Source organism: Phragmites australis, chromosome 13 (assembly GCF_958298935.1).
Source record: "Phragmites australis chromosome 13, lpPhrAust1.1, whole genome shotgun sequence".
Taxonomy (NCBI): Eukaryota; Viridiplantae; Streptophyta; class Magnoliopsida; order Poales; family Poaceae; genus Phragmites; species Phragmites australis.
In genome coordinates this window covers 17,496,621-17,614,627 of record NC_084933.1, presented here as the reverse complement: position 1 = coordinate 17,614,627, position 118,007 = coordinate 17,496,621, and the positions used below count along the sequence as shown (strand labels likewise).

Below are 118,007 nucleotides of genomic sequence, written 5' to 3'. Positions count from 1 at the left end.
ATTTAGCCACAAGAAACAGGTGCTTAGATTGGATAAGATTCTCCAAACCGCCCCTTTATGATGGCACGAGGATTGTTGGGAGCCACAGATTCAACTGTGCATGAGTGGGGTGCATGACACGGAGCCAAAAATTGGAGCTTAGGTCAACTCCAATCAAACCCTATCTGATTTGCTATCTATTTTTTAAACATGTATCAAAAATAGTCTCCAACCGATTCGTTACTGAGGTCGTTATTTTTTAGCCTCCTCATCCCCGCAGCTTCGATCGCCATATCTCATGAAAGACGCATCCTCGCTACCGAGCAATTGCCACCACAAAATCCTCCTTCACGCCATCGTCCGACAGGTTCGTTTCCATCTCATCTTTTTTCTTTTTCCTGATTTGTCGTAGTTGATTTGAGGTAGGCTCACCGGATCCGCTCAGACTTGCCAGATCTGAGGGGAAGAGTCGTACCGGAAGGGGAGTTCGCCGGCCATTGCGCTCGCGCCGCACTTGGTCCCACACTCGCACACCGTCGCCCTTGCGCTCGCGCCGCAGTCCTCCCTGCGCTCGGCCACCCACGTCGCTAGACCGCCCACGCTCGCCCGGTCGCTAGCTTTCTCTATCCATCTCGGTCTGAACACATGCACCAGCTAGCTTTCTCCGTCCGGCTCGGTCCGAAAGTACGCATACAAATCTGATCTGTTCCAATCGGCGTGATTTTACGGACCAATCTGAACGTTCACGTAGCGGATGACGAGTCGAACAAACCATCTATTTTTGCCGAGAGAGCGAGTCAAACAGACTAGAATTATGTATATCTAGAATTGAACATTGTTGTATGTGCTGTGAAATTTTAGTCACCTAGGATGAAGCTTATTTTTGCTTCGTGTTTATATAGAGGTAAAAAATATAGCCGTTGGAATATAGTCGTTGGAAATATAGTCGTTAGAAATATATCCGTTGAAAATATATAGAGTTGGAAATATAGCCGTTGAAAATAACACCGTTTAAATATGAAATGATTATTTGTTAGTTATAAGATATTAATAAAATAAATGTAAGTAGATTATAGAAATGCAAATTTAGATAATTAATTGAAACGTGCTAAAAAGTAAGTAAGAAGTAAATCTGGATAGAGAATTCTCTATTAAGGATTAGAGAATAAACTTAGGAAATGAGTTGGAGTTACTCTTAGAGAAGACGATGTGCTGTGCCCGCTAGTTCAGTATACATCAGCATGGCTATTGAATGCTACCTTTCTCCTCACATGGCTGCATGGCTGTTTACGGATATATAAGTAGGTATTTAATGGATAGTTCTACATTATAATTTAGTATATTTTTTAAATTAGTTTAGTTAGGTGAGAATGAATCTATAGTTTTTTTTTTAATTTTAGATCCATCCAGTGACTAAAAAAACAAAGTATGGTTGGAGTTAAAGACATAATTTTTTTAGGTGCATTATTATAGAAAGAGTCATCCATACCCTATTATCATTATCAGGTCATAAGCTCAGCCAACCTATAAAAAGCCGAGCCATAAAAAACCAATAGTAATAATCATTATCATTATCGATTCTTGTCATGAAATGGCACTGATACATCATTGCGATCGTAAAAAAACGACAGTGATAATAAACTTATCACTGTCAGTTCTTATTACAAGCCATCATTGATATATCATTGTTGTTTCGTAACATACACCGACAACGATACCAGCACATAAAAAGTTATGCCATTAATAACCAATTATGATAGTCGATTAGATTTATGAACCGTCAAATATAGCCCATTGCCGCACGGCTTCTAGCCCCAACCTGCTCGACTTCTCCCGAAAGCTTTTAAATTTAACTCTCTGGCCTATCGCTCAGCTCCTAGCCCTCGCTCCCACATTCTCTCTCTCTCTCTCTCTCTCTCTCTCTCTCTCTCTCTTCCGCCCTCTCCCCTCTACCGCCATCGCTGCTGCCACGATGGACCCAATTCCACCACCATCTTCGTCTCTAGCCATTCGACGCTCCCCCGTGCCACGGCCACCATCTCCTGCCACACCACCCACCCCGCTTCTTCGTCCGACAATGAAGCTCTAGCGCCTCTGGAGAGCTCGGATGAGGCACAATCATCGAACTCTAGATCGACAAGGTACCCCTCCGATGACGAAGTTTGAGACTTCTTTATCGATGAGCCAAAGCCGAAGAGGCATTGGAGCTTGAATGAAGAGGTGGAGGAGGAGGAGGAGGAGGAGGGCGTTGGCGCCGATGACTACTTCATCGTTGTGGCCGATCTCAACTGGTCGCGGCAGGCACGCGCGACAGGTGTAGCTAGTGGTTCTTTTGTGACGACGGTGAACCAAAAGTTTTAAGGTTCTTTTGCACGTGTGTGACCACGTCGTTTATTTTGGTGTACAATGATTTAATTAATTTTTAGTGTGGTTTAAACCAGTGATTCTGGAGATTAGTAATATAAAGCTCGGATAAATTATTACTTGCATGCTTCAATTTCAAATTTTTTTCGGGATTCCGACAGTGATAAGGTATATCAATCGATATATTGGAGCCAAAGTTACACATTTCAAATTACGCATCGTGGCTCCAACCGGCAGTGATAATAAATATCAGTGTCGGTTCTTGAGCTGGTAGCACTTAATCACTACCGATTTAAAAACCGATAGTAATGCAATTTTTAAACCGGTATTGATAACCATTTATGTAGTGGTGGGAATAACATGGGGCAAAATCTAAGTATAAAAGTGTGTTTTACTGTCCTTAGAGATACATGAGTACCACAAAAACTATACCTTTGTACGCATTGAAATTGGGTCTAGATACCAAAATTTAGTACATCCTCTGAGTATAATTCTTAATACCTTCTAAGACTACCCTCAACCATATTCTCTTCATTTCATTCCCTTCCCGATTCCCTTCCCTATTCTCATTCCCTTTATTTACTCGTATCTCCAACAGCTTCCCTTCGAGGGGAATCGTGAAGGGAACGGAGAGAGAATCCCGTCCTGAAGGGAATGATCCTGAAAATTCCGTCGTGAAAGGAACCGTGAAGTGAAACTGTTGGAGCGCTGAAGGGAACGGAAATCCCTTCACGACGGGAATCTCCCCCGCGAAGGGAAGCTGTTGGGTTCAGTCTAAGAGCGTCTCCAATAATCCACGTTAGCTAGTTAATGCGAGGAGAAAGAAAAACTAACTATTAATGTGTAGTCAATCTATAGCGTAATCCAAAATGCATGTAAACTTTTAATATCTATTACAATTACATGTAGATCCATATTAAATTAAGAGGAAACAATATAGTTAGTTTATTAGAGGAGCTATGATGATATGAACAATGTTTATAACTAATGTTTGACTATATCGTTGAAGAACGGTAAAAAAGACAGCAAAAACTGAAAGTGCAAAATATGATGACAAAGTGAAGGATAAGTGATTCCTTTAGTAGCGAAAGTTAAAATTTTAAATCCACCCTCTTCTTTCTTTTATGCTTTGATGAAATAGCTGTCACCTCTTCCTTCAATTTGTTACGACACCCCCCGTTTGCTAACAAGATCTAACAGCAGATTTTCGGCAGGAACCAACACTAGGAATACGTGGACCACACACATCCGTCCACGTGCCTCCGCGTAGCCGTCCACGCACACATGCATGCACCGCCGGGGAGCCGCGGATCGAGATGGAGCAGCGCGCCGGGCGGAGGATGGGCGCCGCGCCCCGCGGCCGCGGCATGGGCCTCTCCCCCCCTCTCGTCGGCCAGAGGCCACCGGCCACCGCGCGAAACGCTTCCCTGGCTCCCCCACAGCGCATCTTTGACCGGAACGGGAACGCGCATCAGCACGCGACGCAGCAGACGCTAGCCCATGCGTGTTGGTTCCCAGCTCCGGAGGGCCCCCTGGCTTGGATCGGCGGACGCGGGCGGGCGCGCGTCGGTGACGGTGACGCGGGCGGGCTCTCGCCAAGTGCACGACGGTGCAGGTGGCGTATGAGTTGACCTCCTCGGTGTGGACTTTCCTTGGGAGATTCCCACGCCACAGGCCGGCCTGGCATGGCGCACTCTCACGCACGCATGCGCACCCGGCCGCGCCTTTTGCCCTGCATCGTTGCATATGGCCTCCATCGCCCTTTCCGTCTGCCTCTTGTACTAGTTTAGTAGTAGTAGTACACCGGCGCTCCAGCTCTTCAGTCAAGTGCTGTGTACGTTAAAAGATTGTGCAGCAGACGGATGGCCGTTTGCGGCGATGCAATGGCAGGGCAGTCGGTGTTGTCGAGGAGGATGGCTGATCGACTCACGTGGCTCCGCAAGCGATCCAGAGGACTCGGTCGGCTTTAGACTTGTGTGTAGTCTTCGGACGGCACGGTGAGGATGCATCAGCAAATCGGTCGTGCCTGCGCCAGACAGAGGAGCCTGGCGGCCGGTGATGGTAAGAGTGGGCAAAGGCAAAGTGCACGCAGACCCTGCAAATTAACCACTCATCGTCGTGTTGCGAAAGGGAGACAGATCTTGTATCAGGTCAGTCCTGCCTGTGGAATTCAGATTTTGTTGACCCCCCGATACAGTGTGCTTGGCTCATATGAGAGAACCGTTGCCTGAATCTTTTTTCTTTTTTCACCGTCGCCTGAATCTGAGTAGCGGACCGTACTCATCGGAGGTGCAATTTCTCCTAATTTCTCCTAAATGGAAGAGTGCATGAACCAGTCCATGGTCAACAGGATGGACCATCTGTTGCGGACAATGCAATTTGGTTGGCATGTAACGTAAATTGTGGCGAATATGCATGTCACTAAACAAAAATAGCTACGGGCAATAACTAAACGGACTTGCGAGATTTCGGTTTCCTGAAAACTAAATGTGGTTGCATGCAAAGCAATCGGGTCCATTGATCTCGTGTGACGACTGGCTCCGACCACCCAAGTGCCACGTGCACTTTGGTTTCGTCATATGGCCTTCCAATGAGCTTGCTATCTGGGTCATTTATTTATTTGCCACCCAATCTATCATCTATCTCTATTATCTTAATATTTTAGGAGAAAAATAAACCACTATATTCGCTCTCAAACTCACAAAATTACCACATTAATCTAAAAAAATCTAGACCACTCATTTTTATAAATATCCAACGGTCTATATTTAACTAAAGAGTCCTTATCAAATACGATTAATAATTAGATAATTTCAGAATTAAAAGATATAAAAAATTAGCAGTTCGATGTCTACACGGATTGGAAAGCAAAATATCTAAATAAAGAGTCCAAATAAAATAAAGAATAATAATAATTAAAATTAGGATTAGAATAAAAAAGAATGATCTGTATTGAAAATAATCTTAGAAAAAAAATCAAATACCTAAATAAAGAGTCAATGTAAAATACAATTAATCAATAGCTAAAATCTATAATAAAAAAGAATGAAAACATTTCAAAAAATCTTACTAATATAATATATTAAGAAGAATCGTGTAGCTCAAGGTTATCACATAAAGCAGATAGTAGACAAGTCAAAACACACAGACAAGTCAAACATTTTCTAATTTTGGTTGATCTATCTACACTTGATGTACGATTTGGATGTTGATCAAAACATATATGAATCGAATCAATACATATATACAATTCAGGTACAAGTTTAGAGCATAATTTTTTTTTCTCTTCTACTAGCATAATATTGAGGGTCGTTGTTAAGGACCCCCGACAATCCCATGGCTTCGCTGGCCTATGCCCATGGGCCCACACCACCCGAAGGCTGCTTTCTAACTTTCAGACTTCGGAGTAACTACCTCTCGAAGCCATGCCTCCCGAAGCCTCCATCTCCCAGAGCCATACCTCCCGAAGCCTCCATCCCCCGGAGCCACGCCTCCCCCTGGAGCCCACATCTCCGGGGCTCGGGCAGACTTCCCGAAGGCTACGGGGTGGGCCATCAGGCCCCAAGAAAGATCTGTCAGGAGAGGAACACCGGTCATCATTTGCCTGCAAGGAAGTGATTAGCATTAATTAACTAAGCTAGTGGGCGCCGTCCCGACACCCCATTACAATGGTGGTTATCCTGACACCCTTGACATCACCGTGTCGGGCCACAATTGGCGATCGGCTCACCCCTTTGGGTACCGGCACCCCCAACAATTATCATGATAGATATCTATCTCCTATGCAGGGTAAAAAGTAGCTATTCAGGATAAGGTCATGTAACTCAACCTTATCCTAGATATTTTACACATAGCGGTAACTTGCACACTAAGCTACGCCCAACTCTATAAATAAGGGACCATGTTTGTCTGAGCAGGAGGACAGGCTCAACACAGCATGGAGAAGCATAATCACAAAGTTTTCCTATGATACTCCCCCTAGCCCAGTCCACATCTTTACGATCAATATATTCGTGGTGTTCCTTCCTCTCAAACTTTATCTCCAAGTTTAAGTCTCCTCCTTAGAAGAAACTCTCGCCGTATTTGCTAGGGCAAGACCATCTGTTGCTCCAACACATATTTTTTTTATATCTTCTTCTAATTTTATACGTTTTTTTAACTAAATGACACCAACCTCATAAAAAAGCTAAAGAGACTAATTTTTAATCAAAGATTATCGTGACAAAATATTGCAACAAGGCTAGCCACGCTATTAACGTGGGCCACCTTGCTAGTTATATTATTATTTGAAAGGAAAGGGAGTCACCACATTTGCTCTCAAGCCCACAAAATTAACACATTAATCTGATAAAGAAAATATTCTAGACCACTCATTGTTACGAACGTCTAAAGATCTAGATTTAATCAAAGAGTCCATGTAAAATACAATAAATAAATTGTTAAATTAAAAAACCGAAGAGTTCATATCAAATACGATTAATAAATAGCTAAATTTAAATTTTAAAATTATAAAAAATTAGCAATTTGATTTATGTATGGTTTGGAAAACAAAATATCTAGCTAAAGAGTACAAATAAAAAAATAAATAATAATTGAAATTAGGGTTACAATAGAAAAAAGAAGGATCAATATCAAATATAGTCTTAAAAAATCAAATTATTATAAAAATAAAATACCTAAATAAAGAGTCGATGTAAAATACAATTAATCAATAGCTAAAATTCATAATAAAAATAATGAAAACAATTCAAAATTATTACTAAGATAATAGATTAAGAAGCACTGTGTAGCTAAAGGTTGTCGCATCAAGCAGGCAGTAAGCAAGGCACAACACGCAGGAAAGATAAACCTATTCTGATTTTAATTAGGCTGCCTATACCTGATGCATTATTTTGGTACTTGATCAAAATATATATGAATCGAACTAATATATGTACACGATTCGAGTATAAGTTTGATTTATAAATAATTTTATCTTTCACTAACATAATTTTTACCTCTTCTTCTAATTTTATTTATTTTGTAACTAAGTGACACTAACCTCATAAAAAAAAGCTAAAAGACTAATTTTTAATAAAATGTTACTACGACAAAATATTATAGTGAGACTAGCTACACTATTAGCGTGTACCACCTTGCTAGTTGTCATTAAATACGAGTGCAATTCTTCTTCTACCACCGGGTTTGTGAATTCCACAATTTCATGCCACTATGGACAATTTGCCCTTTTTTCTTCCTTCTCTCACCCATTGTCTTCTCTAGCTTTGGTTTGTGCTCTTGTCAGCCTACGCATGTTTGAGGATCTCAAGCATCAAACCGTGACACAACCATCATCGTCGTAGAACCCCACCCGGCCCATTGCCACTATTGCGGCCCTCTGCCTTCCAGCTTGATGTGATGGACAAGAGACAACTAGGCGGCGAGTGCCAAGTAAGATGAGGAAATAGTCGGTGGAGCGGGGTGGGTCTGAGCAACATTGTGGGCCTGCATGGGATGACGAGTGGCGGTGGCGGGTGATGAGCAAAGTGCCAGGCAACGGGGGAGGAGCATGGGCTGTCCGTGCGGAGGAGGAGCAACGAGTGCGCCTTGATCTCCAAAGAGGTGCGGCAGTGGAGGTATGACTGCATGAGGGACAAGAGGGGCAAACGAGTCATTTTATACCCAGACTGGTACACGAATTGGAGACAATGACAAATAATAGATTGCATATTGATGGACTAACAAGGCGACTAGAGGGGGGGGGGGGGTGAAAAGGCGCCTTATCAAATTTCTCGCGAATTGGATAACCTTTCCAAATTTTCACCCAACACACATCTCTTCTAACTTTGGACAAGATCACATGTTTATATAGGAACTATTGACCCTACGATCCATGCTATGAAAGCTTTGATGCAAATCAAAAGCACACACTTGAAAGAAACAACTCAAATGAGACACAAAACTCAGTTCCAGTGGTCTGACCAAGCTTCTTAGCGGTTGTTCATGCTAGTTACATGCACAATATAAATACCGCAAGCACACGAATCAATTATAGCTTTTCATACAGAGTATTCTAAGATTATCGTATCCACAAAGATCAGAAAGCAAACTATTCAGGATTTTACTTTAAATTATCAAACTAATTTTATTCATGGAATCAATTGCATATGAGGTTGTAGTTATTGATGGTTGAATAGGTATAAACAACTAAAGAACAAAGAACAGATAGATATCCAAACTTTAATTAGATAAACATTAAGTATCATCTTGGTAGCAAATAGTTATGATTCATATTATAAAAATATCAAAGTATTACATATGATCACCCTATTTAAATCCGTTAATTCCCTTTGATTAATGCCTTAATCAGCCATGGCGGTGTCCCTCCTAGGGTGACACTTAAGAAGTTTAATCTAGCTCGTAGCTTTTAGCTAAATACGAGCTTGAGAGTGATCAGTGTGTGGCCATGATATATCTAGCTCAGCTCATACCTTAATTGCCATGCTATTTTTACTAATCAATCTAATCACCACGATTACATTTACCAGCTAGTTGTTTGAACACGTTATAGACGACGGATAAAGAACACGAATGATAATCAGGACCAAATGTGAATACAAGATTGTAGATCTTCGATATAAAAGTTTAATAATATTTCATAAAGTATAATATACAATCACCATCATGGTATATCTTCATTTGCGGATCTAGAGCCAAGATTTAGAGGGGCACAATTTCTTCATCCTTCTCCTTCATCTCCTCTTTTTTCTCTTTTTCTTCATCCCCCCTCCTCCACCTCTTCTCTTTTTCTTTCTCTTCTATACCCAAAAATTGTAGGGGAGGAGGGGCTCTCAAGTGTTCCCGGAGGGTAGGGGGCTGAAGCCCTTAGCCCTCGGTGGATCTACCTCTGCATATCTTGATGGCGACAGATCTGGCTCTGAACCACGATCTAATTAGAATCTCACAGGCTAATTAGATCGTCTAAACTAATCTAGATAACTAATGTTAAAGATGAAGACGTTTCATTGAGATTGACACTCGACTTAGATTTTTGAATGACGAAAACGTAGAGGGAAGACTTCTATTTATAGCCTTGGAGTCAGCCGCCGCTAGGAGGTGAAAAGCCTTAAGGTGTCGTGCGTCACATGTGGGTGGTGTGGTGAGGTACTAACACTCCTCTTTTTGTGAGTTTCATCAAAGTAGTAGATCGATTGTCTTCTTTTTAGAAGGTATTTAGGACTGTCTAGTGGTTCTGATACATATAGATTTTTAAATAGACTTATGAAGATAAATACAAATATTACACAAATCTTTAATGGTATCGGACGGTATGGTTTACCTTCAGAAGCCGGTTTTGCACTCGGATTGGAATGACCGGCTGAACCGGCCGATTTGATGGAAATCTGGAGAACGTAATGATTTTGTTTAGGACATCAAAACCCCTCCTTTCATCACTATTCTGCTTGGTGTATAGGGGTAGAACCGGAAAGTTGCAGAACGGACTTGGGGTTTCACCCTGTTCTACCGCCGCCGGGCCCGCCACAATTTGTTGTGCAATCAACGGCGACCTCATCGCCGGGCGCCGGCGACGGGACACAACCAGCCAGGCCCCATCCAGCCGTAATCTTCTCTGTCGAGACGCTTCCCACCTCCTCCTCTTCCCCGCCCTCCGCTGGGACTGCACCGGCGTGGAGTGGAGATCCGTTTGGACTTGGATCGGTTTCTCCATTTCTTGGTAAGTAACCCTATCCTGCCTGGGAGGATTGTTCTAAGAGTTCGTTCGTTAAATCCAATTCTTTCCTTCTCTCCATTCAGTTATTCGCGGGTTTGTTTGCTGCGTAGTAACCTGCTTATCTAATCGAATCTATCCATCCATGGATTTAATAGGCTCTTCTTCCTAGCGCGCAAGATCGATCTACCCGAGGTGCTGGGCGTGCCGAACGCGAGCTCCCGTTCACGGAGGGATGGATAAGCTGGTGCAGTTCGGGAGGAAGGCGTGGTTCGTGGTGCGGGTGATGTCCGGCTACGAGGAGAGGAGGATCCGATCGTACAGGCTGCAGTTGCAGAAGCGCCTCGAGATGGCAAGTATTTTCGCCACGAAATTTCAAGGATAATGTAGTAGTACCCACTGTCCTATTTAATTGTGTAGAACCAACATTTGCTTGTAAACGTAACAAATTTAGCCTTCTAAGTCTGGCATGATAAATCTTCTAGTTGTCTTCTCTTGTTGGAAATAGGATAAAGTTAACCACATATGTACTTTTGTCTTGCTTTCAGTGGAGGTTCCGTGGTGGAATTTCCATTTGCTGTTCAGGTGAAGATGTGACCTTCTCGTTTAGCTGATTTGCATGGTTGTGGATGAAAACACCTTAATATTACAGAAAATAGTGTTGTGTTTATTGTTTAAAATTTCACTTTGCTAATTTAGTGTGAAACTGAAACCCGCAATACACTGCCATCACGGTTTTTTATTGATTGCTCGTGTGGGGAAATAGTAGCTACATGTGTTTGCTTCCAAAATCTGCTTTTTGGTCAAAATGATTGATCGAAAGAGGTACCCCATGTATTCCAACCTTTATTTAATTATCACTGTCGAGGATAACTGATTGTTACATCACATCCATTTAGAAATGATTGTTATTGCCATATCTTCCCTACATGATAATTGATCTTTAGTTGACAGAGTTAGTTACTCTTACGCAGAATTCTGCAAAATACTCTCTAGTGTAGCTTCATGATGTGGTAGAGGTAACCCAGCCCGTTAACTTCCAACACATTTGTTGTTATACGATGTACTTTTATAGGGAAATCATGTGGTTTTCTCTTTGGTCATGCTGTTACAATGGAGTATCTTGCAGATTGCACTGGTCTAAAGTCGAAATGCTCCGTGTTATAAAGCGTGGTTTGACTGACGATCTCCTTTATTTTGTGCAATGATGCTCTTTGAACAATGAGTATTCTTCACACCTTTTTTTTTCATTTGCATCAACTCTTGAACACTTTTTTATTACCATGTCCTGAATATGGAAAATATTTGGATTATTTAGTGGTTTAACTCATTAATTGCCATGGTGATGCATGTATTTTACCACCTGTCCGCTTGGACTGTCTTGTAGTGAGGTTTAATGTATCACGGTTCTCAGATTATTCGTGTTGTTACTGTTACTTATGTTGGCATTTTAGCAACATAAATATTGAGCGGACAAATATGTGAGTTGCTTAGTCTCTTCATACCAATGATAATATACCATTACGTGAAGAAATATTGCTATGTATGATACTGTGGTTAGAATGTTACCTATTAGCAACACCTTTATGTTATGCAAATCAGTTTCAAAACTATTTCACTTGCAATGGAAGGAAAGTGGTATTCTAGAGCATACTAATTAGGTATGGGTAAGAGATTGAGCTGTTCTGTGAGAGAGGTAAGAGAGGAAAGGGTTAAATTGTTTGTTGAAGGTACAAAAAAGCTTGCTTTCCCATCTAGCAAATATCCGGTATGGCCAAGTGCTGTGCTCACTTCTAATTTTAGCATAGAAATTACAAATCCCTCAGTCCTCACATATCGGTAAACCAGTTTAATCTCTTTGAATTTACTATCATTCATTCAGGCCCAAGCTAGGAAGGAAGAGCTGCAGAAACAACCAGAACAAGTTATCTTATCAGAGGTTCGTCAAGTGGTTCAGCAGATGCAAGCTCTCAATCAGCATCTTGAAGAAGCTGTAAGTTTATGCCACAAAAAATTTATAGTCAATGCTTGCCTGGGAAATGTATACTGCATTTTGCAAAAACTATTAGTTTCTGAACAAATGTACAGCAGTGAGAGACAAGTGGACAAAGATTGATCATCACGCTGTTGGCATGCGGAAAACAATGCAATTACATGCTTGATTAATGCGAAACATGTTGAATATATTCTGAAAAGCCCAAATAGATTGATTATTTGATTCAGGTTTCTGGTGCAGTTTCATGGGAATGCTAGCAAATGGCAATAAGACTGATGCTTCCTGTAATATGCCCATCCATTTGCATTTTGCAATAACTTGCTAACTTGATTTCCATTGTAATTTTCAGGAAACTGCTATTGATGAATATTTCAAACCAATTGACAAGAATGCTAAGATCATGACAGATATGCAGTTGGAGAAAGAAGAAAAGCAAATGAAGGAGATGGCAAAAGTTATGCAAGAGCAAATAAAAATGCAAAGAGAAATCGCAATGAAAAGAGCTGAGGCCACTAGCATAGAGTCAAACGATGCTCAAATGGGTGAAAAAGTGGCTGAAAGCTCTCCAAAACAAGAAGTTGTAAAATAGACACTTGCCAATGTTGCTCTTCTTTTGGGAAGGTATTGTGGGTGCACATTCTCTTTGCATATGTTCTTATTGGCTAGGTAATAAGTATACTTACTTACAATGAGACAATCACCAATTTTGTGCCTCTTAGAGGCTATTGTTTTTCTCTACGGATAACTATTGGGTTATACCTTTCCTTTTTAAGTTTTTTTTTTTTTAACCTGGGAAGCTTTGTTTGGCGCGATGATGGCCTATGGGATGGAAAATTGTGTTCTGCGTATATCCCAAATTTGCCTTCGAGTGGAACAACCTTTACTTCAGCGACATTGTATCTGTATATCGAGAGGTGCTGTATCAGTTCATTTTTCAGAAGAGAAGGGGATGAATTCTGCAACCTTCTGATTCTAGGTGTCCAGTGATTAAGATTTGCATATGAATGTGATGCAATTTGTTTATTGAGATCGAAATTTGTTCAGTATCCGAAATTCCGCTAGATGCCTGCAGCCACATTACTCGTTGAAGAGGTGGCGTGGATATATTAAAATAAACAGCCACAAGGACCTAGCGAGCATCGCATCCGCAATAACAGCATGCAACTACAAACGGAAAGAGTTATGCTGAGCAAGGGACGGTCGAGTAAATTCAGGTGCCCTCCCAGGTGTGTGTCTATGCATAGCAAAGCTGTAGCTATCTCGTTGAATAATCGGAGCCTCATTTTATTGTACGAAGGTGCTCACAACCTAGCAGAAAGAGCCGCTTGAGTCTTAGGACATTTACTACCATAGTTTCGAGGTCAAGTACATTGATAGCAGCACTTCTTGAGAGGTCTGACTCCACAAGATTGGGCATCCACGCACAAACAAATTCTCTAACTGCGTGCAGTCTTGTAGGGAGGTTTTGATATCCCTATTATCTTCATCAGACTGAGGCTTTGGCTGAGAACTTTCTAGAGGTAGCTTAAAAGATGATGTCTGGCTTTTATCCATCAAAGCTAAATGATCTTATTGAGGAGGGAAGCCTGCCAGGCACAACAACATTCTCTAGCCCATCACAGCCATCAAGAATAAGCACCTCAAGGCTCCTCACCATTGGTAAGCTTGTTGGTATGTTTTCATGTCCTTGTTGCCAGACAAATCAAGTATTTTCAGCTTTGTATTATCTATAAATGAGTTGCTACTATCAGTTAATGTCTCTGCCGGATGTGAAGGTTTGGTTATTCGGAGCCTTTGAAGGTAAGGCAGTCTTCTTGTAGTCTACTTGTGTACTACTGAGAACTAGCAGTTGAACATATTTTCAGCCTACATCGGAAGTTTCGATCCTCACAATCAGAACATCCAATCTATTCAAAATGATAGATTTGAACTTCATTTTCCAATCCAAACCTGATAAAAATAACACATCGGAACATCTGATGTAAATAGATCGGAACATCCAATCCAAGAATTATTTAGAAACCGACCCTAATCGGAATATCTGATCCAACCATCAGAACTTCTGATGTTAGATTTTAATTCAAGACCGAGAACCCTATGGTTAAGAAAATTAGAGGTTCCAATCCACATCAGGCCTTCTGATGAAAACATCAGAACATCCGATGTTAAAACAAATTCCAACCCAAGAACTCTATATTATGAAATTTTAGACTATCCGACCACATTGGAACATCCGATATCTATGTCGGAACTTCCAACTTGACAGAGAAAGCTTCGACTCGGTGACCATGTGTGAACTTTGTATCGCACTCTAAACTGAGTGTAGATCTTTTTGCACACTAAGTTCATGACCAACCTACTGTGTTACGCCCCGCATAATAGTACGGTGGTCCTATACTCAATTTCAAAACCAATAGAGTACTTTAAAGAGTAAAACTGTTCGCCGTCTTCTTTCTTCAATTTTTAAGGGTCACCAACGTCATGTCGCTTATATCAATATGGCTTTCACCTATTCAAATACTCTCATTGAATACATTAGTCCCTTAATCGTTTATCGTCAATCATCAAAACCCACATAGGGGTCTAGATGCACATTCATCTAATTATTATATAAAGCTTCTAAGTGGCCCAAATCAACGGTCCTTGAGTCTACAAAATTATTATACTCCCTCCGTCCATCTCTAGAAGGTGTATTTTGACTTGAAAAAGTTTTCGAGAGTGTATTTTGACCATCAATTTCTTTTATGATATGTTATTAATTGCTACAAAATTAGCATCGTATTAAAAATATTTTGAAATACGAATCTATTGATGCAACCTTTGTACTCTAAACATACATATAGTTTGACTAATTGTTAGTCAAAGTTTACAAAGTTTGACGTTTTCAAGTCAAAATACGCCTTATAAAGATGGACGGAGGGAGTACTATCTAGGTTCTTTTATTCTTCACCAATTTGATCCAATTACTCATACCATATACTTAAAATAAATTTGGATCATGAAACTTCAAGTTCATAATTACGCAACATCTAATCTACATGGAATTTCTACTAGAATGTTTAATTTCTATTGGAATATCTATTGCCAAATTCTAAGTTCCCCAAGTGCCCTTCTGCAAAAATTCTGAACCCTCACAAGTATAAGTGTTTATCCGCAAAATGCCTTACAGGGCTTTTTATTTCAATTGCCACTCAACTCCAACCCATTTTCAATTGGGCCGGTTCTCTATTGGGCCTATTTCAAATCAACCCACCTGAGCATAGCGTGCTAGCCAGTGTGAATATGGGAGCGGTACAGAGGTATTAGGCCAACACACTAACGAGAGTGGCTACAGATAGATAGCGACATGTAGAGATGCGGACTCAGCCGGAGGGGAGGTGGCTGAGACTTCAAGCTGGTCTTACGCGCACTGAGGAGCAGTTTAGGAAGGCTATGCCTATTAAATATTCCTTTTTTTTTTCACATTTTCTTATGCCTCTAATGCCCTAAAGACTGATTTATCTGGTAAAATGAGATGCCGATTGATAATCTATCTATCTATACCTATACTAATCATAGACTCTTAAGAAATTACCATATTAATCAGAGAAAAAGAAAACCATCTTGCCGTAAATCCATTGCGGGACCGAATTATAATGGTTCAGATCAAAAGATCTTCCCACTATGCCTCCTCTATATGCGATCTCCATGATTTCTCACGTTTAGGCCATATGCACGCTACAATGCAAATAGAGTTTGAAAACTACACGGCTGGCAAGAAGCAGATAAAACATGAAGCCATGAACGTATTGGACTCATGCCTGCATGTCCGGTTCTAGCCAGGCCAACAAATAGCTAAGTCCTTGTAGCACGTGCATATAAATTTTCATTGATGGCATGAAGCATGAGTTTCCATGAATACAGTACCAGGTTAAGTCACATCCGAATATCCAATGGGAGAAACATAAGGAGGCCAGTTCAAATATCCAACGGAAGAAAAGATATGTATGCTAATAAATTAGGTAAAAACTAATTTACGCCCATACGGGCGTTAATCACGCAGAGTCACCAGCCCATATGGTCCCACTGCACCACACTTTACATTAGAATCTAGCGCATCTGCCTGCTCGCTTGCTCTCGCAGATCCCTCCACAGATGCTCTCCTCTCGTTCCTCTCCCTCCCTCCTATCCATCCCCACATATTAGATGGGGATTTCTTCTCGTCAGATCTGAGCTCCTCCGCTTGGAATCAGCTCCTTGCCATTGGGATTGAGCTCCTCCGCTTGGAATCAGCTCCTCGACAGCGGCAGATTGTTGGCTCCATGTCGCCGAACATGAGATCGAGCCGCTACCCAAATCAAGATCATCTGCAAGGGGTCAAGGAGGGAATGACCTAGGCGAGCATGGTGGTATCATATTAGGATCCACGCCATCGAACTGAGGAGAGCACACAAGCTCGATGGTGCAGCCAGGCCAGGTATGGTGTTGGTCGGCAGGACTTGATTGACAGGGCATGAAGGGGTGAGTTTCCAAATTACCTACCGAATTGTGTAGATGTGTCTAGGAAAATGCAACAAAATGCTTCTAGTTTTTTAGTGATTTTGCTCACTAATTTTTGATTTAGAAAACTTGCTCACAAATTATACAAAAGTGCTCATATGTATACAACAACTTGCTTTTCCAAATTGTGTTGGTTTGCTTGCAGATGGACAACAATTTGCTCTCCAACTTTTCAACGATTTCTTTTCTTAGATTTGATTTTTACACAATTTTGCTCCCCACAAATGTTTTACTATAAAATATGAAACATAGTGGTCTAAGAAAGCGTTCGCTGATGATTTGCTTTTGAATTTATTCAAAATTGTTCATGTTATTTTGATGATTTGCCTATCATTTCTTGATGCAAATTGGAGTATTGAGACTAAATTTCATTTAGATTTTCCACATTTTTAGCACCGATGGATCGTTCACAACGTTAGCATGGTCCGATATAAAAAAGAATGTTGAAAAAATGGACGTTAAATATCTCAAAAATAGAAATGGGAGGTAGGTTCATACCAACTTAAATTAAACTAGTTAAGTGCTCGTGTGTTGCAACGGGAGTCAAAAAACTCACGAGATAATATAGTTGATTGAGTAAAGCTAATGCAAAATAACATCGCACAACCAATCGGTGGAAATATCAACTCCATCATGAAGGGCATATGCTTCAACAAAATATGCTTTCCCTATTGTATAGCGCAACATTACCTCACTACAAAATATAAATAGTAATTGAAGCCAATATTGAGAACCTCCATCTAAGGCAACCATTACAAAATAGAAGCTAACATTCAGCACAACCGTGCTAAAGTAAAGGCAATACTTGAAGCTAACACTGATCTACCATTTATTAAGAAAATTGTTATTGGGAGCCTATGCGGCCTCTATTAATTCTGTCAATTTTTCATTGCTTCAACGCCCGTGCATTGAAATGGATATTATCGATGATACCATAGGTCTTATACTCACTTTTATTTCTATTTCGAGTCCACAACTTATGAGTGGTTTGGGCACAGCACGTACCTACAGGCAGTGAAGTGCAAGCATCAAATATCATTCAGCCTTAAGTAGCAATTGCATCGTCACTCCCAGGAAAGCTTGGGTTCTTAGTTCTACTATATATAGGAAAGCACACATATATGACTCTTTCTAAGCCAAGAATTTCACAAGATGAGAATTATTAACATTTGTACTCTGTTCAAACAAGATTAAAATTGATGTAAGTACAAAATAAGTCTTCCATGGTTCATCATGGCATGGTAAAATGTACATACTGTCAAAGCATAGAATCAAACCTTTGGGTCCTCCTCGATCTGAAACTTTTTGTTTACTGTCATTACCACATCCTCTGTTTACTATCGGCGCGTCCGGAGACAAGAGAAGAAGTCGACTAGCATATATCATGTGACCGTTGTCCTGTATAATTTTCCTAGCGACAGTTACAAATTTAGATGTAGAAGAGTTAACTTCTAGCTTAACCTGATGGCAACCCTCGCAAAGTTAACTTCTAGCTTGGTCTCAAGGATGGCAACACGCTACCTTTGCACTACCCCGATTGCATTAACCTGATGGGAACAGAGGCTACTCCATGTCAAACAAATTTGTCTTGGCAGTAAAAATAAACACAAAATGAATAGATAATTGCCAAGCTACCGGGGAAATTTATGGTTCCAGTTGGGGCGATTCTACAGAACTTATTCCCTTGCTTCTCAGGGTCAATTCAAAGATATACATAATATAATTCATCGCACTACAATTTGCAATTGTGAATTCGATGATCATGGCATGTTGGCATGCATATCTAGATCATATGTCACGTGGAGAATCTAAGTAACACTTCATCTAATACTAATCCTGATTCTCCCCCTTCCCCCTCATTCCGGATCATTTGCAAGGATAAAACCAAAGGTCATGAGTCATCAATAAAACAAGAGAACCTTTACAGTACACCATGATATTAGATGATGGAGAGTATCATTGTTGTGATCCAACCGTCCATTTTAGTAGGTATTATTGTAATTATCTTGATACCCTTAGGGGTAATTACGTCATTGACTGACCGACGGAGGGTGGAAACCCTAATAAATGAAATGAACAGAATAAGTGAAAGCTTATCCGAAGAATAAACTAACATTTTGATCTTTCCTAATTAAACATATAATTTACAAGTTTATCATAGTTTTTTTCCCAATCCTGCCCTTATGATACCCATGATACTCTTTAATGATACCCATGATACTGATGGGCGATAGAGTATTATTGGACTAATCTAAGCCACCAGATGAAGAAAATAGACGGTATGCACTCATTTAGGTGTACTGTAAAAGTCCTCTAAAACAAAAGGTCATGCATGTGCGACCTTCTCATCGTGCTTTAGGAGCTTGTCGAGGGAACAAACGCAATCATCGCCACGAGGATTGGACAACAGCGCTGGTGCCCCAAAGACCCTCATCCACTCGCCGAGCAGGCAGATCCAATAGGCGACCATGGAGAGGCCATCGACCAAAGACAAAGTGGAGAAGCCAATGAAAATTTATGTGTCCGTGCATTGCAACGGGGACAGAATATTTTTCACATCACATGTGTCGCCATTAGCATAATTAGCCTGATGAAAGTTAGAAATTTAGATGTAAATACTTCCACAACCAAAATTATGAATCAACTTCCAATAGAAATCAATGAAAAACATTATTTGACAATCTAGATTCATATCTTTATAAATACCGGAAGGGAAGACTTTCTATATTGACATACAAAAGTTCAAAAGAAAATTCTAAGTATGCTCACAAACGATTAATAAGCTTTGGCGAAGAAAACAAATCAGAGTTGGTAGCTAATATTAGAATACCCTGTCCAGAAGTAAATCAGAAAATTCCTCGGGACATATATAAATATGATGTTCAAGTTTTCTGTGGCAACCCAAAAACAGCCAACCAAAAAAAATGATATCAACAAGCATGGAAGGCAGAATTATAGGCAGGGAGGGGAAATAATTGCGGTCCACATTAAGAAACTGTATTTGTTTAACATCGTAAAAGCTCCATATAATCAACCAATCTGCTACCAGTCCAACATTCGCAGGCACAACACAAAAATTTGGGCATTCCCATGCATGAGCGTCACTCAAACAATTCAGAAATATGCATATATTGATAGAAGCCAATTTCAGTCAGGGCAATGAAACAGTAAAGGAAACACATGTACATCGCAGCAATAAGAAAACAATTCAGAAAAAGTAATCCTACCTCCATATTTAGTTCAGTTTTTTTTTTATCTTCCAGAGAGATAGCATTATTCTTTCAAGCCAATTTTATGATCAACTTGTCAAGTTAATAGTACCAAGCTAGCAAAATATGCATGTTATATAGAACAACAGCGAGACACTAATTGGAAGACCCAAAGATAACAATTCATTATTCGTTGTGACCGGGCAACGCACAGCCAGTCCAACGCCGACTCAAATGTCGCCGAATCCTTTCCCAGAAAAACCACCAAAATATCATCAGCCAACAGCCAATTCAATCTCGCATTGACTGGGAAAACAAGAACTATAGTACAACATACATTTTTGTCCGTAATTTAGGTTACTGACCTTGCCTGTATTGTGTTAGCAGGAGCAGCTCGTACGCTGAGGTGAGCTCCACGGCAGAGGAGCAGAACCCGCAGCCAGCCGTCGAGTAGTTCGTCGCCCTCCACGCCGCGCTTTCCCCCACCACGGTGATCACCGACACGCTCCACAAGCCTGCCGCCTATGCGGCCTCGCCGGACCGCTCGACGGCCAGCAACGCCGGAACGGCGGCCTCCGGCACTGACGAGGAGGCCGTCGTCGTCGCGGCCGAGCTACGTCGTGGGTGAGCGCCGTGCTCACCTCCGATTTCTCTGCCTTCGGCCTCTACAACCTCAAGCCGGTCCTAGCCATGGTCTCCTCGCCGCTGGCCGTGGTCGTCATCGACGAGTCCGCGAATCCGGCGGCGGCTGTAGCCACGGGCCCACGGCTACGAGGTCGTCCCCGTCGCCAAAGTGGTGGATGTCCCCTGCGAAGGAGAAGCCGAGGACGGGCCTGGGTACTGCAGCGGCCGCAGCGGCACCGACGACGATGTCCGCGTTGCCTGGATGGTAGAGGGGAGGAGGCGTGGAGGAAAGGGGCGAGCTGGCGCCGCCCAGATGCTCCCGCAGCTGAAGCACGTCAATGGCTGGCTCGTCGAGATCGAGAGGCGAAGGAATAGCGTGATTAGGGGGATCGGGGTCGACGCGGCGAAGCGGACGTGAGAAACTTGGGGCAAGGCCCACCTAGTAGATCGGTGACCGGCATGGCCGCTCGGATCCGGCGGCCGACGGGGAGAGGGACGATCGAGGAGGGCCGGTGCAGCAAGGAGGGCAACAGGAGGAGGAGGAACGCTGGTTCTGATGGGGAAGGACGGCGTGGTGGCGGTGGTGGTGCGATGCGAGAGACGTAGATGAGGGGAGGAACGCTGCACGCACATGATCGGCGCAAGAGGCGGGTGGCTTGAGGAGGCTGGAGCAAACTGCGGGCGACGGCGCACGGGGAGCGAGCGGCGTGCAGGAGGAGAGGAGAGGAAGCGGGGGCGTGAGGGGTCAGGGGGGATCTGAGCGGGAGCAGGTGGTGTGCGTGGAGCGCGGTTGGGCGGCTGCGGGGGCAGGAGGGAAAGATGGACCACCTGTCAGCAACAGAGAGGGGAGAGCAGAACACGGATTTGGTTGAGCCCCGATTGCTGCGTATTTTTTAAGATAGTGAGGGGTGTACATACTAAACTACTGTAACATGTATGTATATTTTTAGTCGAGTCCAATAAATTAATACTTGGTTAGGTCCTATCCGAATATGGCATTGCTGTATATAGCCAGATTGCCTCCGATTCAACTTAAATTTTATTTTGAGAGAAAACAGATTGCACGATGCTATATCAACAATGGATAGAACCATGTAATACTCCCTCCGGTTTTAAATACTTTGTTTTGATCAAGAGCTAGTTAAATTTTTAAATTTTGACCGTCAATAGCTTGCAAAATATAGTTATAATATCTAATAAAAATATAATATAATATAATTATTTTTCAAGACAAATCTACACGTATGATTTTTATGTTTCCAAACTAAATATTTTAAAAGCTATTGACAGTCAAAATTTTAAAAGTTTGACCGAATCTTGGTCAAAGCGTCAAGTATTTAAAACCGGAGGAAATATGTTATATGATATTAGTATTATATATATATAATATAAATACATAAATAAATTCCATCCAAAATCCATACATATCCTCTCTTCATTTTAAAATAGGTGTCGTTTTAAAATACATGCAGCCAATCTTTAAAAACCTTGGTCACTAATACACGCAAAATCGTTACTAACATGGTTCAAAAATGTAAAGCGTATTTTATTTGGAAAAGTCATCAAAATTAATCTTTGATTGTTAATTTCTCTTATAATATGTTATCAATTGCTATAAAATCAATATCACATTTAAAGTACTTTAAAATATAAATCTATTAAAACAAATTTTGCATAGTAAACATGCATATAATTTAACTAATTATCAATCAAAACTTAAAAAGTTCAACTTTTTGAAACAGAATACGCATTCATTCTTGAATAGATAGACTAGGATTTAACACATGAAAAATACTTTCATATAATTATATATATATATTAATTACACTTTTTGCTAAGAATAACTATAAAACTTAATGGTCAAACATGTGTATTGGAAACTATGTTAATATCCTAAATGACGAGTAACAAATAACAGAGTTAATTTTAATTGGAGAGTACTCTAAGAGCACTCATGTTAAACCTTGATGAAAGTGTATAAAGTTCCACAGTAATTGGAAAAAAGAAAAAAAAACCCCAAAAAAGAAAACATAAAGCCATCCGTATAGGTTAAACCACTATTCTTAATGGTTTGAACAAATTTTAAACATCAAATAGCAATAGATCTACAATACTGCAAATTCCAGAAAATGACCCCATGTCAAATTTAGCTATAGAACTGATTTGAATTTGAATATCTACTTATATTTTTTAAAAATTGCATTAAAATATAGAAAAAGGTGTCATGCCAACCATAAGTATACATAGATGTCTGTTACCATTACTATTAATAAAGATGAAGAATTAGAAATCCGTAAAAATGAATCTTTGGAAAAGATAATGATTCAGTGTCTTATAGACTACTACAAATATAGAAATTTAATTTGTATAATAAGGTCTAATAGTTTGTGATTTTGCGGTACAAATTTCTTAAAGATTACGATTAAGGATACACTCAAATAATAAATTTATGAAAACATGATATTGTCACATTGCCATAGTTCAAAAAAGAAATAGATCAAATACATTCGTTCAGTAGGACAAAGTTGTAACAGACTGGATTGAAAGGATAGCAGATGTCACAAACATGTTAAAACTGATCTAATTCCTTGAATTTGACTAATTCTACAAATTATAATTTTTTCACAGAGTACGTAATTTCTGTGCTAATTTATAATAGTTTCGATTGAAGTACAATGTTTTAATAATCTAAGTATTAGCACTATAAATCACAAATTGGCAGATGCCTAGCACGGGTTCACGACTAGTTGTTCTTTAATTACTGAGTTGTTTATGACCAATTGTTCTTTTCCCGTGAAGTGTTTATGACCAACTACTTATTCTCTACTGTTTTGCCGCAGTCATCTTAGAAAGTTCCATTCTTCACTGTCAGATTCTAGTTAAGCAAAGTAAGTCGTTCGAGGATCGAAGTGTTTTTTATGACCACGATTGCAGCAAGGTCCAGCTTACATTTCTGAGGCTGTTTCCTGGCTTCCAGCAGTTCTGAATACGTACCTCTCTTGCAATTCGGCATGGACGAGCTCGTCTACAAGGACTATTCCAAATCTAGCGGCATACAGAAGAGGTGCCATTGCGTAGAATTGTGGTGAGGCGCCACACTGAAGTTCGGGAATAACATACGTAGCTATGACTAGCGGTTTATGTCTCAAGTCTAACTTATTTTTTTAGATAACGGATCAGTCTTTGTATCAATTAGGGATGCACACAGACGTTTTGTCTTTAAAATGTAGGCATCAGAATTTGAACTATTATGGTTGGAGTCATACAACCTAAACAACTCCACCACTGCACCAAAGGATATTGGATGGAATCATGGAACACCTAAACATGTCGCAAAAACCAACATTCAGAGTGAAATGTAGGGAGCAAGCGTATTTCGCTTATTATTACTCGCTGATTATTCAGCAATCAACTAGATACAAATGGTGTACTGAGTGCAAAGAAACTTGAAACTTATGTTCCAGCTCACAGTAGGTATATAGGTTCAGACGACGCAGACTTTTTCCGGCAAAGGATTCCACCAGGTTCAGACACATGAAAACAAAATTAAAACTGTATACGAATTCAAGCAAATGCAAAACTCAGAATTCCTCTGTGCGATGGCACTGGCAATCAGGAGCTTCAGGGTGAAAGCACAAGCTTAATTCTTAGGCTCGGTTTGTTTTAGCATTTGGTTGGTAGTCAAAAGCTAAAACAAATAGGATTATGAAAAACTAGTTTTTGAAAAACAGTTTTTTTTTTTTGATAAAATGAACTAAAAGCTAAGAAGCTAGCTGCGAGTAATTTTTCTCATTTTTGGTGTGTTAAGAACCTAAAAATTTCTCGTAAAAGCCCACATGCAAAAGTAAAAATCAGAAGCCAACTTTCAGAAAAATTCAACTTCCAGCAAAAACGTAAAAGCCACCACTCAAATAAACATACCCTTAATAGCACTTAGTAATCACTGTCGGCAATGCAATACCTCAACCACTTTTCCCAAGTGCAAGAATAAATCACACACCACAAACTTCATATATCGTAGCTTAATGGTTCACAAATCACAACAGCCGGCATCAGGCACACAACCAGCTGTCTCGTGGTTCATCAAACTTCAGCTGCCGCTTATCGGCTACTCCGTCTCCGACAGCATTGTAGACACTCGTCAAGCCACACAAATCAAACACACACACACACAAACACACATGCAGCAGGTGGGCAGGCAGGTCGCAGGCACACTCAGCTGCTGATTCCCTCCGCTTCAAATTCAACCGCAAGCCAGACACATCGGCCGGATCTGAGCGCGCGCAACACGCGTGCAGGCACAAACCAGGCCGAATTTTTATTCCAAAACACACAGCATGCGCAGGCCAACCCGGCCATCAACACAGGCCCGTGTAAGCACAACAAACTCACCAGAAGGCAGAAGCTGTGCCGGCAAGCAACCCAGAAGCTAGCTCCGGCTGGCAGCCACGCAGGCACACGACACAAAACGAACCGCAGCATCAATGAGTGGCAACGTCCGATCCATCTCAGATGTCGAACATGCCTCTCGATCCCTCGTCGCAGCAGATGCACAATTTAGGATTCACCTAGCCAGCAAATGGTGAGCAAATAAGTTAGCAGGCTTACAATTTACAAGAACACATGCGATCAGTAGCAGAACTACCAAAGATGGATGGGTGGATGGATTGTTTCATACGGAATGCACGTACCTGAGGACGGTGCCCCTGAGCAGGCGCCTCTTGTAGAAACGCGAGTGCACCGGCGGCTCGAAGAGGTCGGGGTGGTGGCCGGCGGCCGGCCCGTCCCACTCCAGCGCGTCCCACACGTCCTTCTCTAGCTCCACCGTCGGCCTCCTCGCGCCTGGCCCGCGGCCCTCCAAGGCCGGCAGCCGGCGCAGGCCGAAGCTGCCCCTGATCCTGATGGTCTCGAGCGCGGGCGCGAGCATCATCTTCCCCTCGCAGATCTGCTGCAGCTTCGGCAGGTTATGCAGGTGGATAGTGGTCAGCTTCGGGAACTGTACGCGGCGGATGGTTCTGGATGCAACGTAGTACTTGTCTAGTGCGAAGATGTGCATGAGGTCACCGCAGTGGATGATGTGGAGGGTCACCAAGTTGGGGAATGAGGCCTGGCACAGGGGCAGCACAAACTGGAGCCTTGGGCAGGAGCGCAGATGCAGGTGCTGCAGATTTTCGAAGGAAGAACTTTTATAACGCCACGGCTCTTTGCTCCAAATGCAGAGGGCCATTGTGAGGTCCGATGCCCATAAGGTCTCCAGCTTGGAGAGAGAGGAGTTGGCACAAGGGATGAAGACGGTTTCCATGTTGTGGCACCTCTCCACGCGGCACCACCTGAGGCTATACCAATCTTGTGCACGCATGCTAGCTCTGGTCAAGACATCGTGCACATGCAGCGATTGGACATGCCGTTCCATCACAGCACGTAAATTATCAGTACCATAATATGCGTCCAGCTCGTGCTCCCTGCCGAGGTTCCCATCACCAATCTCGACATGGCGATCAAACTGTTGAGTTGGGGGCAGCGGGAAGGCCTGCATCGGGATCAGGGCATCACCAACGACCTCCGTAAGGACATCGCCGTACTTGCCTGCTAGAGCAAGGTGGCGTTGATTAGTGGGTCCAACCATCTCCTCTTTGCTGGTTTCTTCGAGTTGAACAAATTCAGTATACACATTTGAAGATACTATGTGGATATTGAAACAGACATCATCTGGACGGCCTCCTTGAGTTTGTAACAGAGGACACAAGGACCTAACAAGCCTCGCGTCTCCAAGAATAGCATGCACCTGCAACTTGAAGGGTTTATGCTTGGCCAGGGGTGGCCGAGTACATCCAACTGTCTTCCAAGGTCGTGTGTCTATGCATATCAACTCTATCTCGTGCATTGAGTCCCATCTTATTGCACGAAGGTGTTGACAGCCCAATAGAAAGAGTCGCTTGAGCTTGGGGACATCCACCATCATAGTTACAAAATCAAGTATCTTTATTGGGGTTCCGGAGAGGTCCAGCTCCACGAGATTGGGCAGCCCACGCAAGAACAATTTCTCCAATTGCGAGCATCCTTGTAGGGATATCTCACTGGTTTTGACATTCTTCTTACTTGCATCGGAAGGAGGCTTCGGACGGGAACTTTCTAGAGGTAGCTCAATAGTAGATGTCCAATGGGACGCTGGTCCGTAGCCATCAAAGCTGAATGACCTTAAGGATGAAGGGAGCTTGTCAGGCATGGCAACTTTTTCTAGCCCATCGCAACCATCAAGAACAAGCACCTGAAGCTTGCTCGCCTTTGATAGGCTTGCTGGTAGACTCTCCATGTCGCTGTTGCCAGACAAATCAAGTATTTCTAGATTTGTCTTGTCCATGAATAAGTCGTTGATGGCTGTTGACGATGCTTCAGCATGATGCATAGGCTTGGTTATTCTGAGCCTCTGAAGGTAAGGTAGTCTTCTTTGCAATTGACTTGTGTGCTGCCAGCACCAAACTCCCTCCATATTTAGCTCCCTGAGGTTAGCCATGAGATCCATCTTTTCTTCATATAAGATCTCATCCCAATCTGTGTAGCGAATATCAAGCACCCGCACGCTATGCAGACATGTCCACCCCATACAATCCTCTCCTTCACTTGTGTTGTCGTCTCTGCAGTGGTCCAATGCAAGGAATCTTACTGTGTGGCAGTGGCGGAAAGGAGGTGATGTAAAACTAAAGGCACAACAAGATAGAATTAGCACGCTAAAGTTGCTGCAGTGCTTGAACAATCCATTTGGCAATCCTGGCTGGTTATTAGACATTTCAAATGCTATGAATAAAGATGACGCCCTTTCCAGTATAGTTTGCATGTCCTCCTGTAATATCATATTCTTCGAGGTAGTAATGGAAATCCAACGGTAAGGTCTCTTTTCAAAGATGCCATCATCTTTAACTACCAAAAACGGACTCTCTGGATCTTCCTTGAACTTTTCAAACACATCATCAAGCAGAGATGTATCGCAGTCCCAACTTATTTCTGGATGTAGTGCTTTACTAATCTCTCTCGCTCTTTCTCCCTGAACAAGATCATCACATATCCAGCACATAGAAGCATGAGCCACCCTATCAAATCCAGTGGTGTTGTGAAAACTATAATACACGAATAACTCGTGCAAACAACAATCTGTACAAGCATCCATGCTAGCAGCCTCTTCACGCAATAGTGCGTGAAACTCTGAATAGCTGATACCCGCCCTTGCTCCACTGCTAACATAAAAGTCAGTATGTCTTAGCATGTCGCGTAGCTCTGAATAGCGGGGATGAATGGTTAGGTACCCTTTTTTTTTTAATGTCCATAATATTTTGTGATCGCGATATTCAGTTGTAATACCAAATCTACTTACATCAACCTCATCATCACTTCCGTTAAGAAAAACCATAGAAAAGCTTCTGTACCCCAGGGTTTGTTCAATCACTATTGAGACACTTTGTATCAAATCCCTAGAGCGGGGGTCCTTTCCATTGAAGTCATCCTCCTCGTCCTGCTCGTCAAATATGGCCATGATTTTATGGCCAAGTTTTAGCTCCTTCGCAATTTTTCTCTGCATTTCCCTTTGGCTTTCCCACACTGAGCAGTCTATGAAAATCATTATGTCAAAGCTTTTTGGAGGATAGGCTTCCATAGATGTAAGTACTTGTGATACGGATCTAAGGACCGGTGCCGCCCCCAAACCATTCCAACCATCAAAATATATCACTTTGTCTTTCGTTGATTCCAGCACAGAAAGTATCCAGTCTCTGACTTGGTCAACGTCTGCTATAGGAAATACCTGAAGTGTGGGATAAGCGGTAAGCGAAGAGAGACAATGCTAATTTCTTGCGGCTTCAGTTAACTAGCTAGTTAGTTACTCAAAAAAAATTACTAATTAGTTAATCCAATACGAGCATGCTCTAATCAAACACATCTGTGGATGTATCAATGAATACCGGCAGGTATATATAAATAAATCATCTAGTATTGATGGGAGTTTCAAACCTTCTTTGGAATCAAAGCGCGAAGCTTAGGGTCACGTGAATTTACTACTCTAGCACGCTTACTGTAAGGACAAAATAGATGCAGTGTATCTCTCTAGCACGCTTACTGTACAACCGCATTTTTTTAATCATTTGTCCCTTTTTCAATTGACCAAACAAACTATAATAGACATGCATGCTAGTCACCATTGTAAAACCTGCTATGATCTATTCAAGAACATAGAGAAACAATAATTCAAGCATGGACATATATAAAACTTTTAGTCCGGAGACCTTTCTCTTTTTATCGATTTCAATGGTGCGAGAGCAAGTGGGTTTCCTTGTTTGAGGTGTGATGGGGAGGAACTTTCCCAAGTATTAGAAGTATGTGGATAAATCTGGGACCCACAGGTAATCTAAATTGCTTCTCTTTGCTCTCTCTCTCATTTATTTATTTTGTTCTAACACTATACCCCTGTAGATACTCTTTAATTTTTATCCAGTTGTGACAGACTTCGATTACATCTATCAATTTCTTTCTATGCCTTCCATCCCTATTCATAGTTTTTATCTCTTTTGTGTTGCACCTTAGCTTGGGCTATGTTAGCCCTTGCTGCAACCAATCTCACATGACTCAATGAATCCAGATTTTGGCTTGCTGATGCTCCGTTTGGCACAGCTCCAGATCCGAGATCCATTATGAATCTAAAATTTATATAATAAAATAAAGTGGTTTAAACATTTATTTTTTTGTCTAAAATAAAAACTAGATGACTCAACTAAATACCATTAATCCATCCACAATTTCAGATCCTGGATTTTTTAGCAAGGTATGACCAGCTTAAAAAATTCAGAATCTGAATTTCTGCCAAACGAAGCCTAAGTAGAAACCCTAGCTCTGGTTGTACCTCTGGTTTAAGCCCCTCTCTTTGGATTTTTTTGAAGAAGTTGGATTCCAGCTCTTAGACTGCATTCTTATTTGCTGCAATAGCATAAACAGGTGCTTTGGCCTACGTCGCAGTGCCCCAGATGTCGGATTTCGTCTATAAAGAACTATGAGTGTAGTCATATACATTTTTAAATTTGTAGTGGTTATAATAAATTATCAAAATATATATATTATAATGTTTTGTCAAAGTATAATTAATTTATTTAAATTAGAAATTTCCATAACTCTTGTCATGGAGTATTAATATATGATACAATGGACTATTATTGTAGTAGGTATGTGATTCATTAAGGAAACCTCTTTAATGATTGCTAAACCTTCATGCTAATCTCGTTGGTAACCTAGTTCAACCACGGTGGCATGTATGTATGTGTGGTCTGCATGGTTTAGAGATGGCAATTAGACCCGTAGATTCGGGTATCCGTGAGTTTTACAATTAATGGATCTACGTTCGAGTTCCATTTTCCAATAATGGGTCTGTCAGATCCAGTATCAAACGGGATCGGGTTAGATTCGGATTTCAATTTTCAGACAAGGATACTCACGGGTCGCCCAAAATAGTTGATTACAGCCCATTTCAAGACAGCCCAATAGGCCCAGTCGCCCATAAAAAAAAGCTCGGTGCCTCACGCCTCCAATCCAATCCCCATCCGCCGCCGAGCCTGCTCCCGAAGTCCCCTCCACCACGCCTCCTCCCCCAACCCCGTTGGCCCGCTCCTCCGTCTCTTGCGGTGCGCGCCATGAGCGCCACCATCCGCGCCTCGCCCAACGCCCTCCCGTGCCCCTGTGAGTGGGACGGTGGGTTGGAGAAGACGGCCTCCCACACGTCGCCAAACACCGCGGGAGGGAGACGAGACTGCCGACTGCGCGAGATCGCGGGAGATGGAGCCGAGAGGAGCAGTCTGCAGATCCAGCACCCTCCTACTCCTCGCTACCATCCTTGCAGCAGCCGGCTCCTCCGCATCCACCATCGGAAACAAGTATACCGCCTGCAAGGCCATTGCTGTAAGTTCCTTCTTCTAGTCTTCTTCTATCCTTTTCTCCTCTCCTCCTCTCCTCCTCTCTTGAATTCGTAGGGGTATGCATGTATAATCATTCTTGGAGCAATCTGCTGTGTGCTGAAGTTGTTTCGCATCGGCAAGCGGAAGAAATTACCTACCAAGGTTCGATCTTTACTGCTCCTTGTGAAGCTATATTGGGATGTGCTTTGATCTGTTGTAACACCTGACGGGTCCCCGCCGGGTTCGGTTGTGGGGCACATTTTAACCCGATTAGTAATTCAGGTACGGATCGGGTTTTGAATTTTGGGTTGGACGGGTTTTGGCTGAACCCGTACCCGACCTGACCCATTTCCATCCCTAGCATGGTTGCATGCGTGATGTATGTATACTTTAGAAGCAGATAGAGGGGTACTTTGGGTTCTTTTTTTATAATGACAGAGTTGGGTAATTTAGAAAAAAAATATTTAGGGGTACTTTGGGTTAATTTTTTCATAATAGCAGAGGTGGGTAATTTAGAAGTAGATATATGGGTACTCTGGGTTAATTTTTTCATAATGGTAGATGTGGGTAATTTAGAAGCAGATTTAGAGGGTGCTTTGGGTTATTAATTGCATAGGTGAGTAATTTAGAAGCATATTAGATTCAATGGTTGTTGTTGTCATTGATGATCGAGTCTACCAAATCGATGGTTATATTTTGCTTTTGTTGCGTTCCTAGATTTCGCTCTTTTTCTATCACATATCATCTGAGGATTAACATGGTGTATGCGAAAGGAACCTCCAATTCTTCGAGGACTCTTCTCTTTTCTTGATTCCTACTCAATTACATTGTCCACACCTACGACATCGGTCGATTTCACAACACTCCCCCTTGGACACTTAACAACATCATACCTATGTCTCGTTAAAAACTGCTTTCGTAAAATAGTGGAAAAACGATAAGAAGAAAAGAGTGCATTTCTCATGTATCTTTCCATTGCACATGTTGTCTAATTAAAAATCTCGTGTTAAGAAAACCAATGGGATAAAACTCAACCAAGAGAAAAAGAGTACATCATATAATCCCTTCTAATTGAATTGTGACTGTCACAATTGGTTAACCTTGATCATGCGAATCATAGTGGTCAAATGGACTATTTCGTGTAAAACTTTCGTTGAAGTTCCAAACGACTTTGTCGCTCCCTTGAACCTTGGAGCAATAGGAATTTGAGTTTGAACGTGTCAGATCTCCCTTATGCTAAGACTTAAAGTCTCTAGCATGAGAATCGAAGTATGATATCGCTCTCCCGAAGACAACAATCATTGAAGTCTTAGTTTCGTTCCATTGCATCATATGTATCCTCTGAATAGATGCTAGCAAGGATTGCAAATATCACAAGTCCTATTATGCTCACAGCTCAGTGTCCGTACTGAAAATGTGAGTATGCATAATCTTATGAGCTATATCCATTTTCATCTTTAACCCTTTTAACATTACCGCTTATTGATATTGTGCAATACAAGCTCACACTATCCTCCTATATGACTTATGTAAGTTTGATGAAATCAAAATCAAAATACCATTCTTTCTCTTAAAGGTGAAAGATCATTTCCTATAGGTTATCATTGCATGAATATTGCTCACTCCCGTACCTACTCCGTCTCCAAGACACCGCCTGCATCTAGATCCACCGTGATCTGAGCCAGCCGGATCCGATGGAATCTGGCCGGTACTTCCTCGACGTTGCCTCAGCCATACGCTTCTTTCTTGATTCTGTATTTCTGTCGATTGACGTCCTTCCTCCTCCTTGATGCCGCATCTCACCCATGCATGGCCGCTCGACGCCTGCTTGTTGCATTTAGACATGATGTTTCCTCCTGATTCGTGGTCACCCTCTCTCGCATCGGTGCCGCTTATTCTAGCGTCTCCTCCTCCGCCTCCGCCTGCGTCCTCCAGAGGGATGCAAGCCACCGTTAGCCAAATCCAGTGGAATTGAGCCGTGGTCCTTCTCCGACGCAACCTCTTCTCCTTGCCCCTATCTACTTCTCCTTGCCCCTATCGTTGGTTCTTCCTCCTCCTTGACATGGCGTTTTTTCCATAGCCGTCGGGCTCACAGCCTTCTTTCGGTCTCACGGCCATCTAGACCATATTTGCGTTGGTGAGTCCGCGCATTGCCTCGAGGTTGTGTTAGTATAGATTCCAATGTTGCCTAGGCATATATGTATGTATATGAGATAGATTCCATCTTTAAAATGCTAATGTTGTCGTGTTGGCGCAGGAGAGATTCTACGTTTAGGACACGTCTAGATAGTAATGCTATAGTTAAGATCTAACCGTTATAACTTGGGTCTATGAAAATCAACAGTGCCGTTCTTTTCTTTTTCTCATTTAGGCCTTTGAGAGCGTAGAAGATGGCTCCTTTTAACTTCGTTATACTAGCATAATAGATGTACTTTGTTTGTGGTAAGAGTGGCTTGTCGGAAGGGTTATTGCTTGTGAGGATTTGCATGCATACAACCTTTTTGATTGAATGTTTCTGAGGCTTATTTGTTTTCCCCTTTCCATGAAACAAATTTGTGTCAGAAGGCAATCTTGAATTGGGTTCCATGGTGTCTCGGCTTAAGGGAACGTGTCTGCTTGGAGGCCTCTGGACTGCAGGAGCATGGGTGCCTATGCTTAGATGCTTACCAGGTATGCATTTCTCACAGGTAGTTTCCTTTTCTATTTTACCTCCTTTTAGATCTACTAATGCAAGTCAAATGACTGTCATTTGTACAAAAGAACTCCACAAGTGAAGTAAAATATCTTTCCCATTTCAACTTTGTATTGGCTTGTCACAAACTCGGATGATGTTATGTGGATTAGAGTAATCACCTGTAACGTGGAACCATGCCGAACGTTGTCCCTGTTCCGGGAACGTGGGAATAATCTGGTTCCCCGCCTTGTCAAAATATTTCGCAAGTAGTGTACCATGTTCCTCGATCCCGTTCCTTGACTCCATCGACCCGGGAATTATGTGACATAAAGCATGACCGTATAGTAATGTACATGGGCTTTCAATTTAGAGTTCTTATTAAGTTATCTAAGAGATTGTGATGAATAATTCACATACCTATCCTATGTCTCTGGAGTTCTTTTGGAACAATGTTTTGTTTTTTAATTCCTATAACCATGCTGACTGTGTTAAAGGAAGTGATCGCTAGAATAGTTTTTTTATAGTTGGAAACTGAACAAATCTCATTTGCTGCTGTCGTGTCACTTTTCACAGTAACGATTGAGAGTCTGATATTGAAAAATTTAACTACGTTTCAGACTTAAAAAGTTTATAATTGTTGCACGATCTTCGTAATGTCTTCCTCCATGTCACAAAGTACAACATGTTTGATACAACTTGCACAGATGATGCATTAGTCTGCTCCAAAAGATTGTCTGAGATCCACCTTCGTTACAAGCAAGATTAAAAGATAATGTCGATGAAGATTTGGTGGTCATTTTAGAGTCAAGGTAAGAGACCTAGATGATGACAATATTGTTCGACTTAAATGACCTTTTGAGACAACTGTTTAATTTTAGCTTGCAATTTAGATTCCCTGCCTCTTGAACTAATATGACTTTTAAATTATTGTCCCTTAAGTCTGGTATAAATTGATTGGTCTTTTTGTTTTATAGTATCTTCACACTGTATTGCTTAGAGTACCACAAGAACCATTGTTATTGATCACACTTGTTTTTGCATAGCAGTGGCTGTTTTCTTATTTTGTAATGTTCCCCAATTCTCGATGGGGATTTGCAGGTCATTTTTTAGTTAACAGACCTAGATGATGGCAAGACTGTTGAGCTGAAATGGCCTTTTCAGACAACTGAATACTTTCAGTTTGCCTCTTGAACTAGCATCCCTCTCAAATTATAGTTTCATTATTTAGGTGTATACTATTTCTTGGCCAGTCAGGGTTCGGTGATCCCCTTCTTTAAGACACAGCCAAGGGGGTGTCATCTCCCTGTAGTCAGTTTTTTTTCTCTACAGAATATTTCACGTGTTTCTTTGAAATTTGGTCTGCTCTTTGTTCAGTGAACTCGCACTGCTGAGTTGTTGGTACCAACTTCGAAGTGAAGAAAGAAAACTATTGTTTAATGTTTAAAATATCCTAAAGAAAGAAAACTATTGCTTAATGTTTATAATATCCTAAGTTAAATGTAAGCTGTAAATCGATAGTTTACAGCATGGGTCAATGCAGTCCAAAAGGAACAGGGAAGACATGCTGCAGGGATCCTTGTATATTTGTGGTCCAACATATGGACGGAGAGAAACAGGAGAATTTTGAAAGGGAAGGAGCTCGATGTGCTACAGGTGGCGTTCAAGGTCAAGGAGGACATCGCGCAGAGGTGCAGGGCGTTCATGGAAGCTTTGGAAGAAGACCAGGAAGAAGCGTCTTCAAGACATGCTGTGTTTCAGGCGTTTGGCGCAAGAAGGATGCAAGGAGCACACCTGTGCCCCAGTTGACGTGATCAGTGCCGTCTAATCTTTGGGCTTTTTAACACCCCCGTTTTTTAGCCCCTGGTGTTTAGGCAGAACCCAGATGCTCTTGTTTATCTGGTATATGACTCTGTTTTTCTATCTTCTAATTAAAGCACAGGCAGCGCTCCTGTCACTTTTCCGTCAAAAAAAAAAAAAAGCTCACGCACTCATATAAGCTCCGTTTCCGTACATCACTAGAAAATTGCAAATTTCATATTTTATGATCATAGGCTCACAGCTAATTATTTGCTACCTTTGATTTTCATCATTTTTCATAGTATTTCTCAGAATTTAGAAGCATGACAGTTTACACTTCAGAAATCTGTTCTCAAAAGTTGTAGTGAAGAGAAGAAGAAATTGCTTAGCAGTAACTTATGAATTATTTGCCGATCTCATGCAACAGAAGATGGTTGCCCTAATTGTCATTTTTTCATACAGAAAAGGCGTTTTTACTGTCATCTTTCAAACAGAGAGTGCGAATAGTACTACGTTATCAAAACTTATTAAACAGGTAGCAATTGCGGAACAATCTATGAGAAGACTTAATCAGGTGCATTAAACAGATATATTTCTTCGCACGACTAAACGGGCTAGCAGGGGCGACAAAGCCGCGCCCTACTTCTAGTGTATTTCCTATAATACATGCGTACGGTGGAAAACTAGCCCGGAACTTAGTGAAGATTGATGCTATGTGATTATGAATTTCATAAGGCGAAAAGCGCGCGTTGCACGTACGCGTTAACTTAGTGTATCTGTGGTTTAGGCAATTGTTTTATAAGAAATCGTGGTTCCATAGCAGACATGCAACGTTCTGTGAAAAGTTTCGGTTCGTGTTGCAACATTACCAAATTTGTTTTACTAGACCACGCGCGCAGGCTTACTAGTAGTGGGAGGCAGTGCAGGAGCATCGTACGTACCAAAGTGCGCGTCACCATGGCGACTGATGAGATTCCTCTGTTGTAGAAGACCAACAAACAGAAGGCGCAGCAGCTGATTATCTATCTGACTCATTAATCAATCCAGCCGGCTCCTGCATCTGCATGCACACGGCATTAATCTGTCAGTACTTGGCTTGTGCTTCAACATTTTTAGCGAGTAGCACGCAGTACGCTAGTATTTTCACAGCAGAGGAGCACCAGCTATTCGAAGAAGGGCACAGCAAAGCGGTCTATATACTCCTAACCCATCATTCCACACTAGCACGCTCGCCCTCGAATCAATTGGAAACAGGAAATAAAATGCGATCGAGATGTAGGAGAGCAGTGTGGTAAGTGGTGTCACGGCTCCTTCCTTGCTTGTTTTCTGCATGTAGATCGGCTCGCCGGGTGCTTTGCTTCTCGCCGCCCTTGTCTCTTTCCTTTTCCAAAGCAAGAAATCCGCGAGCTCCCTTTGCTTTTCCGCAAAGATGGTTCCCAGGAAAGAGTTGTTCTTGAGGATCGAGACGCCCAATGGCGAGGCCTTCCTCCAGTACCGCCTCCCGTCGCCGGCGGCGATGACGTGGTGCATGTATATATGCACACGTACGTGCAGCGGAGCAAGCGCGGGCGGGGCCTCGCTGCGCGCCTCCACGCCGCCGCCGCCGCCCACGCGCGGGGCCGCGGGATGCACGTCGTCCTCACGGTTCATAACTCAACCCAGCGTTTCTAAACATGTCACCGGAGCCAGCACTTCATGTACAGAATAAGCATAGTTCATGTATGGCTAGTTGTTACTCGGTGATTATTCAGCAATCAAGTAACTATATGTAAAGGCTGTACTGAACAATGTGAAATAAGTCACTTCTTTCCTCCCTTTGCAACAGAAGAGTAAATAGATCCAACAAATGTTTCAGCTCACAAGTACATGGATTCAGATGAAACATCGCTTTCGGGCAAAGGATTCCACAAGGTTCACATAATCACAGACATGGAAAAGAAAACCATATCTCAAATACTAGGAAGTCTGAAATTGCTACGTGCACATATCATCACGTACTAGAAAGTCTGTTGTGAGTTTGCTACGTGCAACCGAAGATTTACACCAAGGATAATATTGAGCAACCGAGCAACGCAAATTTACATGTTCCTTCATGCCGATTTGTTTTATCCCATATTCGCATGGTGATTTCTATTGATTTTGAAGAAGAGTTACATATTTGGTAGTGTGTCAAATACTCTATTATGCAGTTGATTGCTGATCATGCATTCTTATTCCATCGATGGTATGTTTCATTGCTTCTTGGTGGTATTATTGGTGCTATTATATTTAGGTCGTTCAACACGTTGCTGGGATATACTAGTTTGAAGAGACATTATGATAATATTTTATTAGATCGTTTTGAGTAAATTATTATGGATGTTTCACCAATATCGTTCATAGCTTGATAGTTTCTAAATAGTCTTTAGAATTTGTTATTTGCAAGTGAATGTTTTGCTATGAATTGAGTTCAAGGTGGAGGATCTTGAGTGAAAAAAGAGTTTTTTTTTCTAGTAGATACTATAGCATTTGGTATTGCAGATGCAATATGTGTTTGTTATCTTTGCTTATTCAAAGAGGTCTTGTACAAAGTATGTTGTATAGATACTACAACATTTGGTACTATATTAAGTATGTTCTTGTTGTTTTAGAGACAGAGATGTTCACTAGTGATTGCATAGAGATGGATACGCCCACTCGTGACTACAGAGGTATATTGCAGATGTTTTATATTTTGTTAATTACATATTATACCTTCATCTGGACTATTGTTTGAAAGGAGCAGTTAACAACCATGTCATGAGATTCAGATTCTTTATGACCATCAGTTTGGTCTATATGATGGCCACACATGCAATTTGCTCTTGCAAGAGTGTTGTTTGCTGAGTTTTGTATTCTAGGTAGAGCATATATGATTTTTTTTAGCACCACATGTGATATTTTGGCTTATGCCTTTTGATGATTGAGTGTTGTTCCGGTTTAGATAACAAGATTAGCTGGAGAGACTCAGACTTTTACTGGGGTTATGAATTAGCGAAGACCTGGATTGTTCATCTGTTTTGTTGATAGCTGTGCGTTGAGATCTACTGGTTATTTGCTCAATTTAGTTTCATATGAAGTGTTTTTTTACCGAACAGGAGGGGCACGTCCCTACTGAATTTTTTTATTCATATAAAGTGTTTGAAGACTCAAGTGATCATAATCATTGTTTAGGTCTCTGGGGTTTTAGGGACAATTTCTTTACAAACATATTTATAGAGATTTTGAGTCAAGAGGAGATTTATGAGATATTATGCTTAAAATTACCGATAGAGTCCTAGTCAGATACGTCCAACTAACGCCTATGAATACGAGACATTTTTGTAACTTATACATTAGCTATTATAATACAGATTTGTCTCTCGTAATTTTTTACTTCCGTATTGAAGGGTTTTCCACGTTAAATCTGGTGTGCACAGATCCAAATTGCCAACACCAGCTAATCCAATAATGCGAATGCATGCTCTGATAGGGTGTATGAACGAACAAATACCGGCACATATATACACCAGCTAGTAGTGCACCGGTTTTTGAAAACTTCTTTCAATGAAAAGTACCAATACTTACCCATTTTCCCATGACGAAATCCTCTGTTGTAGAAGCCCAATAAACAGAAAAGACGCGCACGAATGCCGGGATCTAACCCATCAATCCGATGATTCAATACCTCTCGCCAGCTCCTGCGGCCGCAGAAACCATTTAACTGTCAGTACCAAGCTTGCGCTTCAGCATTGTTAACGAGTAGCAGGAAGGGAGGAAACACAGGAGAGGATCGAACCCGAGCACCCACCTGTTCTTCTGCCTGAGGACAGGGGAGAACGGAAGGAACAGCAAACCAATTCTTCTGGTACGCAGCGCGAGCCCCCAAAATCAATTGGAAGCCAGAAATGCGGTCGAGACGTTGGAGAGTAGCGTAAAAACTGTGGTCTGGCACCACAGCAGCTATCCTCCTCTCTCTTTCACACACACACACAAATACGCAGGGTTCCTTGCTTGTTGCCTTCCTCCATGTGTATCGGCTGGGTGCTTTGCTTCTCACCGGCCTTCAATCTTTTTCCAAAGCAAGAGATTCCCCAGCGCGCTTTGCTTTTCTCAAAGATGGGTTAGCACTTAGCAGTAGGTGTAATTGCGTTAAAGACAATCATGCATGGCCCGGTAAAGAGTAGCAAGCAGCACTTTTGACTTTTCTTTTCCTGAGATGAGCTCTCTCGACTTCGTTTAAGGAGATTGACCATCTTTTCTTTCTTTTCGAGTGAAAGAGACTGGTAATCTTTGGGCAGTGAAGTAGCAGTACAGTACAGGACCTATAGAATTGGGACCTATCTAAAAATTACACAGGCATACTTTAGAATTATGACATCACACATACTTTTAGTAAAAAAATGACTAAACATGAGAATTTTATTCTATTTTTGTACTTTTTTACCTCTAAACTTACAACACTTATATATGACCCACTTCAATATGTGGCAAAAATCAAGGGAAACAATTGATAAAAATCCACATGTTCGTTTGTTCTTAAATGCAGTTATGTAAGCAGCTTTGTGAAATATTATAAGAAAATTAGAATGAATTCACGACCAATTTAGGAAACAGGTTAAGACAATTCAGATCGGATGTTTAACAAAAATTGTGAATAAATTAGAACAATTCAAAGACAGTATCAGATCTAGCTGCTACATATTTTCAATAGAAAAATAAGAACAATTTTGCTGCAAACAAATTTCAAAAAAGCAATTTGGTTCAAATTTGTAAGTAATGTTGTATACTTTCAGGAGAAAAATATATATACATACTATAAGACTAAAGCATACACGTACAGTTTTTATATTTTACCAAAAATTGAGTTCATCTCCTTCCTTGCGTGTAAATCAGCCCATTCCAATCTCCAGTGCATACAGGCCTAGCCCAGTTTGTCCTTCACGATTTCTGGGCCATTGAGGTTTGGTTGGGCCAAGCCCGTCAGCCGCCTTCTCTCATCTTGGCCACTGAGTCCGAGAGCAGCAGAATCGCCGCGCACACTGCACAGCACAGGCTGAGCGATGGCGAAGCGGGGCGGCGGCGGCGGCGGCACGGACGACCGGGAGGAGGCCCCGCCCGAGACGGAGATCATCGTGTGGAGGGAGGAGGCGCAGAGGTTCGAGACGCCCGACGGCGAGGCCTTCCTCCAGTACCGCCTCCCGTCGCCGGCGGTGATGGACGTGGTGCACACGTACGTGCCGCGGAGCAAGCGCGGGCGGGGCCTCGCCGCGCGCCTCTGCGACGCCGCCTTCGCCCACGCGCGGGGCCGCGGCATGCGCGTCGTCCCCACCTGCTCCTACGTCTCCGTACGCTGCCCGTCCCCCTGTTCAGTTCAGCTCTTCCCTTCTCTGCTCTCCCGTCCCCTCTGCCTGTTCCTCGCTCCATTGATGCCTTCCTTCTTTGGGGGAGAGGTCGCGGCGATCGATCAGTGGAACTAGCCTCTTGACTCAACAACAGCGAAAGGGAAGATCGATTGATGATTGATGTCCTAATGGATTAGTTCATCTGGCAAAATGAGATCTCAGTTGGCAAATGCTCATTCTAATCAAGCAAATCCAATCATTCTAGGTTGAATTGCAGCTTATCTAGCTCCTCTGACACTGTCCACTGCGCTGCAGGACACGTACCTCCCTCGATATCCGGCGTGGAACGAGCTCGTGTACAACAAGGACCAGGACCCCAATCCCAATCCCAATCCCAGCAGCATGTAGAAGCACCTGCTCAAGTCAGTCGATGGTGCCAGCTACGACCACTCCAAATGCAAATGTATTTGGCATTCCACCTCACATGACGCTAGTGAATAAATTATTTCTCCAATGGAAAGTTTCTGCCACATCTTAAAATATGTGCACACATTCATATTTTAATTGGTCTATATTTATTTGCTTGCTTCATTCAACACATCAACATGGACATTGAGCACCCCCAATGTATTTCTTAGCTTGTTTTTTATTAGATATTGTGTCTAGCTTATCTCTACTATATTTTAAAAACACGTAGTGCTTACTTCACACGGTCTTCCTCTTCACGTCCTGCCTCTTCACATCTTAGCCACATCATAAAAAATATTATATGATATGATCATTTAATGCCTAAGAAATAAGCTAAGGTAAAATATTGGGATTGACCTACTCCACTAAATAACCAGACATCCAGCTGATCGAAGTGCGTCTGAACTGTGATTCCATGGTGTGCCTCTTAGAAGCCCTTGATGGCAAATGATACACTTGGCGCCCCTTGTATATTTCAGAAATGTATATGTATCACATTCTGCAAATGACTGCATCAATCGACCACATCATAGCTATGACTGGCGGTTCATGTATCAACTCTGCACTTCCAGTGCTCACAATTTATGAATTTAAAGCTGTGTTGGTTGGAACACCTAAATGCATCGCCCAAGCCAGCGATTGGAGGGAAATGCACGGAGAAAGCATATTTTATTATTACTCGTTGATTATTCAACAATCAAGTAACCAGATGCAAAGGTTTTACTGACCAATCCGAAAATACATATTTCATTATTAGCCGAGACCACATAACGTTATCCAGATTATGGAGTTTACAACAATAGACTATGTTTACTTATATAGTACAGACTCTACAATACTGCAGGTGGGTGGTTCCGCTCGTTTCGGCCTGCCCCGTTTTCAAGTATCAACAAACATAGCGTATTATTATATTTCATACAACAACAGTAAAGCATCCATAATAAGAAATGAAACAAGTCTTTGTATTTACATATTGCTCCAACATAAGTTTAGCCTGGGAATGAAATCACAGATAATCTCAATCATCACAATCTTAGCCTGCAATAGGATCATCAATCATCTCCATTCTCCATCGTGTTCATCATCATGAGGAGCTCACCCAGGGACAAAGTAGTCCATCTTCTCCACCGGGAGGTTTAGCACCGAAGTATCAGCCTGAACAAATTACGCAGAGTGCTCGGTCAATCATACTATGTATAATATGATTGCGATTATAAATTAGAGTGCAAGGTACAGCAGGCCCCTTCTTATCACAATGAAATAGCACAACTTGTACTTAGCCGTCGATCAAATGCCATACCTCCTCAAATGGAACAAAAACAAAGGGAGACAAACCCCGGCTGTGGGAAACAGCAGGCACGTCTGGATCATGCGTCTCATCCTCCTCCCAGCCCTCAACAAGTTCAAGTATGTTGCCTTTCCAGTTTTTCAGTTCAGTTGCATTCACTCCGGTAGTTAGAATCTTCAATACATCCAACCTATTATTTGGACCAATTGTAGTGCCTCTAAGCCTGCAGAACGTTGGTGTAAGTTTCAAAGACTAGGAACTGACAATAATCATCAAAACCTACGCAAAATTTTAATATGAAATACCTAAGGTGCATCCTAACAAGTGTGTACCGATGACAATTTCTATCTGCATGCCAGAAAGATTAGACCATATTAGGAAGAATGCGATGGATACAGCAGAAGAAAACATAAACAAAGTCTGAATTTTTCATCTGGCCATCCTCTGAAAGTATATAGTCGCCTTTAAATACACAATCACCTTTCGATGCTCGAAAATGCATGCACTTGACAACATCTTTAATTTTTTCTGGGGAAATCTGCTCTTCACAGGAAAGCAGTACATCAATGTTACAAGTGAGAAACGTGCTGCTAAGTGTAGACAAATGGCAATGGAAGGAGTTCTAATAGGAACCTTATAGAGGAACTTCCCGCTTGGGAAAAATCTCAAATAACGGTAGTAGCGAACCTGAAGATGAAAGGGATGCATTATCATTAATATCAACAACTTAGGACCATTAAAAACATGACATAAACCGAATCATAATATAACCATAATGAGGGTGAGTATCTTGAAATAAACAAAGAGTTCTAAAAGATAAACAAATAGTGCTACTGAAAGAGTATGAGGATTGGTGTAATGTTGTGTGTGTATTGTATTGAGCCTCGAGGGATAAATATATAGAGTATAGATGTCTTAAATATCAAGCAACCCGAGAGATAAAAGACCTATAGCGAGCATCGCATCGCATCGCATCACATCCGCAACAATAGCATGCAACTACAAACAAAAAGAGTTATGCTGGGCAAAGGGACGGCCAAGTAAATCCAGTGCCCTCTCAGGTCGTGTGTCTATACTACATAGTAACTCGAGCTTCAGCTATCTCGTTGAATAATCGGATCTCCATTTTATTGCACGAAGGTGCTCACAACCTAGCAGAAAGAGCCACTTGAGTCCCGGGACATTTACTACCATAGTTTTGAGTAGCACTTTCTAAGAGGTCGAACTCCACAAGATTGGGCAGCCCGTGCACAAACAAATTTTCCAATTGCATGCAACCTTGTAGGGATATCTTGGAGGTTTTGATATCCCTATTATCTTCATCAGACTGAGGTTTTGGCCGAGAACTTTCTAGAGGTAGCTTAAAAGATGATGTCCAATGGGGTGCTGGTTTTTATCCATCAAAGCTAAATGATCTTAGCGAGGAGGGAAGCCTGCCAGGCACAACAACATTCTCTAACCCATCACAGCTATTAAGAATAAGCACCTGAAGGCACCTCGCCATTGATAAGCTTGTTGGTATATTTTCATGTCCTTGTTACCAGACAGATCAAGTATTTCCAGCTTTGTATTATCTATAAATGAGTTGCTACTATCAGTTGATGTTTCTGCCGGATGTGAAGATTTGATTATTCGGAGCCTTTGAAGGTAAGGCAATCTTCCATGTAGTCTACTTGTGTACTGCCAAGAACTGCTGGCTCCCTCTATATTTAGCTCCTTGAGGTCGGCCATGAGATCCATCTTTTCTTCTGATAAGATCTCATCCCAATCTGTGTAGCGTATGCCAACCATAAACAGGCTACGTAAACATGTCCAATTTGTGTTGTTCTCTCCTTCACATGTGTTGTCACGTGTGCAGTGATCCAATCCGAGAAATCTCAATCCATGGCACTAGAGGAAAGGAGGTGATCCAAAACTGAGGGTACACCAAGAGAGAATTAACACGCCAAGGTTGCTGCAATGTTTACAAAATCTATTTGGTAATCCTTGTGGATCATTAGGCCCTGTTTGTTTCAGCTTGCAGATTGTAGATTGTGATCAAAATCTGTAAGATGAAACAAACAAACTGGATTGTACAATTCAGCTTTTTACAATCCATAATCTACAATAATTTGCAAATTGAAACAAACAGGCTGGATTGCAAAAGCTAGATTGTACAATTCAGTTTTTTATAATCCACAATTCACAAACTATTTTTTATAATCCACAGCTGAAACAAATAGACCCTTAGATTTTTCAAGTGCTACTAACAAAGATGTTGCCCTTTCCAGTACAGTTTGCATATCCTCTTGTACTGTCAGATTCCTTGAGGTGATAGAAACGCAACGGTAAGGCCTCTCTTCATGGACAACGTCATCTTTGGGTCTGTTTCAACTGTAGATTGTGAAAAGCAGCTTGTAGATCGTGGATTGTAAAAAATTGGATTGTGAAAGATGGATTGTACAACCTGTAGAAGTTGGTGAAATACGGATTGCTAGATTGTTATAATCTAAGAGATGAATTGTACAATTCAGCTTTTACAATCTAGCATGTTTGTTTCAGCTTGCAGATTGTGATCATAATCTGCAATCTAAAATAAACATTTAACTACGAAAACCGGAGCCTCCGGATCTTCCATCAACTCTTCAAACACTCTACCAAGTAGAGAAGCTTCGCACTCCCAACGTCCTAATGATCCCAGCATACATCCAGTAGTTGGAAGCAGGGGTGAAAACGGGATGGATATTTTCCGACCGTCTGACTACTCGAAGGCTTGTGGAGCAAATATGATATGCAACAGTGGCTATCCGATATTATCCGTGTTTGATTCCGACTCTGAGAAAAAAAGTGAGATATGGTGCAGAATGAGTGGTATCCGTCCGAAGTATCGAATATCAGGTGTTACAAGGAAGTCTATTGTGATTTCACTTAAAACATGATAATAGATGTGTATATTGTCATATTTGAGTAGACAAAAAAAATACTGAGTGTACTTATTTTCACATCTGATCGATCACTTTCTCTATGTTCACTGATTGCACCTCTCTATTTTTTAATATACTATATGGGGATGTAACTGAAGTAAATAATTTCCATCCATTCGACCAACCGAAAGCTCGCTGCAATATCCGCTTCGACTCCAAGAAAAATTATAGGATGAAGAAATAATTATCCTGTGCCCGACTCCGACTCCGAGAAGAAAATATGATATAATATATAAGATGAGCTATATTTGTCCTTCCAATCCGATTACATCCCTAGTTGGAAGCATGAGCGGGCCCAATCAAAGATCTTTATGGAGTTGGGGGTCAGATGGAGATTAGTGCTCCAAGAACTTGCGGAAGAAATCTGAGGTGGGAAGCCTGGTGCCTGCAGTGACAGACGCCACTGCCGTGATGATGTATCCCGATGGCGGATTTGGCTATGCCTTTTCCGGGATTCGCCATGGCAACACCTCTTTCAGATTCGAGATTTTGGCTTTCGCCAAGGGCCGAAGGCGATCCTTTGTAGCCTTGGTTTGCCCCCATGGATCTGAGTTCGACTTCGGCGTGAGCGTTGTTTTCTTCCCCATCGATCACAAACTCGCCACAAGTTTTTGGAGAGAAAGAGGCTGGAGTAGTTGGACAAGACCAGGTTTGAGGGAGAGAATGATGAAAAGAGGTAAGGAGCCATCCGTCCCCTTTATTTATAATAGAAAATGAATTATTTGTCACTGAATAGCAACTTTTTTTACGATTTGCTATCGAATAGGTCTGGTTTCTTTCCATGCCATCGAATAGCGAGTTTTCTTCTTTTTATGCCATCGCTTCCGTTAGGCGGGCTGTGGATCTCTGTTAGACGCTGTAAAAAGACTATTTTCCTCCTATTTTATTATGTGTGTAATTTTCCTCATGGCACTGCAAATTATTGACTAAATTTCTGTTGCTAGTATGCGGTAAATAAAAGCTACAAGAAATTATCTTTCAACACTTAATTTAAAGTTGAAAAAATAAATTGAATATATATTGTACATTCAAACAGAAAATCGATGGATATATTTTTCAATGTACAATACATATTCAATTTATTATTTCAACACCCCCACTTGGGCAAATACCACAATACATATACCACACTAAAACCCCTTCTAAAAAACACAGTGGGAAAAATTATAGAGAAAAAAAATACATATTACCGTTCTTATGTTGCACGCATAGCCTCGTTAAAAACCTTGCATGAGAAACATTTAGGTCCAAACTTTTAAGGAAAAGAGTACAATGTTTATGCAAGTTGCATTGTACTTATTGTTTCGATAAAAATCTCATGTGACAAACCTTCATGTATAAAACTCACAAAGGGAAAAAGAATACAACACTCAACCTTCTCGGTCTTATATTCTTCAAGATATTCTTTTCTCCATGAATAATCATTAATCTTCATGATATTCTATAATGATCTACTTGATCTTAATATTTAAGTGGTATACCTTCAAGGTAAATGCAATTATCAATCATCAAATTGATTCCTTCTAGGTAAAATGACATAAATATTTCAAATCTAAAATATGATGATCAATGTTCAATATATATGCTTCCCCTCATAATGTCTTAGTCACATTGTCATAAGTTTGTATAAGCAATGGTATGCAATTACCATAATGCTTAGTCTTTCGTAGATCTAATTCACAATTCTTCAATTGATTGTTATGAGAGTAATTGGAGCAACATGCTTTATGCACAAATGATCACTTCTATAATTAGTTGTGCAATACAAACAAAGTTTATTCTTATAGAAAATTAATTCTTATAGAAAATAATAGGGATAATTAAGTTGCAACGATATACATCTACTGTATATAACATATCAAGCCTCAATACAGGAGGTTAAATATGGCAACTCTCTCTTAGTGTACTTCAATGTTATAGCAAATTAATATGTTTTACAGATCTTCAAGATTTGGCTTGTACCCAGTCTTGATTTGGCATTCTAGAGATAACTTAATTGACAGAAATCAACAATATTCTTATACTTTCTATGGTAAGAGAGGATATCTCCATTCTATTGCTAGTTAGTAAAACATGCACTTTCTAAGTGATTATATAGTGTCTTCATAGTCTTATGATTCGTCATTCTTTCATTTGGGTCTATGTCCACCAATGGGACTTATGGTGTTATTCAAGAATTGAATGGAAATCATTCTTTGACTTTATTCCTTCGAGGATATGCTCATTCTTCATTGATACGAGTCTTCTTTTTCTTTGAGATATATTCTCTTCTATGATATGCTCTTCTTGAGACTTTTCATATTCCTTCAAGAATATATTCTACCTTAGATTTCTTAATACTTGGTATGAGATTTAATTTCTATAAGTTGCAATTTTAATTCCTTCATGAACTAGTGAGTCCTTCAAGGATCTCTTCGTATGGATTTTCATAATCCACCGATTAACTGCATATTCTTTATTCATTCATTCATGACATTTCCCAGAGATGTAGCAGAACCTTTATTCATTCATAATAGGAGAATTCAAGTCTTTTCAAAGACAAATGAACCATTGTTTTTCACCATTTCATAATGACTAGTTTAGTCTGTACTTCTAGTTTCCCAGACTTTCTTTATGGTTCATCCTCGATTGCTTTCTTCATTGACCCGATATAAGCGCTACAAGCGATTTTCTATGGACTTTGTTTTCAAATTTGGGTTCTCGTAAGAGAAACATTAACAATTATAGAGACAGTGTTATCGACAACTATTCTTTTCTCCAATATTCTTATAATTTGAGATTATTCAATTTTTAACCATATCTTTGTCGTTTCCCTAAATGAAAGATACTTGATTGTTTTGCATCCCCAACACTAAGGATACGTGCGCGATGGTGCTGGGTTTTTCATTTTCATGATGAGCCTCTTTGTGAGGTGTTTAACCTTCATGGTGTTCTCTTCATGAGAATTTGAGGAGATTCTTACTGGTTGCTTTGACAAGTATGACTTGAGCTAGAACCCTGCAAGAATCCCCACAGATTTTAGATCAACCACCAACACGTCTACCTTGGTGATATACCCATAGACATCCCTAGGATATACCACACTCGGTATTTAGTTCACTACAAGTAAACTCAACTTCTAGTTTATAACTTCAAGTTGCTCCTCTTAATTTCGTTTCTAATTTATCTTGCATTCATTTAAAGCTTCATGCTTAGCAATGTTCGGTGCGTGATTCTATTATTTCTTAATCAAAGATCGTTTTCTTGCTGGAAATAATATAAGTCATTCAATTATGGGCTTTCTCTCCCCTAATGCCGATATTTGATCTTTTCAATAGAATACTTCAAAAGACATCCCCTATCATGGACATTCAATTAATAGAAATTCAGATCTATATCTCCCTAGCTTCAAATGGAGGCTCATTCATGTATGCTAAGGTGGTGAAATTATGTGAAAAATATTCACGCACTTATTCAAATTTGAGGGTTATTCATTATATGTATTGAGCTAGACTTTGATAATGCAGTGGCATGAAAATTGTGTTGCTCCAATTATATATAAAGCTTCTAAGTGGCCCAAATTAAGGGTCGTTGAGTTTACAAAACTATTATGATGTCTAGCTTCTTTTATTCTTCGCCCAATTTGATCCAATTATTACTTCAAATAAATTTGGATCATGAAACTTCAAGTTCATAATTACGCAACATCTAATCTACATGGAATTTCTACTGGAATGTTTAATTTCTATTGGAATATTTAATTGCCATAAATTTTGAGTTCCTTAAGTGCCTTTCTGTAGAAATTCTAAACCCTCACAAATACTATAAAGTATAAGTGTTTATCCACAAAACGCCTTATAGGGCTTTTTATTTCAATTGCCACTCAAATCTTACCCATTTTTAATTAGGTCAGTTTTCTATTGGGCCAATTTCAAATCAATCCGCTCCCTTGAGCATGGCGTGCTAGCCAATCAGAGAAAAAGAAAACACCTAGCCGTCAATCCATCATGGGACCGAATTATAATGGTTCAAATCAAAATATCTTCCCACCGTGCCCATTTTATATGCGATCTCCATGATTTCTCACGTTTAGGTCATATGCAGGCTACAATGCAAATAGAGTTTGAAAACTACACGGCTGGCAAGAAACAGAATAAAACATGAAGCCATGAACGTGTTGGACTCATGCTGTTATGCATGCATGTCCGGTTCTAGCCAGGCCAACAAATAGCTAAGTCCTTGTAGCACGTGCGTATAAATTCTCATTGATGGCATGAAGCATGAGTTTCCATGAATACAGTACCATGTTAAGTCACATCCGAATATCCAATGGGAGAAACATAAGGAGGTGAGTTCAAATATCCAATGGAAGAAAAGATTTGTATGCTAATAAATTAATACTTGGTTAGGTCCTATCCGAATATGGCACTGTTGGATATAGCCAGATTGCCTCCGATTCAACTTTAATTTTATTTTGAGAGAAAACAAATTACACGATACTATATCAGCAATGGACAGAACCATGTAATATGCTATATGATAGTATTATTATATATATAAGAAATACATAAATAAATTCCATCCAAAATCCTTACATATCCTCCCTCCATTTTAAAATAGATGTTGTTTTAAAATGCATGCAGTCAATCTTTAAAAACCTTGGTCACTAATACACGCAAAATCATTACTCCCCCGTTTAAAAATGTAAAGCGTATTTTATTTCGAAAAAGTCATCAAAAGTAATCTTTGACCGTTAATTTCTTTTACAATATATTATCAATTGCTATAAAATCAATATCATATTAAAAGTACTTTGAAATATAAATCTATTGAAACAAATTTTGTATACTAAACATGCATATAATTTGTCTAATTATCGGTCAAAACTCATAAAATTTGACTTTTTTGAAACAAAATATGCCTTACATTCTTGAACTTATGGAGTAGGATTTAACACATGAAAAACACTTTCATATAATTATATTTTTACACTTTTTTGCTAAGAATAACTATAAAACTTAATGGTCAAACATGCGTGTTGGAAACTATGTTGATGTTCTAAATGACGAGTAACAAAGAACAGAGTTAATTTTAATTGGAGAGTACTCTAGGAGCACTCATGTTAAACCTTGATGAAAGTGTATAAAGTTCCACAGTAATTGGAAAAAAAAGAAAAATACCCAAAAAAGAAAATATAAAGCCATCCGTATAGGTTAAACCACTATTCTTAATGGTTTGAATGAATTTTAAACATCAAATAGAAATAGATCTACAATACTGCAAATTCCAGAAAATGACCCCATGTCAAATTTAGCTATAGAACCGATTTGAATTTGAATATCTACTTATATTTTTTAAAAATTGCATTAAAATATAGAAAAAGGCGTCATGCCAACCATAAGTATACATAGATGTCTGTTACCATTACTATTAATAAAGATGAAGAATTAGAAATCCGTAAAAATGAATCTTTGGAAAAGATAATGATTCAGTGTCTTATAGACTACTACAAATATAGAAATTTAATTTGTATAATAAGGTCTAATAGTTTGTGATTTTGCGGTACAAATTTCTTAAAGATTGCGATTAAGGATACACTCAAATAATGAATTTATGAAAACATAATATTGTCACATTGCCATAGTTCAAAAAAGAAATAGATCAAATACATTCATTCAGTAGGACAAAGTTGTAACAGACTGGATTGAAAGGATAGCAGATGTCACAAACATGTTAAAACTGATCTAATTCCTTGAATTTGACTAATTCTACAAATTATAATTTTTTCACGGAGTACATAATTTCTGTGCTAATTTATAATAGTTTCGATTGAAGTACAATGTTTTAATAATCTAAGTATTAGCACTATAAATCACAAATTGGCAGATGCCTAGCACGGGTTCACGACTAGTTGTTCTTTAATTACTGAGTTGTTTATGACCAATTGTTCTTTTTCCGTGAAGTGTTTATGACCAACTACTTATTCTCTACTGTTTTGCCGCAGTCATCTTAGAAAGTTCCATTCTTCACTGTCAGATTCTAGTTAAGCAAAGTAAGTCGTTCGAGGATCGAAGTGTTTTTTATGACCACGATTGCAGCATGGTCCAGCTTACATTTCTGAGGCTGTTTCCTGGCTTCCAGCAGTTTTGAATACGTACCTCCCTTGCAATTCGGCATGGGACGAGCTCGTCTACAAGGACTATTCCAAATCTAGCGGCATACAGAAGAGGTGCCACTGCGTAGAATTGTGGCGAGGCGCCACACTGAAGTTCGGGAATAACATACGTAGCTATGACTAGCGGTTTATGTCTCAAGTCTAATTTATTTTTTTATTAACGGATCAGTCTTTGTATCAATTAGGGATGCACACAGACGTTTTGTCTTTAAAATGTAGGCATCAGAATTTGAACTATTATGGTTGGAGTCATACAACCTAAACAACTCCACCACTGCACCAAAGGATATTGGATGGAATCATGGAACACCTAAACATGTCGCAAAAACCAACATTCAGAGTGAAATGTAGGGAGCAAGCGTATTTCGCTTATTATTACTCGCTGATTATTCAGCAATCAACTAGATACAAATGGTGTACTGAGTGCAAAGAAACTTGAAACTTATGTTCCAGCTCACAGTAGGTATATAGGTTCAGACGACGCAGACTTTTTCCGGCAAAGGATTCCACCAGGTTCAGACACATGAAAACAAAATTAAAACTGTATACGAATTCAAGCAAATGCAAAACTCAGAATTCCTCTGTGCGATGGCACTGGCAATCAGGAGCTTCAGGGTGAAAGCACAAGCTTAATTCTTAGGCTCGGTTTGTTTTAGCATTTGGTTGGTAGTCAAAAGCTAAAACAAATAGGATTATGAAAAACTAGTTTTTGAAAAACAGTTTTTTTGATAAAATGAACTAAAAGCTAAGAAGCTAGCTGCGAGTAATTTTTCTCATTTTTGGTGTGTTAAGAACCTAAAAATTTCTCGTAAAAGCCCACATGCAAAAGTAAAAATCAGAAGCCAACTTTCAGAAAAATTCAACTTCCAGCAAAAACGTAAAAGCCACCACTCAAATAAACATACCCTTAATAGCACTTAGTAATCACTGTCGGCAATGCAATACCTCAACCACTTTTCCCAAGTGCAAGAATAAATCACACACCACAAACTTCATATATCGTAGCTTAATGGTTCACAAATCACAACAGCCGGCATCAGGCACACAACCAGCTGTCTCGTGGTTCATCAAACTTCAGCTGCCGCTTATCGGCTACTCCGTCTCCGACAGCATTGTAGACACTCGTCAAGCCACACAAATCAAACACACACACACACAAACACACATGCAGCAGGTGGGCAGGCAGGTCGCAGGCACACTCAGCTGCTGATTCCCTCCGCTTCAAATTCAACCGCAAGCCAGACACATCGGCCGGATCTGAGCGCGCGCAACACGCGTGCAACCACAAACCAGGCCGAATTTTTATTCCAAAACACACAGCATGCGCAGGCCAACCCGGCCATCAACACAGGCAGGGGCGAGCCTGAGCTGGCCCGTGTAAGCACAACAAACTCACCAGAAGGCAGAAGTTGTGCCGGCAAGCAACCCAGAAGCTAGCTCCGACTGGCTAGCCACGCAGGCACACCACACAAAATGAACCGCAGCATCAATGAGTGGCAACGTCCGATCCATCTCAAACGTCGAACATGCCTCTCGATCGATCCCTCGTTGCAGCAGGAGATGCACGGTTTAGGATTCACCTAGCCAGCAAATGGTGAGCAAATAAGTTAGCTGGCTTACAATTTACAAGAACACATGCGATCAGTAGCAGAACTACCAAAGATGGATGGGTGGATGGATTGTTTCATACGGAATGCACGTACCTGAGGACGGTGCCCCTGAGCAGGCGCCTCTTGTAGAAACGCGAGTGCACCGGCGGCTCGAAGAGGTCGGGGTGGTGGCCGGCGGCCGGCCCGTCCCACTCCAGCGCGTCCCACACGTCCTTCTCTAGCTCCACCGTCGGCCTCCTCGCGCCTGGCACGCGGCCCTCCAAGGCCGGCAGCCGGCGCAGGCCGAAGCTGCCCCTGATCCTGATGGTCTCGAGCGCGGGCGCGAGCATTATATTCACCTCGCAGATCTGCCGCAGCTTCGGCAGGTCATGCAGGTGGATGCTGCTCAGCTTCGGGAACTGTACGCCGCGGATGGTTTTGTTATTTAACTCCTCGTAGTACTTGTCTAGTACGAAGACGTGCATGAGGTCACCGCAGTGGATGATGTGGAGGGTCACCAAGTTGGGGAATGAGGCCTGCCACAGGGGCAGCACAAACTGGAGCCTTGGGCAGGAGCGCAGATGCAGGTGCTGCAGATTTTCGAAGGGAGAACTTTTATAACGCCACCCTTTCCTCCAAATGCAGAGGGCCATTGTGAGGTCCGATGCCCACATGGTCTCCAGATTGGAGAAAGAGGAGAGCAAAGGGTTGAAGACGGTTTCCATGTTGTGGCACCTCTCCACGCGGCACCACCTGAGGCTATACCAATCTTGTGCACCCATGCTAGCTCTGGTCAAGACATCGTGCACATGCAGGGATTGGACATGCTGTTCCATCGCAACACCTAAATTATCAGTACCATAATATGCTTCCAGCTCGTGCTCCCCGCCGAGGTTCCCATCACCAATCTCGACATGGCGATCAAACTGTTGAGTCGGGGGCAGCGGGAAGGCCAGCATCGGGATCAGGGCATCACCAACGACCTCCGTAAGGACATCTCCGTACTTGCCTGCTAGAGCAAGGTGGCGTTGATTAGTGGGTCCAACCATCTCCTCTTTGCTGGTTTCTTCGAGTTGAACAAATTCAGTATACACATTTGAAGATACTATGTGGATATTGAAATAGACATCATCTGAACGGTCTTCTTGAGTTCGTAACGGAGAACACAAGGACCTAGCAAGCCTCGCGTCTCCAAGAATAGCATGCACCTGCAACTTGAAGGGTTTATGCTTGGCCAGGGGTGGCCGAGTACATCCAACTGTCTTCCAAGGTCGTGTGTCTATGCATATCAACTCTATCTCGTGCATTGAGTCCCATCTTATTGCACGAAGGTGTTGACAGCCCAATAGAAAGAGTCGCTTGAGCTTGGGGACATCCACCATCATAGTTACAAAATCAAGTATCTTTATTGGGGTTCCGGAGAGGTCCAGCTCCACGAGATTGGGCAGCCCACGCAAGAACAATTTCTCCAATTGCGAGCATCCTTGTAGGGATATCTCACTGGTTTTGACATTCTTCTTACTTGCATCGGAAGGAGGCTTCGGACGGGAACTTTCTAGAGGTAGCTCAATAGTAGATGTCCAATGGGACGCTGGTCCGTAGCCATCAAAGCTGAATGACCTTAAGGATGAAGGGAGCTTGTCAGGCATGGCAACTTTTTCTAGCCCATCGCAACCATCAAGAACAAGCACCTGAAGCTTGCTCGCCTTTGATAGGCTTGCTGGTAGACTCTCCATGTCGCTGTTGCCAGACAAATCAAGTATTTCTAGATTTGTCTTGTCCATGAATAAGTCGTTGATGGCTGTTGACGATGCTTCAGCATGATGCATAGGCTTGGTTATTCTGAGCCTCTGAAGGTAAGGTAGTCTTCTTTGCAATTGACTTGTGTGCTGCCAGCACCAAACTCCCTCCATATTTAGCTCCCTGAGGTTAGCCATGAGATCCATCTTTTCTTCATACAAGATCTCATCCCAATCTGTATAACGAATGTCAAGCACCCGCATGCTATGCAGACATGTCCACCCCATACAATCCTCTCCTTCACTTGTGTTATCGTCTCTGCAGTGGTCCAATGCAAGGAATCTTACTGTGTGGCAGTGGCGGAAAGGAGGTGATGCAAAACTGAAGGCACAACAAGAAAGAATTAGCACGCTAAGGTTGCTGCAGTGCTTGAACAATCCATTTGGCAATCCTGGTTGGTTATTATGCTTTTCAAATGCTACGAATAAAGATGATGCCCTTTCTAGTATAGTTTGCATGTCCTCCTGTAATATCAGATTCTTCGAGGTAGTAATGGAAATCCAACGGTAAGGTCTCTTTTCAAAGATGCCATCATCTTTAACTACCAAAAAAGGACTTTCTGGATCTTCCTTGAACTTTTCAAACACATCATCAAGCATAGATGTATCGAAGTCCCAACTTATTTCTGGATGTAGTGCATTACTAATCTCCCTCGCTCTTTCTCCCTGAACAATATCATCACATATCCAGCACATAGAAGCATGAGCCACCCTATCAAATCCAGTGGTGTTGTGAAAATTATAATACATGAATAACTCGTACAAACAACAATCCGTACAAGCATCCATGCTAGCAGCCTCTTCACGCAATAGTGCATGAAACTTTGAATAGCTGACAACCCCGTCCCCGCCTGTAACAAAATAGTCAGTATGTCTTAGCATGTTGCGTAGCTCTGAATAGCGGGGATGAATAGTCAGGAACCCTTTTTTTTCAAATGTCCATAATATTTTGTGATTGCGATATTCAAGAGTAATACCAAATCTACTTACATCAACCTCATCATCACTTCCATTAATAAAAACCATAAAAAATCTTCTATACCCCAGGGTTTGGTCAATCACTGCTGAGACACTATGTATCAAATCCCTAGAGCGGTGGTCCTTTCCACTGTAGTCATCATCCTCGTCCTGCTCGTCAAATATGGTCATGGTTTTATGGTCAAGTTTCAGCTCCTTTGCAATTTTTCTCTGCATTTCCCTTCGGCTTTCCCACACTGAGCAGTCTATGAAAATCATTCTGTCAAATCTTAATTGTAGAGGAGGGCCTTTCATAGATGTAAGTACTTGTGATACGGATCTAAGGACCGGTGCCGCCCCCATGCCATTCCAACCATCAAAATATATGACTTTGTATTGATCATTTTCTGGTCTCCGCACATAATAAAGTATCAATTCTCTGGCGTAGTCAATGTCTTCCCAACAAAATACCTGAAGTGTGGGATAAGCGGTAAGCGAAGAGAGACAATGCTAATTTCTTGCAGCTTTAGTTAACTAGCTAGTTAGTTACTCAAAAAAATTACTAATTAGTTAATCCAATACGAGCATACTCTAATCAAACACATCTGTGGATGTATCAATGAATACCGGCAGGTATATATAAATAAATCATCTAGTATTGGCGGGAGTTCCAAACCTTCTTTGGAACAAAGCGCGAAGCTTAGGGTCACGTGAATTTACTACTCTAGCACGCTTACTGTAAGGACAAAATAGATGCAGCGTATCTCTCTAGCACTCTTACTATACAGCCGCATTTTTTTTTAATCATTTTCCCCTTTTTTTCAATTGACCAAACAAACTATAATAGACATGCATGCTAGTCACCATTGTAAAACCTGCTATGATCTATTCAAGAACATAGAGAAACAATAATTCAAGCATGGACATATATAAAACTTTTAGTCCGGAGGCCCTTCTCGTTTTATCGATTTCAATGGTGCGAGAGCAAGTGGGTTTCCTTGTTTAAGGTGTGCTGGGGAGGAACTTTCCCAAGTATTAGAAGTATGTGGATAAATCTGGGACCCACAGGTAATCTAAATTGCTTCTCTTGGCTCTCTCTCTCTCATTTGTTCATTTTGTTCTAACACTATACCCCTTAGATACTCTTTAATTTTTATCCAGTTGTGACAGACTTCGATTATATCTACCAATTTCTTTCTATGCCTTCCATCCCTATTCATAGTTTTTCTCTCTTTTGTGTTGCACCTTAGCTTGGGCTATGTTAGCCCTTGCTGCAACCAATCTCACATGACTCAATGAATCCAGATTTTGGCTTGCTGATGCTCCGTTTGGCACAGCTCCAGATCCGAGATCCATCATGAATCTAAAATTTATATAATAAAATAAAGTGGTTTAAACATTTATTTTTTTTTATCTAAAATAAAAACTGGATGACTCAACTAAATACCATCAATCCATCCATAATTTCAGATCCTGGATTTTTTTAACAAGGTATGACTAGCTTAAAAAGTTCAGAATCTGAATATCTGCCAAACGAAGCCTAAGTAGAAACCCTAGCTCTGGTTGTACCTCTGGTTTAAGCCCCTCTCTTTGGATTTTATTAAGAAGTTGGATTCCAGCTCTTAGACTGCATTCTTATTTGCTGCAATAGCATAAACAGGTGCTTTGGCCTACGTCGCAGTGCCCCAGATGTCGGATTTCGTCTATAAAGAACTATGAGTGTAGTCATATACATTTTTAAATTTGTAGTGGTTATAATAAATTATAAAAAAAAATATTATAATGTTTTGTCAAAGTATAATGAATTTATTTAAATTAGAAATTTCCATAACTCTTGTCATGGAGTATTAATATATGATACAATGGACTATTATTGTAGTAGGTATGTGATTCATTAAGGAAACCTCTTTAATGATTGCTAAACCTTCATGCTAATCTCGTTGGTAACCTGGTTCAACCACGGTGGCATGTATGTATGTGTGGTCTGCATGGTTTAGAGATGGCAATTAGACCCGTAGATTCGGGTATCCGTTAGTTTTACAATTAATAGATCAATGTTCGAGTTCCATTTTCCAATAATGGGTCTGTCAGATCCAGTATCAAACGGGATCGGGTTAGATTCGGGTTTCAATTTTCAGACAAGGATACTCACGGGTCGCCCAAAATAGTTGATTACAGCCCATTTCAAGACAGCCCAATTGGCCCAGTCGCCCATAAAAAAAAGCTCGGTGCCTCACGCCTCCAATCCAATCCCCATCCGCCGCCGAGCCCGCTCCCGACGCCCCCTCCACGACGCCTCCTCCCCCAACCCCGTTGGCCCGCTCCTCCGTCTCCTGCGGTGCGCGCCATGAGCGCCACCACCCGCGCCTCGCCCGACGCCCTCCCGTGCCCCTGCGAGTGGGACGGTGGGTTGGAGAAGACGGCCTCCCACACGTCGCCGAACGCCGCGAGAGGGAGATGAGACTGCCGACTGTGCGAGATCGCGAGAGATGGAGCCGAGAGGAGCAGTCTGCAGATCCAGCACCCTCCTACTCCTCGCCACCATCCTTGCAGCAGCCAGCTCCTCCGCATCCGCCATCGGAAACAAGTATACTGCCTGCAAGGTCGTTGCTGTAAGTTCCTTCTTCTAGTCTTCTTCTATCCTTTTCTCCTCTCCTCCTCTCTTGAATTCGTAGGGGTATGCATGTATAATCATTCTTGGAGCAATCTGCTGTGTGCTGAAGTTGTTTCGCATCGGCGAGCGGAAGAAATTACCTACCAAGGTTCGATCTTTACTGCTCCTCGTGAAGCTATGTTGGGATGTGCTTTGATCTGTTGTAACACCTGACGGGTCCCCGCCGGGTTCGGTTGTGGGGCACATTTTAACCCGATTAGTAATTCGGGTACGGATCGGGTTTTGAATTTTGGGTTGGACGGGTTTTGGCTGAACCCGTACCCGACCTGACCCATTTCCATCCCTGGCATGGTTGCATGCGTGATGTATGTATACTTTAGAAGAAGATAGAGGGGTACTTTGGGTTCTTTTTTTATAATGACAGAGTTGGGTAATTTAGAAAAAAGATTTAGGGGTACTTTGGGTTAATTTTTTCATAATAGCAGAGGTGGGTAATTTAGAAGTAGATATATGGGTACTCTGGGTTAATTTTTTCATAATGGTAGATGTGGGTAATTTAGAAGCAGATTTAGAGGGTGCTTTGGGTTATTAATTGCACAGGTGAGTAATTTAGAAGCATATTAGATCCAATGGTTGTTGTTGTCATTGATGATCGAGTCTACCAAATCGATGGTTATATTTTGCTTTTGTTGCGTTCCTAGATTTCGCTCTTTTTCTATCACATCTCATCTGAGGATTAACATGGTGTATGCGAAAGGAACCTCCAATTCTTCGAGGACTCTTCTCTCTTCTTGATTCCTACTCAACTACATTGTCCACACATACAGCAACGGTCGATTTCACAACACTCCCCCTTGGACACGTTGTTAAGAAAAGAGTGCATTTCTCATGTATCTTTCCATTGCACATGTTGTCTAATTAAAAATCTCGTGTTAAGAAAACCAATGGGATAAAACTCAACCAAGAGAAAAAGAGTACATCATATAATCCCTTGGAATTGAATTGTGACTATCACAATTGGTTAACCTTGATCATGCGAATCATGGTGGTCAAGTGGACTATTTCGCGTAAAACTTTCGCTGAAGTTCCAAACGACTTTGTCGCTCCCTTGAACCTTGGAGCAATAGGAATTTGAGTTTGAACGTGTCAGATCTCCCTTATGCTAAGACTTAAAGTCTCTCCCGAACGTGTCAGATCTAGCATGAGAATCTAAGTATGATATCGCTCTCCCAAAGACAACAATCATTGAAGTCTTAGTTTCATTCCATTGCATCATATGTATCCTCTGAATAGATGCTAGCAAGGATTGCAAATATCACAAGTCCTATTATGCTTACAGCTCAATGTCCATACTGAAATGTGAGTATGCATAATCTTATGAGCTATATCCATTTTCATCTTTAACCCTTTTAACATTACCGCTTATTGATATTGTGCAATACAAGCTCACACTATCCTCCTATATGACTTATGGAAGTTCGGTGAAAATCAAAATCAAAATACCATTCTTTCTCTTAAAGGTGAAATATCATTTCCTATAGGTTATCATTGCCTGTATATTGCTCACTCCCGTACCTACTTCGTCTCCAAGACGCTGCCTGCATCTAGATCCACCGTGATCTGAGCCAGCCGGATCCGATGGAATCTGGCCGTTACTTCCTCGACGTTGCCTCAGCCATACGCTTCTTTCTTGATTTTGTATTTCTGTCGATTGACGTCCTTCCTCCTCCTTGATGCCGCATCTCACCCATGCATGGCCGCTCGCTGCCTGCTTGTTGCGTTTAGACATGATGTTTCCTCCTGATTCGTGGTCACCCTCTCTCGCATCGGTGCCGCTTATTCTAGCGTCTCCGCCTCTGCCTGCGTCCTCCAGAGGGATGCAAGCCACCGTTAGCCGAATCCAGTGGAATCGAGCCGTGGTCCTTCTCCGACGCAACCTCTTCTCCTTGCCCCTATCTACTTCTCCTTGCCCCTATCGCTGGTTCTTCCTCCTCCTTGACATGGCGTTTTTTCCATAGCCGTCGGTCTCGCAGCCTTCTTTCGGTCTCACGGCCATCTAGACCAGACTTGCGTTGGTGAGTCCACGCATTGCCTCGAGGTTGTGTTAGTATAGATTCCAAAGTTGCCTAGGCATATATGTATGTATATGAGATAGATTCCATCTTTAAACTGCTAATGTTGTCGTGTTGGCGCAGGTGAGATTCTACATTTAGGACACGTCTAGATAGTAATGCTATAGTTAAGATCTAACCGTTATAACTTGGGTCTATGAAAATCAACAGTGCCGTTCTTTTCTTTTTCTCATCTAGGCCTTTGAGAGCGTAGAAGATGGCTCCTTTTAACTTTGTTATACTAGCATAATAGATGTACTTTGTTTGTGGTAAGAGTGGCTTGTCGGAAGGATTATTGCTTGTGAGGATTTGCTTGCATACAACCTTTTTGATTGAATGTTTCTGAGGCTTATTTGTTTTCCCCTTTCCATGAAACAAATTTGTGTCAGAAGGCAATCTTGAATTGGGTTCCATGGTGTCTCGGCTTAAGGGAACGTGTCTACTTGGAGGCCTCTGGACTGCAGGAGCATGGGTGCCTGTGCTTAGATGCTTACCAGGTATGCATTTCTCACAGGTAGTTTCCTTTTCTATTTTACCTCCTTTTAGATCTACTAATGCAAGTCAAATGTCTGTCCTTTGTACAAAAGAACTCCACAAGTGAAGTAAAATACCTTTCCCATTTCAAGTTTGTATTGGCTTGTCACAAACTCGGATGATGTTATGTGGATTAGAGTAGTCACCTGTAACGTGGAACCATGCCGCGTTCCTCTTCTCGAGAACGTCGTCCCTGTTCCGGGAACGTGAGAATAATCTGGTCCCCCGCCTTGTCAAAATATTTCGCAAGTAGTGTACCATGTTCCTCGATCCATTTCCTCGACTCCATCGACCCGGGAATTATGTGACATAAAGCATGACCGTATAGTAATGTACATGGACTTTCAATTTAGAGTTCTTATTAAGTTATCTAAGAGATTGTGATGAATAATTCGCATACCTATCCTATGTCTCTGGAGTTCTTTTGGAACAATGTTTTGTTTTTTAATTCCTATAACCATGCTGACTGTGTTGAAGGAAGTGATCGCTAGAATAGTTTTTTTATAGTTGGAAACTGAACAAATCTCATTTGCTGCTGTCGTGTCAATTTTCACAGTAACGATTGAGAGTCTGATACTGAAGAATTTAACTACGTTTCAGACTTAAAAAGTTTATAATTGTTGCACGATCTTCGTAATGTCTTCCTCCATGTCACAAAGTACAACAAGTTTGATACAATTTGCACAGATGATGCATTAGTCTGCTCCAAAAGATCGTCTGAGATCCACCTTCGTTACAAGCAAGATTAAAAGATAATTCTTCGATGAAGATTTGGTGGTCATTTTGGAGTTAAGGTAAGAGACCTAGATGGTGACAATATTGTTCGACTTAAATGACCTTTTGAGATAACTGTTTAATTTTAGTTCGCAATTTAGATTCCCTGCCTCTTGAACTAATATGACTTCTAAATTATTGTCCCTTAAGTCTGGTATAAATTGATTGGTCTTTTTGTTTTATAGTATCTTCAAACTGTATTGCTTAGAGTATCACAAGAACCATTGTTATTGATCACACTTGTTTTTGCATAGCAGTGGCTGTTTTCTTATTTTGTAATGTTCCCCAATTCTCGATGCGGATTTGCAGGTCATTTTTTAGTTAACAGACCTAGATGATGGCAAGACTGTTGAGCTGAAATGGCCTTTTCAGACAACTGAATACTTTCAGTTTGCCTCTTTGAACTAGCATCCCTCTCAAATTATAGTTTCATTATTTAGGTGTAAACTATTTCTTGGCCATTTTTGTTTCATAATGTAAGCAACGGGTGCACTTTAGTGAAAATGGTAGCAAATTGTGGGTACCTCCCAACGTGTTTCTTGGCCAGTCAGAGTTCCGTGATCCCCTTCTTTAAGACACAGCCAAGGGGGTATCATCTCCCCGTGGTCACGTTTTTTTTTCTCTACAGAATATTTCACGTGTTTCTTTGAAATTTGGTCTGCTCTTTGTTCAGTGAACTCGCACTGCTGAGTTGTTGGTACCAACTTCGAAGTGAAGAAAGAAAACTATTGTTTAATGTTTAAAATATCCTAAAGAAAGAAAACTATTGCTTAATGTTTATAATATCCTAAGTTAAATGTAAGCTGTAAACCGATAGTTTACAGCATGGGTCAATGCAGTCCAAAAGGAACAGAGAAGACATGCTGCAGGGATCCTTGTATATTTGTGGTCCAACATACGGACGGAGAGAAACAGGAGAATTTTGAAAGGGAAGGAGCTCGATGTGCTACAGGTGGCGTTGAAGGTCAAGGAGGACATCGCGCAGAGGTGCATGGCGTTCATGGAAGCTTTGGAAGAAGACCAGGAAGAAGCGTCTTCAAGACATGCTGTGTTTCAGGCGTTTGGCGCAAGAAGGATGCAAGGAGCAGTTGACGTGTTCAGTGCCGTCTAATCTTTGGGCTTTTTAACACCCCCGTTTTTTAGCCCCTGGTGTTTAGGCAGAACCCAGATGCTCTTGTTTATCTGGTATGACTCTGTTTTTCTATCTTCTAATTAAAGCACAGGCAGCGCTCCTGTAACTTTTCCGTCAAAAAAAAAAAAAGCTCACGCACTCATATAAGCTCCGTTTTCCGTACACCACTAGAAAATTGCAAATTTCATATTTTATGATCATAGGCTCGCAGCTAATTATTTGCTACCTTTGATTTTCATCACTTTTCATAGTATATCTCAGAATTTAGAAGCATGACAGTTTACACTTCAGCAAATCTGTTCTCAAAAGTTGTAGTGAAGAAGAAGAAATTGCTTAGCAGTAACTTACTAAATTATTTGCCTATCTCATGCAACAGAAGATGGTTGCCTTGATTGTTATTTTTTTCATACAGAGAATATACCCTTACTGTTATCTTTCAAACAGAGAGTGCGAAGAGTACTACGTTACCATAGCTTATTAAACAGGTAGCAATTACGGAATAATTTATGAGAAGGCTTAATCAGGTGCATTAAACAGATATATTGCTTCGCACGACTAAACGGGCTAGCAGGGGCGACAAAGCCGCGCCCTACTTCTAGTGTATTTCCTATAATACATGCGTACGGTGGAAAACTAGCCCGGAACTTAGTGAAGATTGATGCTATGTGATTATGAATTTCATAAGGCGAAAAGCGCGCGTTGCACGTACGCGCTAACTTAGTGTATCTGTGGTTTAGGCAATTGTTTATAAGAAATAGTGGTTCCATAGCAGACATGCAACATTCTGTGAAAAGTTTCGGTTCGTGTTGCAACATTACCAAATTTATTTTACTAGACCACGCGCGCAGGCTTACTAGTAGCGGGAGGGAGCGCTGGAGCATCGTACGTAAAAACTGAAGAAATAAAACAAAGCAGCAGAGCAGTACCATATACTTCATGGCGACTGATGAGATTCCTCTGTTGTAGAAGACTAACAAACAGAAGGCGCAGCAGCTGATTATCGATCTAACTCATTAATCAATCCCGCCGGCTCCTGCATCTGCATGCACACGACATTAATCTGTCAGTACTAGGCTTGTGCTTGAGTAAATTATTATGGATTGTTTCACCAATATCGTTCATAATACTCTTTAGAATTTGTTGTTTGCAAGTGAATGTTTTGCTATGAATTGAGTTCAAGGTGGAGGATCTTGAGTGAAAAAAGAGTTTTTTTTTCTACTAGATACTATAGCATTTGGTATTGCAGATGCAATATGTGTTTGTTATCTTTGCTTATTCAAAGAGGTCTTATACAAAATATGTTGTATAGATACTACAATGTTTGATACTATATTAAGTATGTTCTTGTTATTTTAGAGACAGAGATGTTCACTCGTGATTGCATAGAGATGGATACGCCCACTCGTGACTACAGAGGTATATTGCAGAGGTTTTATATTTTGTTAATTACATATTATACCTTCATCCGAACTATTGTTTGAAAGGAGCAGTTAACAACCATGTCATGAGATTCCCCAGCGCGCTTTTTACAGATTTGTCTCTCGTGATTTTTTTATTTCCGTATTGAAGGGTTTTCCATATTAAATCTTATGTGTACAGATCCAAATTGCTAACAACAGAGAATCCAATAATGAGAATGCATGCCCTGATAGGGTGTATGAATGAACAAATATTGGCACATATATACACCAGCTAGTAGTGCACCGGTTTTTGAAAACTTCTTTGAATGAAAAGTACCAATGCTTACCCATTCTTTCATGACGAAATCCCTCTGTCGTAGAAGCCCAATAAACAGAAAAGACGCGCACGAATGCCGGGATCTAACCCATCAATCCGATGATTCAATACCTCTCGCCAGCTCCTGCGGCCGCAGAAACCATTTAACTGTCAGTACCAAGCTTGCGCTTCAGCATTGTTAACGAGTAGCAGTAAGGGAGGAAACACAGGAGAGGATCGAACCCGAGCACCCACCTGTTCTTCTGCCCGAGGACAGGGGAGAACGAAAGGAACAGCAAACCAATTCTTCTGGTACGCAGCGCAAGCCCCCAAAATCAATTGGAAGCCGGAAATGCGGTCGAGACGTTGGAGAGTAGCGTAAAAACTATGGTCTGGCACCACAGCAGCTATCCTCCTCTCTCTTTCACACACACACAAATACGCAGGGTTCCTTGCTTGTTGCCTTCCTCCATGTGTATCGGCTGGGTGCTTTGCTTCTCACCGGCCTTCAATCTTTTTCCAAAGCAAGAGATTCCCCAGCGCGCTTTGCTTTTCTCAAAGATGGGTTAGCACTTAGCAGTAGGTGTAATTGCGTTAAAGACAATCATGCATGGCCCGGTAAAGAGTAGCAAGCAGCACTTTCGACTTTTCTTTTCCTGAGATGAGCTCTCTCGACTTCGTATAAAGAGATTGATCATCTTTTCTTTCTTTTCGAGTGAAAGAGACTGGTAATCTTTGGGCAGTGAATTAGCAGTACAGTACAGGACCTATAGAATTGGGGCCTATCTAAAAATTACACATGCATACTTTAGAATTATGACATCACACATACTTTTAGTAAAAAAATGACTAAACATGAGAATTTTATTCTATTTTTGTACCTTTTTACATCTAAACTTACAACACTTATATATGACCCACTTCAATATGTGGCAAAAATCAGGGAAAACAATTGATAAAAATCCACATATCCGTCTGCTCTTAAATGTAGTTATGTTAGCTTTGTGAAAAATTATAAGAAAATTAGAATGGATCCGTGACCAATTTAGGAAACAGGTTAAGACAATTAGAATGGATCCGTGACCAATTTAAGAAACAGGTTAAGACAATTCAGATTGGATGTTTAGCAAAATATATATACATGCCATAAGACTAAAACATACACGTACAGTTTTTATATTTTACCAAAATTTGAGTTCTTCTCCTTCCTTGCGTGTAAATCAACCCATTCCAATCTCCAGTGCATACAAGCCTAGCCCAGTTTGTCCGTCACGATTTGGTTGGGCCAAGCCCGTGAGCCGCCTTCTCTCATCTTGGCCACTGAGGAGTCCGAGAGCAGCAGAATCGCCGCGCACCCTGCACAGCACAGGCTGAGCGATGGCGAAGCGGGGCGGCGGCGGCGGCACGGACGACCGGGAGGAGGCCCCGCCCGAGACGGAGATCATCGTGTGGAGGGAGGAGGCGCGGAGGTTCGAGACGCCCGACGGCGAGGCCTTCCTCCAGTACCGCCTCCCGTCGCCGGCGGTGATGGACGTGGTGCACACGTACGTGCCGCGGAGCAAGCGCGGGCGGGGCCTCGCCGCGCGCCTCTGCGACGCCGCCTTCGCCCACGCGCGGGGCCGCGGCATGCGCGTCGTCCCCACCTGCTCCTACGTCTCCGTACGCTGCCCGTCCCCCTGTTCAGTTCAGCTCTTCCCTTCTCTGCTCTCCCGTCCCCTCTGCCTGTTCCTCGCTCCATTGATGCCTTCTTTGGGGGAGAGGTCTCGGCGATCGATCAGTGGAACTAGCCTCTTGACTCAACTACAGCGAAAGGGAAGATCGATTGATGATTGAGGTCCTAATGGACTAGTTCATCTGGCAAAATGAGATCTCAGTTGGCAAATGCTCATTCTAATCAAGCAAATCCAATCATTCTAGGTTGAATTGCAGCTTATCTAGCTCCTCTGACACTGTCCACTGCGCTGCAGGACACGTACCTCCCTCGATATCCGGCGTGGAACGAGCTCGTGTACAACGAGGACCAGGACCCCAATCCCAATCCCAGCAGCATGTAGAAGCACCTGCTCAACTCAGTCGATGGTGCAAGCTACGGCCACTCCAAATGCAAATGTATTTGGCATTCCACCTCACATGACGCTAGTGAATAAATTATTTCTCCGAAGGAAAGTTTCTGCCACATTTTAAAATATGTGCACACATCCATATTTTAATTGGTCTATATTTATTTGCTCGCTTCATTCAACACTTCAACATGGACATTGAGCGCTCTAATGTATTTCTTAGCTTGTTTTTGGTATTGGATATTGTGTCTTAGCTTGTTTTTGGTATTGGATATTGTGTCTAGCTTATCTCTACTACTACTACTTAAAAACATGTAGTGATTCACGCGATATGATATGATCATTTAATGCCTAAGAAATAAGCTAAGGTAAAATATTGGGATTGACCTACTCCACTAAATAACCAGACATCCAGCTGATCGAAGTGCGTCTGAACTGTGATTCCATGGTGTGCCTCTTAGAAGTCCTTGATGGCAAATGATACACTTGATGTATATGTATCACATTCGACCACATCATAGCTATGACTCGCCGTTCATGTATCAACCCTGTACTTCCAGTGCTCACAATTTATGAATTTAAAGCTGTGTTGCTTGGAACACCTAAATACATCGCCAAAGCCAGCGATTGGAGGGAAATGCAAGGAGAAAGCATATTTCATTATTACTCGTTGATTATTCAACAATCAAGTAACCAGATGCAAAGGTTTTACTGACCAATCGGAAAATACATATTTCATTATTAGCGGAGACCACATAACGTTATCCAGATTATGGAGTTTACAACGATAGACTATGTTTACTTATATAGTACAGACTCTACAATACTGCAGGTGGGTGGTTCCGCTCGTTTTGACAAAGAGCTTATCTTCGGCCTGCCCCGTTTTCAAGTATCAACAAACATAGCGTATTATTATATTTCATACAACAACACTAAAGCATCCAGAATAAGAAATGAAACAAGTCTTTGTATTTACATATTGTTCCAACATAAGTTTAGCCTGGGAATGAAATCACAGATAATCTCAATCATCACAATCTTAGTCTGCAATAGGATCATCAATCATCTCCATTCTCCATCGTGTTCATCATCATGAGGAGCTCACCCAGGGACAAAGTAGTCCATCTTCTCCACCGGGAGGTTTAGCACCGAAGTATCAGCCTGAACAAATTACGCAGAGTGCTCGGTCAATCATACTATGTATAATATGATTGAGATTATAAATTAGAGTGCAAGGCGCAGCAGGCCCCTTCTTATCACAATGAAATAGCACAACTTGTACTTAGCCGTCGATCAAATGACATACCTCCTCAAATGGAACAAAAACAAAGGGAGACAAACCCCGGCTGTGGGAAACAGCAGGCACGTCTGGATCATGCGTCTCATCCTCCTCCCAGCCCTCAACAAGTTCAAGTATGTTGCCTTTCCAGTTTTTCAGTTCAGTTGCATTCACTCCGGTAGTTAGAATCTTCAATACATCCAACCTATTATTTGCACCAATTGTAGTGCCTCTAAGCCTGCAGAACGTTGGTGTAAGTTTCAAAGACTAGGGACTGACAATAATCATCAAAACCTACGCAAAATGTTAATATGAAATACCTAAGGTGCATCCTAACAAGTGTGTACCGATGCCCTGGATATAGGAGTGCCATTTCTATCTGCATGCCAGAAAGATTAGACCATATTAGGAAGAATGCGATGGATACAGCAGAAGAAAACATAAACAAAGTCTGAATTTTTCACCTGGCCATCCTCTGAAAGTATATAGTCACCTTTAAATACACAATCACCTTTCGATGCTCGAAAATGCATGCACTTGACAACATCTTTAATTTTTTCTGGGGAAATCTGCTCTTCACAGGAAAGCAGTACATCAATGTTACAAGTGAGAAACGTGCTGCTAAGTGTAGACAAATGGCAATGGAAGGAGTTCTAATAGGAACCTTATAGAGGAACTTCCCGCTTGGGAAAAATCTCAAATAACGGTAGTAGCAAACCTTAAGATGAAAGGGATGTATTATCATTAATACCAACAACTTAGGAAAATTTAAAACATGACGTAAAGCGAATCATAATATAACCATAATGATGGCAAGTATCTTGAAATAAACAAAGAGTTCTAAAAGAAAAACAAATAGTGCCACCATACCACATTGACGGTTTTCTTGAATTGCCACTCTGTAACTCCAGTATGAATATATGTGTTCCTACTCACATAGAGACCTGAAGAAGCAGCAAGTATCAAAGTCAGCGCAAATATAATACACCCACAATACGGAAAGCTCTAGCTATTAGACAGCAATAACAACAGAAAATTAGGAAATTAAATCAAATTTCAGCTGGTTTTCAAGATAAAAAATTATTGGAATAGTAATTCTGTGTGAATTGCAATAGCATGAGTTTGCACCTAAAACCAAAACTAACGCCTAACAGCACGGTATGCCTTGATTTAAACTCAGTAGCTCACAAGTGAGTCCGAAGAGTATGGTCACTGCAGTTCATACTAAGAGATGACAATGACTGATCTATATTGTAGATAAAACATCGATGATGCATCAAACTTCAGTGGGCACACTAGAACAGAATGTTAGTCAAAGTTTTATATATCTAGTCAGCAATATATATGAGATTTTAGTTTACGGCACAGATACACTCGGATAAACATCTTAAAAGCAACATCTACTAATCATTCATTTGTTGTCATGATGACCGTATCATCCCAGGCAGCACTTAGTAAGGTTGAATAAATTCAAAAACCTCAAAGCACTCTGTCTATTTGGAGCAATAAACTTTTAGTAATGCACCATACTGTGCAATCCAATGCTTCTTGAATATTTACCATCACATCGGATTCTTGGTCTCTGCAGCCACATTCTCCTCCAAGAAGAATCATACAATGACTGAACCATCCTGTAGTTTGCCTCCATTCCACTCCTCTTCATATTATAAAATCAGATGCTTGAGAAAAACGTAAGACCATTAAAACCAAATAACGACATATAACAACACTAACCTGCCAAGTTTTCAGGCATGCAGTACGCCACAGAGTAGGATTACGTGCAGTATACTTCCACTTGCGGCAGACACATGAGGCCCTCCCTAAAGTATATGGGCTCATTCTTGTGAAAATCTGTTGAAAAAGAATAGCCATATAACAGTTCAGGAAAGCAGTATTGCATTGGTTATTGATGTCAATGATGATAACTTCTTTTCATGCTAATATCATGATAGCATGAGGTACATGGATATACTTATCTACTTGGCAGGAAATACATTATGTATCAATCAGGTATATTAGCTCCTTTCATGATTATTCCATGATATAATGATATATATTTAGCAGGAAATACACATGGAATGGACATAATTGGAGAACATTTTAGTGCAGTGTTTTTAATTCCTGCATTAAGAAGATAAAAATAAATGATCCAGTTTGTATAATCATCACCTCGAAAAGTAGTTCATCAGGTAAGCAACGATGAATGAGTGCCGGATCAGGTTTCCTGCTTAAACTTCTAAACGGCAGTACAGGCTGAACTCTTATTCCATATAATTCTGTTAGGGCGTTAGACACCAAAAGATACAAAACTGGTTAATCCCCATAGCGCTAAATAAGCTAATGTTCAGTTAGAAAAAAAAAAGGGCAGACAACCAGTTCAATACTTCAATTCAAGTGATAGCTTCATGATATACTTACTCAGCCAAGGTCTATCTGTTGCAATGTATCTCATACTCGGTAAAAGATCAAATGCGTTAAAGTCAGGCCCAATATCAACAGAGATATCTGCATGAGAAGAGGTCATGATATCATGTAAGTATGTCAAAGTAAATGCTAAGAAAAGATCCAAAAATCAAAATTCAGCCACAGAAACACAATGTCCTGCAGATATCCTAATTCCATGAATCTTGATGCAAAACACTCCTAAGCAATAATTGAATGGAATTGATTTTCGATCTGACTATGATAACAAGAAAAAGTAAGCGTGTGTTTGGATGGATGGACGAAACCATCCGAGAGATGGCCATCCACTTTTCGTGGTGTTTGGGTGGATGGATGGGTTGGATGGGGTGGCCAGGGCGTGTGAATATTCCCTAAGATGCTGGATGGTGCGATCCGAGTGAAATCGACCGGACCGAGCCATCCACGTTCGGCTCGTCCGGGCTCAATCGTGTGTGTGCGTACGTAATTTTTTATTTAACTCTTGATTTTATTTGGGAGTACAAAAGTGGTCCAAAAATTCTAAACGTTTTCTTATACAAACTAGAGCTCACTAGCAACCTGTTTTGATTGGTTTGATCCAAAAAGCATGAGCCAATATTTAATTAAAATTCTCCAAAGAAGCCTACTTTAGTAATTTTTAATGCCTCAAATAAATTCTCAAAAATCTGGGAAAATCCACCAAATTCGTCTTATGTGATGTACTAATTTATAAAAATGTTTCCAACCCTAGTTTATTTGGTGAAAAGGTTTGTTTCTTTGTAATGCTCTATTTATATGCATTTTTATCATTTCATGTGATATTCTCTTTTTAATTCAATTTGAATTTAAATAAATTTAAACATGCATAAATTCATCCAAATGCTTATGGAATGCATATAAATATGAATTGATCATCATATTCACTCTAATCCCACCAACCAAATAGAAAAGTTACTCATCATATCCACTATAATTCCATCAACCAAACAGAAAACTAGCTTATCACATCCATCACAATTAAATAGAAAATTGGATCATCCCATCCTGAAAAACAGGGATGACCCTATCCCATTCAACATCGGCCTCCAACCAAAGGCACCCTAAATCAGGAATACCCATCTCCTTTATACTGGATACCCCACAGCATAAATCTTTGCCAGCCCCTGATAAAACAATCCTAAATGAAGATATCAAATAATAATTTAACTCCATAAGCAACAGCATTAAAAGTACCCCTAATTAAGTATACTGACACGTTGTCAAACTAATATCCTAGGCAACATGCCTTCCATTGACATTATGCACTTGAGTCAGGCGATTTCATTATTTCTATAATCCTATGATTGGCAATAAAATGTTCAGGTCGGCTGAATAAAAGCCTACCGTAGTTCCCTCGAAAAAGGATAACCACTTCCAGCAACTCATGATGACCTCGGTATACCTTATTGCATGTTCATTCGAATCATAAGCTTTTGTATATTTCAATAACAAACACTACAGTGACACATGAACAATTTGAGGACAAAACAAATATCTTAGGCTACTAGCTAACAAGGTCATTTTTTCTCGATTTAACTCATTTTCCGACAGTTCTGATACAAACTTCTATTGTTTGCTGTCTCTAGTTAGTAGTACGAGCACAGACAACTAGGCCCCTTACGAATAGCTGGATTTCCCATGTGATATGCTACTTGAAGCACACAAAATTTTTTGGGCTAAAATATAAGATATCCAATCAACAAATCACCAAGAAAGTACCATCCTTGGCGCTAGAAAGGCCAACCGACTATCAGGGCTCTTGCCTGGTTCAAAGTTTTCAACTTTTTTTACTTGTTCGAACCCAATGGACACCAAATTGTGAACAGAAAACGACCCAGATGAAATCGGACCATTACTCAATCATCACGCGATCCCAACAATTACATTCACATGTCGACCCGAAGAAAAATCACAGAAATAGGTGGAGAAAAGGAGAATATCTCCAATGAATCCCACGAATTCGCGCGGAGGAATACCTGAAGCCATGAGGAGCCGGAAAATCGGAGGATTTGCAACTAATTGAAGCAGGCGACGGTACGCGCCTGCGTGCTTCGCGCGAGGGGCGAGAAGCCCGTGGCCTCGAGAGAGTTAACTTGCGCTCCCCTCCTCCGACGCTTCCGCGACCGCCAAATCAAGTGACGGAAAACCGGGCGCACGAACAAATCTCGGAAGCACGAATTGAAGCTCGGCGGTCCCGAGTCAACTCGCGCCCCGCAAGCCGCGACGGGCTAAACCTAGGCCGCCGCCGCCGGCCTCGCGCGGTGCCGGCTTGGCGACGGGGACGCCACCAAGAGCCGCGCGGCGCGGAGGAGCACGGCTCGCCGGAACCGAGATGTGGATGTGTAGAACGGCACGCGCGCGCTCGAGATGTGGCTGTGGGGCGAGCAGGCGAAGACGAGATGGTTCGAGGCGGTCGCGGCTTGCCGACGTTGCCGTCTTGTCCGCCTCCACCAGCGCGGGGCGGGCAGGGGCAACGGGTCCCGCACCGCCCCGTGATCCGACAATCTGACGGCGGGGATGGGAGACCAACGTGAATGGACGGCATCCGAGGTGTCCGATGGGTTAGCGATTAGCGAACGCCATTTCGCGTCGCGTTTATTTTTCCCCTTTTTTTTGGATTTTCCGAACAGTAGTGGGTCGGCAAGACGATAGGGCAGTATGGCGGCAAGCTTCTGCGCCGGCCCCGCCGCCTCCGCCGCAGCAAGACCTAGCTCCGCCGGCCGCCGCCGCCTCCAGACCCTAGCTCCGGCTGCCGTGCTACCTGCTCGATGGAGGCCCGGCCGGCCGGCTCCCGCCTTGCTCTCCCTCCGGCGCCCCAATGCCGAGCTGCGGCCGCTCCGCGTCGGCGCCGGCGCCGGCGCCGGCGCTGACCCGAAGGTGAGACATTTGAGACCTCATCTTGTCGTTGGTGGTTGCAAGCTTTGGAGTAGAGGCACCAGTGGAGCGGTTAGGTCGTGGAGAATTTCGTCCCTTTGGGCCTCTTTGTGGATGGGGGACAGAGGGATTTGGACAGCACTGTTCTGTCTTAGTTCACGATCTTCATTATGTATGTGTGCTCTTAGGTGTTATGCTTCATTTGATTGTTCAATGACAAGCTGCACTTGGAGTGATAGAATGAGTGATGGAGAACTGAACTGTGCGTGATGGAGTGACAAGATCTTCATGAACTGTGCATGTTTGCAATAAGTACTCGTCTTTAGTATACATGAAGCATGCCCTATACTAAAAGATTGTGTAGTGTTAGTCTACGCTGGTTGGCCGGAATAAGGTATGCTAAAATTGGATTGCTTTGCTCGTCCAATTTGCTCTTATTCTGACACTAACGCTGCTGTTTGGAGAACATGGAAAATGCCTTTGTTTCCTGAGCTGAATTGAATATTTTGAACAGTGTGATAAGAGAAGAACACAGGTTTTAAGGCGTAGTTGTCAGATTGTGTTTTTAAGCTACTGTTGCAACTTGCAAGCAATGAGATAAAATATTGAAATATTTACATAGCTGGGGACGATGAAATAGATAGAGAAACAGAATTATTCAGAAGTGCTCATGTTCTTTGTTGGAGCTTGTTCTCGTACATTTGATTTTGACAAAGTTTGTTTCATCAAGTTTCACTAAAATGAGTGCTTTTCTGCAGATTGTCAATGGGGAAGATTTTCCTCCAATGAAAGACCTAATTCAACTATACAAGACAGCTTTTCTAGATGGAAATGATGAGGTTCTTGGCGAAGTTGAGAAGGCAATCACTGCTGTGGAAGAAGAGAAGAGTAGGGCAGCTTCTCAGTTTGAAAGTATGACAGCTGAAATATCTTCTGGGAAGGAAAAGTATCTTCGCTTAAATGCTGATCTGGAGAATTTCCGGAAGCAAGCTGAAAAGGAGCGTGCAAAGTTTACATCGAATATACAAGTGGAACTTGTTCAGAGTCTGTTGTCACTGGTTGATAGTTTTGAGCAGATGAATTTAGATATCACCCCAGAGACTGATAAGGAGCAGACAATTAGCACAAGCTATCAAGGCATATACAAGCAGTTAGTTGAAACGTTAAGATATTTGGGTGTAGGAATCGTGGAAACAGTTGGCAAGCCATTTGATCCTTCGGTCAGTATAATTTACTTTTTCTGTCATCCGTTTTATTCACATTGTCAGTGGCTGACTGGCTGCCTCCTTAAAATCTAGGATACACACCACTCGTGAATCTTGTGAACACACATAAAAATTTCTCTTCTGATATCAATAGATGCATAATGATATATTGGTTTTTTTATGGCCTGATTCATAATGAATGTATTATAGTACCGAGTTGAGCTTAGCTTTCACACAATATCAATATATACTTCGTGAGAACTTTGGGGTTGTAGGATTAATGCTTACAAGTAACATCCAGTATCTAAATTGCAGTGTAGCTCTTGATCCATATAATCATATAGAAAATTTATTTTTTCAGATACTTACAGTGCTTTGCAGCTGAAAATGAAGATGTGTGAGAAACATTGCTTTTCTTTTGGGTGTATATGCACCATTCTCAGAGCTCATAACCTGTATTTCTTGTTAAGGTACATGAGGCCATCGCACGAGAAGAATCCATGCAATTCAAGACAGGGATTGTCTCCCATGAAGTCCGCCGAGGGTTCCTTCTGAAGGAGAGGCTGCTAAGGCCTGCCACTGTGAAGGTCTCAACTGGCTCTGGCAAACAAAGCGCAAGCTTGGTGGAGGAGGCCAAAGATGCCGCTGTCTGAATCCGGTTGAAACAATCAGCAGCAATTGATAGACAAAGCATCATTCTTTTTGAGCTACTTTTTTCTGATTATAACATGGTGGAGGCATTTGATTTCAAATGAAAGGCATGTATACACATTATGGTGTTACGAGTTAGCACCAGCTTGAAGTTTTGCTGTTGCTGTAATCTGCTGGAGTTTTTCCACCAAATCTGTGAACCAATAGACACAACCAGATGTACTGACTTATTGTTGCCTTCTCCATTTACGAGCAGTAAAGCTACCGTCTGGATTAGATTTTGCTTAATCTTAGCATGTCGTTCCATGAATTCCATCAATCTCCTTACCTCTCCTCTCTTCTTGCTGACACTTTCACGCATTGGCATCTTGATGGAAAGGCCACCAAGCTTTTTTGGATAAGCAGGAAGGGCTTGTCGATAAGCAGAATATAAACCAAATCCCCTCAAACTAACGAGGAAATTAGTTCAGATCCTCTACCCAATTGAAGGAATTTTTATACCTATCCGAACAAGCCACAAACACACAATTTGCAGCACTGCAGGAACACAGATATAACAAAACAAACAATTTATTTTGCATATCAAACTGTTTACAAATGAATAATTCTTTCGGATGAATACTCTATCGAGCTGGGGTCAGTACCTTGAATTATATGACAGACAGCTATACGATAACTCTTTACACAAGTTTGTCGGGCAAGGCAGGACATCTCTACTCTATTCTTTGAACTAACTGACGCAGAGCCTGGTCTCACAAAAGCAAGTGCCAGTATGGCCTGAAACATGCAAGCGTGTGAGATACTGCTGCGACACAAGCATACGGCACTCCATGTGGAAGGCCCAATCTACTGCTTTATTTCGGCCTATACTAGAGAAACTCGTATGTATCTGTCAAACTCCCGGACAGTTTCAGAAACATGAGTTGGTGCCAGATCAGAAGAACTTTTCATAGTCTTGAGGCGGCTGGTCCCAAACCTCCATAAAACCTGGAACCACAAGATTAAAATGTTTGCATCTCAGTGTTGGGGAGATAGGGCAGAACCGAAAAACCCCACGCAAGGATCTTAGAGCTGGATGCATTCCAACAAACTAAGAAGCAATTCTAGACTTTCCGTGAACTAGACAGAAAAGGCTTTGGTGCTGATGATTTATGCAAAATTTGAGCCGCGTTTCTGGCAAATGATAACACTTTGTAACGTGCAAGCTTAATCGCTTATTGTCCTGGGAAGCCAACCAGACACAACTTTGTATGAGCACATCATACAATAAGTCAATAAGATAACCCATTTTTTGATTTCCCGTTTGACATATAGCACAGGAAGTTATGCAGACTATAGACTGTAATTTACCCAATAAGATGGCAAAAGCCACCTACATATTGCATTCCCACTGAACTATCTGTCTGTATTGGACAAAAAAAGATGCTGCTAAACTTGAGCAATTTCAAAATATATCTCCTGTACTTGCCACTCTTGTTTCTGTATTTCAAAAATTTAGAAAATTAAAGCTTAGGCATATCTTCTGTGGTCTTTTAAGTTTTCTACAGCCTTTCAAAGTAAAAAAGGAAAATGAGAGAATGTCAACGACAAGAAAGCTACAAAATGAGGCATACAAATATGCACTACACAGGTGTCAACAAAACGACTACATAAAGCACATAGTCGTAGAAAAACTAGAAGTGAAGAAGAAGAAAAGTTACCAATGTCGCTAAGAGAACTATATATTAGATCATCCATGACAGTTATGCCCTGCAAGAGAAAAAAAAAAGGCAAGTACTCCATTACAGATGACAGAAATGAGGCAAGATCTGACTCTGAAATTTTTCTCATAAGCGTCTATGCGATGACTAAAAATAGCAATTTTTCTCATAAGCGTCTATGCGATGACTAAAAATAGCAGGAAACCTCACCTCTGAACCATTTAGGCCCATCCCAGCTTGAAGGTCTCTTTCTATTGATTGGTAGCATGGCATATCAGCACCAATATAATCTGAAATTGCAAGACTATAACCATCTTGGATACCATGAAGAACATCGGTGTTCACGGTAGGGTTCATCATATTCTCCGTGCTAGAATATATCATGTCACTTCTGATTGACAGTAGATTGTATTAGTAGACAAAAATGCATCAGAGTTCAAGTATGTGGCCAGAAGCCACAGTGATAAATTAACATATCCAGTAAAATTAGCAAACAGCAGATGCATAGGCTGACATGGACAGAGATGGCTGCCCCATGTTACCAGTGCACCATGCAGAAATAACTGTGGCACTATAATTAGATGGAAAGACAGTGACCAGTCCATCTTCAACACTACTATGACATAGTTTCTATAATCAAAGTACAAGGTAGACAGAAATCTGTAACAGGTCTGACAATGTTCTTAGACCATCTCTAACCATATTCCTTCCATTTCGTTCCCTTCCCTGTTCCCATTCCCTTTATATTCTCTCATCTCCAACAGCTTCCCTTCGAAGGGAATCGCGAAAGGAAAGGAGAGAGAATCCCGTCCTGAAGGGAATGACCCTGAGAATCCCGTCATGAAGGAAAACCGTTGGAACGCTAAAGGGAACGAAAATCCCTTCACGACGAGAATATCACTCCTGAAGGGAATCCCTTGGGGCTAGTCTTAGGGGTTAAAAAATTGATTGCACTATAGCCCAAATTAATTCATGTTCCAGCAGTATGAATGGGTTCCATGTTTTTCTTGACTGGAAATAAATGTGAAAATGTATTTCTTGCAGTTGACTATTTGACATACTGGCAAGATTTACAAGGAATCTGCCATGAACTGAGTAGTAGCAGTACAGCTGCCGACCTTGTTTATCAACAGCAGTGTACTAAGTATTTAGCAATAACTGTGTAATCTACCACTAATAATTGTCCGCAAAAATATGGTCACCTAAAGGTAACTGGTCCGAGACAAGTTTCTTATAAAGGGCTCTGATTCCATGTATCATCAACCCATAATACCGGAAATAAAAATGAGACATTCGCTCTATGACTCCATGTATCTTTCACCGGAATGAAACAGCAGAAAAGAATAACTCACTTTGCTTTTGAAGTGTCACAAGTACCAGCTTCAATTGGTGAGTCATCTTTGATATCAATAACTTGAACTGCCTTATTTCCCAATATAAATGGCGCATATGTGTCAGTATCACTTGGATTGTTACCAACAGTTGTTCCAAAGTCAACTTGTTGCTTATCTTGTAGCTCCACTGAACATCCGGCAGTGGAGCATTGGCTTAAACGAGGATCATTTCGCACCTCAGCAACCTCTGGATTAGCAACCAGGTTGCGATCATGTATTTTAAATGAGCTAGACTGACCCAGGTTTTCCTCTTCCGTTGTGACAACAGCTTCTGCCCCCATAGTAGGTGATAACTCTGCGCCAACTGCTTTCCCTTTATCAGATGAACCAATCAACTCTTCATCTTGCGGTGGTGTATCTATATTGTAAATTTGTATTCCTTTCTCAACTTGCAACCTCAAGTTATTCTGACAAGAAACCAGTGCAGGAGACAGTTCAATGTGCTCCTTATTATCCCGAACTCCATAATGTTGAGGGATGCTATTCTGTTCTTCCATTTCTTCAGTTTTGCCTTGTGTTTCCTTTTCATGGAATACCACTGATTCTGCTACTTGATTGCAAGCGGTGCTTAGGTCAGCGCGTTCTTGGCCGACCAGATCATCTTTACTGTCTGACTGGATGGTAGTTAAGAAGTTGGCATTTGCTCCTCCATCAAGTGCCATCCGGGAAACTTCTTCAGAGGAAACCGGATCAACCTGTTCAGCTACAGCAGTTTCTCTTTGGGCTGGTCCTGCATTCCTGTGTGCAAGCACTGATCGTGGTCTTGTTGGAATTCTTGCAAAACTACAAAAGTTCAGCAAATTTCTAGAATCGCTACAGAAATTGGTCTCCATGATCGAGGCCTCATCTGAAGTCATATCATCTTTAGCCTTCTCATCCAAAGGCTTATCATCTTCAACCTTCTCATTCAATACACTACTATCTTCAGGCCTCCCATCTGAAACAGTTTCATCTAAGGACATTGGCAAATGTTTTGTCTCTGCCTCTTGAACACCAGAAGAAGCATTGTTACTGTTACGATCGTCATTCAATGTTTGCTCCACTACCTCTGAAGTAGACACCACACTATCCTCCTGCATTTTATTTGCCTCATTCTCATTCTCATTCTCATCCTCCAGCTCTTGCAGAGCATCAGTGTTCTGCCGGACATTGCTGCTAGAACTAACCTTTGACCCAGTATCCTCCAGCTCTGACTCCCCCATCGCCTCCACCTTCGAGGCTGGCCCCTCCCCAGCCACCCCCGACACGCTACTCCCAACCTCATCAATCGCACCACTGCCTCGCCGCTCCCTCCTAAACCCAGGAGCCCCATCCTCATCCTCCTCATCATAACTCCAGCTATCCGAATACCCTCTGCTCTTCCCCCTATCCCTTCCCCAATCCGAATATCTATTGTCAGGCCCAAACTTCCTCTTCCCCCGTCCACTATAGTTACTACGGTTGCTGCTACTGTAATCACCACCACGGTCCCGCCGCGAGCGGGCGTTAGGATTACTATATTCATCATCAACCCGCCGCCGGCCATTCCTGGCGTCGTAGTGCACCGGAGCTTCCTGCGACGCCGGCACTGGCGGCGGAGGCGGCAGCTGGCCCCACCCCCCAGGGCCCACTGCGCCGCCGCGCTGCAGGGAGGCCGGCGGGAGCACGCCCTTCGCCACCAGGTACTCGGCGGCGAGGCGGCCGGCCTCCATGAGCACCTCATACTTGTTCTGCAGCGGCGGAGGCAGCGCGGCTGCCGGCGGCGGCACGTAGAACTGCTTCTGGCGGCGGCTGTATGCGCCGCCGCCGCGCGCGAACGGCGGCATGCGGCTGCGGCTGCCGCCGTGCTGGTACTGCATCCGGGGGTGGTCGGATCGCGGCGGCGGCGGCGGCGGCGGCAAGCTCACGCCTTGCTGCTGCGCCCAATCCATCCGCAGGGGCAGAATCAGATGCAACACGAGCAAATCACGCGAACAAAATTGGAGACGAAAAATGGATAAAATAAACAGAGGGTGTGCGATTTTTGCGTGCGAATCGAACCCTAGGCGGGAAGAGGGCTCACGGGTGGACTGCGGCGGCGGTGGCGGCGACCATCGGAGCCGCGTCAAATGGAGCCGGGGTTAGTGTTCCCGAGTTATAGATTTCGTTGTTTTGCGACGAAAATGGTTGGAAAAATTGACAATTAATTTAGGTAAGTGTGATGTTTCCTATGTTTCGTAGTCAAGAAGTTTGTTTTTCTTTCCCCTTTTTGTTTTGTTTTGCTGGTCGGTTGTTTCGGTTGGGGGAGAGGTGTGCACACTTGCAGCTTTTTTTATTCTCCCAATCTACTCAAGCTGGATGGATATGTATAATTTTAAAATAATATTTATTTTATTGTTGTTCTTCACTGTTGTAATATAGTTTGATATATGTAAATGTATGATCTTATTTTGATTGTAGAGTAAAACTCGAGTTTCACTTCGCAGTCTGATCGGATGTATACATGCTCTTGTATCTATTTATACAGAGAAACTTACTTGTCAGTGTCACAATTTATCTTTATACGAGTAACTAATCACAATCTCAACTTTTAAATTTGTTCATGCAACCTCAGATTCGATCGATCAAATAAAAACTCAATTCAAACTCTATAGACAAATATAACCAATCAAACACCCTAATTTTCGATAAATATAACTTCACTTAATCTATCTATACCTTAATCTATCTATACCGTGGATAGGACTGGATTTCATATCTTGGTTTCACATCTGAATGCTGAAGGTCTCGATTGTTGGGTGACAGATAGGTGGGACATCCAAAAATGTTTTGGGTTTGTTTGTTAGTGAGACAATTGGTCATTGCCTAGGGATTGCGCTCCGGATTGTAGTTAAACTGAATAAAGGTGGCCTTATTCACTGTATTCTTGAAACTCCGGATTGTAGTTAAACTGATTGTGATCCGGGAAAATCCAAGAGGTGGCCTTTTGTTTGACGAACAGAGTTTCAAGAATACAGTGAACTGAGAAGGGAGCTCCAAAAATGCACAGCTAGTTTACTTTACCTCCTTCCTTCGATTTTCTTTTCACATCAAACTCAAACCCACATTTCCTGTTGTTACATTGGTACCAAAACTTAACGCAGCTACGTGGTGAGCACAAAGCAAACTTTTGCTAAAGAGTACCAAAAACTTTTACTAAAGAGTACCAAAAAGCAAAATGACTAAAGTATGATTTATAATTACCATCTATCACTAAGACACTAACATTAGTCTGTACAACAGTCACGCGACAACTAAAGTTTGTTCATCATACTGAGCTGTGTTCTTAGTATGAAACATGACAGACAGATGGTAAAAAAAAAAGCTTTAAGTTTATCAACAATTCTTAAACAACACAAATTACTCCAATTAGAAGATTGACAAGGCAGCAGGCCGTACCTCATGTTCAAGGGATTTGCACGTGAACTTCAAGCACACCTTCAACGCCTTGAACTCAAACGAAAGGACCTTGTCGCTTCCCAACGCTTTCCCATCCTTATCGCCGCCTCAGGCGGTGGCATGAGGGGTGGGTGGTGACACGAGCGAGGGAGCAACCTAGGAAGGCCGCGAGAGGGGAACACTAAGAAACAAACTGCGGTGGCGGAGCTGAGATGCAATCAACGAATCCTAGTGCGGCCGCTACCATGTGGGACCCGCTGCCCTTCGACTCTGCTCTGATTGCGGCCGGTAGGCTTGTTTCCGACATGGGTGTTCCCTCTGTTGTTGCATAGCGGTCGGTCAATGGCCATAAAGAAAATACATGACTGTCGTCTTTATTGTTTTGTTCTGTTCAAAGGCGGCCAACATCCTTGTTGCGAGAGGAGAGGCCGCAGCGATGGAGACAAGGGAACCAAGCGTCCGCTAAAAGGTTGAAACTGATCATCCTGTCGGGGACACTGCAACATGGGCTGCTCCAAACTGACGCACCAACCTCCAACCATTCTCCTAAAAAGCCTTGGTCTTTCGTCAGTTTCTACCTTATACTACCTCTGTTTTCATTTTCTTATCATCAGATTTTTACTGTAGCAATTTTGACTTTGTGTTTTTTCTACAAAAAGTTTATAGATACATAAAACTTTCTTATCATTGGATTCATTGTGAAATGTACTTCATTAGTATTATATATATTTAAGTATTCATGAATTTTTCATAGAAAAAAACGCAAAGTCAAACTTGCTACAGTAAAAAAACTGGTGATAAGTAAACAAAAACGAAGGTAGTACCTACAAGATCAAGTGAGATTCTTAGGTATGGTTATTGATCTTTCTTATTTCTACTTTACCTGCAACAGATGGGTTTCTTGGGAATGGACGTTGCTTGCTTGAGTAGTGATAATTCAGGCCTTGTTCGATTGGGCCGGGAACGGCCAGGGTCGTGGCCCAACCCACGTGGATCAGCCCGTGCGTGGAAATGTTCTCGGCCTATCATTTTTTACATGTTTGTTTAAGTCCAACTGGGATTGTAACCCGACCCATCCCGTCGCCCACCCCCCTCAGGAAAAAACCATCAACTGCGGAGGCATGGAGAAAATCCTCGGAGGCGACGAGGACGCGGCGGCGTGACACGAGTCAACTCGAAGGCGACGGTCTCCCCTCCGGCATCCATCCCCTCTGGTGGCCACATTCTTGCCGGTAACGCGTCGTCCTCCTCTTCCTTCCCCTCTGCTCTCGTGTGATAGGGTTCCCTCACGTCTAGGGTTCTTGATTTGTGTCCTATCATTCTTGATTCGGCACCACCACCACCGGCGGGGGGTGGCGGTGTTCACGACTAGGCAGTGGGCAAAGCTCGAGCAGCAGGCGCTCATATACAAGTACCTCATGGCCGATGTGCCCATCCCACTCGATCTCCTCCTCCCCGCCCACCCTAACCCCGATGCCTTCTCCTTCGCCAGCCCTACCGCCGCATCGCCCTTCTGCCATCACCACCACCACCCGTCCGGTGAGCTTCCCTGACCTATTCTCCTACTCTGCCTAGTTTATGCTTATCTCCTGCTGTCAAGAGTCTTGCTCAAATGGATGTGTGCTTGCTAGGATAGGGGGAAATGTTTTCTTGGATTGTGTTTACGATTTGCAGGGGAGAGATCTTTTGCCTGCTTATTAGGATTGATTTTTTATTCCGGATGCCCAATCAATCTTTGCTAGTACTCACATGTATGCCCGGTTCTTCAATTTGTTAGTCTTCAAGAAATTATCTTTTCTTAATTTGATTTGCATATTTGATTGGTTAAGGTGCCAACTTTGGATCAATTGAGCCATAATTCTCGCAAAATTTGCATCTTACTGAGTGTCTTACCATCCACTTTTCTATAGCTTTAGCTTATAATGCTTATGGTCCTAATTAGCATGACTCAAAAGTTCATTAAATACTTAATAGTGAATAGTAGTAAAGTTCTAACGGTGAAATAGGAAACTAGGAACCAATTTAGAGTCAGTAAGCTTCAATGGAACTTAACCACTAAAATGACATGGAATTGAATGGCGCTAAACTTGCTCTGTATTCAGCTTTAAGTTAGAGGCTTAAATTTCATGTGCTTTCTTACTACAGACTTTCCAAAATTTAATAGGATTCACTGCTTATGTGTACCAGGAATTGCTCGCTTGGCAAAATCAGCACTTTTCCTTTGCAAGAGTAGAAGAGACATGCAGTTGTGAGGCGGGGGGCAATAATGTTCAGAAACTTTAGGGCATGTTTGTTTCAGGCTGCTTCTGCTTCTGTCAGAAGCCCAGAAACCAGAAGCCCAAACAAACAGGTTTGCTGAAAAGTAGCTTCTGAAGAAGGTAGAAGCCTGCTTATAAGGAAATGAACTAGAAACTAACAAGCTAGCTGAGAGTAGTTTTTTTGAGAAGTAGTGTGCTGAGAAGCCAAAAAATTATTGTAAAATCTAAAAGCAGCTTTTCAGAAAAGCCAAAAGTACAGCTTTTTTGAGAAACCAGAAGCAGAAACCCGAACAAATAGGCCCTTAGTCAACAAATATGCATATAGTCATCTAATTTGTTTATTCAAGTATCTTAGTAGTAATAGATGCACAACTAAAAGCAAACATGAACTATACCACACTTAGTAACATATTATTTTATAACATAATAACGATTCTATATGACTGCCTACATTTTTGTCTAATATTCTCCTTTGATCAATTGATTTTTTTTTTTTAAAAAAAATAGTCTTAGCACAGCTCAGATTTTCCTTACATACTACAAATAAATGCATCACAGCTTCCCACTCTAGTTCTAAGTAATAACCAGTCAAATGGTTGCTTCCCTAAACAAAAACTTAAGCTTCAATATATCACAGAGAGTGAACCATCAAACTATCAAGTAGTGAATGTCAACGGTACGAGCCTTATAGGAGTATCAAGTATGTAATAGGAAACAAAGAATACTGGGAAAAGATTTACCCAGTTGTGAGCAAAAGCTTCAGAAGACCTCTGTGATCAGCTCGATCTCTAAATTTTACTCATGTACATTGTATCTATTTTGTAGATTGTCCCTGCACCAGTTAGAGTTGGAGAAGATCAACCCCCACCATCCTGGACCCTGTACCCTCTCCAAGCGATACTTGATTTATTCTATTTCCTTTTCTTGAAGTTGTTTATCTATATTGTTAGACCTGCATTAGTATCTATATTGTTTATTGTTGAAATGAAGTTCTTTATCTATGCACCTTTATGAATCCTTTGCTGAAATGAAGTTTTGTTTTTATTATGGGTGTTCACTTTTGTTTTATATGACTTTCTTTTTTAGTTTTGCAATGAATATGAGAATAAGGGATCGCATTAGAAAGAGGAGGGATGAGGAGGACGATGATATGATGTTGTTTATTTTCCCTGCACTATATCTGTTGGGTTCTAGTGAAGGAAGGGAAAAGAAGCGGTGGCATACATCAGCGCTAACAGGCGAGGAGCGTGTTCAGGAGCTGCTTGAAGGGCATGTCAAGAATTGTCGGGTAGCATTTAGGATGGAACCTGAAATATTCAGATCCTTGGTCTGTGATACCAGGATTAAGGTTGAAGAGAAGTTGGGGTTCTTCTTATACATGCTTAGTCATAATGCTTCATACGAGGATCTCCAAGAAAAATTTGGGCATAGTAATGATACCTATCATCGTCACATGAAGCATTTTTTTTGACAAGGTTGTCCCTACCATCTCCAAGCAATTTCTGAAGTCTCCCAATCCTAATCGAGTACATTTGAAAATAGAAAGAGATCGTAGATTTTATCCCTACTTCAAAGTGCTTACTTTAACACTTCTATCATGATCAATATCTGTTTTTTCAAATTTTAGAAAATCACATGTATTTTTTTTGGTGCAGAATTGCATCGGTGCAATTGATGGCACTCATATACCCATATCCATATCATCTGACAAAGCCGCTCCATTTACAAATAGGAAGAGTACTCTTAGCCAAAATGTGATGATAGCTTGTGATTTTGATCTGAATATCACTTTCATATCTATGGGATGGGAAGGGTCGGCTACGGACGCTAGAGTTCTTAGATCTTCAATGAACAACTGTAAGACCCCAATCCCGGGATCTCCTGTGACTCCTGTATCAGTCTCTAGATCAAGTAGCTGATACGTACATATAACAGTTGTAATATCATAGTCAAACTTCATACATGGTTATTAAGGTTACATAGTACAAAAGGTTACAAACCTGGCCGAACGGCCAACAAAACACAGTGGAGAGTAGAGACCCAAGCCACAAGCAGCTAGAGTACAAACGTGACTTCTACGACTACGTTTCATCCTCTCCTTCGCCTCCGGCGAAGTCGACATCAGCTTCTTCATCTGAATGATAGCAAGAGTGAGTACGGAAGGTACTCAGCAAGTCCTATACTACTTCAAAGTGTTTGATAGATGCATAAGGGATGAAACAAGGACAAAGCTTTATGGTTTTAGTTTTAGCGTAAAGCAGTTTTATGCAGGTATTCCATTGTATTCTCTATTGTTAACCTTCAAAATAGTTTAAATCGTTCAAAACCAAGGTAACAAGCTGTATCTGAGGCTGTTTCGGTCCTGGGAGGGGTTACGCCTCACTCTGCAGTCCCTATAATCACATCTAGTGTACCTCTAGTACCACGCAGCTTCTGGCGGATTGAACCAGGAACCTCATCGCATGGACATCTAGTCCACACACACTCATCAAGACACGCGCACCCTGAGTCTAGTTAAATGAGGTCATACTTCGCATGTGCATGACCGTGGACACGGCTACTCGAATAGATTTACACTCTGCAGAGGTTGTACAACTTTACCCAAGTGATATGCTCAGCCTCCAACTGTTGCAAGCAGATGAGGAAATCATACCGAGACTCTCTAAACACCTTTCCTGCTAGGCTTTTTCACGAGTTTCCCCCAAGCACCAGAGCTGCTATGTACTGAAGGCCAATCCCATTTTTAAGCCTAGTCTGGCTCTAGCAAGCTTCAAATAGAGGGACAGAGGGACAGATGACCACTTGACTGCTCGCTGCTCTCAGCCTCCTGATATGATGTCTAACTCAGTCCGGTGAAGAAGAAGTCAAGTTCTGCCCATTCAGGACACATGGTTGAACGGGGTGGTTTAGCATGTCGGAGCAATTGATTCGATCCTTACACGGCTGAGGCGAGCATCTTCTTTGGCAATGAGTACCCCCCCCCCCCCACGATATCTCAAGCCCCCAAGAGCATCCTCCCGAGAGGACTACTCTACCTGCCCCCTGCCAGAAATAGTTTTCACCGATTTTTACACATCTCCCATCATATCCCACAGGACACAAGGATTTCATAACCACCACGGAATTCACAACCATCAAGAATTCATGGTATATGAGTTAACATGGATAACAATAAATCATTATCTTTGAAGAGATATATTTTAAAAATGACGTCTCCGAGAAGATGTATTCAATCCTAAGCATACTAGATATCAAGGCGTCGTCCATTGTTATTATAATTAACAACATGGAATCCTAAGGTGATATGTATATTGGATGATAATATTTATGGCATGGCAAGTGTTTAATTGGATTTAAATAGTGCAAGTGGTTTGTAAAAGCGCAATACATAGCCCATGCGATAATAAGGCAAGTTTTAGTTGATCATGTAGATTATCTAAACACACAGGTTCAATATGATCAAGGAGATATGACTTGTCTTCTTCAGAGTTTTCCTCGAAGTATTGGATGAAATCAGGATCTTCCTCACTTATGACACTGCCCGCGCAGAATTCGCAGAAGTCGTGCTTTTCTGCAATTACGACTACGATCAACAACAAGCTATACTAGAGAAGAATCAAATAACATAAAATGGAAAATAAAATATGCCCTAATGGATATCACAATGTGACAGATGAGTAGATCATGATTTTAGACAAATTTTGGCGAAATAATCGTCAAAATCGGAGTCAGAACAGAAAAGTTATGACTCCCGAAAGATTTAATCTAAAACTAAATCAAAAAAATATGAATGGCACTATTCATAGGTAGGAGTCACTGGTGGCTCCTACTGAACAATGAATTTGTGAGGCCTATATGAACAGTACTAGTTTGGGCCGAGTTAGGCTCAAACCAGGCCTGGATGGGCTGGGCTTAGGTTCGGATGGGCTGGGCTGCATAGTGCTGGGCCCGTACAGTGCAGGCTTGTTCGGGTCTTGGGCTGGCTAGCTAACAGACTTGGAAGTTGGGCCAGCCCACAGAGCGCAGCCACTGGGTGGTTGGGCTGGCCAGGTCGAGCTATGGCCTGTTTGCCGATCCGCGCGAGTGCGTAGGCACACGGGCGCGCGAGCGGCGGATGGGAGGGAGAAATGGCCGACAGTGAGGAATCCACGGTGGTACGCATAGGAAAGCTTGCCGGAGTTGCACTCCGGCCGGAGCTTCATGATGGGAATTCGACGTCGGGCTTCTACGAGACATGGCGGACTCGTTTAGGAGCACCTCGACGACGGTCGGCGGCGAGAGTGGTGCTAGATGCCAGCCGGAGAGGGGACAATGGCACGGGTAAAAATAGGCAGCACCTCCCCTGCACGGGGAGATGCCAATCCTGTAAGAAAAGGAGGCCTATCACCTCAAGGCATCACGACACGATGTTCAGTCACATCACAGAGCAAAGGCGCACGCCGGTGGCGATGTTTGCATGGAGGCGGAGACAAACACACGTGGCGACGCGCGGTTATACGCTAATCAGCGGCTCGGGGTGACTACATGCTAGCTAGGAGGGTGCTAGGGGGACCAAGAGGCTCACCGAGAAGGAGAACAACGACTGGTTGGTCGCGGTGGCCGGAGGTTTGTCGAAGAGGCAACGGCGGACGGCTTGGCTCCGTGCGCGGGCAGCTCACGTCGGGCTTCCAGCGGATAGAGAGCGGCACCGAGACGGCGAGGGCTCCCTGGTGCTCTTCGGCAGCACATCAACGGCAGATTGGTGACGATGAGGTCGCAACGGCGGGAACAGCGGCAATGGTAGTGCGGTAGCGGTGGAAAATGGGGGAAAGGGTGAGGAGAAGGAGCCGGGTGCACTATTTATAGACGAAAGAGGGAGCTGGAGAGAGACGATGCGGTCGTGGATGTCATGGGGTCGATGACAGTGAGGTGGCAGGATAAGCTCACCTCGTTTCCCACGGTGTGGGCGGAAAGAGAGAGCGAGAGAGAGAGAGAGAGAGAGAGAGAGAGAGAGGAGGGAGCAGGAAAAGAGGAGGCTGGTCGGCGCACGGGATATTTCCCAGGGAGGAGGAACGGCAGCCGACGGGCACGTCACGCTGGAAAGGGGAAGGAGTAAGGAGGCCGATGGTGGCCACTCGACATGCGACGCATGGACGATCGAGTGGCACGCGAGAGCGGGATGGCGCGACGCGGGCGAGGTGGGCCAAGACAGTGGGCGGGGGGGATGAGAGAAAGGAGACCGGGCCGACTGGACTGAGAAAGGAAGGAAGGGAGGGAAATCGGCCTGGGAGAAAAGAAAGAGAAAAGAAAAGAGAGAGAGAGATTTTGGAATAATTCAAAATGGAATATTTTGAATTTGGATTTTTGACTTTGAATTCAGATCAACTCTATTTGGAATATTTGAACCTTGATTTGGACTTCGATTTAGATCTTCGGGAGAGTATTTGAATTTAAGGGTTTTGAATCCAATTTGGTTTAAGCTGAATAGAAACTAAGAATAGTTTTGCAATTGAGAGACATTCAATTTCATAACTCCACACAAAGAACCATAAAACCATAATCCAAATGTAGATGAACCAACTTAGTGCATAGATTATTTTGAAATCGATTCTAGTGCACTTTAGAATACTTATTCAACTTAGCACATCTAATATATATGAATGTATATATAATGGTATATATACATCCACATACCTATTTTCTTCATCTTAGTTAGCTTAATTAATTCTAAAAATATTAATTTGGAGTGAAATTTGTAATTAATTTAGCATGCTTAAACTCATGATGTTACAACAATGGTTTCCAAGTACCTCCAGGGAAGTACTATTTGGTTGATGGTGGGCATGCCAACACCCCTTCTTTCTTTGCACCATATCGTGGAGTCAGATACCATCTGAAGGAGTACGGGACAGGTTAAAAGTGTATATAGCCCTTATGTGTGGTTTTATTAATTAAAGACAATATGGACTAACAATGGTTATGAGAATTGTTAGTAGGTTATTCCATAGGTGATGCATGGAGAATGGATATGCATCAAGATGAATAAGCTCTAAGTGATGCTCGGGTAAGTCAATGATAATATCTATAGACTAACAATTATGTTGAAAATTGTTATTAGGTTATTCCATAGGAGATGCATAAGTAATGAAGTATGGATTCATTGAGAAATGCTATGAGTTCAAAGAATTGTATCAAAGTCATTGAGATCTTAGTGATGCTCATGAGAAGAAGGAAAAGCTCAAAGAAAAAGCTTGAAGCATGAAGGCTAAGTTACTTATGGAGATCAAGTAACTAAATGTATGAAATTGCCAATTAAGTTTTATGTACTAACCCATGTGCTTTGTACTTGAGAGTGAGTTGGGGTTATGTTCCTTAAGAAGACATAAGTTAAATTGAGATATTCTATATGCCAAGAAGTGAAGAATAAGACTAGACTCCATATATGATAAAGTGAATTCCTTGAAGATGTCAGATACAAAATGGTTTTCTATGGTAATACGGTGAAGGGCAAGCAAGACCCGGCTGCGATGGACCATCCGTGGTGAAGGGCAAGCAAATGGTTTGGCGCCGAAGGACCAAAACGGTGGTGAAGAGCGAGTGAAGGCTTTGTGCCAACGAGCTGTGTGAGGCCATGGGAAGCTATGAAAGATTCACATCAATCATATGAAGAATAAAAAAAAGATGGACTGAAGATTATACAGAAGTTGGCAAACCTCAAGATTTGAAAGAAAGAAGCGGTATTTGAAGGAATTCAAAGGCTCAAATTGGTTCAAACGAGTTTTACATTTGAATTTGAGTATAGGTATGACACACTATTAAGAGAGATGCAACATAGAGCTAATTGTCGTGTCTCAATGCTCAAGAGTTTCTAACCAAACCCAAGTGAGAGTTCTTTTTAGAAATTTGGTGCGGAAAGTGTGAAAGTGTCCGAATTGGGTTTCAAAGTGTTCTTAGTTTGATCAAATGTGTTTGAGATTAAGAATTTTGTTCTTATGGATAGCCCTCTGAATAAGCTTTCCATAGAGTCCAAAATCGTCGAAATCAGACTTCGGGATCAAAAGTTATCGCCATTTTTCACGGGTCAGTTCTGTTGAACTCGGATACTCCGGGTTGACCCAGATACTCCGGGTTGGCCGGAGACTTCGGGTTTAGCTCCGAGTCGGGTAGTCTTTTAGGGCCTTTTTGGTTTACCCGGATACTCTGGATTGATCTGGATACTCTGGGTTTTGGATGCTCCGGGTGAGGTTCCGAGTTGGGTTCTCGGTTTGGGCCTTTTTAGTTTACCCGGAGACTCCAGATCAGTACAAAAGTGTTGTAACGGCTAATTTTTATGGGTTGGATATTTATATCCCCTCACCCCCTGCTTTGGTTGCTGCTGGTGCTCCCCAAGAAATACTCAAAGCCGAAGCCAAAAGAATTTCTTCCCACTCTATTTTAATGAGAAATTTGAGAAGAAAAGTGAATTGAGTTGAGAGATTGAAAGATTGAATGCAAGTGAGCTAAAATCCATTCTTGAGCACTTCAGTTCATCGGCAAGAAGTTCGTGAGGCATTTGTTACTCTTGGAGGTGAAGCCTCGTAGACCGCTAGGCGTTGCCCAGTGAGCTCCCGTGCTTATTGTGATCGTGGGAAAGTTTGTGAAGGTCTATCTCACCTCTGCAAGGAAAGAAATAAAGCTAGTGGATCGAGGAAAGCGGTTGAAAGAGACCCGGCTCCTTGGAGCTTCATCAAAGGAGACGTAGGATTCATGGTGGTGAATCCGAACTTCGGAAAATAAATCTTTGTGTCTCATCTTTGGTTTATTTATTTTTGAGTTCCTACCCAGTATTTGTGCATATTGCTCGATCTACTTGCTCATGTGAAATTGATTGTTGGTTCTTCGTAGATCTACTTGGAATCATCACTTGGAACGCACGACTTCATTTTGGTTTAAGCTAGAACTCTTTAGCCATACTTTAATTTCAATTTTGAGCACATTCTGTACAGAACCTGGAGACTTTGGATATTGTACAATCTGCTCTCAACCTAGATACTCCGGGTTGACCCGAATACTCCGGTGAACAATGTTTTTAGGGTTTTTTAATTAATATTTTCTTACATATCTTTTGCTAGAATTGAATAATTTTTGTCACCCTAGGATTATAACTTTCACACTTATTTAGGATGATTGTGCACCAGTTGAGCTTAGCATATTTAGGTTTTTCACTTGTGAAAAATCTATTAGTTTATATTCTGCTGCAAGTTTAGGCCAACGGTAAAAGGGGATGAATTTTAGAAAAACACTTATTCACCCTTCTAAGCGATATCATTGTCCTTTCATACGTCACCGTAGACCTTGAAACTACAAAGAGATATTTAACCATCATCATGCGGTATTGAGGAATCATGTTGAAAGGGTTTTGGGGTTCTTAAGAAGCGCTTCCCCATCCTCAAAGTTGCCACATTTCATAAAATAAAGAACTAAGTGAAGATTCTCGTAGTTACTGTTGGTAGGAAAGGATTGATGTTTGATCCTTGTTTTATGTAGAAAAATCAAGAGTCTCTTGGAATCCAGTCCTAGAGAATACCCTTGTTGAGTCGCTGTATGAGCACAACACCCCTGATTATAGGGGTCAAAATGGATGGTCGTCAAAAACTTGGAACAAGATCGTGAAGGAATTCCATGATAGGGATAAGTATGTGAATTTCACAAAGGCCCAAATCCAAGAGATGGAAAAGGAGTTGAAAAGAGTATATAAGATGCTGAAAGAGGCTAGGAAGAAAAGTGGAGCTTCATGGAATGACCAGAGGTGTATGATTGAGGCCGAACCAGCTATATGGAACAACATAATCATTGTAAGATGATTTCTTGATCATTACTTAATTTTATAGTTAGTTATTTTCCATCGCTACGTAAATAATGTCAGTTTATAAACAACAGCTTGTGGATTGTGTAAAATCTTATCTCTAAACACAAAATCATTTCATGTTAGCCATAGTGACCAGCATGTAGCTACCAAGATATAGATCAAATTTTGGTTTTCTATACTGCCTGCTTGTTTTAAGTTTAACTATGTAAACTGCTTCAATGTATAAGGGGAAGATGGCCAAAAAAACATCACTACGACAACACCCAAAATATTTAGCCACAAGGCACTGAAACATGATATGATTTGCAGTCTCAGGAGTCTGAAACATTTAGGATCCATTTGTATCATTGCTGCTGTAAAATTCTTTTTCACCTAAATACTTCTATCGAGGGTTAGTCCCTGACAATAATTTCAGGGTATGCTGGACAGCGAGTGCGTGAACGACGTTTCAAGAATTGATGTGTGCACATACGATGGACTCAGGGACACAAGAATTTATACAGGTTCATGTCTCCCAGAGGATAATAGTCATACGTCATGTGTGTCGTATTATAGAGGATCTCAATTGGTTACAAAGATAGTTCTAGCTAATTGCAAGACTTGATCTGCCTTTTCCTACAAACAGGGTCCTCATAGTAGGGAGGAGGAGAACTTACATATTGGTCCAAATAGAAGAGTATGTCCATCCTAATATCTAACCCAAGCCATCATTACAAAGGAACATGCGTGTCCACTTGCTCGGAGGGCTCAGTATATCCCATCGTCGTGCATCGTTGTGCTGGTCTGCAAAGTCCCACTCCACAGCATTTAATGCTACGGGATGGGACAATGCCCCTCTGTGCCATCCCCGACCACTTTCTTGATCGGTCTGCTGACAACGTCCCATCCGTCATGTGGCGCCACGTCGGCATGCAAAAGTCCCACTCCATAGCATTTAATATTACAAGACGGGACAATGCTCCTATGCGTCGTCCATGACTTCGTCCACTAGAGTTGGCGCCTGGGGAAGGAAAACACTTAAGTGTATGTCAGTAAATGCGATTGGACAGGTTGTGTCAGATCCAACCCTACAACCAGTGAGGCCGGTCGTGGTTTTATGCAATGACGTAGGGAGACTGATCGTGTATGCCTTGTACTAGTCGTGGGAACCATACCCTGGTCACGTGACCGACCTATTTTAGGAAATATACGCCTCTAGCTATTATATCCCCCGCGAAGCCCGTTTGCCAGGGTACCCCTTTACTAAATACATCGACAACTTCTTTCTTAACAGTTCATAGCTGTGAGGAATCATCCAAAAAGTATTCTATTTAATAGTCAGAGGATCATTAAACATAATCACAACCTCAACGGTTAACTAGAATACCATCCTGGTAGTCTCGGCACGTGTTTTGTGCCCAAGATCGGAACACATGCCTTTACAACATATAGCATCACAACACAGCTTAAGAAAGAGCAAATAATTAAAGTTATATTACAAGTTCTTAAGCATTAAGCCATTTTCAACAATTTACATCAAAAGAGACAACTATGCAGTGGAAGAAAACCTATCAACACAAAAACTAGGCGGAGCCATATGCCCTTAGGCTCCACCCAAAAGCACACCACAAGAGAGTAGGATGCACTACTCTTGCCCACCATCGACTTCGGCGAACACAAAGTAGCCAAACACGACTCCTCCTCACCTGTAAAATCTATAGAGCAGTTGAGTATGAAGGTACTCGCAAGATTCAATCCATATAGGTCACATATAAATAAACCGACTCTAAGGATTATATATTGAGCCGTTAGCAAGGAAAAAGGCCACAAGATTAAGTAATTTACATATGCGAAATGCAATCTTTTGACATAAACATGTGAGCATCTACTCTAGAGTGCCTAAACCAAAACTATCTTGTAGACAACCTATATAACCTAAATGTAACTGGAACCAATATAAACATAAGTGTAAGGCAGAACCATAACCGTCATGTCCCAACATACCAAACCACCACATATCATCCCATATTCGTGACTCTACGACCGATGCAAATGAACAGAAGCTTACTCGATAACTGAAAGCACGGCAATTCGAATTGATTTTACACCCTGCAAGGGAGTACTCCTGGACCCACACGACACGAGACCACCGTCCACACAACCCGTCGGTTGCGAGTGATGATTCACATATCAGCCTTTCACGTACCCACCCCAAACCTTTGTGCCCATGCTCGATGTATGTGGAGGCCACCTAAGACCCCAAGTGTCCGATGTCTTATTGGCGGATCTCAGGTGCCTCTACAAGCCCTTGCTCACATCCCGGGCGCATGATTCCAATGAACGCGGTGACTTATGGTACTTGGCTTATCGTTCCCATATGTGACATGTGGTAAGTACAGAAAAGTGCTAAAGCCAACTGTATCGACAGACGATCTTAAACGATGCAAGCTGTCTACGGTATCCGAGCTCCTCTCCCGAACTACCCCGAGGAACTCCTCCAGTGTAGAAGATACCCCTAGCACCGCCCACATCTCGCCTCATACTCACAACTCATCCAATCAACATCATCAACCCAACAATATTAATTTGTGACAGTAATTAAAGCCTATGCTCGCGGACGATGAAACATTTCACCACTCAACTTCTACTGATGACCTAATGCATTGCTAAGCATCTCGTATCACTTTTAAGTTAGACAACATAGTATTAAACACAGGGTACAAGGATATGGATCAACAATAATTTAAGGTAGAGGCAATGCAAATCAACATAGGTTCTACCCATATCACCCGAGTCTGGAACTACAATTATGCAAACATACATACGATATAATTTATCAAATTATATCATACGAGATCAAAGTAGTAGGTAGAGTATGCTTAGATGCTTGCCTTGTTGCTCAGGTGATCACCCGATACTCCCCGCACAATACTCACAGAACTCGGGAAGGTTGGTGTCGCCTTCAACCATGGACAGGTCACGCGCCGGTTCTTCGCTCACTAAACAAGAACTCGTGCAATGATGAGCATGAATGAAGTGCAACAATGTATGCTACAATATGCATAACAACAAGCTAAAAGGATAAGACATAAGGAAGGACACGAAATTCGCGAAATAACAATGGCGGAGAAATACAGAAGGCCGGAGACTCCAGAAATTTCTCCGGACTTGCAGAGTCCTAGAGATTTACGGACTCTCCAGAGATTTCTCCGAACACTCCGGACCTTGTGTAGAAAGAAATTTCAAGGGGAAACTTTGGTTGATTCGATTCCAAATCAAAGAGCAAGATTTCGCAATGGCTCACGGGGGTCTAGAACTCACTCACTAATCTATCAACTCAATTCCTAACTCAATTTCATCCACAATCCTCTAATTTTCTCCAAAACTCAAGAACACATGAACTTCACAACCCTAACTCCAAATTTGAAATCTATCCAACCAAAACACGGATTCTTTACATGGATGCCTAGGGGACTCACTCAAGATTCTTTGCCGAGCTTGGGGACCGTCGGTTGAAGGAAGAAAGCTCGGGAAGAGGAAGAACACCGATGCTTCTTGTCCTTTAACCATGAACACCAAAAGGCATCAAAACTGGCTCGAATTCTTCAGGAAAACAAAAATGAATTGGAGGGATGGATAGCTTACGAGCTAGTGATCGCGTAGACACTACATGCGCACCTTGATTCATTCTCTTGAGGTGGGATTTTGAGGGAGAATGAGAGAGTGCTTGAGAGAGAGGGAGAGGGGCTGCTCTTGTGGCCGGTTGAGCACGGGTGGGAGCAGGTGGGAGAGTGAGGGAGAGGGAGGGAGAGCAGGTGGGGCTGCTGTCTCTTTGAGTGAGTGAGGTGTGGGGCCGAGTGGTGGATCCCACATGTTAGAGAAAAAGTCTGTTTCAACTGCGAATCACATTCTTTTCTCTCCCGAATTTCTTTCTCTCATCCAAATGACTCAGAACAAAGTACTCTAGTGTGCCTAAATAATTTACCTCGAAACTAATTATGGTGCTAATGATGCATGATTAAGCTTAATCACACTATTACGAAATTTGGGACGTGACACTAGCATTGATCATTATCTCCTGTCTCTCTAGCTTCATTATATATTTGGATAAAAGACAAGTAATCAGTATCTCTTCTTATGCCCAGAATCATGCCCGAAAAAAATTGCTCTAGCAGTCTACATTTTCTAGTGAATTTTTTCAAGTAGCAAATAAATTCCCATGGTGTAGTTTGGAATAGAACTGAGACATGACTCTGTAAGGATAGTCTTTCCACCATAAGATATGTGAGAGCACTGCCAAGTTCCCATCCTCTTCTCCATTTCTTGGCCAAACTCAGATGGACTATAGCAGTCAATAGATATCTGATTACTCTAATCATATACCTCAATCATTCAGTGTTTTACTTTTATTGTGTAGTCATTTACTAAAGCTAAGAAGTTTCATAGCAAGTCTTTTCCTCTATTTGATGTATCGGGAGAACTTTATGATGGTTAGTTTTGACACAAGTCATAATCCTTGTTATTAATATCTATGCTTTACGAGAACTGTATGTTGCTTACTCTTTCTTGTACTATAACTTCCTTGTGTAGGTCATACTGCTGAAGGAACCTACAATTTCACCTCTACTTAGCCACCACAGTATCCATTTCTTACACAAGTTGAGAGTGCAGATGAGCTTGGTAACATCGAGGTTATGTTTTTAGACTTGGAAGAGACTTTGGCTTATCATGGACAAGATGATGCAGATGCAAGAGTACAAAATAATTGAAGATGAAGATACAAGTGTTGAAAGGAATTAACAGAGGCCACAAAGAATGGTTGTTGCTGTAACAAGAAACAAAGAAGAAAAAGAACCAAAGAGACAGAAGAAGAGTGGTAGCATGGAAGGAATGGAGAGATACCTTGATATGAGAACCAAACAGGCTGAAGATGAAGTTGCACAGTTAGCAAGAGAAAAGGAGGTTGCTCAAGGTAATGATTTTTCAATCAAGAGGTGCATATATGTTCTCAACTCGATGGGAGTGACAAAGGAGGAAAAGGCTAAAGAATATGGTGTCTTCAAGAATCCCGATAACACGGAAATTTTTTTGAGTACTTGTGATGAGGATCCATAATCTGCCTTGATTTAGTTAAGAAATGAAATGGAACTTGGTGTTTTGCTGGCTTGAGGTCTGATCTCTCACACACACACGCGCGCTTGCGCCCACGGGGCTAATGTGCAGCTTTCTTTGTTGTACAGGGAAGCTATTTGATGGCTTTTCACTCTAGCAAGGCACCAATGCTCTCACGTGTTGTCAAGCAACCTCCATCTTTCTTACCAGTTGTGTATACTATTGTTTTCAGTAGTTGATTCTGAATGTCAATGTAGCATGTTGCATGAGCATGCTACCATCCAAAGTTCCAAATTTCCTCTGTCATGTAGTTGTTGTTTGGCTGAATTGGATCTTGTGCTTGGTCTGGATGCATGAGCAATTGCAGAACATAACAAAAATGCTCGAGATATATACTATAATCCAAATCCAGTTCTAAGTGAGGGCATGTTGTTTGTCCGTGAGCTTCTCTGACCTGATTCATTTTATTTTTTTTTGTCGTCTCATTATGTTAGGAACAACTATTCAATCTTCCTTTCCAAATCAAAACCTCAGCTAAAAGCCCAACCAAAACCGAACACAATTTCAAGAAAGAGATTAGGGGAAGCAAGTGATTCATCTCCCATAGAATTTAGGTGACATGGGAGGGATCTATTTAATCCCTCCTAGATAGTTTCCCGTTGGGGATTAAATCCCTCCCTAGATAGATTCCCGTTGGGGATTAAATTCCAAAGAACCAAATAAGACCTCAACAGGGACGGCCACCCCAGGTCGGTGGTGGTGTGCAACCCGTTGTAGAAGCGGTGCCGCGGTGGGCAGGAAGAAGCAGGGGCTGGGCTGCCTGTATCCCTTCCCCTCCGCCAGCCTGTCGTAGTTGATGAACATGTCGACGAAGGCGTCAGGGAGCGCTCGCCAAAGGAGGATGTTGCACACGTTGACGATGGCGTGCCACGCCCAGCGAACAAGGTGGTAGCAGGCGAGTGTGCAGAGGGGGAGGCAGCCCAAGATGTCGACGAGGTTGTCATTGGCAAGACTGGTGTGATTGGTTGCTCACGTAAGATCTTGCCTGTATAGATCGTATACGCAGGTTAAGGAGAACCCATCACAGATCTAGGAGCAAAAACAAGCAACTGTTCAACCCTAGTTAAGGTCCAAGGTTCAAGCAGATTTGAAGCTATCTGATAGTGTAGGGAAGAAGTTAAAACTCGATTGGTAAACAATAGCCAGCTAATTAATTTTGCATTTTCAGTCGATTTTTTTGTTCCTTCCGATCCGTGTCGCGGTCATCTCCTCCCCGCACCCCTTCCCTCGTGGACTGATTTTTCTCCATTATTTCATTTTGTGTTGTGGGCTTTGGTCTAGTTTTTTGCCCGGTTATTGTCTTTCGTCCCTGTGGGGTTCTCGTAACGTCGAAAGGTTGTCCCGTTTCTTCTCTCTCCATTCTGTTTCCTCTCTCTCTCCACAGCTCCTTTCTCTTTTCCTCGTGGAGAACCGGGGTTCAACGTGATAGGGCTCAGTGATACACATGGGGATTTGTTCATTTTGTTTCTCCGTTCTTCGATTTCTCCTCCGGTAAAACGCCGATCTGCTGTTGATTCGGTCAGTTTCTGCGTTTTTTTTTTTTTTTTGGCGATCTCGGTCACGGTGATCTAGTGTGTTCTGTTTTGGGTGCTAGATTTGGGTTTACGTTTTGTGGTATTCGGCGATCGCTGCCGCCTGCCGCCTCCGCTGTAAAAGTCGCACGTCGGTGCCTGCGCCGCACCCATGTCAGCCGCTCCATGGTAAGCCTTTGCTGCGTGAGGGGTGGCAACGGGTTTGTGGCAGAGCTGAAATTTTTACGTTGTGCAGGTATTTTAATTTTTTATAAGACTGTGAACGAGTTAGCGAGAGAGGGGAGGCAGTAGCAAATCCGGCAGCGGGGGAGCTTGTCGGATTGTGTCGCGCGGAGACGAGACGAAGCTGAGGTCAAAGAAGTAAAAAAATTTAAAGCACAATACAAATATATTTTAAAAAACATAATATCATAAATTCAACAAATATGTTTAAGTTTTAAAAAAATTGCAATATAAATTGTTCAAATATTAAATAAGATCTTATATAAATAGGAGATTACAATACTACTCTAGATTTTTCACTTTACGCTTTCTCATGATCATAAAAATCTCAATTATATCATTCTCGCTTACTTTGAAGAACATATCCAGCTCAATAAAAGTGATTAAGTCGTATAATGGTTCAAAGTTTGGCACAAATCACACAATCTGATTTCTAAAATTATACCAATTAAGCATCATGTGAGTAATCTTAATAATAAAGAAAAACAAAAATATCGATATCTGTCAAATAAATATTGAAACAACTAACAAGATTGATCAATCCTAACAACAATAACTGGTACTCTATTATGCAATACATCTACTCCAGCTGCTAGCTAATGCTGCAGCTGCTTTATCAAAACTAGTACTTAATTTTCTAGGCAAGGATAATGTAATTAGTAACTTATCATTAAGTTCTTGTTGAATTTTATCAAGGACACCAAGATACATTCTCTTCTATAATGATCATTAATTATTTATATCAGATTAATTGAAGCTCGCAACATTGCAAGTTTGGAAATTACAATCAATGTTGAACCTATAAGATTACAAGAGCAATTAAAGCTCATGACATTGCAACATTGAACCTCAAACATCTAGCTGAGTGAATGTGCTATGTACTCATGGCCTCACGCTCCCTGACCCTACACATACTTTCACAAAAATGGGTTGGATCCTAAGGTAGTTCCAGGCTCACCAGGACTACCCACTGGATTCGTCTATGAATGAGTTAGGTTGGAGCTAGGTAGAGTAAGAACGCATCCGACATGATATTATAGCACTAACAAGTGGACCCGCCTATATGAGCGGATACAAGAGTCTGCATCCGTCAGGCCAGGCTGCGGAGAGAAATTTGAATCGAGCTTCCCTCTCGAGCCAAACTACGGACATATATTTGCATCCATCCAGCTAGATTGTAACAATGTATGAGGGTAACCAAACACGCATCTCCCTGAGATTATACGTATCCATCGAGCCAGCATACATCCGTATGGGCAACCAATCACACCTTTAAGAGACCCCCATTAATTTACATGACAATACTAATTAAATGCTTAATCAAGTACTTAATTAAGTATATCTCCATGTGTTGTACTTTTAAGCGCAATTAGAAAATTAACCTAATCAAACAAAGCTTTTATCCATTATCAACAATTTATGCTCGTTTTACACGGCATATTTGACTTTCTCTATTTCTTTGCATCGCCACCGCCTACAGGTCACTCGTGCATGTGCTCCGCTTGCTACTTGCCGTTGCTTCAATATTAAGGTTGTGAAGCCACAAACTCCAGAAAGGTACGCCTCATGCTCCCTCTCAACCATCCTAATCTTCAATTGTTGTATGGACTTTTGCTTTATGATTAGATTAATCTGGTACGGATATTGTTAATTATATTATGTATTCTTTAGTTGTGATGATGAATTGATGATGTCATGAATTATCTAATGCACTATTTTTTTTTTCCAAATTTAGTATGCTTTGATAGCCTTTATATGTTGACTTGTTTAGCTATGATGAAGATGCTAAAGACTATCGATAGTTTTTATAATCCAGTTGTTTCAAGTTTCAGTTGTGCTAAAAATACTAATGCGGCCATTGATCAAACATTTGAACCGTTTGATATACAAATTCTTGATCAGAATAATTATACACTACCGCAAGATCAATAAACAAGAATTATAACTACAACATTCGAGAGGACTCAAGTAAATGCCTAAAAATTTGAGATACTTGTTAACTAATTAGTAGATAAAATAATTAGCTTTCTTTTGTATCACAAAACATATGTTATTATACTTATAATCTATGCTCCTGTTGAGTCAGTATATATGTATATATACCATCATTTTATACTTATTATCAAATAATTGTTGTTAATATTTGCGACTTGGTCCCCTATGGTTCCATCCTGGCTCCGTCCATGATTATGCAAGTATTCGGTTTGTTGTTTTCGAGCTTCCGATGTGAGATTTTGTTCTGCTTCTTCGAGCTTCCGATGTGAGATTTTGTTCTGCTTCAAAGGTACAAACACATCAATACTGGTTCATGCTCTCATTCTTATCCGTGCGAATTAGGTTTGCAGTATATTCATGCCAAAGTGTACTCTTCCTGAAAGAGTAACGTGGAATTGTTCTTCTGTTTTTAAGAGGATAATTTGGTTGCAGCCGTAGTCATCGTTAAAGGGTTGCATAGCGTGCGTGTCACAGCTATTTGGAAATTAACTAATCAAATAGTACTGGAACATATTACCATATTGTTGGTTCTTGGTGTAGCAAGTCTTTCTCTGATAATCCAATTTGATTTCTAGGTTTTTGAACTAAATATTTTAAAAATTATTAATAATTAAAGTTTTAAAAGTTTGATTAGATATTATCTAAAATGTCAAGTATTAATAACTGGAGAGAGTAGTATTTTTGGAACGGTCAATTGATAAGTTCTGATAGCGATCTGGTGCCTCTGCTCCTCCCAAGTTTTTGAATCTTTTGCTAGTGGATGTGTGTGTGTGTGTGTGTGTGTTTTTTTTTTTTTTTGCTACCCATCGTATAGATTACAAGGTGCTAAGATCTGTGTTAGTAGAGTTTTTAGAATTATTATTTGGACCTAGATTTTGGAAATACGTCTGCTCAGCTCAGTTTATCGTTTTCTGGTTGTTCAGTTATGTTCAGTTTAGTTTGGGCACCACGTTTAGTCTGTCATATATGTGAAATTAAGCTATATCTATTAGCTAGTGATGTGTGGTCCTGAGAGACCATCCCTTGCAACTAGCTTCAAGATATATCTTGTGTTGTGTCTTGTGAAGTTTCTTTGTTTATGGAAACCTATCTAGCTACTTCCCATACTATGAACCAATTAACCAATCTGCCTGTAGTTCGCTTTATTTCGGAAGATTCAAAATTAACCATTCAATCTGTGATGCAGGAATAAGACTAGTTTAGCTTATTTTATGTGTTATTTTACTTTATTAATTTTTTCAGCTTGCAAAAGTTCCCCAAAGCCCTTTCAGGCGAAAGGTAGGGCTTGGGCCTCTTTTTGCTCCCTTGGCGTCCAATTTTGATTACCCGAGGAATGTCTTGCTCTTCCAGACGCGATTCACTTGGAGGGCAATGTACCATTATAGGATGGACGATTTATCACCGCTAACAATTGCCGTTGTTAATGGATCTGTTGTCTCCTGTGCTTCGATGCGAGATTGCGACAACGAGCAAACGCGATGCTCCCGTTCGCTTGACATAATCTAATTCGGAATTATTTACATCCTAGGATCTCAAATATAAATCTATTAGAAAATTAATTGGTCTCCTATATTACATTTTGATTAGCAATATTTATTAAAAAATATTATTTTAAAAAGTATTTTTTAATGAATCTAGTATATAAATCTTATGTTCTCGGTCTATAGGCTGCTTTAGAAATTGATGGTAGTAGAAAAAAAATTGACTTAAGACAAACCTAAATATTTTGGATCAGATGAAGGATTCATTTTCTGCAAAAAAGCTAAATCGCGTAGAAATGGAAACCGTTGGATGCTCGATCCAACGGCCATCAAGCGCGGAACGGCAAGATCGTAAGCGAGGCGACAGGCGAGGATAGGCTGTGTGCGGCTGTCTCGTTAAATTTGGTAAATTTTTTATTTGCCACTTAAATTTTTGCTCGTTTCAAGAATTGCCCCAATTTTCTACCTACCGCATTTCTCCGACACGACTCGAGCTCGACTCAACTCGCGAAATCGAACATGGCCGCCGCCGCCTCCTGCCCCGCCCCGCCGCGCCGGCTCTGCTCCGCCACGGCGCTGCCGGCTCCCTCTGCCGCTGCGTCCAGCCGCAGAAGGGTTGGATACGGCTCCTCGTCGGCCCGCCGGTGGCCATGCCGCCGCTGGGCCTACCGGCCGGACGCTGCGGCGCCCCGGATTCGGCGGCCGCCGCCGCGGCGCCCGGCGGCGGCGAGGGTGAGCTGCGCCTACTCCCCCGGCGGTAAGGTCCTAGCTGCTTGATCCCCGTGAACCTTCATTGCTCATGTTCGCGGACCGCTCGTTGGATTGTCCCAATATGTTTCGTTTCGTGGTTTTCTTGTGCGATTGCTCGTTGGGATGCGTCAATAGAAGGCCTTAGGTGCCTAGCATAGTTGCCACTTGCCATAACTTTATTGATTGCTTGCTTGTAAGTATCGAGCACTGAACGGTGTAGCCTGGAAGCTGTGGTGAAGCAGCTTGTTAGAAGCTAGTGGAATGTACTAAAACATAGGATGAGGCGGAAGAAGTGGACCAGGATATATAGCGGATCCATTGGATTCAAGTTGTGGTTAGCTGAGCCCGTTGGAAAGTTGAGCCTTGATACGTGGTGAAATTGTCTTCTTGCTAGCAAACTGAACTTACCAGGAGTTGTATTGCAATATTCTAATAGTTTTTGCTGTTGCCATGTAATGAAATGCACGAGTAGATGGATATTGTCATATATTTGTGAGTTAGTTTCTACGCGCGAAGGTTAAATACGACTCAAATCCCAATTCCTCGATTACCGTAAAGACTGTGAAATCTAGGCATTACGTGCATGCTTATTTTGCTATTTGGCTGCCATTTTCAGGTAGTTCTATTCATTTTCATGATAATACGGCGTCTGCTCCTGTTACTCTGTGTGTATGATTGAGTAGATCTCATGCACTATTTTATTATCTTTTTTGTGTAATATTTAGTTCATCTTTATGATCCACCTAAGTAAAGACTTTCAGCTACCTTATATACTTGAGCTTTTCAAATTTCCTAATTCTGTTACATGAGCAGAGCAACTGCTGTTATATTTTACATAAATTTATTTTTAGGTTCTCTGTCAATCTTATCTAGAGATCTTTAGAAAATATCTAATAGCAATATTCTGTCTCTTTGTACAGCTGAATCAATAACCGCATGCTCTTGGAATGAATATGTGATCTGCAGTGATGTACCCGTGCTTGTTGAGTTTTGGGCCTCATGGTGTGGACCTTGCAGAATGGTCACCCGAATCGTCGATGAGATAGCACAAGAATATGCTGGAAGGATAAAATGTTATAAGCTTGACACTGATGATTACCCGCAGATTGCAACATCTTACAGTATTGAGAGGATTCCAACTGTTTTACTCTTCAAGGATGGAGAGAAAATACATAGTATTACTGGGACTCTGCCAAAAGCCGTTTATGTGAGATCCATCGAGAAATCTATCTCAGAACAATGATCTATTTGATTAGAGAACTCTGTAATATTCTTTGATCCAGATTTATATTCCTGCATACTTGGTTTTATTACCAGATAGTGCAGAGAGTGAAGGTAAATTTGGAGTTTTCAACATGAGCATCTTACCTAGAAGTATGGTACTGCGGGTGATCCTTTTGCTATTCAATAGCAGTGTAAATATAGATGTACTTCTGAAAAGCCAGAGTGTTGATTTTTGTTTTTACTTCAAAGGCTGTAATGTACTACTGTTGTCATTGATATGACACAGGGCAGCATATTTGAGCCCTTCACAAATAGCTTACTAAATGAAGTCAAGTTAAGGTTTTCCTCTTATTTTACTGTTTTGTATCATCTATGGTTTTGCCTTTTTTTGGCATCACCTTAACTTTTTCGTTCTTTTTGGTTGTCCAAGGCAAGTATAAATCTTGAATTATTTCAGTCATCACAATTCTTATTCCTGCAAAACTTAACACTTCTTATCGTACATATATATGCAGAAGCAGCTAACCATTTGTGTTCTTATTGCCAGAAAAAGGTGTGTCACTGCTATGTGAGTACAAGTGTTGTTACTGCTTGCACCGAGCTGCTTCTATCAGCAATCCCTTCAAGGTATGTACTGCTAACCATGTAGGTACCTTATACCATCATTATTCTGTTTAACCTATGATATGTCTAGAATCAACCGGCTAAACTGTTGTTATTACACGTTACTGTGTTAGGCAGATCATTTATATCACCTTTTAGCTTGTCTAGGAGGTAATAAGATGCACGCGCCTGTTATCATTTATATCGCCTTTTACCCATTTCTCAATATTTGGTATCACAAGTCCTGTTCCTGCGCCTGTCTCCCATGCCACCGCCGCTCCACCAGCCCTAGCACACCCTTCACGCCGCCCTACTGTTGCACCACGCTGCTGCCGCCCTGCTGCTGCATCACACCGATGCCGCCTTACTGTTGCACCACGTTGTCGCCGCCCTCCTGCTGCACCACGCCACCGTCAACCTGCTGCGCCGCCGTCGCCGCTACTCACCACGTCACCACTGCCCTCGCCGCTGTTTCGTTTTCCCCTGCAACAGTCGCTGCTCTACTCCACGCCATCCGCAACTGTCGCTCCACCATCACTACTTTGGCTCACACAGTTGGCTTGCACCCTCATCATTGGTGACAATGCCTACACCATAGAGCTTCTCGGCAAGATGATAGAGAAACTTTTAACAAAAGCTGAAGCAATCAAGGCTCGTCAGGATGAATGGGAGAAGAATTTCAGCACCTTAGGTTTGGCTTCTTCTGTCACCTCGGATCCTTTCAAGGGCAAATCAGCAAGCTCAGATGATGATCAGCTCAATATATCTGAGATCCGCACCAACATCAATGCGTTGTTGATGAAACTGAAGGAGCATGAGGCGGTGCGTTCCAATGCAGTGGACATGCTGCCACCACCTGCCCTAATGGTCACATTAGCAAAAGTCGCTTCATCTTTACCAGTGCCGGCTGAAGCGCTATCATCTACCCTCATGTCCACACACCCGGAGCCTTCTATAGTGCTACCAACTCCTGCCGTCACATGCATGATGATGCCAGAGCCTCGAGCATTTTCACTCTCAATTCAGTTGTCCTTAGCTGCTCCAACGGTGCCTATGCTGAGAAATAAGGATGATATCGCCTCCATCCTTCACAATATGGGCGTGTTCAAGAACTACAAGGAACCTTACAAAAACATCAGACTTTCATTAGCGTGGGGTTTCCATGGGTTGCAGCCATGGCCACCACCGCAACTCGAGGACGAGCTGTTTCATGTCAAAGAAGGAAATGATATGGGTGCAGTATAGCATGAGATCTAGTTAGGAGATAGGTTACCTTTTTAATTAGAAGATAAGTTTGGCACTTTAGGATTTGATTTGTTTAGAGATAGGATCAGTTATGAGATAGAGTTGGATTCAGTTTAATAGTTAGTTGGATTGGCATTGTGGCTCTTTAGTTAGCTGGCTATATATAGTTGGCAATAGCTTTGTATTAGGGCAAGCAAGAAATAAACAAAGTAAAGATTAGAGCCTGCTAGGCGGGGCGATCTAGTTATCCCAGTTACCGTCCTCAGTACTTCTCCAGAAAAAAGAAAGAGGGGAACAAATATAAAAGGAAGGATAATAGCAATGTAGAAATGGACTTGTAGCAAGAATGAAATTGGAATCTTGAGAGACATTTTATTTTGTCTAAACCTATATATTTGTTGCTTCTGCTAAGGTCACATTTTTGCTAGTCTACTGTTGTGCTTCTAATATATTGTTTCCTTCATCCCTGTTAGGGTGGTCACAAACATTGTAATTGGATATATAGACATAGAGTAAGTGATTTTTAGCTTTTTGCCAAGATCCCATTGAGTACTGCAGATTTGTATGGTCTTGTCGAGAATAATCATTGAAGGTAGTTTAGATCAAGATTGGCTCCAGTGGAGCTGGTGTTGGATCTCCTAGTCACTGCTTATATCAGTAAGTTTTTATGGAGATCACCGAGGTAGTCGATAAACATAAAACAGGTGCATAGTAGACAAAGCTTGAATAGAAGTTTGGTTTGACACAGCTATTACCAATAGGGATGCAAGTTTTGTAATTTTTGGGTCATTGGGTTGACCCAAAACTCAAAAAAAAAAAAAAAAAAACTAAAGATTCACTCCACCTAATTAAGTTAAGGAAAAAATGAACTAAGTAATGACATAGAACTACCCATTGGGTACCCACTTGCATCTCTAATTACCAAAACATGACAGAATTGTGCCTACTCAACTTTGCATGCTGTTAATCTTGTTATTGGCATTATTGACCACACATGCGATTGTTGTCATGGCAGACTCGGTGGTTGTTGCACTCTAGTCTTCATGCATGATATGCAGCACAGTGGACACTCTGGCTTTCTGTAATGATTTTGTGGTTATATATAGAGGGAGGCATATACTGGATGATCAGCTTGGTGCCACCAATATCCATACCTTCTTTGTTCAACTTCAACCTGGTGATCGTTTCAGCCCCAAGTCAATGCGATGAATTCCATGCTGATCTTTGGTGCACTTGTTGCAGCCATATAATTCTCGATGTGTCGACCATTTGAGAACCTGACAGACACCTTAGCATGAGGAAATTACTTGATTCCCAGAGTAATTTCATGCTGTTTTCGACGATGACTTCTTCATGGCTGCAATTGATCTATGTGCTTTTAACTTGTCTGCTTATCTCATGCCATTTATAAGACGAATTTCTGAACTACTCTGCAATTGGCATTGGGATTAGCATTGGTGAAAAACTGATAAATGATGGTCCAACAGTGCACCAATTCTTCTTCAACATTTGAAGTCAGTAGCCTTGGGAGCGTTGCCAGCTGAACGTGCGATAAAGATCGCCTTCACAATGGGTATGAGACCGACCTCCAGTTGTAATTGGAGACCTGAGATACTGATAAACATTCCAAATAATCAAGTGGATGCTACCAGGCATTTTCTGATACTATGATCCATTGAAGTAACCTTGCAAGTACGTTGTGACTGCCAATCAAAAAGGCATAAGCTAAGAGTACAGCAGAGTGCATGGCTGCAGTTTCTATGTTGGTAATGGCTGTGGTGAATCATAATAACAGCTGAAACAACGACCATTATGACATATCGACAGGCTCAATAGATGACTTGTGTGATTGATGACCGTAGTAGTCCCTGGGTGCATTGTCATCCTCATCATCAAATGTACTGAGGCGCTGCCGTTTAAGGCTCTTTAAGAAAACTTCAATTTGCATTTGGGTGCAAAATGAGGCATCACCTGCTGATATCATCTCAGAAACTTGTAGTTGCCCCTCTGCCTCACCAGTACAAGAGGTACGCCTGTATCACACAAGGCACTGGGACTTTTTTGGAAGCCAGCTACCAGTCAGGCAACTCAATAACTCATCCATACTTGATGGGCTCAAGTGTTCATGTTCTTGCTAAAGTGGTCAACAACAGCATGGTGAAGTACCTAACTGTGGGTGGCAAAGGGCTTTGATGTGATATGGATAATCATTTGCACGTCTTGCTCTGCTGACAATGACCTTATACCTAAGATAGAAATTCAAAATGAGTAGGATTTTGAACTGGTTGAAGGAATGGTGGTGAGTACTGCAGACCTGCAGTGGTCTGGTAGCAGCAACATGGCCATGAGTTTTCAAGATTTTTATGCTGACACTATTGTATAGCAAGGACACAAAATTTATGGCTTCTTTGGAGATTGAGTGCCTTAATAATATCCAATTGAATTCATCGTTGATGTCACCCCATTTTACTTGCACTAAAGTAGTACAGCTCCAGTCTCGTGTACAGTCCGTCTGCCCTATTTTACATATTTTTGCCGATCCTATTGGTTATGGAGAGATACTGGAGAGTGTCTGTTTGCTCAATTTGGAGAACTTCCCACAATAATGGTACATCTGGAGCTTCAAAGTTGTCTTTGCTCTATCTTGTATCTGATATATCGCAGCTTGTATGTATGATGGGTACAGTAGTGAAGCTGATCAGATGACGGTGATGTACCGGGCGCTGCTAACTCATTGTATGAGACTCATTAACATGGATCGTCTTTACTTATGAATAATGTACAGGTCTACTCCTTTTCGAAGTTCTCTTTGGATGCATAAATGTAAATATGAATGTACCTCTAAAGCTAGACAACCAAGTTCATACTAGTTCTTATTCATCAGTGGTGTATCTGTGGTACATTGGTGCCTTAATGCTGTTCTGAGCCTGAGGTTCCCAGAGAAATGGTATTGTGCTTTTAATTTCAACCATTCTGCATTTTCATACTTCTTTTTAAGCAAGACAAAATATCGAAGTAGTTCGTCTGGAGTAGAATCTGATATGCTGAGAAAAACAATGCGAAATCTAGAATTTATATATAGGGTATAAATACAGTTGACGCCATTAGTAATTGAGTATCTAGTGAGAACCCTCCCCCCCCCCCCCCCTCTCAGCCTACGTTTCTTTTTGTTTCTGATCAGGATTTATCTATCTATTATATTATTATTTGAGAAAAAAAAGTCATCACGTTCGTTCTCAATACCATAAAATTACCATATTAATTAAAAAAAAATATCTAGATCACTCATTGTTACGAATATCTAACAGTCTAGATTTAATCAAAGAGTCCATATCAAAATTAACATCAATCTCCATACGGTTTAGAAAACAAAATATCTAAACAAAGAGTCTAAATAAAATAAAATTAATAATAAAAATATACTATTTTTTAATTAAATATTATTATGATAAAATATTACAGCGAGACTAACCACGCTATTAGTACCAATCACCTTGCTAATTATATATATAGTTTGATGCATTTTCTATTGTCACGCTTTTTTTCTTTTCTCCTGCTATGCTAACATTTCTTCCTCATTGGGCAAATGCTGAGACTATTGGGCTCCTGACAACATGATTGCCTCCGACTTCGTTCCAGGTCAAGAACCCATAATTCCCAATGTAATTGTAGTCATCTGATCCTCTTTTCACCTGGCTGACCTGCACCGTGACTGTGAACGCCTGCGTGCTGCCTTTGCCGCCGAAGGACAGCGCCGGCGGCGTCACCGTCACCTTCATACCCGGTGGCGCCGTCACCGACACGCTGTACTTCGCCGGCGAGCCCGCTACGTTGGTCAGTACCCTCTGGAACGTCCGGGTGGCCGAGTTGGTGTTGTTGAGGATGACCATGAAGGACGGGTAGTTCAGGTCAAGGTTTGCTCTGGCGCAGCTGGGGTTTCGCCGGCCGGTGACGGCCGCTATCTGACGGTTGCTGTAGCGGAGACCGCAAAGGAAGTTGACGTAGTCGTCGGGCGCCACGTCGTACACGAGGCCGGGGTCCATTGCCTGGTTGGGGCTGACGTGGCCGCTGCCGAAGTCCAGTGGCGTTCCCGGTGACCCACTCGGCATGGTGACGATGACGCTGTTGGAGTTGTCCTTCACGTAGGCCGTCGTCATCATGGCGGACCGGATGACCGCCGGGCTCCAGTCCGGGTGCAACGACCGCAGCAGGGCGACCACGCCGGCGACGTGCGGTGACGACATGGACGTGCCGGAGGCGAGCATGTACTTGGTGAAGATCTTCTTGCTGCCAATATCCATGATCTCTTTGTTGGGCACCCACGCCGCGAGGATGTTCACCCCCGGCGCGACGACGTCCGGCTTCAGGATCGCAGGGCTGATCTGGCTCGGCCCACGGGAAGAGAAGTACGGCACGGACGGCGCCGGCTTGACGCCGAGCTCCGTCTCGACGAACCGGACACTCACCTTGGGCGCCCCTCGTGTCCCAGCCGCCGTCACGTACTTCTCGATGGCCGCGCCGTCCGACAGGGTGACAAGCACCATCGGCATGATGTAGTCCGTCGGCTCAAGGAACTCCTTCATGTTGCTCGCGATGATGGCGCCGCGGCCACCGTTGCTCTGCACCTCGTCCATCTGCTGCCGGAAGCTCTCGCCGGCGGTGCAGAAGACGAACTTCCCGCTCACGTCCTTGCGGCTGAGGCTGGAGTACTCGCACCTCTGCTTGCTCTTGTTGTTGTGACCGTAGTAAAGGTTCGCGCCGACGATGCCGGCGCTCGCCAGGTACACCGACTTGCCCTGGATGCTTCTCGCGCCGCTGCCGCTGCCGAGCGTGACGGTCGCGGTGAAGTCCCTGTCGATGCTTGATGCGCCGACGGTCGTGATCCAGGGCGCGCCGTTCATGATGGTGTACCCGTCGGAGCCGTCGTTCCCAGCGGAGCACGTCACGAAGATGCCCTTCTGTATGGCGGCGAAGGCTCCAATGGCAATCACATTGGTGTCGTAGGAAGTCTCCGGGAATCCCAGAGACAGCGACATCACATCGACGCCGTCGGCGATGGCTCGGTCCATGGCGGCCAGCACGTCGGTGGACGCGGACTCCAGCGTGTCGCCCGAGAACACGGCCTTGTACATGGCCACCCTAGCCATCGGGGCGATGCCGGTCGCCGTGCCGTTGGCGTAGCCGAAGTAGCTGGCGCCCTTGACGGCGGCGCCGGCCGCCGTGGACGACGTGTGCGAGCCATGGCCGTAGTAGTCCCTCGGCGAGTCGTAGTCATCGGGCGAGATTGTGATGCCGCTCTTCTTCAGGCCCCTGCTGAAGGACCGCGCGCCTATGAGCTTCCTGTTGCACAGCGAGGCATTGAACTCCGCGCCGGCCTCGCACGCGCCCTTCCACCTCGCCGGCACGGGATTTTGGATGCCGGCGTCTCTGAAGCTCTCGCTCTCCGGCCAGACGCCCGTGTCCACGATTCCGATGATCACGTCGTCTCCGAACTTGGACGCCGGCCAGACGCCGGCGCCAGCGCTCAGCCCGAGGAACTCCGGCGTGTGCGTGGTGTGGAGCCGCGCGTACGTCTCCGGGAACGCCGCGACGTGTCCCTCCGTCCTCCTCAGCTCCTCCAGCTGCCGCGCGGTGAGCACCGCGCTGAACCCCTGCATGGCGTGCGCGTACGTGTACAGGTGCTCCGGCGCGCCCTCCCCCGTCGCGGCCGCCAGGGACGACAGCACCGACTGGTACCACCCCTCGTGCTCCACGAACGGCGCCGGCATCGCCGAAACGTCCATCTGGACGATGTACGGCCTCCGGTCGTCGCCATGCGCCGCCATGCACACTAGCAAGATGCACGCCCCGAACAGCACTGCCCGATACATGGTCGTGTCGGACGCAGCAGCCACAGACTGACTGCGAGTGGATGGAAGCAGCTGCGCTGAGGCGTTTCAGCTCAGAGCTGCCGCTTCTTATGCATCAGCAGCAGCGCAGCACACTGGCCAGCCGAGTGTGGGTGAGTGGACGCCACGAGTGGAGAGCACTCGCTGACTCGAAGTCTCGCCGGTGCAGTGGTGCCACTCTACCAGATGCATTATATACATAATGGATTCCATGGCGGCCAGGGCCATGGGATTAATCAAAAATCCCAAGAAAAAGGTCAAAGAATCTTCTCAAGATCACCAAAGTTATCTCACCCTGCGATTGGCGATGGGTGGCATTTGGCATGCATGTTCGTCGACGTTGCAATCATTGCACAGTTCGGTCAGCTTTAGCTTGGCATGGAAGTATCGGCGTTTGGTGCGTGTCCATGTCACTGAACTTGCTTTCCTCTCACGACAGCGGCTCTCATTTGCATCTGCAATGGCTGATTAGTGTCCTCTAATCCTCCTCCCTGCCTGCTGCATGCCTTTACAGTGCTGCTGCTATGACACTTTGTTTACGCGCTAATCGGTTGGTTATGCGGTGCTTTCAAGTCAAGCTGCGGCACTTGGCACTAGCGTTGTGGGTATGAAAGAAATTCAGAACAAAGTGGATATGTTATCTGTGGCTGTTGATATCATCACATGAAACTGATGCACAACAGCAGAACAGAAGTACAGTGTGTTGTGGGTGCTGCACTCAGGCTGGTCTGGACTTGCCATCGGTGGTCTCTCTTTTGTGCCAGGGTGCCTTCCCCACTCGTGTGCTCCACTGCCGGCCGCCGTGGCGCCGTCTCTTGCACGGTGCAGAACCCGCCGCGCCTTCTCATCGCCGCTTTCGGCTGCGGCGCAGAGCGATCGGTTGACTGAAAGTCTGAAATGGACAGTGAAGCACTGAAAGTGACTGAAACCGTTGAGGAAGGGGAGAAGTTTTCAGGTGGAGGAGTGCAGTACGGTTGCATGCTCATTCAATTCTGAGTTCTCGCGTAACGGGTTCTAATTCCAGGGTTGCATTGTTCATTCAATTCTCAGTTCTCGCGTAACGGATTCTAATTCCTGGCGACGACGATGTCTGAAAGTGATCTGAAATCCCTGTCAGGCTGCAGTCCGGCATTGCGCACATCATCAGGTTTTCATTGAGAGGCAGTGGACGTGGTGCGGCATCGTCGACCTTGCTTGTTGTGAGCTCCAGATCAAGTATATTCTATGAACTGAAACTTTGAGTACTCCAAATGCCATTCCACTGTTCCACTCAGTTCGGTTGAGTGCTCCATCTGATAACCATTGCAAATGAGCAAATCCATGGCATTACAATATTTTTTGCTTCTTGCTAACTCGTTGCACACACGACACATTGGATCATCTTTATCTATCTAACTCCATAAATGCCAATGGGCAGTAGTATAAGGGAAAAGAAAAGATTGATAGCAGCAGTGGTTGTAAAGGCATAATTGCAATGTGGCATTGTCCTAGCAAAGCGTTTTTGCAAGAGGCATACAGCATGATGCAAAGGTGATCGATGGAGATGATGCTTTCTTTGGGTCGATCTCTCTATAGCGGTTGGTGTGCCAAGCGTGCGGCCTTTGTTTGTTATGGAGACAGGAATACGAAGGAGAAAGAGGGGTGATCACTTTGTTTCAAACATTATTTAAAGCTTATTAAAGATCCACAAGGTTCTTATGAAATGATGCTTGATGTGTATGTGTTCTAAAACGGTATTTAATTATTTGTCACTCTTATCAAATGAGTGGTAACAAATTACTAATCTATGAACGCTCTAAAACAAAGTTCATGTGTAATGAGTCGCCTTCCAACTCTCAGGTTATAGGATCTAGGACAAATCTTAAAGCAATTAAAAAAATGAAAAATAAAAAAGGACAGAATGTGATAGGCCCGGTCCAAGGCTTGTTGTGTCTCCTTGTTTGGAAAAAAAAGAAAGAACAACTATACAATGTGCACGTTCTCATCGTCACAGCTCACGAGAAAAGGGTGGGATTTCGCTTCATGCTCCTATGTGTCAGCATAGCGGAAGATGCTTATTCTCCCTTGTTGCGGGGAAGAAAGGGAACAGGTGTGTATTATTGAACAATATACACTCTAGTCATAAATAAATATCATTTTGTATATTAATAAGATCTTCAAAATATATCGTTGATTATTATTTTTAATAGCAAAATTATATTATTATAAAACTACTTTTTAAGATAAATCTACTCGTATTATTTTTAAATATCCAAATAATACATAAGTAATTTGTAGCAAATTTTTTAAAATATTAACTACACGTAACCCAAAACGATATTTAATTATGGTTGGAGTATGTACCATACTTCTCATGATAATAAGAAAAAAGGTGCTTCAAATCCTGACCTAGGAAACAGCATGGGAAAATATGTCTATTCTTCCTTGTTAGAAGGGGAAAAAATAAAATAAAAATAAATGTTTATCCCTATTCTTGTCCTTGAAACATTACAAATGTGATTGGACATATCTGATTATTATTCTATTTTGATCGTGATTGGTCCATTGAAAATGAGATATTGCTATGGGTAGTTGCCTGTTGCAATAGGATAATCCGCAGCAAAATAACATTACAACGAATTGAATCTTGTTGCCCACTTTCAAAGCTAGGTAGTAAGATTTAACAATGAAGCCAAATACGCGTTGTGTGTTAGACACTTAGACGCAGAGGACTTTTAAAGCACACCAAATGAATATGAGCCATTCAATTCTCCCATCCGATTGTTTAGATTGCTCACATGATACTCTTCCACCTATTAAAAATGACAATGACGATGATGCTTTGCAGTGGCGGCGGCTTCGCCTCACGAGATAAATACAGGGGAAGAAATATATGACGACGCCAGCTTCATGGTAGGGAGAAACAGTAACTTAGAAGTGATTACCTAATCACCCTAGGGTACACGTGTAAATTTCACAATTAACAAGGTAATAACAAAAAATACCTTAGCAAATGAACGGTTATATTAGATCTATGATACATCCTAGCAAATGTATCATGGAGCACCGTAAAATAGAGGTGTCCAAATGGGTTATTCGGGTCAGGTCGGCACGGGCACGGGCACGGCTCGGTATGACCTGGCTACTGTAATGAGCCGTGCCATGCTGGCTCGCGTGCCTCCTTCCCGGCTCACGGTATGGTCTGTCGGTCACCGTGTCATCTCGTGTCGGTTCGGACACGATTGCGGCTCGACGGCATGGTCGGCCTAGTGGGCATGACGCCACGAGCGGCCCAACGGCACACAGGCGGCCTGTCGGCACAACCGACCTGATAAAATAAAAAATAGCTACAAAATTAAAAAAATATAGAAAATAAATAAAAATGAGATAAAAATATAGAAAATAGATTAAAAATAGCTATAAAATTAAAATATATATATAATAGAAAATATCCGTCTCATACGTGCCAAACCGAATCGTGCTTGATTGTGTTGTGCCCGTACCGACTTGAACTGGATCGTACCCGTTCTAACCCGACTCAGCTAGATCGTACCGTGCCAGCATACCGTGTCACACTCTCAGCCTAGCCACGACCCATAAACTTATGTCATGCTTGAAACGTACTTACAGCATCCTACCTTAGGTCGGACAGTAGACATGTCACATTCGGCCTCAGAGACCGAATTTGGCGAGCCGTCCATCACGAACTCAGCTTATGCTAGAAAAAGGCCATGAGGCCCATGACACGACAACGTGGGCCATCAAGTGAGAAAAAGAAAAAGAAATGAAACCTGGGCTGACCTTTCCTGAGTTCTGGGCCGACTTCTCGCGCTCGTTAGGCCGAGCTGGGATTACTCGGAAGCAAATTTCGGGCGGGCTGCATATAGGAGGTCCCGGGCTTCCGAGGCAGCAAAATCCATAGAACCACACAAGCAACTAGCCTAGGGATGCAAGGTTTTTTTTTCATTGGGTCAACCAATAACTTGCTCGGTTGAAGTAAATAAGGAGTTTTTTATTTTTATATTTTATAATATTAATATTTAAATAAATAAATCTTTGATAAAAAAATTTACATAAATAGATGTCTACTGCGTTGAAAGGGCGGTTAGAGCCTTATAGCTCTTACCGCTTGGACGTTCTCTGTACAAAATAATAGTTTTTTTAGATCCAAAAATTCTAAAACTTTTTGTACGTGTTTCATAATCTATGTGCAACCTATTTTAATTAGATTTAGCTAAAAATCATGTGTAGAATTTAAACTAAAATTCTCTAATAAAAGCTATTTTATAACTTTGGACAATTGTTAGAGCCTCAAATAAATTTCCAAAAATCTAGAAACATTCATTAATATTCTTCTTATGTGATAGAATAATTTTTAAAATTATTTTCAGCTCTACGTTATATGGTGAAAAAGTGAGTTCCTTTGTAATGCTCTATTTATATGCATTTTTATCATTTCATGTGATATTCTTATTTTAATTCAATTTGAATTTAAATATATGCACCCCTTGATTTTTTATTAATAATTTAGGAGATATCATGTATTTAATGAGGCACAGCCAAAACTCAGTGTACATCCTATAGAAGAAGTCACACTATTTTGAAAATATCAACTATGGCTACATGGAGGCTGAGGCAATGAGATGCACGGATGTTGAATGGCCGAAAATGTTTATTGTACAAATAGTTATCCAAATAGCATAACAAAGTGCTTCAATTATCGTATAGCCGAAAATGTTTATTGTGCAAATACTAATTTTGCGAACAATAGTAATTGTAAAGCACAATTATCATATAACCCGGTACGGAGGTTACATACGTTGACAAATATTATATGGAACATAGGGTTTATCATCGCTATGCAAATATACCCTAATCATAAAGAGATGATAACAACAAACTTTAGCATATACGGTACAACTAAAGACTAATTTAATAGTGTGCCGCTGCTAAACGTAACATGCATTAGGGAATGAAAATAGACCGGGTTACAATAGGTACTCTCTACTGAGTACACATAGGATATTTTGTAGAGATTCCCTGTGAAAGTTGTTGCTTAGTGTGGCCATTTCATTCTGCAAAAGTTTATCAAGGAGTTCTATGATTTTTTGAGAAACAGAAGACCATTGTTTCATACAGAGAAGATAGTAGGGGGAAATAGAGTTGTGAATAGTACTTCTAGCACAGTCAATGGGTGTATATGTTTGAATTCAAATTGAATTAAAAGAAGAATATCACATGAAATGATAATAATGTATATAAATAGAGCATTACAAAGGAACTCACCTTTTTACCATCTAACCTAGTGCTGCAAATAATTTTAGAAATTAATCCATCACATAAGAAGAATATTAGTGTATTTTTCCAGATTTTTGGAAATTTATTTGAGGCTCTAAAAATTGTTCGAAGTTATAAAAGTAGTATTTTTGGATAATTTTAGTTTAAATTCTTTTTTGGCTGAATCTAATTAAAATGGGTTGCACATGAATTATGAAATACGTACAAAAAATTCTAAGATTTTTTTAGCTACAGAAGGCTACTGTTTTGTACAGAGAATATGGGATGGAAAAACT

The 118,007-nt window shown here is 42.0% G+C and overlaps 11 protein-coding genes, 1 long non-coding RNA gene and 1 pseudogene across 19 annotated transcripts; 6 read left to right on the top strand and 7 right to left on the bottom strand.

The window, feature by feature from the left end:
* The first annotated feature begins 9,785 nt into the window (after nucleotides 1-9,785).
* On the top strand, nucleotides 9,786-12,827 carry LOC133888722 (uncharacterized). Of its 2 annotated transcripts, none has more exons than XM_062329062.1 (4): nucleotides 9,786-10,057; nucleotides 10,224-10,403; nucleotides 11,934-12,044; nucleotides 12,397-12,827. In XM_062329062.1, exons 2-4 carry the CDS (start codon nucleotides 10,287-10,289, stop codon nucleotides 12,634-12,636), a joined length of 468 nt encoding a protein of 155 aa, XP_062185046.1. In that variant the 5' UTR covers nucleotides 9,786-10,057; nucleotides 10,224-10,286; the 3' UTR covers nucleotides 12,637-12,827. The 2 variants fall into 2 exon arrangements, with proteins under 2 accessions (XP_062185046.1, XP_062185045.1); XM_062329061.1 differs by having other exon boundaries at nucleotides 9,787-10,057; nucleotides 10,210-10,403.
* A 3,062-nt stretch (nucleotides 12,828-15,889) lies between these two features.
* LOC133889750 (uncharacterized) lies at nucleotides 15,890-21,263 on the bottom strand. 2 transcript variants are annotated; one of them, XR_009903929.1, is made up of 4 exons: nucleotides 20,161-21,262; nucleotides 18,928-19,173; nucleotides 17,864-18,133; nucleotides 15,890-16,393 (listed from the first exon to the last, which is right to left on the bottom strand). It is a non-coding gene; the product is annotated as an uncharacterized LOC133889750 (long non-coding RNA). The 2 variants fall into 2 exon arrangements; XR_009903928.1 differs by having other exon boundaries at nucleotides 17,864-19,173; nucleotides 20,161-21,263.
* A 3,083-nt stretch (nucleotides 21,264-24,346) lies between these two features.
* LOC133889475 (uncharacterized) lies at nucleotides 24,347-28,332 on the bottom strand. Its single transcript, XM_062329983.1, has 3 exons — nucleotides 28,327-28,332; nucleotides 25,111-28,214; nucleotides 24,347-24,987 (listed from the first exon to the last, which is right to left on the bottom strand). Exons 1-3 carry the CDS (start codon nucleotides 28,330-28,332, stop codon nucleotides 24,984-24,986), a joined length of 3,114 nt encoding a protein of 1,037 aa, XP_062185967.1. The 3' UTR covers nucleotides 24,347-24,983.
* An 11,503-nt stretch (nucleotides 28,333-39,835) lies between these two features.
* LOC133887815 (acetyltransferase At1g77540-like) lies at nucleotides 39,836-40,757 on the top strand. Its single transcript, XM_062327802.1, has 2 exons — nucleotides 39,836-40,164; nucleotides 40,477-40,757. Exons 1-2 carry the CDS (start codon nucleotides 39,880-39,882, stop codon nucleotides 40,567-40,569), a joined length of 378 nt encoding a protein of 125 aa, XP_062183786.1. The 5' UTR covers nucleotides 39,836-39,879; the 3' UTR covers nucleotides 40,570-40,757.
* A 590-nt stretch (nucleotides 40,758-41,347) lies between these two features.
* Nucleotides 41,348-42,625, bottom strand: LOC133889474 (F-box protein 7-like; annotated as a pseudogene).
* Nucleotides 42,626-51,945: 9,320 nt separating this feature from the next.
* Nucleotides 51,946-64,719, bottom strand: LOC133887811 (uncharacterized). 2 transcript variants are annotated; one of them, XM_062327792.1, is made up of 5 exons: nucleotides 64,516-64,719; nucleotides 64,292-64,428; nucleotides 63,471-63,583; nucleotides 52,738-55,850; nucleotides 51,946-52,614 (listed from the first exon to the last, which is right to left on the bottom strand). In XM_062327792.1, the coding sequence occupies exons 3-5, from the start codon at nucleotides 63,480-63,482 to the stop codon at nucleotides 52,611-52,613; spliced, it is 3,129 nt and encodes a 1,042-aa protein (XP_062183776.1). In that variant the 5' UTR covers nucleotides 63,483-63,583; nucleotides 64,292-64,428; nucleotides 64,516-64,719; the 3' UTR covers nucleotides 51,946-52,610. The 2 variants fall into 2 exon arrangements, with proteins under 2 accessions (XP_062183776.1, XP_062183777.1); XM_062327793.1 differs by lacking the exons at nucleotides 63,471-63,583; nucleotides 64,292-64,428; nucleotides 64,516-64,719 and having other exon boundaries at nucleotides 52,738-55,273; nucleotides 55,413-55,460.
* Nucleotides 64,720-65,578: 859 nt separating this feature from the next.
* LOC133888856 (acetyltransferase At1g77540-like) lies at nucleotides 65,579-66,577 on the top strand. Its single transcript, XM_062329230.1, has 2 exons — nucleotides 65,579-65,919; nucleotides 66,228-66,577. Exons 1-2 carry the CDS (start codon nucleotides 65,638-65,640, stop codon nucleotides 66,312-66,314), a joined length of 369 nt encoding a protein of 122 aa, XP_062185214.1. The 5' UTR covers nucleotides 65,579-65,637; the 3' UTR covers nucleotides 66,315-66,577.
* A 606-nt stretch (nucleotides 66,578-67,183) lies between these two features.
* Nucleotides 67,184-72,488, bottom strand: LOC133887813 (F-box protein 7-like). 3 transcript variants are annotated; one of them, XM_062327798.1, is made up of 11 exons: nucleotides 72,036-72,488; nucleotides 70,018-70,104; nucleotides 69,769-69,875; nucleotides 69,334-69,450; nucleotides 69,160-69,256; nucleotides 68,470-68,543; nucleotides 68,264-68,317; nucleotides 68,064-68,168; nucleotides 67,920-67,978; nucleotides 67,627-67,837; nucleotides 67,184-67,481 (listed from the first exon to the last, which is right to left on the bottom strand). In XM_062327798.1, exons 1-11 carry the CDS (start codon nucleotides 72,043-72,045, stop codon nucleotides 67,422-67,424), a joined length of 981 nt encoding a protein of 326 aa, XP_062183782.1. In that variant the 5' UTR covers nucleotides 72,046-72,488; the 3' UTR covers nucleotides 67,184-67,421. The 3 variants fall into 3 exon arrangements, with proteins under 3 accessions (XP_062183782.1, XP_062183781.1, XP_062183783.1); XM_062327797.1 differs by lacking the exon at nucleotides 72,036-72,488 and having other exon boundaries at nucleotides 70,018-70,138; XM_062327799.1 differs by lacking the exons at nucleotides 68,264-68,317; nucleotides 72,036-72,488 and having other exon boundaries at nucleotides 70,018-70,138.
* A 176-nt stretch (nucleotides 72,489-72,664) lies between these two features.
* On the top strand, nucleotides 72,665-75,077 carry LOC133887814 (uncharacterized). 2 transcript variants are annotated; one of them, XM_062327801.1, is made up of 4 exons: nucleotides 72,665-72,936; nucleotides 73,692-74,153; nucleotides 74,609-74,819; nucleotides 74,956-75,077. In XM_062327801.1, the coding sequence occupies exons 1-3, from the start codon at nucleotides 72,718-72,720 to the stop codon at nucleotides 74,789-74,791; spliced, it is 864 nt and encodes a 287-aa protein (XP_062183785.1). In that variant the 5' UTR covers nucleotides 72,665-72,717; the 3' UTR covers nucleotides 74,792-74,819; nucleotides 74,956-75,077. The 2 variants fall into 2 exon arrangements, with proteins under 2 accessions (XP_062183785.1, XP_062183784.1); XM_062327800.1 differs by having other exon boundaries at nucleotides 74,609-75,077.
* Nucleotides 75,078-75,343: 266 nt separating this feature from the next.
* Nucleotides 75,344-80,033, bottom strand: LOC133887812 (uncharacterized protein At4g26450-like). Of its 2 annotated transcripts, none has more exons than XM_062327796.1 (4): nucleotides 77,842-80,033; nucleotides 76,700-76,877; nucleotides 76,490-76,538; nucleotides 75,344-75,776 (listed from the first exon to the last, which is right to left on the bottom strand). In XM_062327796.1, exons 1-4 carry the CDS (start codon nucleotides 79,791-79,793, stop codon nucleotides 75,724-75,726), a joined length of 2,232 nt encoding a protein of 743 aa, XP_062183780.1. In that variant the 5' UTR covers nucleotides 79,794-80,033; the 3' UTR covers nucleotides 75,344-75,723. The 2 variants fall into 2 exon arrangements, with proteins under 2 accessions (XP_062183780.1, XP_062183779.1); XM_062327795.1 differs by having other exon boundaries at nucleotides 76,700-76,880; nucleotides 77,842-80,030.
* Nucleotides 80,034-87,664: 7,631 nt separating this feature from the next.
* LOC133889473 (uncharacterized) lies at nucleotides 87,665-97,458 on the top strand. Its single transcript, XM_062329982.1, has 5 exons — nucleotides 87,665-87,857; nucleotides 92,043-92,350; nucleotides 96,761-96,833; nucleotides 96,934-96,968; nucleotides 97,147-97,458. The coding sequence occupies exons 1-5, from the start codon at nucleotides 87,665-87,667 to the stop codon at nucleotides 97,456-97,458; spliced, it is 921 nt and encodes a 306-aa protein (XP_062185966.1).
* A 5,725-nt stretch (nucleotides 97,459-103,183) lies between these two features.
* On the top strand, nucleotides 103,184-105,068 carry LOC133888800 (thioredoxin M3, chloroplastic-like). Its single transcript, XM_062329164.1, has 2 exons — nucleotides 103,184-103,502; nucleotides 104,416-105,068. Exons 1-2 carry the CDS (start codon nucleotides 103,265-103,267, stop codon nucleotides 104,736-104,738), a joined length of 561 nt encoding a protein of 186 aa, XP_062185148.1. The 5' UTR covers nucleotides 103,184-103,264; the 3' UTR covers nucleotides 104,739-105,068.
* Nucleotides 105,069-109,967: 4,899 nt separating this feature from the next.
* On the bottom strand, nucleotides 109,968-112,850 carry LOC133889192 (subtilisin-like protease SBT1.7). Its single transcript, XM_062329669.1, has one exon. It carries the CDS (start codon nucleotides 112,435-112,437, stop codon nucleotides 110,143-110,145), a length of 2,295 nt encoding a protein of 764 aa, XP_062185653.1. The 5' UTR covers nucleotides 112,438-112,850; the 3' UTR covers nucleotides 109,968-110,142.
* Between the last annotated feature and the right edge of the window lie 5,157 nt (nucleotides 112,851-118,007).

What these genes read in the sequence shown, in the direction of transcription:
- LOC133887812 (XM_062327795.1), bottom strand. Translation starts at nt 79,793, where the DNA reads ATGGATTGGGCGCAGCAGCAAGGCGTGAGCTTGCCGCCGCCGCCGCCG. An exon ending in TGTGACACTTCAAAAGCAAA is followed by an intron (nt 76,881 to 77,841) that starts GTGAGTTATTCT and finishes ACTGTCAATCAG; the next exon opens with AAGTGACATGATATATTCTA. An exon ending in TGGGCCTAAATGGTTCAGAG is followed by an intron (nt 76,539 to 76,699) that starts GTGAGGTTTCCT and finishes TTTCTCTTGCAG; the next exon opens with GGCATAACTGTCATGGATGA.
- LOC133888722 (XM_062329062.1), top strand. Translation starts at nt 10,287, where the DNA reads ATGGATAAGCTGGTGCAGTTCGGGAGGAAGGCGTGGTTCGTGGTGCGG. An exon ending in TGCAGAAGCGCCTCGAGATG is followed by an intron (nt 10,404 to 11,933) that starts GCAAGTATTTTC and finishes TCATTCATTCAG; the next exon opens with GCCCAAGCTAGGAAGGAAGA. An exon ending in ATCAGCATCTTGAAGAAGCT is followed by an intron (nt 12,045 to 12,396) that starts GTAAGTTTATGC and finishes TGTAATTTTCAG; the next exon opens with GAAACTGCTATTGATGAATA.
- LOC133889192 (XM_062329669.1), bottom strand. Translation starts at nt 112,437, where the DNA reads ATGTATCGGGCAGTGCTGTTCGGGGCGTGCATCTTGCTAGTGTGCATG.
- LOC133889473 (XM_062329982.1), top strand. Translation starts at nt 87,665, where the DNA reads ATGGCCGACAGTGAGGAATCCACGGTGGTACGCATAGGAAAGCTTGCC. An exon ending in ATCGGGAGAACTTTATGATG is followed by an intron (nt 96,834 to 96,933) that starts GTTAGTTTTGAC and finishes TTCCTTGTGTAG; the next exon opens with GTCATACTGCTGAAGGAACC. An exon ending in GAACCTACAATTTCACCTCT is followed by an intron (nt 96,969 to 97,146) that starts ACTTAGCCACCA and finishes AGGAATTAACAG; the next exon opens with AGGCCACAAAGAATGGTTGT.
- LOC133888800 (XM_062329164.1), top strand. Translation starts at nt 103,265, where the DNA reads ATGGCCGCCGCCGCCTCCTGCCCCGCCCCGCCGCGCCGGCTCTGCTCC. An exon ending in CTGCGCCTACTCCCCCGGCG is followed by an intron (nt 103,503 to 104,415) that starts GTAAGGTCCTAG and finishes CTCTTTGTACAG; the next exon opens with CTGAATCAATAACCGCATGC.
- LOC133887815 (XM_062327802.1), top strand. Translation starts at nt 39,880, where the DNA reads ATGGCGAAGCGGGGCGGCGGCGGCGGCGGCACGGACGACCGGGAGGAG. An exon ending in CCACCTGCTCCTACGTCTCC is followed by an intron (nt 40,165 to 40,476) that starts GTACGCTGCCCG and finishes ACTGCGCTGCAG; the next exon opens with GACACGTACCTCCCTCGATA.
- LOC133887814 (XM_062327801.1), top strand. Translation starts at nt 72,718, where the DNA reads ATGGCGGCAAGCTTCTGCGCCGGCCCCGCCGCCTCCGCCGCAGCAAGA. An exon ending in GCGCCGGCGCTGACCCGAAG is followed by an intron (nt 72,937 to 73,691) that starts GTGAGACATTTG and finishes GCTTTTCTGCAG; the next exon opens with ATTGTCAATGGGGAAGATTT. An exon ending in GCAAGCCATTTGATCCTTCG is followed by an intron (nt 74,154 to 74,608) that starts GTCAGTATAATT and finishes TTTCTTGTTAAG; the next exon opens with GTACATGAGGCCATCGCACG.
- LOC133888856 (XM_062329230.1), top strand. Translation starts at nt 65,638, where the DNA reads ATGGCGAAGCGGGGCGGCGGCGGCGGCACGGACGACCGGGAGGAGGCC. An exon ending in CCACCTGCTCCTACGTCTCC is followed by an intron (nt 65,920 to 66,227) that starts GTACGCTGCCCG and finishes ACTGCGCTGCAG; the next exon opens with GACACGTACCTCCCTCGATA.
- LOC133887813 (XM_062327797.1), bottom strand. Translation starts at nt 70,123, where the DNA reads ATGACCTCTTCTCATGCAGATATCTCTGTTGATATTGGGCCTGACTTT. An exon ending in AACAGATAGACCTTGGCTGA is followed by an intron (nt 69,876 to 70,017) that starts GTAAGTATATCA and finishes ACGCCCTAACAG; the next exon opens with AATTATATGGAATAAGAGTT. An exon ending in TACTTTCAGAGGATGGCCAG is followed by an intron (nt 67,979 to 68,063) that starts GTGAAAAATTCA and finishes TCTGGCATGCAG; the next exon opens with ATAGAAATGGCACTCCTATA.